Raw genomic sequence first — 124348 nt, 5'->3', positions numbered from 1 at the left:
AACATTCGTTCGGGAGTTTACGTCCTTAAAAAGAAGAAAGAGGGTCAAATGGCTAAATCACAGGTTTGGCACAGGTTCAATGAGGTAATCAGTGCAGACAACAGCAGCAGCATTGGCTTTATAACACTTAAACGCTTTAAAACACTTTTTTTGTTTGCCTATTTATGTTTATAGACTTAACGTTCAAAAGAAAATACATTTTGTGTTGCCAGGTTCCAGTGCCAATTTAGGAGACCATATGCACCTTTCTCAGACTAAATAAAAGCATTCGTCAATATCATAACATGTGTTTTAATGGGGCGGGGCGGGGCGGGGCGGGTTAAAAAAATAGAAGCGGAGGTGCGGGGCGGGTTGGTGCGGTCCAATTTTTTTAAAAGAGCGGGACCCGCGGGTCGGAAAAAAACCCGACCCGCGCATCACTACCGTGTATACAGAGCTCCTGGGACTTGTATTGATACTTTCAGAGAAGTGATAGTTGGTATGTATGATAAAATAATTGACAAGAAAATGCTATTTCTCTGTGGGGGTTTTAATATTGATCTGTTAAATCCACAGGAACTAAAGACCATTGATGATTTCATTAACCCAGTGTATAGCATAAGTTTGTACCCAACAATCACAAGACCAACTTGCATAACTACAAACAGTGCCACATTGATCGACAATATATTTACAAATATAGTTGATCAGAAAGTGAATTGTGGATTAATTATTGATGACTCTAGTGACCATCTGCCAATATTTGCAATAATGCAAATCAATAAGAAAAAGCATGATCTGCCAAGGTACAAAATAATAAAACAAATAAAAGAACAATCAATACAGGCACCTAAAAATGAACTAAAGAGCTTTAATTGGAGTCAGGTCTATGTGGATGATGTTGATGAAGCATCCCATGCTTTTATAACAGTAAAAATAAATCTCTATGATAAACATTGTCCTCTTGTGATGAAAATAATAAAAACACAGATAAAAAACCTTGGCTTACAAAAAGCATTTTAAATGCTTTCTAAAAGAAAAACGTGTAATACAAAGATTTTTTTTAATGAAGAGGACCAGCAAAGTCTATATACAAAAATAAACTAACCAAAATGATAAGAAATAGTAAAAAGGATTACTATACAACAATACTAGGCAACAACAAGAATAATATAAAGAACACATGGAAAGTATTAAATACAATTATTAAAAATGGAAATGATAGATCTAACCTTCCTACTTACTTTTTGAATACAAATAATGAGACCATACAAGATATGGCCTTGATTGCTGATGAATTTAACAGATATTTTGTAAATACTGGATCTTACCTGGTGAGAGAAATAAAACAATCTAAAAATATAAATAACAAATAGAATAAATTTAGAAATCATGGACACAATGTCTTTAAAAGAAACTGATTAGAAAGAGATCATATATATAGTTAAAGGTTTTAAAAACAGACATTCTAAAGACTGTAATAATATTGATATGGCATTTATAAAAAACTATAATTGATTGTGTAGTGAAACCTTTTACCTACATTTGCAATCAGTCTTTAAAAACAGGAAATTCCCCAAGTAAAATAAAAACAGCAAAGGTTGTACCAATATTTAAATCTGGTGATAAACATAAACTTTCCAACTACAGGCCAATTTCTTTACTTCCTCAGTTCTCTAAAATATTGGAAAAAATATTCTATATCAGATTAGACAACTTCATAACAATATTTTACATGACCAACAATACGGCTTCAGAAAAAACAAAACCTCCTCATTAGCCCTCATAGTTTGTGGAAGAGTTAACTACTGCAATTGAAAAAAAAACAGTATGCCATTGGGATTTTTTGGATTTTAAAAAGGCTTTTGATTCAGTAGATCATGAATTATTGATAAAGAAACTTCAAATAAATGGGGTTAGAGGAGTGGCCCTCAGCTGGCTTATTAGTTATCTGAATAACAGAGAACAATATGTCAAATTAAATCAAGTTCGATCAAAATCAAGGAGTTCCTCAAGGCTCGGTTTTAGGACCGTTATTATTTATTTTGTTTATTAATAATATATGTGAAGTGTCTAGTTTGTTAAAAACTATTTTGTTTGCAGATGATACTAATCTATGTTGTTGTGGCTACAACTTGGAGGTGCTTTTGGAAACTGTTGGAAATTAACTTAATAAACTGAAGAGTTGGTTTGATGTAAATAAATTAACATTACATTTAAATAAAACTAAATGTATTATATTTGGGAATAGACCAATCAACACTAATAACAAACTTGTGATAAATGAAATAGAACTTGAAAGAGTGTCAGAAATAAAAATTTCTTGGTGTATTGATAGATGAAAGACTAAGTTGGAAGAAACATATAAATTACATTAACTCACAAATATGTAAAACAATTTCTGTTCTTTATAAAGTTAAATATTTTCTAAATCAGTCATCATTGCTCACCTTGTATTGCTCCTTCATACTACCATACATGACCTATTGTGTTGAAGTGTGGGGGAACACATACAAGTCAACATTAAATTCAGTCTTTCCTCTTCAAAAAAAAAAACATAAGAATAATTAGAAACTCCACCTATACAGAACCAACTAATTCTTTGTTCATCAAATTGAAAATGTTGAAATTTGAACACCTGTTAAAAATCAAGATTCTTCAAATTATGTACAAAGTTAAAGATGAACAATTGCCTACCAAAAGCTTTTCCAGTTAAGGGAGAGTAAATTCAACCTAAGAGGTACATACATATTCAAAAAAACAGCTGTGAGAACAAATGCTAAACTTCATTGTATTTCTGCAAGAGGAGTTCAACTCTGTAACAGCTATAGTGAGGATATAAAAACATGCCAATTAATAGGAAAATTCAAACAAAAGATAAAAGATGAGATAATTAAAGGATATGAAGCTAATAACGATATCTGTTGAAAGCTTTGTATATTGTATATTATGATATATTGTGTGTAGTAACATTGTGTGTTGTGTAAGTGATATTGTAAAAGGACAAATGTGTAATATTATTCAGAGATGCTGTGAAAGTGTCAGTATTTAAGTTGTTGAGAAAGAGTTTTGGACTAGATGACTGCTCAACTTCTTCCAAAACCCTTTTCGAACTTTGAAAGCTTCTTTTTGCTGTTTTTTTTTGTAACGAATGTGTGTATATATATATATATATATATATATATATATATACATATATATGAGTCAAACGCATGCTGCTCAGTCAGATATATATAGCCTAAAGAGACTATACAGTACATCCTACAGTACATTACTTGACCACAGGCAACAAGACGGATAATTTATAAAACTGAAGTCACCATACAACACAATATGATTTCAATAATCAGAGATAAAAGCTGTTTTACCTGAGGGCTGCCCAGCTCATTCTCTTCAACATGTATTAAACACAACTACCTCACTGCTGCAGAGAAGCTGCAGACTACACTTTGTGCTGCTTTTAGGTATGAAAAGTGCTCTATAAAATTTGATTTGACTTGATGTGATATTCTGAGCAGCATGCATTTGACTGAATTACAATACAACCACCTTGATATTTGCTTATAGCCAAAAGGAAAATAAAATGTTCTTGTCATTAGGAAAGCAGTCATGTCAAATAGTTGACACTTTAATAGACATACCGATTGCACTACAAGAAACCAGTCCAAGGCAAAATGAATATGTTCTTTTATTATACCGCTAAAGCTATCAGGACACAAAAATAACAACTTTTATTTCCTGAAACAAACTGCATCATAGCCTAAACTATACATGGACAGATAGAGAGATCAACTCTCTTCTAGAAGAAATAAGCTAAAAACTAAACTAAAAAAAACTTCACAAACTTTATATACTTCTTATTCATAGGATATACTGACATTTGGCAATATATAATATATATTTAAGCTAACATTTTAAATATAGGAATATGTTTTTAGACATGTGGAAAAAAAAAAAAAATCAAGAGAAAACATTTAAGCTCCAGAGAACAGTTTGGATGATGTCATTAGTTGTAGCAAAGACAGCTGCATCTTTCTTTCTTTTTTTTTTTTTTTTGTTTTGTTTTTGGTCAGCCCAGTCTCAGTTTAGTCACTTAAAACATGTGTACAGGCAGAAATTAATCTTAAAAAAAAAAAAAAAAATCCATAGCCACTCAGAGGAAAAACACTTCTGTTAGTGAACTGAAACTGATGTGTGATCAGCTCAACATCCCAGAATCTGGACTCGTAATACTGATACAAGTCGACAACCGAACTCAAATTAAAGGGCCTGCTTCTGTACCTTCCTAAACATAGATTAACATTAACCATATCAGCAGCTGTGAGAAATTAAAGGCTCATAGTGGCACAGATACATAACCACTTTATTACTCGTTATTTAATAAGTAAAAAAATAGAGAGGCTGAGAACAGACACTAACAAAAAAAAATAAATTAGTGAGTTCCTGGACTAAATGATACCACTTATTAATATTTACACTTTCATACATCTTGCAGTAGCCATAGTCTCACAGTGCTTAAACTAAAATGCAAACAAAATGCAGAAAATCATTAAGTGACACACATCATCCTATTTAGCTTATTATCCATGCTGCTGTCTGAGGATGAGCCTCAGATCCCAAAATACAACTGCCCAGATTAAAAAAAAAAATAGAGATTTCTGCCTTATTTTTAAATTGATACAATGGAATATGATGTAACTTAGTTTTTAAAGTAAAACTATCTCTACAAACTAGTCAACTTTGACAGTATTATAAAAGATTAAACCAAGATGGAAGTGACAGTTGTAAAAATCTAAGCGATCATAAGCATACTGGCTATAAGAAATAAAATTAAAACACAAAAGATAGCTTTTAACTGAGAACTTTCGCAACATCAAAAATAGTTTTCCTCATCTTCTATAAAATGCTTAATAACATATTATTATTGTGTATGGACATCAGCACGTTGACATTAGCGGTGCTATGATCAATCAATATTCAGCAAGTTGAAAAATAGCCAGCAAATGACACAAAAAAGGGCTATATGATCAGAAACCACTGAAAAGTTCTGCAAAGCTCAACATGTAGACTGCAGAAAAATGGGTTGTACAGGAAAAAAAAAGACAATTAAACTGATTCACATTAATATAGAGTGTAGAAAGTTGCTTATTGTATCTCATGTAGAGAGATAAAACTGAATGAATTTGGCCGTCTGGAGAGTAATGTTGCAAAGAAAGGGAAGCACCAATACGCTCCTTATCAGTTGAGATGTGCAAAACTATTTACAATTATTCATTTAGTCTAAATACTAAACTAAAGTAAAGCAATCAGGACACAACTCACAATTTCTATTAGGTCCACCTCTGATCACATTACACTGTAGTTTTGAACAAGTCTGATGTGGGTTAAACTCATGCTGCAACACAAATTCATCTCCTTTGCCTTATAGTAGCTCTCTGTGTTGATCACACATCGGCATGTGGCTCTGTGAACTGACACATACTGTACTGAGGCCTCTAAATAAGAAGTTTGTACAGTTTAGAGGTTGCCATGCAACCAAAAGTCAGCCACTGGGATCAATACTTCCTGGAACAGCAGCACATCGCTCTCTTGGTGCTGTGTAGTGCTTGGAGTGGTTTTTGCTCAGTCACCAGGCAGTCACAATGCTTATTTTTACCATGGCGGTAGAACAAACCACAGAAACACTGAGACACAGTGGTTAATTATCTCTGAGAGGAGGCATTCACATCGTCACTGTCCAACCTGGTTATGGAACGTACATGTGAATTATTTTTCTTCTGTCCACCTAAAAAATGAACATACAATTGTATTATAGTTTTGCTCTGTTATGCTTCCTTGTTATTAACAAAATAACATAATAATCATTGATATGTCACCACGTCAATATTGGCCCAAATCTGCACAAAGATCTGCATTCTGGTGCTTTGACCATAATCCTTAGTTTGGGGCCCTGTGTAAGACATGAGCTCTTCTCTTTTCTGTTAATGCAAATGGATTTTTCTCGTGAGAGATTAACAGGTGAAAATGTAGAAACAGAGAGAGGGTACAACAGATTTCTCCTATCAGCATAATAAGCCTTTTCTTTTAGGACATTGCACTGCGATGAGCAAGATCTTTGTCTAAAGCTTTTGACCTAATTTACAAATACTTAGCAGGGGGGAGCCCCATCTCTATAACACAAAGGTCATATGTTTCTTATGACCTCGCCTGCATATGTGATGATGTCATCAAGCGATGCGTGGTGCGGAACGATCATTGGTGAGGGTTCTTTTGAGCTTGACCCCTTTGCGGATGGCCACCAACATGTTTCCATCCTCTTGTTCTCTGGCCTCCTCTCCTCCTCCCTGGAGCAGCTGGTTGGGCAGGGGTACATTGGGGGGGTTGGTGGATGCCTGACCGCTCCAGGACACCACTGGCAGCACTCCTGCATCCTCAGGGCCTGCAGACGTTGGAGAATCTGGGTTTTCCTCTCCTCCCATGTCCTCTGTATTCTTGCTCCCATTAACTGCTCCTGTCACATCAGGCACTGTGGGAATTTTTACAGGCACAACAGGAGTGCGGATAGGAATGGGGCCCGAACCCACAGAGCCACATCGACGGGCAGAAGGTTTTGAAGAGGGGGTACGACGGATTGTAGCAACCCCAGGGGTGACGATAACTGGACCATGGCCTATAGAATAGGAACAGAGGCATTATGGGAGCTGGATTTATGATAAAATTTCTGACTTAAATAAAGACTTGTAATGATAACAAACAAAGCCTAAGAAAATTACTGATGAAGTTTGAAATAAAAAAATTTTCATACTACTTTTTTACAGACATGACCAAATAATGAAATGAAAATGTGAAAGTAGAAAGAAAAAAATCAAGAGAAATAATATTCAAATAAAATGTATTTTGTTTGTATACACTCAATATTTAATGATCCCACAGCATCCAAAGGGTAAACTTCACTTATTCATTTATGTCAGTAGACATTTATGATTGTGTCAGTGTTGTCTTTACCTGGAGTTGGAGGATATGGCCCAGTGGGAGCTGACTGATAAGCTCCTGTGTGGATTGGTGTGGAGGGATAGGCCCCCCCATGGTAGGGCCCTTGTCCTGGATAAGGAGCCTGTGTGCTGGGCAGACCTGCTGTGGACGCTGGTCGTTTGGTTTGGAACATGCGTCTATAGGACTGACTTATGTCACTGTTTCTGGGTATGGTGGAGGACTTGTCAAAGTCAGGCTGCTGTTGCTGCTGCTCAGGCTCTTGGTCTCCAGCCATAGAGAAATAGTCGAAGTCTGATACTATGAAAACATTTAAGTAGATTAAAAAGGATAAAAGACAAAGTATACAAATGTTTGCAGTAAACTTTGCTACCTTGTGATGGTATAGTGTCTTCAGAGCAGCAGGGTGTGTTGGTCTGTGTGCTGTAGCCACTGGAGCACTGGATGGAGTCTCTGCTAGACCTTTGGGTGTCCAGTTCCAGACCTCTAGATAAGGCCAGAGCCAGTTCATCATGGGCCTCAATATCACCAGCCTGGACAAAACCAGATGCGAGGGGGAAAAACCCATCAGATCTCTGACTGAATACAACCAGGTACAATATATTAAAGTCATTAGGTGCAACCCATTAAATGGGACCATTATTAGTAGGAGGCTATTCACATCATCTACATGCCATAACTGCAAAAACATCAGCCTGCTAGAGGTTCAATGTGAGGTCACCGGAGGCTCACATTCAACAGATGCCACAACATGTAAAATGACTTGTGTTTATAAGCTTCATTGATTGCTGGCAAGAAAATTGTGACTTAATTACTGAATAATTTTGAGAGAATTGTCTTGTAGTTTCAGCAAAACAGTGAAGAGTTGAGTGTAAAGTTGCCAGATGAGAAGCATGTAAAGGGAGAAATATGCTTCAAATCATATGGTCTTCCTGGATGACTAATGACAAAAAATGAGCAGAAACAACAAACACACAGTTCAACAGTTTATGGAAACCACCACATGACAGCTGTAAAACACGAATGCCTGAAAGTAGAACACATATCACATGAAGAGCTATCACTGGGGATAGTTCAGTCTCTCAGTAACACATTTCTGTTATTAAGAGCTGAACCAGTGAAAGGATAACTGTCTGGAAAACGAACTGACTAAACAGAGACATGCTTGGTTTAATTACCCCCAGACATCTCTCTCTGTTACTTAGTTCACAAAAAAGTTAAACCACATGCTGTAGAAAGCAAAAGTAGTATGAGACAGAGACTAAAAACTGACCTTCAGAGGTGCAGGTACGATCCTGTTCTTCTCCTCTGATTGGCTCGGTGTTTTTAAGTCAGCTGGAGATGTCGCTGATGTTGAGGCCTGACCTGATGGGGGACTGTTACCCCTGTTCACACTCCCATTACTGTCCACCACAGTAGGAGTGTCCTTGTCTTTCTTCTTCCTTAGTGTGTTGACCATAGGCTGGTCATAAGGCCCTGGCTTTGCCCAGTCCTGTACACAAAGTTGTTTATTGTTGATTTCTCATATGTCTCTGACATTCTCTTCATGAGGCAAAAAAAAAAAAATCTTTCATTCTGCATTTTAATTCTCAATATGGATGATGATTCTCCTACAACTCAAAAGAAAACCACTGAGCTAAATTGTTTGGTGCATGAACAAATAAGCTGTGGACAAGGAAAACGGACATCGATCATCAAATCTGAAGAGATGAACAAACCTTCCAACTGGGAACTCGTGATGAAGGCACCATGGGGGACCCCATTGTGCAGTAGTGGGGGTAATCTGGCAGCAAGGCTGAGGCAGGACGAGACCATGAACGAGTAGGGCAGGAGGTGGAGGATGAGAAAGGGAAGAAGGGAAAGGCAGTGCCTGACATTGAGCCCAAACTGCCCCCACTGGTGTGCAGGTAGGGGGAACTGGCTGGGCTGTAATGGTCGAAACCATTGGACAGCTGGTTGTAAGCAGACAAACAAAATATAGAAAAACAAAATGGGATAAATGACTGAAATGATGAACTGTGGAAAATGGGCGGAAAAATACACCACTGAGGATAAATCACTTAAAAGAACACAAAGGTATCCACATATATCAAAAACAGAACACAAGAGATGGTTGCAAATGTTAAACTGAATGGGAAAAAATGAAATCGATGTAGCATATTTAGTGGCCCCTTGGTTCCTTTTCACTTCTGTGTTTAAACTAAAGTTGATACCTGGTGTAGTGAAGTTTAAGTTTTAGTGTGAGTATAATGCTGATGGTATTAATGGTGGAAGAGAGTTTTCACCTTGTCAGTAGCGTGCTGAGATGCAGTAGCTTCAGCGAGAGAAGAGGGGGAGCTGCAGTCATTGTGAAGCTGCCCAGTCTCTGACATCTCAGAGGAACTGGAACTGGGACAAAGCTGGGGCAGAGAGGACAGCAGCAGGCAGGCAGTGAAAGGAGACCAAAAAGACAGACAGAGAGGGAAGAGGGAGAGGAAATTTAAAACAGATAGACAAGTACAGAATAGAAGTATTGAAAAACAGACATTAATATTAGTATGTAGACAAAGAAAGTGGGGAGGAGTTGGTCTGTTAGACAGCAGAAGCAACTTTTCCATAGTTTTCAGCAGTTAGTGAGGACCTCAGCCATGTGACTTGAGAGAAAAGTAGTTCCAGCTTTATTTTCATCAACAAATAAAACTGTTAGGTGTACGTATGCATTACTAATGAGAACATTTTTATTTGTAATATAAGTAATTATAATCAAATGAAGATTTGGTTATTTTATTAATAATGTGATATTTCATTCATGTTTTTCTTGCCACCCTCGAGTAGAAGATGGATCGTTATCCTGTTAAGTGGGGGATTAAAAACAGATGAAAATCAAACTCTTTAAGAATAAGCAAGAAGGCTATCATCATTCAAACATCAGCTACTGTAACTACGCCCAGAATGAGGTAATGAGAGAGCTGATTCCAAGGACTGTACTGTAAATGGGTCAGGGATAGACTTGCCAAACCACCTTCAGTGCATCATAAAAACTTGGAGCCTAACTATACCAGTGTGTTCTGGGCTGGGGGAACTCTGGTTGCTGGCGTGCACATCAACATCAACTAAACCACAAACCCCACATAGGCAATCTCCTGGGCTATCTCGCTGACAATTATCTCACAACCTTTGTCAGATGGTTAGATTGAACTGACAGAATGAGACCTGCTGATAGAGACATATTCTTAATTCATATAAAAACTGGTGACGGTGAAACATATAATTTTACAATGATTCATTTAATGAAAATACAACAGAAACTATGATCAAGCATGTAAGTTTAGCCAAACCACAGTGTGTCACAGTGGTTGACTTTTTAATAGCAGGATGGGCCTGACCTGTTCTGCCCTGGGGTAGAAAGGAGGCAGACTAATTTCCTGCACATTTATGCTATAATAATAGCAGTAAAATGACTTCACCATGATCACACGCACTAACTGCTGCCAGATAATGTCTCTCTCAGGAAGGCTGACTCTCACTTGGGTGCTGCATCCAAAATTATGTATGAGTGTGGGTATCAGTGAGGGTTTTTTCTTACCTTTGTTTCAGCTGGCATCGGTGAGGATGATTTAGACAACATGCTTTGGTCTTGTGATGAAGAAATGAAGCCCGAGTCATGGGAAGAGATGCTGGATAGCCGAGCTGGGGCCTGCTGGGGTAATGTGGAGCTGCGATATTGATGGCGTGGGTGGTGGTGGTGGAAGAGGTGGTGTGAGGAAGAGGAGGAAGAAGAGGAGGAAGGAGAATGAGAGTGAGAGCCACTGGATCCCCTGGAATCACTACTGTTAACACTGTTCAGACTACTGTGAAAGGGCAAGGAGTCAGGAATGAGAGGGGGGGACCACATAAAGACATTTGGGGGTTACAGGGAGGGTAAAGAGAGTCCACCACAAGTTATGGATTTAAGACAGAATGTTAAGAGGAGACAAAAAAAGGAAATAATAGAAAAGATATGGAAAGCAGAGGATTGGGGGGATGTGGAGGAGACAGGATGGAAAACAATTAACACAGCAGACCAAGATGCAACGAGCAGTGACTTAAGCCAATTTCTCAAAACCAACACAAGTGTATATCACACTAAGATAATATACATATGATCGATTTCATGCCTTTGAATTCACACAAGCACTTATGAATAATAAAAAATTAAGAAAAGATTAAGACGGAGTCTAACTATTGTTAGAATAAACACAATGTGTTAAAAATCAAGGCAAACTGGCACATGATGCTGGTTCTGGAGTATAATGAACAAGTTCTTGGTTACACATGCAACCAAAAATTTAAGACCAACTTATTTCTTGGTTGTACCAGTGCTCCTAACACTTCTCAGGTTTAGTTGTAGAACTTGTACTTTTGTAAATGTCTGTCTAAGCATGCTCTGTCCATTCCCTTCTCATGGAAGAAGAACACCGTGAGAAGCCTGCCTTTAAAGCGAATTAAAGGCAGGGAAAGGATGGGTTCTTTCCTCTCATTGGCTCTGTTAAGCAGTTGTACACAGTGTTGGTTTGAAATTGCGAGTGGCGTACATTAGGCATCCAATGTGATGAAGATGACAGTTGGAATCACGAAATTTGACCATTAAAATGGGATCAGTTGTAGTTAACATGAAAAGCAAGATGGGAGTAAAAGATATTTAAACGGCTGCAGCCTCCTGTCTGTGTGACGTCACCTGCACTGACAGGGCTCAAGCCTCTCCCAGAAGTTCAGCTAAGAGGCCGACAGAAACACCTACGTTGTCAAAAAAAAATTAGGACAACATAGTCCAATTGGCTCTAGAAAAAAAAAATAAATAGCTGCATCCATTTCTGGTGAAGCATTAAGCAGAGAACATACTGGCTGATGTTGCCAGAAAACCTGAGCAGCCTCCTTTACTCTGTGTTTCAGCTGCACCACGAGGCTTTAAAAAGATCCGTGAAAGAAAAATCAATTGTTGTCAACATAACTACTGATAGGAGAAACTGGGGTAGCATGTATTTAAGAAGAAAAAAAGAAGAATGTTAATGGCTATTTGAGCAGCCATAAACATGGCACAAATACAGTCCGAGAGGAGCTGGCTTTTTAACGAAATTCTACCCCGAAATTCTATTCTACTACTGGATTAAATGTAAATCTTGGGAAAGAAGTTTGCACCTTTTAGTTACATTAAATTTAGTGAAACTGGCACTTAAAGTTTGTTTTTATTTATTTTTTTCAGTTCCATTAAAAAGCAATGATTAAAATGTGTTAAAATGTGGTATGGAGAGTGATGCTGTGACAATTTGGGTGCACCTAAATTTTATGCTGGTGCACCCACACTAAAACGTTAGGTGCACCAGTGCAACCAATACAAAAAGTTAGTCTGGAGCTCTGTAAACAGTCAACATATCAAATGTTAAAGTCTGCTTTTTGAAGAATTTCATCTTTCTAGAGTTTAATGCTTGTAAGAAGTTTTATAACAGATGGGAAGGTAAAAAAAATCTGCAGAAAACAAGTGCAAAAAAAATAAAATAATAATAATAAAAATTAACAAAGGCTAACCTCACCGTTCATCATTTTGTAACATTTTACAAGTAATTCAACTTGAATTACTTCAATAAGTGAATGTGATTCAAAACTATAAACATTATTGGAAGATTCAAGAGGATTTTATAAAACCTCTTTACAGGAGGCTGAAAAATTACATTACTAAATAAAACTTTTGACCTTAACTAAAGCATCACAGTAGTTAACACTTGTTCCACGTCTTTTTAAACATAGTTCTGTCCTCAGTTTCTGCTTATTCCTAGTGTATACATGTTCTTTTAAACAGTAACATTTCTCAGTGTTAATGCCACATGTTCTTTTGACTATTTTTAATTAGATACAAACCTTAACTAATTTATATATCGTTAAATTCCACTTAAATTGACATTTGACCTGCCTCTGTTCAAAGTTTTTGGAAGTGAGGTTGCACAAAACCAGCTGCACAACAAAGCTTTGAGCGATCAGATGAAGATGTGTCAAGTAAGAATCAATATGATCAGATGGCTTGTTGTAAACTGAAATTCTTCACCTCTTAGCAAGATCATTTAAACGTTTTAATACAATGGTTGCCATAATGACGACTGTATTAAAATGCATCACGCACGATTCCAACAGGACAGATGCAAAGCAGAAAACAACCAAACAGATTTCTTTTTTAAAACCAAAGGAGTTTGGCAAAAAACAAAACAGAAAACATTATGGACAAAGGTAAACAGCAGTGAGGACAGAGTGAAGAAGACATGATCTGAACAGCTTGGGACCAAGCAGTGTTATAAAGCTGATGTCTATAGTCTTGCATCATTGGTCATTCACAGAATATGTTTGTAACCAAATCTGATCATTTAAAAACATGTTTGTGCTAAAATACCAGATGTAGAAACTATTCCACGTCTTATGAACCACTAGGTGGCAGACATGGTTTAAGTAAAACAGTTATCAGTCCTAAACTTCTAGATAAGGTTAAGATAATGATAACATCTCATTTGTAGATGTTACTTGATCTAAGATGTTGACATGTAAATGCTTGATGGTACTTTTAACATCACAGAAAAACTCCTTACAGTTTCATCTCCTCTTCAGCCCTTAAAGACTTGTGATCATTTTAAGTCATTTAATTTAGTGTTTGACATCATTTTTAAGTGGACCGTAAAAGATTTTATGGGTACACAACATAAATGCACACATGAAAAACAGAGCTTGTCTTTCACTTACTTGAAAACATTAGGTTTCTAATTGGCTGTGTGAGCTTACCTGCACATGCTAGATTTCCTGGACATGGTGGTACTCGGGGATGAGGGTGGCGTTTGATATGACCAACCATAGTCTGAGCCCTTAAGGTCCAAAATCACCTGAAAGTAAGGAAAAGTATTAATCATGATTATTAATGTCAGGAGAGGCAGTGTCAGTGGAAATGAAATATATTATTAGATTGTTTTAACTTTTTTTCCTCACCTGTTCACTAGCAGGAGGAAGCTTGTGTGGTTCAGAGGTCAATGCCTTGAGGTCTTCAGAGATGTTCTGGAGATGGGTAACCTCTCCCAACATAGAAATCTCCTCATCCTAAAGAAATAAAGGACGTGGAGAGCAGAAATATTTAGAAAATATACCATTTAATTTTAGTCTGAGTAGTAAAATGTTGAGAATTGAAGAATTTACATCAACTAGCAAAACAGATGATATTTCATGGCAGCATAATGGTGTGAAGAAAAATAAGAATGTAACAAGACATGAACAGGAAGCAGTTTTCTCCCATCTGTACTCACCACAACCGGCCGCAGCATCGCTACAAAAGAGCAAAATCTCTGTCTCTCCTCTATCAAAGCCTTCCTCAAGGCCTGTTTCTCCGTCTCTTCCAGGAGAATGTATTTATCACTGACATCCTGCATTGCACTGTCCAACTGGGGCTGGAAATCACCACGGCCTTGGAAACCAAGTGGACACAAACATACAAAAAACATACAGCATTTCTGTCACGTGTAAAGGGAAATGGCAAACTAGTACCTAGCAATTTTAAATATTTGAGGAAAATATTCAACATAAATTTGACCACTAGATCAAAATAACATTCTACCTTCATCTCTATACAATTATTAAAAAGATGTGTGACACAGTAACATGCATAATGAATCACAAACAACATGTCTATGTAGCAGTGAATGAGCATTTAATGACACTTTCACTCAGGTGCTGATCTGAACTACTTCTCTGTACATTTTCTTTCCATTGTGGACGGTGCTATCATCAATGCAACCATACGAATGTCTCCACTACTTTTACTATCTCCTAAGCCTGAAGTGCAACTCTTGCTACTGAAGTGTTTGCTGTCTCTTGTTAGAAGTGTTTGTTTGTTCTTTACTTCAGACCAATCTGTTATTTATCAATCCACAATGACAATACAGTACAAAACTAAAGACCTGTATGGAGTCTACAAGACCATCAGGCCTTCATGCTGTGCAGATGTGTGTTTTAATATACATGAATAAATCCAGAGCAGGACATTTACCGTCCCAAGGTGATTCTATCATTCTGTACTGTGTGTTTGTACTGTGTGTACTGAGAAATGTGTACTGCTGCAAGCATTTGTGTGTGTGATTTTAAAAGAGGATACCCTGAGGCCTAATCAGGGCCTCTTGAGTTCTTTAAGGAGGCAGGAAGGCTGGCGACTGCCCATGACTGAATGATATACTATGGGCATCAAAGGCATTATCTAACCACTCTAGCTGCAGTTACACACAAACATGTACACCCAATTTTAACTTTGATATATCAAGGTTGGGCCCCAGCGAACAACTCTGTGGTCTTTCTGTCTGGTCCTTTGTCTGGGCAAAGATAAACTGGCGTCGTTGACATTTGTTGTAAGGCCCTACATCATGCAAATCAGGTGATGAAGAAACAAAGAGTTACACAGGCAAATCATCCTTATGTCCTCAAATGTAAATCAGTACAGACTCGCCTGTATGTTGCACATAACATACTAAGAGAAGCTACATTTCTTCATGTCTCCATTAGTCAGCTGGAGTATAATTACAATGTTTTTAAGCCCATATATATTTACTAGTGTATCAAAACAACAAATGAAAACATGGAGCAGTTTGAGTCTTATGAGAAATTCAATTTCCATATGTGAAGAGAATGCATTTACCGAACGTGGTGGAGCGAGTTCAATGTTGGACTCACAAGACGCGAGTTATGCAAGCCGTTATGACAGCTCCTACTATATTACATTATACAGACCATGATACAGTAAATCGACTGTAGCCTGACTGGGATGAACCTTTGCAGCATATACTTTCAGTCTCATATCGATCCAAAGGGAATTTTGGAGTAGTCTGGTGTACAATTATGTTGTTCATGGGTTTGTGAAAAGCTGGCTGTATTACTGAACGTGAAAATGGCACAACAGGCCTCACTCATTAGCCTTCTTTCCACAGAAGGACCAAACTCATTAATGATGTCCCTCTAGGCAAAATCTTTTTCCATTGTGTTGCTTTGGAAATTATTTGTAGTTTGGGTTGACATGCTTCAGCCACTAGTTGTAAACAGATGCTATCATTACTGAAATGTAATACAAACATCATTTTTGATGGAAATCAATAAAGTGAAATTGCCAACAGCAAAACTCTAAGCGAAAGCAGGCTCAGTTGTTCAGGTCATGACATACAGCACATGTTTTGAACTTTAGGTCTCAGAGAAAAGCAGCTTTAAAAGCCTTTAAGCCAACGATGCTGTGGTGCCTGGTTGAAAGCACAATGAATTCTAGGTTTTGCCCACAAGTTCAAATACTGGTAATCTGTTTTCTCAATGAAACCAAAGTGGTTTTGTAAAGGCACGGCAGTAAGTTGAGGTACTTTGTCTGAGACAGATGGAAAGCCAAATACTTTCAATTTTGCTGTTTTTGTAAAGCCCATGAAGATCTTGAGCGTTCACGCTGTACACACTCGACTGTACCCCCTTCCACGACTCGGACATCATTATCAAGTTAGCAGATGACACTACAGTCGTAATGAGATGGCGTACAGGGAGGAAGTCCAGCGACTGGTCGTGTGGTGCTCAGCGAATAACTTCTTGTTGAACACCAACAAAACAAAGGAGATAATGATGGACTGGAGGAAGAGGAGAGCAGACCACGCCTCACTGCAGATTAACAGTGTAGACGTTGAGAGGGTCCTCTCTTTAAAGGTTTCTGGGTGTTCATGTGGCTAACAACCTGACATGGCTAACCAACACAGCAGCAGTGGTCAGCAAAGCTCATGAGAGACTGCACTTCCTAGGAATGCTCAGGAAGAGTCACCTGGAGGCAAATCTGGTGAGAACTTTCTACTGTTCCACAGTGGAGAGTGTGCTAACTTACTGCATTACCGTGTGCCATGCTGGCTGCACTGGAAAGGACAGAAAAGCTCTGCAGGGGGGGGTCATAAAAGCAGCATAGAAAATCATTGGCAGCCCTCTGCCCTCCCTGGAGGACATTGCTGACACTCAGGGGCTCAACAGGGTAAAGCAGATCCCCTGGGATCCATCACACCCCGGTCATAGTCTCTTTAACCTGCTGCCCCTTTGGCAGAAGGTACAAGGTTCTGAGGCACTCAGAAACTCTCTTACTCTTGGGCCATCAGGCTCCTCAACAAAAAGGAATACAACAATAACTGCAATGCGGGAATGATGCATGGGTGAGGGACTGTTTTCAGTATCTTTTTAGTATGATGCATATATTTTTCTTTTTTTATTTATTAACATCACTCTATAGGGGAGGGAATTCTGTACCAGTTTTGCTGTAACATTCTGTGCAATGACAATAAAGCATTCATACATGTGCAAGCACACCACTGTGTTAATACAGCACATCCTGACATAAACTTTAAAATTGTGGTAAAGAAAACGGTTGTTAGTGCTGAGTGTGAGCTTCTGTGATGTTACAACTTTGTCTCTGCTATGGATTGTTTCATGGTTTCTCCACATTCCTGATCTTTACGCTCCAAACTTTCAATCACAAACACTAAAATTGAAGATCTGTATTCAGTGTCTGTCCTGTAAAAAGTTTAACACATTTTTACTGTTTTTAGTGTTTACAGACAAATAGCCACTTGTGATTCTTATGGATTGAGTACAGCTTCAGGCTGACGTGATAATAACTGTAAATGTCCTGTATGTCCCTAAAACATTGCAACACAACAAGAGCATTTTACAGGAGATTTATAATAAAGGTGACATGTTATTCAATTTGTCTGAAATGAGAAGGTAGAGCATCAAGTTAGAAAAACTGAGGTAAAAGCAGAGCAAGATAAAGAGTAAGGAGTAAGATAATTTAATTATACACAAATTTTATGTTCAGCAGATTATTACTTACAAAGTGTCCTTCTATTAGCACAGCAAGGTTACACAAATTACTCTAACGCAAAACCCAAGATTGAAGAGTTGGACTTTAAATGTACTGTATACTAATTTGGAGTTTTGACTAAAGGGACTGAAGTGGCCTCTGAGACTGTGCACATGTAGATACATGTGAAAACACAAATAAGATTAACTGCTCCAGCTTTCACATGGCCAGTGATTAAATTACAGTGCAATTACAGGCTGTTTTTTTAGTGCTGCTAAGGTCTCAGGTCAGAAAAACACCCTCACAAGACAGATATCAAACATCAGATCAAGACTAACCAACACAAGCACACAGATGGTGCGTTCTATCTGTGAAAAAGGGCCCCTTTTCCAAGCAGCATGCCTGAATCTATAATCTATTTCTGTTTAATTCAAACATTTGTGAGCACCACCGTAAGTTGGAGACACCACAAGTTCAGTGAAAACACTGGCATTACACAGACTAAGTTATGTTTAAGGCAGGACTAGTTGATGTAGATGTAGTCGACTCCAGCCCCCTGTGACCCTGGTCGGGGGGAAACATGAATTAAAATTGGATGGATGGATAGATAACTCTCCTTCCTCCTGTAAGAAACAGTATAAATTTCTTGGCTCCAGTGGGAGGTAGAAATATGCAGATAAAAACAACATGACACTACCAGTCACTGAAGGTAAACTATGTCCAAAAATATGCCTACAATTTAAAGTGTTACTTCATCTTCAGCTCAGAGCCTGGCTCCACCCAGTACTTAATTTTGAAGAATGCAAAAAAAAAAAAAAACAAAAAAAAAAAACTGAACAAGTGGCTGAACTGGGTTTTGGGAGGAAATAGTAGCGAGAAGGGGCAACGTGCAAGGTGCTGTCTTGCACCATCTTATCTCTTCTGTTCAGAGAAAAAAATGAAATAGTGAAGGCACCTGTAACAGAATGTTTAAAGTGGAGGATCTTCCCCTTACACAGTAGTAGAAATGTGTGTGGTGGAGGACCATAATGGTGTACCCGTTTGAGCTGTTGGCTCCAGCACCAACAATGTCAAAAATCCAGGATCGGTGAGCCTAGACTAGCTTCAAAGAAGCTTTTGAGTAGCATAATTCTAGGTAGAAGAGAAAAAATTGTAGTCGGGTGGTGGCTTTAACAGATTCAAAGCTTAAGTTTAAAGATTGAACGGGAAAATTTAAGTCGGCTGTTAGCAGAAAGTAGAGTAAGCTCTTTTAAGCGATGAGTTTCAAAGAATGTCAATATTAACACCAGCATTGATGAGTTTCATGTCAGTAAAGTCACATGGTTTTGATTACAGTTGCTCAGTATTGTTGAGTATAAAAACAAGTGTTTTCTGTACCCTAAAATACAAACTTACAGACCAGATTCATACACTAATATAATTAATTGAAATTATGTTGTGGCAAATAAAGACACATTCATCTATGGATGAAATCTGAACATGCAAAGATTCAATAGCACGATATATGCAACATTATATGCACATAATAAATGCAAAACTTAAAGCCTACAGAAGCTACTTTGTAATGCAATCAAGGTGCTTGATTATGCATAGCAGCATAAACAACAGTGAGTCTACTCCACAAATTGACTTACCTAGATTATCAGCTGCAGTGCAGCATAAGGCGAGGGATGGTGTCAAAAACACATGGGAACAGGGAGAGGAAAAACATCCATGTCAACTGAAAGGCTGCTAGCACTACATGCTAATCCATCCTGTAAATGTGCAGTTCTGGATGTTTGCTGAGTTTCAAAGATAATGGAACGTTAAAGGCACTGATATATTTCTTTTAACTAATCACTGTCCAATCTTTCCAATCTAAATGTAAGTGTGAGTAGTTGTTTGTCTCTCTGTGTTGGCCTTGCAATGGACTGGCAACCTGTCCAGGGGGTACCCTGCCTCTCGCCTGCTAATTGCTGGGTTAGGCTCCAGCTTCCCCAGCATAGAAAATGGGTGGATGGATGGACAATCTTTCCCTCCAGTTTTTAAAAAAAATACTGATGAGGATGTTGGTTTACTTTACGTTCTCATTTTAACAGAATTTCTGCTGGGTTATTTGATTCCAGTAGTAAACTTATATGTTGATTCATCTGTCTCATTAAATTAGTTATGCCTATTGTTTTTTTTATTTATTTTCTTTTTAAGGATGCAGGCCTACTAGTCAGTGAACTGAAAGTCTTCACAAATTATGTTTATATTTAACCAAACAAATGTTGGATAACAAAGTTACATCTTGAGCTCAGTTAGCAGAATCACTGACTTTTCTGCATGTTTCTTTTGCTTTTGCCCCCTTCTTAACATTTCATAATTTTAGGAATGAAAAATCATAATAAAATTAGAACACGTCACCCCCCACCCCCCGAAAAACTGGGATAGTCGACTAATTCTTTTCTGTGTGTAGTCTAGTTTTCATCTAAGTAGGTGAATGTGTGTGTAGATCCTGAGCCAGGAGAACAGCACAGGAAAAAAGCCCTTGCCCTCTTGAAGAGTGATTACCAAGTAAGGTAATGTTTAGCTTTACTAGATCTGCAGCTTTACTAGAACTGAGTAATACACATATTATCCAACTCATTTGTACAATTTTGACACGTTAAAAGGCACTTGACTTCTGTAATCAAATTAGACTTTATTTTTTTTTTTTTTACAAAGAAATAACTAAAACCCAGACAATAGTTTTAAATAAAACCAACTGAAATGTTCCACCTGTAGATGAGCTGCTTTTTTTTTCCTTATACACTCCTGTAAACCACTACAAAACAGCTCCTAGGCAAAATAAAGACGATAAATCTCTGCACAATTTACTAAAAGGTCATTGGAAAAAGCTCATTAATCTTAGGCCTGGCTAAGGATAGAAGTAACAAAGCATAAATGGCGAAATAACAACAATTCTTTTTTTTTCTTACTGTTGTGGAAAACACTAATGATCTTTCAGTGTGAGGAACATGAAATATTCAAGCTGGGTTCTTCCAGACAGAGCATGAAGTTAGCTGAGAGCAAAAGCATTTAACCTGTTGGTTTACCAACACACTTCTCTGAACAAATTCCCTCAAAAATACTTTAGACTGATAGATTCCTGAGAGTTAGCACAATACTGCAAGTGTTAAGCGAGTAGTGAGGTTTTTATGACTGCATGATAAATATATAAATTAACTGAATATGGTGTTGAGTGAAGCTTATCTACTTTTAATACTTGAGTCAAAATTTTACTTTATTTTTACTTTACTAACTGTTGGCGAGATTTTTAGTAAAAACTCCGTCTCCACCAATAACATATTACATATAATTTGCTGGGTTATTTTGGTTAATTCACCAATGCTCTAGTTTAAAACTTTTTTTTTTTTTACCTTTCTTTGCCTTTTTCTGAAGTTTCAGCGTGTCAGATGACTTCTTCTTAATTTCCTGTCGAGCTCTTTTGTACTCTGTTTAAGATAAACAAGGTAAACGAGGTCAACCAACTGCTAAAAAGTTAATTTAATACAGTTTAATAAACTGAAAATAAAAGTGGTGGGACAAAGTGAGAAACAAAAATAGTGTGACAACAGAAGTATTACTGTTTAAAGCCAGTATCTAATTTAGCAAAATACAAAGTGAATAGAGCTAATGAAATAAGAAAACCAGTACCCTAGACCGCCTGACAGATTTGCATGTGATTATATTTCTTTATCCCACCTTTTGCATGGTCCTTGTCCAAAATGTTAACACCTCTTTTCCACTCCTCCATCTGTTCCTGTAGCGGGTTGATCAGACCCTCTAGGAAGCACCTGTAAAAACAGCAGGTTGTTCATTTGTGAACAATTTCAAAGTGAATCTGACTAAATCATTTGCATTTAGTGTTACGACAGTTTTGTTCTTCAGACTCTTTAGCAATCAGTTTTAGCCAAGATAATGGACATTTCAATAAAGTATAAAGTGATACTGTTATTAAAAAAGAAAAGTGCAAGGGGTCATTTTATTTAACAGCACAGGGGTACATCTTTCATCCAAATGAACCAGGAAGAATGCTGTCAGACTTGTAAGACCTACAAAACAACAAGTTTGGTTTGTTAATGTGGCATATAATCTTGTGTCAATCATTGACATGCAGAGAGGGAGGGCGAAAATACAGACTGTGAGAAAAGAAAATCTGCATGTGTGTGATTGTGCATCACATTAGGAAGCGAGAAGCATGTGCAGTAACGTCTGTCAATCATTACCCAACTGTGTACGTCTTTCAAGACGTGTTTATGTGTTTCAGTGGCTGTGTGTGAGAAGTGGACAGCTGCAGTGTTGGTGCATGAAACTAAAATTAGACCACTTCCCTCTTGCAGACAACGTCACAAAGTGGGTGGTTGGTGATCAGAGCCCTTAAGTGCACAGCTCTTGCTATGGAGATCCAAATGGAATCTCTACTGAAATGCCAAGTGAAATTAAAGAGCCCCTTGTCTGTAATGTGTGTGTTCAACAGAGTTATGGTGTGTGCGTCTTTACTGAAACATTGTAGATGCATGTGCTGCCAGACAAATCGTCTCTTTTCAAGCATTCCACAACAAGGGTCAGGATCACCCACACACCCAAAATGTCAATTCATGGAGTGTTTGGTGAGGTAACAATTCATCTATAAACCATTTTATTAGCGCTGGACTGCAAGTAGAGCAGCTTAAAATTCCTTACATGGAGAACTGTTTGAGTTTAGCCTCAATGCTGCGATGTCTCAAACACATCCTGGTCAGTGCTGATCCAATGTCTCGAGTGCCACCTGGAAGATGTAAGAAAAGAGACAGTAAAAAACAAATGAGCAAACAAACTAAAATCACTCTTATTCATCTTTTATAAGCAAATGGCGGGCATCACATTTAACTTAACTATCCTTCATTCAGTCAGTGGGAAAGGACACAAAGAACTAAAGATATCAGTGGTCAAACTATTCCATAAAGGGAGTTTCTGTGGGATCACTGCATTGCAAAAGACTTATATACACGTCTTTTAGTGTGACTGTGCTCATATAGCGCACAGACAAGGGCAGAGAGACCTTGTATTAAAACTCTATGAACTTATTGTGACATTCTGCCCTAAGTATCAGAGACAGAGAGATACAATGTGTGTGTGTGTGTGTGTTTGGCTGTGATAATCGGATGTGGAGTGTAAAATCCCCTCCAACAGAGCAAACTATTCTGCTGTCAGCACAGTCCTTACTGCATGCAGAGATTCATGCAGAGCTGTCACTCACTCACAGCCACTCACCCTCCGATCCACAACACACATTTAGAAACAACCATCTTTGACTTTTAGGCAGGACACCACATGTGCAAGAGGATGTTGATTTGGTCTCTTAAACTGACACAAAATAATGACAAGAATCAAGTAGCTATGACTTGAAAATGCCAGCTTTAAACTGTCAATTGTATTTTGTGTTCCTGAACCTAAATGATGTTTTACACTCTGCATTATTGTTTTTTTTTTTTTTTTTTTTGCTTCAGAATTAACAAATATGAACTTTAAATTGACCCAGATTGTAGTCATGAAAATATGTATAGAAAAAACTAAAAACAAACAAAGCTGTTAAAAATATGATTTTCAGACTATTTTATTAGTTTTGTGCTGATAAAGCAGCAGTCAGTGCTGTATTTTTAACTGCTATTAGATTAGCAAAACAAAGGCAATCCAGACAGAAATACTATCTTTAAGTCTGTTAACAACTGTAGATTGCAAATTTGTACGTATATTTAAACTATGGATAATTACCTGTCAGTCCCACTGAGCCCAGTGCTACTCCAATATTTGCCCTTTACTCATTCATTTATTCATTCCTCCTTTTAGTGCGCTTGTTTTAACAGAGGGTGTGGCTATTACAAAAACCCCTCTGTTAGACACCACCATAATGCCCATTCATTCCTGCGCTGACATTTTAAGTCATCATATCCATCCATCAGTGCACATCTCCCTTACTGTGACTGCTTGTTATTTTAGTGGGTGTGGCTCATTAATGTCACACTGCCACAGAGACACCACACACCCAAAAAGAGTTAGTTTCTAATTAGAAAATTACTGAAGCTGTCAAGGGAAGAGTTTGGTTTCAGCTGATTATTAATTTGCCACAACCCCACCTACCCTTTGGATTTAATATCAGGCATAAAAGGAGAGAACCACAATCTACTCTGGGGTTACGCACAATGCAAAGAAAGACTGAACTTTTTCTGCACAGTCAAGTCAGACTTGGTATATTTAACTTCATCTCCATACAAAGAGCTCACATGACTTTTAGTTTTTCTTTTATAAAAATGTGCTTAAGTGACAAACTTTACTTGTGTTGAGAGAAAAAACAAGAAATGCTTCCAGAAAACTAGGTCATACATGTTAAATCCCTCAGATAATTGCACTAAAAACAATTATTGTAAAAGTATGTTTGCTGAACTAAAATCAATTCAGCTGTACCATGGGAGAAACTAACATCTCATATTGTCTCAGTGTTTTCTTCCTCTCACAGTAGGTAGCTAGCCTGTGTGGCCTCTGCTTTGTCTGCCAGTTACCGTGGAAACTGTATACAATATGTAGGTGTTTTGCCTTTGTAAGAGTTTGTTATTAAATATGGCTACTTTTCTTGTTTGTTTTGATCCTATTGTGAGAAATATTACAATTAATTACAAGACTGATTGCAAACATGTTACCTTTAATGAAATTACAGATAACATGCAGTCACAAGAGCTGTAAGGCGGTCAGCCAAAAGTAGATATCAAGCCAATCTGCCCAGTTTGTGTTAACATTGTTTTGAATAAAGTGGCTGCTAATTCAAAACACATCGTCTACTTTGTCTAGCACTGAGTGACCCTACAATAGAAATAGCTGCAATAGCAGCGCCAGTTGTCTGTGACACATGCACTGACAAACACTCACAAAAAGCAAGCTTCCACTGCCTCACAACAGGACAGACCACTTGTCTGCGTTTGCATGCGTAGTGACATAGCTGGCTGTCAGTAGGAATAGCTGCTGTGTAACATGCTTATTTCAAAAGCTTATAATTATTCCTGCGCCACCAACCTAACCAGCTGGAAAGACACGCAGATTCAAACAATCTATAAGCTCTATTATCTGTGTGGCCAATAATAAATTGACATTTTTTTTATGAAGCCAGTGGGTAAATTTCAAAGCTCTAACAACTAAGAAAACGGAGTAAAATTAACTAGAAAACATGTCAATGTTTTACAGTATTTTATCTGGTGTATTATTTTATTATCTTCTCATTAGCCAACAGACATATGCATATACATGCTGTATAAAACAATAGATTTTATACAGTTCATACAGAAATACTGGATGTCTTTAAAACAAATACACTTTATTTCTATAAATGAACCAATGAGAACAGAATACAAATTAGATGTGTTTTTACTGTATGACTGTCAGTTACACCAAGAAGTCACTCAGTTATTCAAAACAAAGCTTTTATTGCATAGTTTCAGATATTTAATCTTTGTCTGAACCAGAGTAAGGACTCTATAGGGACATTTGTGGCAGTCGTGATAGCTTTCCTTCTGTGTGTGTGTGGGCATGAAGGTGAGAAAGAGGGAGATAAGATGGCAATTTGATGTCAGATTTCCAAGCCTGTCCCTGTCCTCAACCCCCTTCCACAGAATGTTCCTTGGAATGTCACACTGTGTTGACACAGAGTGTGTGTTTTTGCACTTTGTCAAAGAGCATTTGAAAGAGGTTTTCAAAAGTCCAGTGAATTAGGAAATTTAGGTGTAAATGTAACAGAAACATTCTGTGAAAAGCATCAGCTTTAAGTATCTTTATAGTTAGCTTTCACTTTACCATGAAGCTTTTATAGTTACAGTATGGCACAGCACTAAAAAATCCTGCAAGTAACCACTCTTTATACAGCACTTGAAAGGATAATCTTCCTATAAACACAGTTGCTATAAAAACTTGCTAGACGACTGTCCCAAAGACAGCAGGTTGCATAACGCATCTTTTTCACAAGATGTATAAAAGATGGGAGGACAAAGTTGCTTTCTTTGGCTATGATCGTATAACAGGATTCATTTTCAGGTTGCTGTTGAAATGTGACACAGTTTGATGAAATCTGAAACCAGTAATAAGAATGGCATCAATGAAGCAGGAAGCAATATGATACAGTATGACCCTCTGCTATAAGCAGGCCACTTAAACCTACAATAAAGACTGAAATATAAACACTGTTACTCTGAAGCAATGGTATTGTATAGTTAGACCTAGGAATGGCATTTTGAGGTGAGACAACAGGCACAATACTTTTTTTCCATAACCTGATCAGTGTTGAGTTCTGTTTTGTTTTTTCTTTCAAACCAGTAGAAAGAAAGTGTAAAAAAATATACATTTACATTGTTGATTTTGCAATATTTTGTAAATGTTTAGAATTTATTCAAAATGTACCTAAAGTTTGCTGTTTTACACACAATGCAGAACCACAGTGGTTGTTTTCTTTCTCTCTCTCCTGTTTGGTGTTGTTTGAAAGCTCCATCTCTGCTGAATGGTGTGATCTCAACTAAACTTTCCTCTGCTTAGCAGCTAAACATGAAAGTAAAAAGGGAGGATTTCATGCTAAGCACAAAAATGTTTTGGGATGATCAAAATTTTGGACGATATTGTTCGTTCATGCTGGTCACATAAAACGCGCTGTCATTTCCTATGTGGCTTTTTGCAGTACAAGTCAAAATACTAATGACAGCATCAGTCATCAGTGAGAGGACACACACTTAGATTAGGGATTTGGTCATAGGAATAATAATGATTTTACAATTATCAAGCATTAATTTCCCAACACAATAAATGTGTAAAATCACATGAACACTCCTTACAGGGTTTTAAGTTTTAATTAGGGGTATCAAAATGAACACATTAATGTAAGGAGATTTATCTGTGCAATTAACCCATTATTTATTTCTTTGTTTCTGCATTAACGCAGTAAAAAAAAACACAGTAAAAATCCAAATTCAGCATTATCTTGGTGAGAGAAGCTGATTTTCGACACATTGGTGCTTTCTCACAGCAGTGAACCAAATCCCTCAAAAAACACTCAGAAACTTCATGAATAAGGAGGATAACTTTCAAGATTTACATTTAGAATTTTAAAAATCTGAAATTTGCCCAATCTCGATGAGAAAAGTTGATTTTGGGCATGGCGTTGTTAGAGCGGTGAACCAAATCCCCCATGAAACTCCTTATCCTTCTTATTTATACGGATAATGATAGTTTTCAAGCGTTACATTTCGAGGATGGCTGCAGGATGACTCATGAGGTATATCACGTAACTTTGTTTTCGTTCTGTATACAAGTTGTATGGCTCTGTCGTTATGGTTCAGACATGATCTTTTATGTAAATTGATGAAATTGAGGAATCTTTATGATTAATTAATTGTGGCGTTTAATACCGTGATTGATTAATTAATTAACTGTGACACCTCTAACTGAGATCAGTTAATGAAATATTACAGTGTTTTCCACAGACCAAGAAGCAATTTGTGGTGCTCTCCTGGCAAATCGAGTGTTGCGGTATCGTGGTGGTCAGTGGAGTCGGTCATCAGGGTGCATGTAAAATTTAACGGGCGCCATTCAAATACACACGTTCTGAGCTGCCATATTAAATATACACCTGTATGCTCTTCAGAGTCACCTGCTGAGGCTAATTTAAAGCTACAAAAAGCATTTGAAATTATTCAGCTCAATCTTAATTCTTTAAAGTAAGTTCTCTAAGAGAAACAAAATCTAACTACTCCGTTTCCACCTCACCTGTTGTTTAAGCAGCTGCCTGCTGGAGCTATCTCTCATGAACAGCCCTGAGTAATACTGAGTTGTTCAGCACTGTTGTAACATTTGAAATTATATACTGATTAATAGCATTTATACCCACACAGTTTAACTTTATTTCAGACTGATACCTCCTCAAGCTGCCCTGGATAAGGCCTTTATGTGCAGCAAAAACTTTTCAATTCTAATCTGGATTAAAGCAGCAAACATTCAGAGTCAATGAAACAATAAAACAATCAGATTAATCAAATTAACCACAGCTTTCAAATGAATTAATCACAATTAATCACCATTTGTGACTATGACTGAAATATGCCCATTTTTACTGTATTGTATCAACAGAAAGAGCCAATGCCTTTTAAATAGTAAGTGTTAACTGACCTTCACTTAGGTAAAGATCAGATGTCCAAGGGTCAGTGAATGCAGCATGTAATATACTTCTATATGTTGTTCTGCATCATCTCCACCATGTTCTAGATCATCATGTTGAATTCATACACCATTATCTCACCCACTATGATAATACCTGTCATAAAACCACCAGATGTTGACAAATAAAGTTAAACAGCTGATATTGATGAAGAAACTGATAAACTCTGGCTAAAAACACAAGTTTAAGTTCTTTGTGCAACAGTGATAATAGTCCTACAGCAGCATCACCCAAAATAAACAACTGCTGATAAAACTATATCATTGCCTTTTTTTTTTAATTTTTTTTACAAGTTTTCCTTCACATTTATTTTTACATTAGAGGATCACTTTAGTTCTAATGATAAGTTAAATATTTCATAAAATCTAGACCTTAAAAAAGGTCTCATTTGTGCCCTCCTTTGTCCTGCTCAGTGCCTCTCCTGGCCCCCCATTAAAACTTTTCTAGACCTTGCATAGCTGAAGTTTAAATCATTTCTACCACCTGCCAGCCACTTTGTTAGAGAAGGGTTCTGCCAAAAACAATACTTTGGAGTAAATATGTGTCTGGGAGAACCATGAATCTCCTCCTTATATGCTGAACAATAAACGCAACAAGGGAGATGGTACAGAAAAAACAATCAGCTGATCACGACCAGCCGGTTATGGAACAACAGGGCAGGAAGGGGGTGGGAGAGGAGGAGGGAAAGGAGGAGACAGAGTGCTGCACAGAGCGGCCACATTTATGCAAAACTCCAGGAAAATACGTGGCAATAGTGCAGGTGTTGAACCCTCTCACCGGGAATGTGAGTGTGTGAGTGTTAAATCACCATCATCCTCCGTGGCTGTGATGCCCATGGGTCATTGCATCAATGTTCTTTTTATACTCAAATTCATCCATACAGCCAGCTAGCTAATCTTGTTCCATCTTGCCACTAGACGCCTTCATTTCATACCATCATAACAGAGAAATGATGGATGTATTGTAATTTGAATTTCCTGAGGGAGTCATCCCAAGGGATTAATAAAGTTAAGTCTAAGTCTATTGGGCTTGTCACAAGTTAAAAATGTTTGCACAAATAATTGCATGAATTAGTTACCGCCGTTAGCACATTATTTTCGACAGCCTTAATTTTAATTAAAAAAATGTGTTGTAAATGGGCCAGATCTGTGGAGACACATTGATCTAAGTGTGGGAAACTGTATTATTAGAAGAACTAATTTCTTCTTCTACTGAACTATCCATGAGCGCATCAGCATGGAAGCAAGCTCTCTGAAAACAATGGTGTGGTGATAGCGGCGCTGATCAGTGTACAGTAGCAGTAGCTCATGTCGCACATTTGAATGAACGAATTAACTGTCTCTGTGAAGGAGATCACTACAGAAAAAGTGGATACAGCCCTGCACGTCACCTAAAACCAACCAGAAACAAAAAGACAGTGACAGGTGTGAGAAAATAAATCTCTCCATTGTGTCAGTTTTGATGTTAGAAATGTTCTGCTTTGTGTCTATAAATTCGACTGGATCCAATGTCTGCAAATAGTGCTTCATTACAAAAATGTCTTGAATTTTACAATCCAAAGTTTAAAGGCTGTTTTCTCAAAATGTTTTTTTTTTCTTATACTTTGGGTCAAAAATTTCTACTTCAGCAACACTTTCAGTTAATTTCCAGTTATGCTCCTGTTTGTGGTTTTAAAACTTTTAAAGAACATCTTTTTAAACATCTTAACACCCTGATTTGTAGAGACTTTCATCCCAAAAACATGGTAAAAAAATGTGGTTTCTATAGTTGATGACAGTATTTTCTGATTTGTGAAGTGATAGATATCTAAAATCCCTTCTGTAAAAACCTTTAAGTCCTTAAGACATTATTTATTATTATTATTATTATTATTTAGTCACAAATGAGAACTACAACACACCAGGCTCACAACACTAAAAATACATTGATATTTTATTTATTTGTAGGCCCCTATTCAATGAAAAAAAAAACAAACCAAAAAAAAAAACTAAACAGAAATGTGTTTTCAAACAGATGTCTGCAGGTCCCTGCTGTGCTATGGATGGATAGAGGGAAATCTGATAAGAAGAGATTTACAAGCAATATAGGGAAGAAGACAGAGGAGCAAAAGGGGGGCAGTGGTCAAAAGGTGAGTAGTTTATGTATTCATCTATCCATATGTATTCACATGAAAACAGATGATGGAGTGGTAGAATTAAATGAAGAAAGAGAAAGTTTCGGGAAGTAGTTTTTACATGTCGACCAGAGGTTGGCAAACCACAACCCACTCTGTGCATGGGCAGCAGATGGCTGTTGTTAACTACGGGCCAGTGGTTACACAGATAAGAGGCTGAGGACTATATGCAGCTGGATACACACACGCACATATATTCTCCCAGATGGACAGAGGTAAGGCGATACGCTCACCAGTTAATTAAAGATCAAGATAAACATGAAAGCTCACTACACTAAACCAGCTAATTTAGCTGGTTTAGCGTAGTGAGCTTTCATGGTTTCCTTCTTCATGTTAGTTTTAAATCAGTTTTACACAAATGCACAATAGTACTGAGAGTAACATGCACGTGCAGCCCCTTTCAAACCCACATCAATTTCTTTATATCTGATGGCAGCCAAACAGACAGGCTAGTTGAAGTAGGGCTGAACAATTTAACTTGCAATTATGTGCTTTTTACAGCAATCCAATAGATTGACTCATGAAATGAAATGTGTTGTCCAAACCGTCATACTTCCTGGTTTTATTATTCATTATTAGATGCAGCATTCATATTCTTGAAAACAGAAAAAATGCTGAATAAAAAAAAACAAGAGTAACACAGCAGCCTCACAACTTTGTCTCATACACAGTGCAAACATGGAGTTAATGAAACCATTCAAGCTTAAGCCCATTTCAGACAAAGAGAATATATCACTAGCTTAAATGGCGTAAAATACAGTATTTTAAATGTTAATATACAGGGAAATACCTTTTCTCTATATTCTGAAATTTGTGTGCCTCTTTGTGTTTGTTTCTTTTAAATGCACGTTTTGTTCCTGTGAGAGTCATGTGTGTTTTCTTACATGTGTGTGTGTTTCCATGTCAGAATAGACAACATTCTTTCTGAAAATATTTTTACAAAAAGAAGCATAAGATTGGAATAAAATTGGTTGAGTTAATCCAAACAGACAAGAGATTTATAAACTGGAAGTAATCACTGTTTTATGCTATTTCAAAATAAATAAGTAGTTTTAGTGTTTAGAAAATGCAAGCATGTTGACAACACACACACACACGCATATACTTACAGAATGCTATTTGAGCAGTTGGCTTACCCAGATTGATCCACCTACACAGTACAGATACAAGCTGGCGTTTCATTCACTGATTTATTTATCTACGCTGTCAGTCTGGTAGGCTACTGTTCATATCAAATTACATAAAAAAAAGTTGCTGATTGTGAAAGGTTTAATTTAAGGATTATTGGAACTGAAGAAGCTAGAAGAAAGTGAGTGTCTCAGTACACTGACCAAGCCATGAACCTCAATGTTATTCACACTATGCAAAGGAGATAAGAAAGCTGATGTGCACGGACATCAGTTAAAGGCCAAGCCTGCTAATAGAAAAGACCATCAATGGCTTGGGAACCAAGATCATCTCTTTATTCATCAAAAGCTGCTGACAGAAAGTCAGCCTGTCTGTCTTGTGTTACCTACCCACACATTCAAACACACACTCACCAGTCAGCAAGTCTAGCTAGATGAGCACCAACGTGTACGACATGTGGGCGAGCAAACACACACGCACCTGCTGTAGTGTGATGAGTGTTGACACTAAAAACTCTGGACTGTCTGACTACAGCTCCCAACAGCTGCCACACAGACAGGAGAAGAGAGGAAGAAGCTATGAAGAAATTAAGACTGTACAGATCTTGTTTTATTTTAGTGTGTTATGAACCTGTTCATAAACTTGACTACCTTGAGACAAGAGTTTTGTGCACGCAGTCATACTGTAGTAGATATGTCCTGGAATTAAAAAATACTGACATCACAGGGCAAATATCATTGATGCAATATGAATTTGTTCCTTAGAGTATATGAAGGTCCAAAAATGAAAGACTAATGCAAAAATTTAATCCACTCTGTATTTCGTGAGCACTGTAAGGTATCAGTCAGCTAAATATTTGCGTTTTATAGCAGGCTCGGCAAAGCAGCTGCCAGTGTTAATCAGAAACTACGATATTGATAATAAAATCTGCTGATGAAAAATCGTTGCAACAGATGCTGAATACAGATAAACCCATAATGCTGCTTATCGGTGCATCACAGAAACGGGGCGCAAAACCATTTGCAGGCTGACCTCTAGGTGACTTTAGTGAATGACAGATGAATGTGTAGCTTAATGACAGTATTGATCTACAAGGCTAAAAGGCCAACAGAATGCCAGATTGCACTGCTGCTTACATGTCTACAAAGTCATTTAGAACCCATATACGGTACTAAAGTCTGTGTAAATTCTAGATGTGAATGTGTGTCAGTGTGCCACTGCAATGCAGTGAAATGCATCCTGAATAGTAATGCATGACTAGTGTTACCCTTCCTTTTTTTTTTTTAACATTTCTATACTCTCCTTAAGGCTGCAGTATCTTGTCATATCTGCTCTCCTCTCCTCTCCTTGTGTGGTTTTTCCTTTCTCTCTCTGTGCTGGTTTGTTTTTCCTCTGACATCCTACTTATTTTCCCTCTATTTTTTTTTTATAACAGTCTTTTAATTACCTGTGTACATCCAATCATCTCATCAGTGGTTGGGTGTTTTCTGGACTTTTGTACAACTGAAGATGAAGCCGAGCTAAGTGCTATTATCAGTAATTGTGTTAGTGTGCCACTGTGGAACTTCTGTATTGGATTTTCTTTCAGCCAGAATAAAAAACACAGTGTAAAATGAAGAACATTCCTCTTAAATTGGAGGGATGAAACTGACATAGAAGACAAGACAAAACATCAGTGAATTTGTGGCATTACAGACTTGTGAAGAAAGGGGAGACAAAGAAAAGTAACTGAGTTTGACAGTTATTGAGTTCTGCTGTATTAATGCTAACAAGGTATTCAAGCTGAAGATGAACAAAACAAGATGGCAAACAAATGCACTCATTTCCCTGTCTCTCTTATTTGAATAATACCAAACAATATGTTAACCTTCATCCCCTATTACCTTTCCACCTTCCTGGATAGTTACTGAAGCAATTGATAATCAGTTAAGATAAGAATCAAAGCCTCTTGTCTACAAAAATGCCACCATCCCCACTTTCTGAAGTGTGCTATGTGGGTCATTATGTCTAATGTGGGACATGTGTTACATGTTATTGCACAACCAGACCTCATTTTTTTGTTCTCTGATGTTAGGAGATTTAAAAAATAATATATGTAATGGGTATAAAGCATAGCTAAAAATGCCAATATACAATTCCAAAATATTGCCAATACATTTTTTGGATTATTACACAGCGCTGGTGTAAGCATTTTACACCTTAGAATTTAGAAGAAGCACAGAAGAAAAATATGGGGGTGGTTTATTGATAGGAATCCTGTGCCACCAAACAGTCTTGTGGCAAACTCAATATGCAAATATATGCTAACTGGCTCACTGTATTCTTACAGATGGATGTCACAGGCGCATGTGTTGACTTTGGGTGCAGATTTCAGAAGAAATGATTTATTTGACTATATCTTCCAATTTAATTATTTTGCCTTTTATATCTGATCTTGCTCTTCAGTGTAGACGTGCTCCTTTTACTTTACTTTTTTTAGTTATCTCTCAGAGTTTTTTTATGTACCGTGTTAGTATTTTGCTCCCACCCCTACATGTTCATGTAAAAGTAATGTCTTAATGTCATCATAGCCCTTTGTTTAATCCACTGAATAAGCAGTTGGCTAGTTCAACGAGCAGTCAAAGGCAAGTACAAAATAAACATGGAATATGCCATGGGAAAGTACATGATAATAATTCAGTCTGTATCTTTGCAAATGTCCTTTCCACTGACATGACAGTCAGAGATATTCAAATATGCAAATATTTCTCACCTTAATGGCACACTGGAAAAATAGACCTCTCAACCTCTGATGACTGTCTTCAGCTATGGACTTTTTAAAGTTGTGGCAGAACACAGCTTAAGGCATAAAACAGTATGTATTTAAACAAGATACTCTGTGATATGCTTAGGGAAGATTAATAAAGATGCACCAACTGATGAGAAAGGATACTGGACTCAGACATTTTTAGCATCGTCACCAACGACCAAACACGTATTGATGGATGGTGAATGCATAATTATTCTACGCAGATTTTAACAGCATAACAGCATCAACACATCTGCTGCCCAGACTGAACAAATAATGACAGCAGTGAGGGGACTTTAGCATGTCATGAGATAGCCAGAAAGAGAGGAAGAGAAAGAGTGAAAGAATATATTACCCTAGAGCCCTGTCTTGCTCTTTTCTGGGCTTTGGTGCCCCACTTTCTCTCTAATTTTCCTTTTCTGGTCTGACACACATTGTACACCGAAGGAATTTACTTGGACCTCTAGCAATGAACTAAATTGGATGGTTATTTTAGTACTGACACCCTTGTTTATGGTATGCACTATACAGAACAGAGAAGCAGTGGCCACGATAGCTGCAACCTAAAAACAAACAAATCATGAGCTCAGGCTAACAGCAAAGTACACAGAACTCCTCTTTCAATTTGACTGAACTTAATACTCTACCATTTGGAAAGGTCTACAATTGCCTGGGGACCCCAAGCAACCAAGGACCCTATAAAATGCCCCATTAACTTACTGGAGGGATTGTATTTTCACTTTTTATCATATAACTTATGGAGGACCTGGGGGTCTTTTAAATAGCAATGCAGCATTTTGATGATGAATACCGTATTCTCTGAACTATAAGGCATACTTTTTTTTCGTAGTTTGGCCGGTCCTGCTACTTATATTCAGGTGTGACTTATAATATATAATTTAACTAGGGCTGGGCACGTTAATGCGTTATTAACACATTAACGCATTAATTAATTAACACTATTAATGTTTTTAACACGCATTAATGCAGTTTTAATTAATTTTTAATTTTTTTATTCATTTTTTTTTAGTTATTCACTGGCTCTGATCACAGAGAAACCACATGCAGAGGCTTGCAGTCCAATGCCTCTTCCTCCATGTCGTGTCCTGCTGCAGCGGTGTGTCTGATGTAATCACATTCACCCATTCACACACACATTCACACACTGATGGCGAAAGCTGCCATGCAAGGCGCTAACCACAACCCATCAGGAGCAATTTGGGGTTCGGTGTGTGGAGGCCGAGGATCAAACCCTCAGGCTACAAGATGACCACTCTACCCACTGATTCACGCCGCCCCTAAAGAAAAACATAAAATTTTTGCAAAAAGAGGATAGACAGACTTTCTTCTATGGAATGTAGATACTTGTTAAAAAAAAAAAAATAAATAAAAAAAAAAAAATATATATATATATATATATATATATATAGTCACTAAAGCAATTGATAATCAGTTAAGATAAGAATCAAAGCCTCTTGTCTACAAAAATGCCACCATCCCCACTTTCTGAAGTGTGCTATGTGGGTCATTATGTCTAATGTGGGACATGTGTTACATGTTATTGCACAACCAGACCTCATTTTTGTGTGTGTAGATATATATATATATATATGTATATATATATACATATATATATATATATAAATATATATATAAGAAAACTCTACTTCTCAAACCTCCATGCCTGCATCAGTAGCTGTATGTGAGGACTTTGAAGACCACTTCAGAAATAAGATCAATGTTATTAGATCCAGTCTTTTTTCTCAACAACATGTTGATTTTAACAGATCTGAACTCTGCTTTTACCTGAGGAAACACTGAAGAGTTTTGTCCCGGTTGATGCAAACATGTTTGGTTGAGTTTTCTCCCAACTAAACACAACAACCCACCTTTAAGACCCAATTGTCATCAAAACATTTGATGGTTTCTTTGAGCCTGAGCTTTTAAACATAGTAAACTACTCTCTTCAGATGGGTGTCTTCCCCGCTGCCTTTAAAACGACAGTAGTGAGGCCCCTTCTGAAGAACAGTAATGTAGATCCAAACATTCTTGATAATTACCGACCTGTATCCAACTTACTAACTTTCTAAGTGATATGACAGAAAAAGCTGTTTTAACTGTTTCAACAGAATGAGTGTTTGAATAAACCCCCAACATCACCCTTTAAAGATCAAGTTAATTTTATTTTCTATCATTATCACTCATCATAATCACAATCACTCAATTATTATGGTATATTTTTTTATATTCAAATACTTTATATTCAATCATTACTTAATTTTATTATCATTCAGGTAATTTTTTTACCCTTTGTCCTTTTATCATAAAAACAAACCAGCAAGAAGTTATTTATCTTATCTACACAACGACATGTCATTACATCACGTCATGTCTCTGCAAGCCGTGCCACATACACACAAGTGAGATGCACTTCCACCAGTGGACAGACTTAATGTGCACCCTCCATATCTCCTGTTTCTCCTGAAACAACAACACGCATGCACCTAGGACAGTTTTATAGGTGGGGGGGGGAGTGTGCTGTCTGGCTGCCGTAATTCCGAGAAGCCACACTACAATAAAAATCCCATGTAGATAGCTTAAAACAGTGCTGTAACATTTTCAGTGAGTCTCCTACCATTATATTAATAATCCCCCATCCCCCACCCTCCCAAGAAGGTCAAGTTAATTTAATCCTCTCCTCTCTATTTCACAAACAGCAATACCAATTACACAATTGATTACTGTATCAATGTTTAAAAGGTATTTTTAATTTGGATAATGCTATAGGATCCTTGACCATTTAACTGATCTTTCAATGTACATCGATAGATTGACTCAATGATTAATGTATTGGTGAACATTAATGTATTGTTACACGAGTAATAGATCGCACAATTTCAGAAAAAATACTAATGTTCACAGCTATAGACCAGGTGAACTGTTTAAGTATCTTGTTTAAATCTGGCTGAGTGAGGACTATTTACAACAAATAGTTGTTACATAAATATGGGTTGAAAAATGGTGAAAAATCAGGGAAGTGGAGGGACCCATGGCTACTCTTTGATACTGGAACATGGTCTGGATGTGCAAAAAGTCTGATGACCCAGTTAATCATTTACAAAAAGGAGGACAGAGGTTCATATTTCAACTGTGATGTCTAAATAAAATAAAGTCTGAGTCACAGTCGGAGTCATGTCTGCCTTGTACACAAATCTATAGTCAAAGTTCAGGCAGTAAATCAGTAATTCTGTTGTAAAAAAAAAAAAAAAATGCATGGATGACACGTTAAACTCAAATTACTTTAGATGCATCTATAATCAGGTCTGAATAACACAGAACATAACCCTCCAAAAACAAATTTAACAGAAACAGAAAAAAGGAAACCTTTGCTTCAACATGTGAAAATCATACAGATCAAAACAGGTCATTCAAGTTAGGAGTGTGGATAAGGTACATTTATAGTTCATCCCAGGCTTGTAGACAACTATTAATTAAACCTAGTGATTAATACTGAAAAGACACATTTTAATCATTCATTCATACATTCATTTGTTCATTTTATTTTCATCTGGTGTTATCTGCATGTACCAACAAGGTGAAATTTACACTGAGAATGTGCAACTAATTCAGATTGACGCAACTTTTTATTCTTCTTACTCAACACGGTTATTAACATGACTGTCTGTGATATCACTGACGTCATTGAAACCAATGATGAATCTAACTTTCCACTTAACTTGAAACCAAACAGGGCATCAAAATATCCAGAATGTCTAGATTTTAACCCTCTGCACTCAGTATGTGATATTTCCTCTCCTTTTAGGGAGAGACTGAGAGGCCTTCATTCTGTGAGATACTGGGGATAATTTAAACCAGAGACATGCTAGAGAGACTGAACTGTTTGTCAGTGCAACACAACACTGCTTTGTTTGCAAAAATGACCACCAGATTACATCTACCATGCATATGTCAGAGCCTGTGCATGTATTTGTGCATGTGTGTGTGCTTGTGTATAAGAGCCCTCCTGTATAGTCAAAGAGTCAGAGGAGACTTTCTACACACTGTCACCCCCCATATTATTTTGCCCGTCTGGGCACAAACTTTACACAAATGCATCATTCATGCAGCATTTTATCAAATATCTATGAGATGACTGGAATCAATTCAGCCAAAAAAGATCACTAAATCAACCTGAGTGATTCACTTTTATAGACTCAACTTAATCATTATTTAAGTAGCTATCACCCAAAAGAATAGACATATTATTTCCCTCACTCAATGGTAAAGTCATTAATTTAGTTAAAGAAAGTTATATTGCATACCTCCTTCAAGGAGTTGGAACACATACAAACATGAATGTTTTCCCAAATACAAAATACTTTAAGATATAGATACAATGATAAGACATAGCATAAATTAATTTTAAAAAAACCTAAACTGAAAATAAAATGGAAAATTATTTAAGATTGTAGGAAAAATTTTAAATGATTATTGAAGACCAAATAAAGTAACACCATTCAACCAAGTCCAGCCTTAATGTTCAAGTAACAACTGATAACCAACCTGTCCAGTTACACAGCAGTAAGCTAATGATGGTATCCCACCAGATTACATCTACAGATGCTATTTTATTTATTCAAATGGCTGCTCCTCTGTATACTATATATTTTTAATTGTTACTTTTCACAGCTCTCATTTGTCTTTGCCCATTCCTATGTGTTTTTTCTTTTTCTCTGTCCTTGAGGGGAGTTTCACCTAAACAGAAAATCCCCAACTTTAAACAGAAAATGATTTAGTGTTGCTGTCACAAACCTGCTGTGTATACACCTGGCCTTGACAACGTAGACACAAAGAGGAGGCCATGTTTTGATCCTTATGAAAATAGCCCAATATTCATCAGAGGGAAAATGGTAAGCAAGATAATGACCACAATAACTTCAGTTTGTCTTCGTCTTACCTTTGTTATCTGGGGTAATACTAATACTACTACTACTACTACTACTACTACTACTACTACTACTAATAATAATAATAATAATAATAATAATAATAATTCATATATAAGGATTCAGTAACTTTTTTTCTTTTCTAGGTGCAATGTCCATTATTCTCCTAAGTCTTACAAAGACAGCCTTCTGAGGAACATGCATAATTTTCCCATTTAATATGTGAGCTAGCAATGGCAATGGTCTGAGAGTAAGAATTACCATCTATATGAAACATAGGCTGAGCCTACATGTGTGCACAGTTAAACAAAGGCAGGCTGTGTTGGGTCACAGCCTGACTGCTGGGCTGTGGTGTGGAGCTTACGTGGTAGATGTCAACCATTAAAAAGAAAAACCTAAAATTGGCACATACAGACCTAACACATATCTTTGTGAAGTACACATGAGGACACACATAATCATTGCCTTAAAGTAAACAAATTGGTACACATAAATACATCAAATGGATGCAAATAACACTAACATAAACACACATGCGTGTGTGTACAAAACTCTTGTTTAGACAGAGCAAACTAGGTTGGGCTGCTTTCAGTTTATCAGGTACACATACACAAGCAAAACAAGGGAGGTTTTTATCAGGAAATGTTGCAATAGAGAACAAATCATTGATAATTAAACCACTGGGATCAACAAGGGTGCATTTAGAACGTCTAGCTATTAATTCCTTGTTATTTTTGTCAGATAATATGCAGCAAAACCACCAAAGTCAAGTTTCACATTAATTTAAGCTAACAGAAAACTGATTCTCCAGGGTAATGTTACCAGATCTTTAAGGTGAGGTTAAAGTCAGTTATTTGCAATATGTTGTATGCACTGTACTGTGAAGACTGGCCCGCCATCATTCGGATGACATCTTTATCGTAACTTCACTGTTTCTATGAAAAACAAAGTGAAGCATATACTGTTTTTGATCATGTTCATCAATATCAAGGTAAATGCAAACATAATAGGACTCATCTAGACATGCACTCAATCTTAGATTAGTGTATTTCTTTTTCTCTCCTACTTCTGCTAAATGTTGTAAGATCATTTTTTGTAAAAAAAAAAAAAAAAGATAAAAATTGAAGCAAAATCTTTTAATGCATTGTTTTAACATCACCAAGGGTTTTCAATTCGGTAGCTCAGAGACATGAGTCTGAAGTTAATTTGCCAGAGAAATGTGTTTTGAATTTGGCTTTGCATGCACGTCAGATGTTCTAAATTCAAGGCTCACTGGTCTAACCAGGTTTATGTTTAAACAAAAAGAGCAAACAGCCCAACACCCATAAAACACTTGAAGAGTCACATGCTGTCATGCACAGCAACACAAAAGCATGAGGCATTCTCTTGTTTGTAAAAATACACACTCACATATGCATGTCCCTTAACCATGACGACATTGATTAGGACCCTAACCATGAAAATGTTCAGTGACAGATAAAAGATAGATACAGCATAGAGCAACTGGTTGACTCATAATTTTTAAGAAAGTTCCTCTTCCTTTTTATTCTCTATTCAAAATTGTGCCCATATGAAAGCCTGAAAAATCAATTATCTGTGAGGATGAGAGTAACAGAGACAATCTGTGATTTTGTCTATACAAGTCTGCCCCTCCACAAGCTGAGAATAAATAAATGAGTACATGGTTGCACAAGCTTAAATGTGCGTGTGTGTGGGTTTGACCCATTAACTGATCAATTTGCTGGCTGCAGTAATCTGTAAAATTCCCAGTATGGGGTCAAGGTGAACAGAAGCAAAGCGTGGCTTGAGTGATTGAAAAAGAGACACAGTGTTTGTCTAGGGGATGGGATTTAAAAGACAGGAAATGTGTGTAGCCGTGGCAAGTCTTGGACTGAAACTGGAAAAGAAGACTGAACCTTCTAACTGAGGGCATTGAAACTGTGGGTTAGTTCATGGTCTAATACTGCTCTGTAACATAGGCCAAGCCATGAACTGAGAGAGGCAAAGAGGAAAGGGTTGGATCTCTCTTTTTTTTTTTTTTTTTCCATGGTGATGTATAGGGCTTTGTCCATGGCTAAGCACACAAAGCATGCTTGAAGAAATAATCAAAATAAAGTTAGAATTAAATTAACGTCTGCTCTACAAAAGCCCTGTGTGCTGTAAAGCTGGGTTAAGAAAGCCAGCTATCCAACAGTGAAGTTACTGTCATGTGCATGTTAGTTAACCTGGGCTGTAGACATGATTGCTCAGTTACGGAACCTTGTTATCAACTTTAAAGCATCAATTACATTGACTAAAAAGTTAAAGAAGACTGATAATACCAGCATGTAAATATATTATCTACAGCTGCACAGGTAACTGGCATAGAAAACAAACAGCAGATGTGACACCTTCTGCCCTGAAAAGCAGAGGCATCAAGTGCATTTCCAGATGACTGGAAACAGTAGAGAGGGAATCTTTAGAGACATCTGCGATTTTACACCATTCACCTGGATAATTGTTGAACACCAGAACATTTTGAATAATGTTTGCTATTTTAGCCCCCATTATGATTTTTTTCTGTTTTACAGAACGATTATATTAACAAAAGACCATCTCACAATGAGATCACAATACCTGTTGACTTTGAGTAATCATCAACATATGATAACATAATTACATGAACAAGCAGAAAAACATAAAACTGTACCTCTTCTTTGATTTACACTACATACCAGTCAGGTTTTGTATCTGTTTCTTGTAAGCTTGCAAAGCCATCATCACACATTATATAATGTGTCCACACAGACATAAAAACATCTGCTAAAGCACTCAAAGCCACCATTGTGGCAGTTGCCACAACAGTAAGTGTCCACTAGACAAAATTTTGAAGTTGTCGTACACAAAGATGCTCACACAGTGCCTGAAAAGAGATGAGGCCCTTTTCAACCTCTCTAAGTACATCATCTCCCATTAACATCAGTGCAGTCAGCAGCTAGGTAGCTGTAGAGCAGGGGTGTCCAAACTACGGCCCGCAGGCCAACTGCGGCCCACAGTTCATTTTTTAATTGGCTCGCAATATATTTTATGAATAGAATATGGCCCACACTTAAAACTGTTGCCTGAATGTATTGCACTTCTTAGTTTTAAAGAAGGGGGGGGGGGGGGGGGGACCAAAGAAACGTAAAGTCGAAAGTGAGTGCAGAAAATTTCAGATACACTGGGAGAATGAATATTTCTTCAAAGAATTCAAGGGGAAGTGTGTCTGTTTGATTTGCACTGAAACTGTGGCAGCGAGGAAAGAGTATGATGTACGAAGACACTATAAAACCAAGCATCAGGCCTATGCGTCCTACACTGGTGCTGAGCGAAAGCAGAAAGTAAAGCAAATGGCAGCTATCCCGCAGGGTCAGCAACAGTATTTTTTCCGTGCTCAAAAAGTCCAGGAAAAGGCTACAATAGCCAGTTATGAGGTCGCCCAACTCATCAACTCATCGCAAGACATGGCAAGCCTTTTTCCGATGGAGACTTCATAAAACACTGCCTCGTTGAAGTTGCTGAAATAAAGTGCCGAGAAAAAGTGCAGGAATTCAACATACTCAGCATGTCTAGAAACACAGTTATGCGACGCATTGAAGACTTGTCAGTCAACATCAAATGGCGAGTGTCGCATAAAGCTTGTGCTTTTGATTTTTACTCCACCACATGTGACGAGAGCACCGATGCTACAGACACTGCACAACTGCTAATTTTTTTGTGAGGAGTTGACGAGGACTTTGGTATTACAAAGGAGCTTCTCGACCTTAAGAGTCTAAAAGGCACAACAACGGGTAAGGATATTTTTGAAGCCGTGTCAGACTCAATTGACAAGATGGGACTTAAATGGGAAAAAGCTATGTGGAGTTACAACAGATGGGGCTCCAGCTATGGCAGGTGCTCGCAAAGGAATGTTGTCTAAGATGTGCGCTAAGGTGAAAGAGACTGGAGGTGAGGCTTTTAAAATGCACTGCATCGTTCATCAAGAAGCCCTTTGTGCCAAGACAGTCAATCTTGGAGATGTGATGAGGACAGTTGTGAAAACTGTATAATTTGATCAAGAGGACTATACTACAGAGAATTTCAGGCTTTCCTTTCTGATGTTGATGCTGAATATGGGGATCTATGTATATATGTATCACTCTGATGTGCATTGGCTAAGTCGCGGCACCGTGCTGAAGAGATTTTATTCCCTACAAGGACCAACCTCTTCATGAGCTGAATGACCTGCTATGGTTGGCAGACCTAGCATTTTTAGTTGATCTTACAAATTTATGCACACATGAAAGCATTTTGTGTGAAGATTCATCTATTCAAGACACAACTACGTCACTTCAGTGTTGTGCACTTCCCCACGCTGTCCGAGATCAGAACTACTTTTCCACAGGCTGACCTTTCTACCAAAAAAGGGAAATATGTGTCTGTGATCACGTGTCTCGAAACAGAATTCAGACATGAATACATACACACATACAGACTTGTATTTTTTTGTATGTGGCCCTCAGTAAAAAAAAAAAACTTTGGACACCTCTGCTGTAGAGGTTGAAAAGATGTTAACGATCACCTTTACCCTTTCTTGACCAAAATGGTTCCAGTGCTAGTTTAAGACTGGTGCATGAGCCACTGGTTTAATTAAGAACTGGGTAAGTACTAATTTGGTTTTTCACAGCCAGAGGAAACCACAGACCGATATTAAAACATCTTGCCATGTTTAGCTGCAAATGCAGTTTACAAATTCAGCTGTAAACAGCGATTGTGAGTGCTGCTCTGCACAGGTTCATAAAAGTGAGCAGCACTCATGAATGCGTCTGGCTAAAGTGAAACATTAAACAGGAAAAACACAGAGTTTATGTTCTTAGGTGTCTGCTTTGAATTCATATCCATGCTGAAACCCAGATTTTTATTATTCTCTGTTGTATCAAGACTCGACGTTACACTGTCTCTGGATTTTTAAACTGGCTGACCATAAATATTAGTGAAGTTTTTCTCCATAACTCTGTTCTTCTCAGTTTTGGGGGCTACAACCAGTGAATTGGCAGTCATAGTCATGATTTTAGCATTTGTAGTAGAATATGGTTTATTGAAACACCCCTGACTATTCTAATATAGCAAACACTACTGTATTAATATCATGATAGATGAACAGCTTAGAAGAGTCTTAGATTTGGATCAGAGATTTAGTATTGCGTGTCAGGACATGAGCACAGCTTAAGTACTTCAACTCCATAACCCTCTGGCTCTGGCTCTTCATGTCTGTAGAGGCCAGGAACAGTTCAAGTTACCCATTCAGGCAAACTTTGCTGCTTCTAGTCAATATAGCAATGTTTTGGTTTGGTTGTTTGTCTCCACTGGCTCTGGGGAAAAACCCATCTGTTCCTACATTTATCTAATCAAAGTTTATTGCAAACAGCTTCCGTCTGTGAAGCAGAATAGTGATGAAAATAGTAGTAAAGCTGATACTAGCTATTACTAAAAAGACAAGTCTAAAATAAACAGAATAACAGACAGTTTCCTACAAAATACATACATATATATATATATATATTTTTTTTTTTTCTTTTCTTTTTTTTTTTTTTTTCTTTTCTAAACAGGTTTGTGCATGCTAGCTTTGCAGCAGGTGTATATTTCATCTTTACAGACTCAGACTTGTCCAAAGAGAGCAATCACTACATCTGCTGACAGAGCCACTGGGATTAATATTACCAATGAGGCAGACAAGCACATGCAGACACACCTTTACATATACTGTATGCACACAACTGCACACAATTCATGTTGAGACAGTGTCAAACAGCTGCCAACCCATGTGTGACACAACCTTTTTTAAAAACCGGTAATAAACTATTATCCTTTGCAAAGTGTGTGAAATTGTCTGTGTGTGAGAGTGTGGTTTTCAATATGCAATGAGGCAGAAAAAGGCAAATATAAAGATGTTTGCGAATCCTAATGTATAGTACAAGCTTTCCTAAACATCTAAACTATGTGTTCTTTCTTCAAACAGTGGTGAAATCTGGGGACTTTTTACAGATTTTAAATTTTTATGTATTTAAAGTTTTGTTCATAACTGATCAAACTGGCTGTTGGTGACCTACTGTATGTGATTGATAGGATGCAAAACCATCTTTCTTCAGAGCATGGCTGTCTTCACATCAATAACACACAACAGAATGCCACTGATAAAGTAAGTCCTATCTTTGGCTTTAATTAATGTTAAAAGCCTCTCACAAAATTGAGTTTTAGTCCAACAACGTGTGATTCTTGGACTTGGAGATAACATGGAGATAACATTACTGTATTATTTTTAACTCTGTGTCTTGACTGCTGCCAGGAAGAAGATAATTCGTCTATGTTGCCATCATCAGTTTAAATTTGGCTGACTTAAAAGCGATCTTACTACTCACCTTCTCGGTCTTTCTCACACTTGGTAAATATGATACAACAAAGTGACATACAGGGATACACAGACAATCGAGCTAAAAACAGACAACAGTATCATGCAAAGATGGAAAGTATGACACAACTTTAATTTGATACAAAACAGATGAAAAAAGGGGATCCACAGAGAAAATTAACTTATGTTTGATGAAACAAGAGAGGATTATTCACCACTGTAGCTGTTCCTCTGGGTTTTCTGTTCTCATGCCCCTGTTATCTCTCTTTCATGGATTCAATGGGGCTTTGTCTCATTCTTCACCAATGACCAGCACAGTTTCAAGCTCTTAAGAGCGAGAATATAGAGTTGGATGTCCTCCTCAGAACATAAAAATGTCAAATAAATTAGTCTAAAAAAAAGTGAAGTCTGTTAAGCTTTGGGAGGCAGTGATTATATAACGAGGTCTTTCACCATTAGGTGAATCAATTCAAATATAATCTTGTTTGAAAATAAATGGGCCATTGTATCAAGCATAGTCATATTCAGTAGACAAAAACTTCACTTTGTTCATCATATTTAATCTGTCAAAATAATCTGTTAAAATAATCTGTCAGCTTCACTGTTGGCAAATGTAATTAAAAACACTTGAAGAGCGTAGACCACTATCAAGCCATTGTTTTTTTCTCCCAATAATTGTGGGTATTATGTTTTAGTTAGAAGCTCTAATGGCAAAATTATTCCCATCTCCTCATAGTAAAGAATCCTTTAAAATTTTCCTAGATACAGGCGGTAATCCGAATCGCCCCCAAAATCTAATTATTTGTTTCTTATTTCATTTCTGTGATTTCCTGAAAATTTCATTAAAATCTGTTCATAATTTTTTTAAGTTATGTTGCAAACAGACAAACAAACCAACACTGCCGAAAAAAAAAAAAAATAACCACCAACTTGGCAGAAGAAATGAAGAAGACAAAATAAAGAAGGTGATGTTTTTCCATCTAAGAACTGGAACACACCTATGCAGAGAAGACCATATACTTTAGGAGAATAGCTAATTGTGTAATGAAATCATAGCAACTTCAACTGTAATCTAATTGGTAGAATTACTTAAAGCTTCACAGCCACATTTTTTCTCAACAAATTTAGACACCTGTAAGGAACAACTAGCACTGGAAATCATTGTTCCTTGTGGCCTCATGTCTGAGAACCTCAATTCAAGCTAAAAACATGTTTAATCAGAACATTCACATGAGTTTAAATGAAATAAAACAGTTAGACCAGATAGCACACACTATCACACTGCTTCTGGCAGCAGCCACAATCTAGCCCGGTGTGTATTTGGACCATGAATGCAAGAAGGATGAAAACCATGGAGGATTGTAATTATGCATATTAAAATAGTTAACTTTAAAAAATGTTACTGCTCCCTCCATCCATTTTTTTGTGTTTGTACCATCAGATAGACATGTGTGTATGTAATGATTAAATCTGTTTGGAGAGACTTGCTGGCTAAATGTAACAGAAGCTGAAAGAGTGAAAGAGGTCAATGAAAAGGAATATACAAAGAGAGGTGGTGTGTGTTTCCTCAACTATGTTTTTGCACTTTCATTTTTAATATGCTTTTAAGCTTTTCGTTTGTCACACAGTGTTGGTATTGGTTTCTCAGCCTGACAGCATAAAAAATATTCAGAGGGTTTAAGCTGATGTACAATATAAACTTTCTTAAAGGATTACTGAGTGAAAAGGGTGCTCTGGTTACTTTTTTGAAAAACTCACTGCTGACAGACATGGCCAGCCAGCCAGTGTTTACACTGTGCTTAAAAAATGTCTAATCCATTTTGAAAACAGATTATGTAGCCAAAGCTGAGGCATCCACACTCAGCACCTACTGTTAAAGAAACAGTGAAGTGAAGACAAAAGCAAAAGGCATAAAACAGCTGGATGACTAACACAAGAACACGACTGAAAAGAATTTGCTTTAAAAGAAAATGAATGAAGTATTTAACAGTGGACATTCAACAAAGACAAACTTTTAGATACTTTTAGATAGTACGAAAGGCAGCTGAAGGGAGAAATACCAGGGAACACTTCAGTGTACTTCAGACTAACGAGACGACAAATTACAGAAAGCTGTGGATGGAAAAGTCCAAATCTTCCTGCTGGGGAACAGAGCGAGACAGGTGGTTTCAACTAATCCTTTTGTGTGTGTCACATTGTGCATAAAGTGCCAACAGGTATGTGTTTGTTCTACAAAAGCAAGTCATATCAGAGTCTGTATCCACAACGGTGGAATGGAAAGCCTTTCAAGACATTTTCAGTTCATTGTTGTTTCTGTTGCTCATGCTTGACGCCAGTTTTACGACAGTATGCAGCTGAAGAATAGTAAGCTTGACAATTCTGCACAATTAAAAACTTCATGTATCACGCTCACAAAAAAATTTAACTAATTTTAAAAATATGTTGCAATACAACCTATTTAAAAATTCCAAGGGGAATCATACCAAATGTATTTTTCTGTATATATGGTGCTTTCTTGTTACCTAAATGAAAGTACATGGGTTTTTTAGAAAGGGGATTTTCTTTGTAGTTTGAATTCACTTTATACTTTGACAACAATTTAGAGACTATTGTGACTGCGCAGTGAGCCATCACACTTAATAGACAGCTACTTGTTGTTTAGCATATATAAAAGCTGAAATGAAGGGATTTAGTACTAGACCATGTTAAAAAATGACCTACTTCAATAGACTTCTGAACAAAACAATAACACTGAGTCTGAATTTAAGAGTAAAAAGTAATCAAAATACATTTAGGAATGAAAATGTTTCAAAGATTACTTTTTAAAAGGTAAATGTTGATATGAAAAGAGATCCATATCATGATTTTATTTATATTCAAATGTAGTTAAACTAAAAATGTTTGTTTTGCTTTTCAAATGTGTAAAAAACTGGCATATCAACGTGCATATAAATATTCTGACAAAGATGTTTATGATCAGAATTCAAAAATTATAAGCCTGTTAAAGAGTCTCCAAGTAGCTTCATCTAAATACTTGAAAATGTGTCTCTATTTAGACGTCAAAGTCTGACAGGTCTACAGATCAGGTCTTGAATCTTTACAATCCATCATCACTGCCGATATCTCAAAAGCTAAATGACCACATATAAAGGCTGCTGACATGTCATTTATCATGATAAAGAACCTTAATCATTATTTATATGTGGACTGCCAAATCTCTGGTCATTTTCATGGTTATACTTCTTGCTGGCATTGTATACCTATACATATACCTAAATTATAAACACCTGATATCCATGCCACTATAAGTACCCATCTACTGTATGTAAAGAATATGATGCCTCAGCAGCCTCTTGCTAGTTATGAACAAACCAAACATTGTGTTTGTATTCAAACTTAGACCTCACTAGAGGACGGCCAGTTCAGAGAGAAAGAAAGAAAAAAAGATTAAAAAAAATCAAACTGTGATATCTATGATAATACATGGAATACATGGAATAATACTACTTAATTCAATTCAATACTACATAATTCAATGGACTAGGTGTGAAAAAGAGTATGTATTTGGTGGTACTACATAGGGCTGTCGCAATAACCGCAATATCGCAATACCGCGGTATTGTTAAGCCTAATCGCAGGGCGTGGCAAGCGACCGCCACCACCGCCGGAAGAGTGTCCTGGTTCCGTCCAAACTTCTATTTACATCCGGTCCTACCCTAGAGCTGTTCATTTTAAGATCAACAGACAATGGCAACTGCACTAGTCCCAAAGCCAAATGTAACTGCCCCAGTTTGGGAACATTTCGGTTTTCACCCAAACGAAAAGGGAGAACCAGAAAATTTACAGGAGGCAATATGCAAGATCTGCGCCAAAAAAGTCATTGTCAGTCGCGGAAATACGACAAATTTGAGATCTCACCTAGCTAGCAGGCATCCGGCTGTCGCAGCAAAACTGCCCCCGTCAGCAGCTTCAAATAGTGCCGCTCAGGCTGGTGCCAGCAGACAAGTTGGAGTAGCTGAAGCCTTTGGACGAGCTGTCAAATACAGCCGTGAAAGTAACAGGCATAAATGCCTTACAGATGCCGTTGCAGTATTTATCCTGTTACACATGCAACACCACAGAGGAAATACCTTAACCACGACACCCACATTTGTTTCTAAATTAAAAACAAAAAAACGGACAGAGTTGATCAGTGTGAAGGATGGAGAGGGAACACGGAAAAGCATGACATAAGTGACGTAATGTAAGGGCCTGAATATTTATACTGTCATGATGGAGATCTGCATAATTACCATGCAGTTTAACATTGGAAGCTGCCGCGCATGTCGTTTCCTGCTGCTGCATCAGCACGACCCTCCACCTGATCTGAGAAATTGAAACTAAAACCAGAACAGCGCAAGCGGCGGTCACAACCCGCAGCTGCAAACATAAACAAAAATACATAATTTTTTTCTTTCTTATTTACACACCTACTACTACATTTTTAATAAAATCCGCGTAGATTGTTGCCTTCGGCAAAATCAGGATTGCGCAATGTTGATGAATAGATCCATCTCCCTCTCTCTTTTTTTTTAATTGCGGTGACACCCCATACCGCGGTGTTGAGACAACATGCAACACCGCAGGAGGAAATTCCTTAACCGCGACACCCCTAGTACTACAGTTAGATTTAGTCCAAATTTGCATTAAAACAACAGCACCAGGTGATATTTTTACTAAACATTTGATACATGAAGCAGAGAAAAACAGGAGCTGATGAGTCATGAGGTCCAAACCACTGTAAAAACAGTTCCTAGCCATAATTATTTGAGGAACACATAGAAGAAAAACACTTTTAAAGTTCATTGGATTGCCAAATATTCACAGGCCTGTAAATTTTTTAAGTGTTAAAAGCATAATGGGTTATAAGTACTATAACAAAAGTGTACTGTATGTCAAAGACTTAATATGGATTGTTAACCTAACACTCATCACTAACTGTAATGCCATCACACAATAGTCACGTAAAGAAGTTATTTTCCTGTGATAAGGATTTATCAGGCAGAGGTGTATCATAACTTAATTTCTTCTAAAGAGCTCTATAGTAAAGTCTGAGCAATACAGCACAAAGTATCATGTGATATAGCGAACATACATACAATAATTACAGAGAGAACAGGAGAGAAAGTGATGAAAGCGCATAGGAAAACTGATGCAACACTCTTCGACTAACTGAACCTGACCCCTTCACAGAAAAATGATATTCTTTAAGAGAGCGAGAGAGAGAATGATGACTCCCTGTGCTCCCCCACCTCCCTTTAGCTCCATTCTCCTCACTGCTGTGAGTGGGGTGATGAATGTGTGTGTCTGTTTCAGTTCCTATTAATAGGATGGTGCATGGCTGGAGGTGTCCAAGCAAAGGAGAGATGAGATCTCTCACTTTCTCCCTTTTGCACTCTTACACATACAGAATTAAAACAGATTAGCAGAGAGGCCAGATGATGTAGAGCTGGGGTATAGGTGGGGGTGGACTTAAGTAAGCACAGAAAAGGGAATGGAGGTTGAAGACAAAGCCAACAAGAGAGCTTCAAACAGCATACTGAAAGATTTACTACCCATACGATATAGCAAGCTACCCCCAGAGCGTCTTAGCACAGTGGGGTGAAATACTGGACTTCCACAGTAAAGATACAAAGACAAACAAAGAGACACAATTGTCAAACACTTAATTACTTTAACCCTAATACCACTTTTACAGAGGTGACTATTCTTACCTCTTGAGTTGGTAGCCAAGTCAGCTACCTTCTGAAAAGCATCTAGGAAGGCAGCCACAGCAGCCACTGTTGCCCTGAGACAAAAAAAGGAAGGCAGATGTTTATTAACAAGCTGAGTATGAAAAAACTACATTCATAACCTTTATCCTAGAAAGATTATTCTGAAAGGGTATCTAGTGATCAACGGCAGTAATTACGCACAGTTGTTGACAGTCTAGAAGTGATTAAATTTTTTCAGCTCTAGTTTTATTTTAGGATAAAAAAAATGAAAATCCAAGCATAATGTGCATACATTTCCCCTACAAAATATGAACATCCACCATGATAATTTTCTAGTAAAGGTATGTATGGTAGTGTTATGTGTGTTTTTGTTACAACTTGGAACATGTCATGCTGTGTGAGGAATGTCTATGCAATTACACAGAATTTGACTCATTTACAGGTCAATGGAAGGATCAGTGCTGTTTTACTCTGTTGAGTGCTACAATTACAAAAGGGGCATCAATCTCACACCTGCTTATTCTTTTTCTTATAGCAGTTCAATACAAGAACATTACACAAGTTTACTAAGTATATCATAGACTACTCTTTCTATACAATGAAAAACAGCTAATTACAGTCCACTGGGGAAAGAATGTGTGGAAAATTGGTGTAAGATTACCTTCTGTTTTACAATTACAAACACCTTGCTTGTATCCTGACTGATCGAATATCTGACTGTCTGACAAAGCAGTTCTTATGCTTGTGGGCAAGGGCTGCTTACTGACAGGCCAGATGATTGGTTAACTTGCAAACACTGGCCTACTGCAGAAACAACAGACCTCTCATGATTACGATCGCAGGTATGAAGATGAAAGGCGGTGTGAGTGTGCGTGTGTGTTTGTGTGTGAGAGATATCTGACCCGCCCCACCCCAACCAGACGACTAGACATCTTTTCAGTCATGCATTCGACACTGAAAATACAACTGTCAACAGTTTTTCCAAAACATTTACATCCACAAAAGTTCATTCGTTCTAAACCTGAGGACATCTTTTGTTGTTGTTGTTTTTCATTGGCCAGAAGAAAACCTTAAAATCATGAGCTTGGAATTTACATAAATTCTCCAGTCAGTAACTCAGCTGTGTTTACCATAAAAAACAAGACAAAGTACTCTCATTTTGATTCAAATGCCCTGAAAGTAGAGTTTGATTAATAAAACAGAGTAAAAAGTTTGTGTTAGAGTAGATTCCTAATGTTAAGCTTCTGAATTCATAGTTTCAGGTTATCACGGAACAGCCTCCTACAAGTTTGTAAGAAAGGGGGAAAAAAGGACCATAATAAAGCCCTGATACACAGCTTCGTTATGAGCCTTAATAATCTTCCACATGGGTTGAAACTACCTTTTTACTAACTCACTCAAAGTTAAGATAGTACTGATTAACAAATGCTGTGTTGTTGTAGAGCTGACCAGAAGATCCATGGGTGTGTCCTGCAAATGAAAACAGAAACATACGTGCAGCCACACAAGATTCCTTTCTATTTAAAGCTCTGTGCAGGCACCATTACTGCCTTTTACTAATATCTGCCTCCACTAATTTTCTGTGTGCATTCATTGGTCTATGGATCATATTTTATATACACTTGTAGTTAAATCTGTTTCACTCATGCTCATTGAAAGTGTGATAAATAGATTAAAGCCTTATTTAGTACCACTAGCTGCAGAGCACTCAAGTACAATGAGAGAAAGGCAACAACTAGTTGCCACAGTCATCCACTTTTATCTGTTCCATGTTTTTACTAAAGATAATACCAAACAGGTTCATCCATTCACCACACCTTTGTCTTTTAGCTTTGACTTATTTGACTCAGGGTCAATGAACTGGGAAATGGGAGTTAGTTATTTTTTCAATGATTAAATATATTCAAGGTTGTAAAGTCAGAAAACTGCTTTGACAGTTGGCCTAAAGCCTCAAGATTTTTAAAGCACTAAGTTTTTCATTTTAAATCTACTACAAAGGTACAGCTTTGTATAGTACTTCAATGGTTAACTGGTTGCTACAATTGGTGTTAAAATCTGCACAAACCGCTGCTTCCAGGTCAAGCCAAACGACTTAAACATATTCATTCTGCAACACATTGGCCATGCAAAGCCAAATTCCCTATAGAGAATGCCACAGCACCCCAGAGTACACGTTACGACAATGATACATTCAGTACCATTGGCCTCGTCTATTCTTAGTTCAGCAGACGCTGGAATTCAACTGGAGTAAATGTGAACTATAGAGAGGCTGTGTTGAATGAACTTGTTTCAGAAACCTACAAAATGTGCTTTGAACATTTTTTTTAAACATATAATGAAGTACGTCTGTACGGCATGCGTCATCCCTACTGTCCATTAACGGTACGCATATTTCATTTAACCTTCTTGAACCAAAATAAGTTTTACAACCATTCAGTAATAGTCCAAATACATCAAAACATGGATCTCAAAGTTTTGATGTAATGTGTTTCAAAACAAAACTTTTGAAGCACATCACATGTACAGCTGAGCCAAGCTACCATTTAGTTTGTCCTGGAAGTTTAACTGGACTAACTTGGTTCCAGCATCCATGAACAGGGTGAGAACTGAGTTACTGACACTGCAACACTGTGTAAGACATAAAACATTTAATACACTGCCACCTCTTTCCCTTTGGGAGATCATTAAAGATGTAAGTATAGCCAAATACGAATTAAAGGGTGCTCTTGTCAGATGAAACTGCAGTTATAAAATCAAGACTTAGATTTTAGAGCATAGTGACAGTCCTTAAACATTGTATGCTAATGCTGAATGAAAAGTGACATGTACTCTTAATGAGCTGCTTCTCGGGTTATAACTTCTGAAATGTATATCTAGCTGACAAAAAAGAGTAAAAGACAGTAGGTTTATTGGGAAATCAACTGTATAAATTATATAGATATATGTTTTTATTTACAGAAAGCTACAGAATGATGAAACTTTATAGAATGCAGTAGGCCTACATTAATTTCAGTCTAGATAAGCACACACATGCATGTTATTTGATTTCCAACTGGATTATCTGAGTGTGTTGGTCCGACATTGAGTAACTTGCTTTCATATGATTTTTTTTGCCCTACTAACATGTTTACATGCATTTAGAACTTTTCGCTTTGGTCGGACTAACACAATAATTAGCTGTTTTTTTGTTTCTTTCCTTCAGGTTTCATGTAAACATCCTCGCTGAAAAGTTCAAAGAGCACTCTAATTAAACGTAAGTTAGAGTGGACTCCATCCTGCTCTCTTTTTACAAAGCTCTCCTCAATGTGCAGCATGTGTGTATGTCATTACCCCTAAAAAAAAAAAAAAAAAAAAAAAAAAAAAAAGACAAAACTGCCCAAACACTGTAATTGGTTGATGTTCCGGCTGCTTTTTGAGAGGGGAGCAGAGGGGCTAAATTACAGAGCATATTTGCTGCCTTTGGACGTCACTGCACACAGACACATATGCTGCTACCACTACTGGCTGGTAACTTATCCAGACCAAGAAGGGAAGGTGGGTGTGTTTGTGTTTTACTGCACATGTGTGTGTGTGTGTGTGTCCCCTCTGCATAGAGCAGTCCTCACACAGATTACAGAGGTCTGTAGGTTGGGGGGTTGTGCTATAGCTGAAAAGACTATTTTAGCATTTGTAGTGGCTGGAGACAGGCTTGAAAGCAAATAGGCAAAGTCTAACATTTGAGCTCACCACCAGCAAGTTCAGTTAACACACACTCATTAGCACTTAAGCTACAAGGGTATCGTTACAGGCCACAATATGCCACAACCATTGCAGCTTGAAGCAAGGCGGAGCCCAAGCTTAATGTGGAAAGAGAAAAACTAGTCTAAAAATATAAATTGCCTTTCTATGATTGGCATTTAACTTTTAATAGAAAAGAGGACATTATCTACTCTGGGAGAACTAACTGATTTGCCCAGAAAATGGCTTAATGATAAATAAAGCGTACAGCTTTATTTTAGATTACAAGTTGTTTTACACATGAACAGGAGAATTCTTAACAAAAACGCTCTGAGTATTAGGTCTGCAGTGCTGCATGCTGCTGTCACACATGCATCTCTTGGAGGAAGACTCTCTAGCAGAGATGAATCTTAACAATAAATACTCCAGTGGAAGGTGGCTGGACATTCTCATTATGCTGTTTTTAAAAAAAGCTAAATGTGTGTAGAGTTGCAACTCTTACTAGCATGCACATTAACTCATCTTAAATTTAGATGCTGTATTAGGACATGAGTGCATATGCTGCTTTTCCCTACTTCTTCTTGGGTAGGTGGCAAATAGAAGAAATTGTGGAAATTGTAGTAATTTCCACAAGAGAGAAGTCAGAAACAAAATCAGTTTCCACTAGTCAAGTAAATAAGTAGATTTGTTTGTTGTTTTTAAACATTCCTTGTATCTAGAATCAAACAGTCAGTAAAACAGACAGTCATTAGAAACAAGGTAACAAATACTCCCCAGTTTCAGCATGGCAGGGCCACATATTAAATAATGAAGACAGCTGAATAACATATCAACAATGATCAGGCATCATATTAAGGAAGTATGGAAGAATGGGACCCAGTCTGGCCCCTGGTAAGTATTGCTATGTCACTAAACCTTTATACAACTGTCAGTAATAGTCTGCCTGAAGATATGTGCATACTTAAATGGCAAGGGAAATGCCTTGCATTGTTAATCAAAGAATAATATGACGACATGATGTCTGTATATGCAGTACTTGTGGGCCAATGAGCTTTTATTTCAGCTGTCACAAGTTGTTTGTCTTCTGACACGTGGCCACTTAAAACCAACTAAGAGAGGTGGCTGGGATTGACATTCATTGTTAGCAGATGACTTGGAATAATTTTGGCAAGAACTGTGTAAATTTACAGCATTTGAAAGACAGATGAAATCAGGCTTGAAGAGAACAAAAGGGGAGAAAGACACAAACTGACCCCAGACAGTATTGTTGAGGGACTAGGCTTTTGTGTAAATGTCCTTACACATTAATAAAATACCACACAGTCACTTAAAAAGTGGACATCCTTCTATCAAAAGGAAACTGTTACTGACATCTACTGTAAAAGCCCAGATTAGGTAGAAAATCAGTTGAAAAAGTAAAAATGTCAACATGAGGTACCAGAGATGTTATGCAATAGTAACAGTGGTATGTCTCTGGTTAAGAATTGTAGTAGTTTGTAGAAATCTATTGTACAACTCAGTCTGTGAATATTACATAGTCATTGTTCCTTTCAAATAGAAAAATAAAGGTTTTACTTAAATTCCAGAAAACAAAAAAAAACAGAAAATGGAAATTGGTTTGCATTTGAATCAGCTACAGCGATATGATCACTGAAGGCTGGGCTCTGAGATAAAACAGCCGGTGTTTTCAGACCAGTGCCATTAAAATCACTGCAGAAAACATGGCACAACTCAAGAAAGTATTAGTCTTCTCATCAGTCTACATATTATACACTTTTCATTAGCGACCACGTTTGCCCATCTAGTAAGATTAAGCTTTAATGGATGTTTAAGAAGCACACTTCTGAACCCTTGTGGCTTTTTTTTTTATTTTAAAGACTTTTTTCAAATATCTACCTTAACAAATTAGATTATTTTCTACATCATTTACATCATTAGGTAAATACAGCAAAACCATTGATATGTCCATATTTTAGGTTTACTTTACAGAATAATTTCCTTTAATAAATAAACCATATACAAACAAATATGTTGTACGTGCACACCACCATGCTCTTACCTGAGCTGAGACTGCAGTTTTCCTGCCTTGGTGATAAAGTCCTCCCAGATAGGGTAGCTGCTCTGTGGGAGAAAAAATGAAAATAAACATGACACAATCTCACCATCAGAACAGATTCTCACAGTTACGTAAGAACTCAAATTGTGAGGTTGCTCTCATGTCTCACCTTACCTGTGATGCTGAGCAGAATTAACCTCAGCTCAGCCAGCACAGTTTTGTTACCCCAAACAACATGTTTTTCTGCCTGGGTGCCATTACACCAGAGGGTTTCTCTGTATTTAAAGCATCTAAAGCAGTGTTTCTCAATCCAGGTCCTCAGGACCCACTGCCCTGCATGTTTTAGTGGTAACCCTACTTCAACGCACGCAAATGTCTTGTTAACAGGCTTGCAAAGAACTTGATGAGGAAGTTCATTAATTTGAATCAGGTGTGTTGGAGGAGGAACATACCTAAAACATGAAGGGTAGTGGGTCCTGAGGACCTGGATTGAGAAGAAACTTTACACAGACTAAGATGTAATAAAAATCTCTCTCCTGCATACAAGTTTCATTTGTTTAATTTTTCAATAAATCCATATTAAATTGAAGAACAAACATTACCATCATGTCCTGCATTTGCTGGGTGGCAAAATGGGTCATGGGCCTCCTTTGGAAAGATTCCAGTGCAATGAAAGTACTAACGCTGTGGTATAATGAGACCGGTTCCCGATGGGACTCTAAATTTTTCCTAATTCAGCCCTGGACTGAAAATAGTTGAAGAGCACTCTACTGAAGCTATTCTAGAGAACAAGTGGCATAATGCAAAAAAGAAGGCTTGCAGGCTTGGAAAAAAAAGAGAAAAAGATGAGTTAAGAATGAGCACATTTTTGTCACTGATGTGGCACGACTGTCAGGGGTCTAAGGAATGTCATGTTGTGCTGTCAAACATAACACCCAACAATCAACTTATGTGGTCTGACCTACAATCCCTTTTTTTTTCTCTCCTCTTCTTTACTTGGCTCACTCTTTCTTACATCATCATCAGTCCTTTCAGTCTCTTACAACTCCCTCATCTGTGTCTCTTCTCTCTCAGAGGTACCTCTTTCTCTCCAAAGACTGCAATGACTGATGAGCTTTACCTGCAATCATTTCTCCCTCCTCCAGTTGACAGATAAGGCCCAGAAACTGTTTGGGCCACCAGCTATCACCACTTACATCAGGGACAGTGTTAAGGGTATGAATGCCTAATATTAGTCATCCTAATGTAGCCCAAGCCACTGATGGTTTCTAGGTTTTTGCTGACCAGTCAAACTGTTCTTCCAGTTTGTATTTTCTTCTAAACCTTTGCAAAGTGACTATACCTCCACTACCTTGTACTTAGGAACAAATGTTAGACCTGGAATATCCCACTGTTTAGAAATGGCTTAAGTGACATTGCTGGCTTGAGTAAACCCATAGCCTTCTTTTTCATATTGGCTTTGACCTCCTCAGACTCTCACCATTGCATTGTGTGTCCATCAGTCCAATGGGTGCTGCCAAACAAACCCCTTTCAAACTGACACACGGAGGCTACCAGCTGCAGTCAATCATGGTAACTAATAGGAAGTTGTAAGGTTTAGGAATGTTAATAGATTTCTCCACACCATTATACATTAATAATCTAAATAGGTTGATATGTAATTTTGACTGCATTCTGATTGCATTAAGACGATTTAAATAAACTATGCACAACTGTCTGTTTACTGTTTCTATCTTATACAATCATTTGCTGAAGAAAACGATTCAAAGAAACAATTCTGACACCAATATTGCTATGACATATACACGACTTTACAAAATGACCAAAACTAAAGAAAATCAAGTTCACAACCAGGTTCTGTGAGCACATACCCACATCTGTTGTAGCATACATAATATATCAATGGAAATTTCACTTGCAGAAAAAACACATTCATTTGACCATCTTAATTCATATTATCTGGCAGTATGGTCAGCAGACAGTTGCATTAAAAGACATTGAGACCATGGAGTAAAGTGAGAAATGGTAGACTGAGAGGTGCTGAATGCCCCGCCAGTATCCATAACAAACTTTCTGACTCCTGCAGACCCACTGGCTTGCTATTTGACCTGCCTGTGTCAAAGCCTTCATACCTAGTGAGTAAGCTTTTCGGCATTCCTTCAGGCAAGTATAACAGCTGGGGAATCTGCTAATTGTCTCATTAGCCAAGCTCTGTCAAAAGTATCATCAAAATATGATGCCCTAGTTTGTATGATTGCCCTAGTTGGACTTAAATCACAGCTGCTGCATCAGCTTTTAAGTGGAACAAATAAAGTTTTCCAATTTCTTAAAATGGAAATACTACTTGGCTGCTACATATGTTAAGATAGTTCTCAAGTCTAACTCGTTACAATACCTATAGTAAGAACGTACTAATTATGAAAAATATTTTGAAAAACTATCCCAATACTGATAACTTTTTTCTTTACTCAACTGACTATTTTAAACACGATAACAATGTTAAGATGGATTTTAGTGGAGCTTTGACGCGTACCTTGGGTTAACTTGGCTAACACTCAGATACTGGTGTTTGAGAAGTTATCTAGCTTGTTTGGGTAATGTATAAGGACGTCCCTCTCGGCTACCACAACTTATTAAGATCATTTGACTTACTTTCATGTCTCCGATAACTGTTTGGAAGAGCCCTCCAAGCGCGCTGCATTCCTTCTCGATAACAGCCTCCATTTTCAGGACCAACTCCAGTGGTCAGTCCCGACTCGGCGAGTCGTTTTCAGTTCGCCAACTCTGCTCTCAAGGGAAACAAAAACTTCCAAAAACAAAACCCTATTAATAAAAATGAGCAAACCCACCTTTAAAGATGCCTACTGCTCAGAGAGAGAGAGAGAAAAAAAAACGAATTACACTTTCTTAAAAATCACAGTAAGACATGTGAAACCCGGTTCTGCTCTGGTGCACCGTTTAAATCAAAAGAAGCTGTTGGGGCGAAAAGAGAGATTTAAATACCCCTCTTTCCTCCACGCAGGCCCACTCATATCCATGACTAGACCAGGAAGATAATCTTTACCAGTCTGATACAAAACAAGTAGTAATCCAAGTTGTACGTATGGGAATGCTATTCCGTATCTTGACAGGTAGCAAAATACCAACACCCAAATGCCCCTTTCCCTGCCTTCACAGCACTGACGGAGAGAAGGCGCTGCAATGATACGTCAAGCTATTCTGAATTATACAAATAAACTTCCGGTTGGCAGCATTATCAGAGTAAGAACTCAATATAATAATTATGCTTATTCCCTGAAACTAGAATTTGCTTCAGGTTATCGACGCAAAATTTAATTTTAAAAATAGATATGCATTTTAACTAAAACATGATGTATTACTCTGACAAATAGCTTGACGAATAGCTTAAACTATTGTTTGTAGTGTGTACAACTTTAATTACAGCCAAAGAAAGTAGTTTAAGCATGGATTTAATGCTAAGATAATAGTATGTTTTTTTATTGTAAAATGTGGCAATTTATAGTCTATCCCCATTAACGCATCATGTTTTATACTGAAGGAGTCTTCATGTACTTCCGGTTTGGGGACCAGTTGAGGACAAGCACCGGGAAAGTAATACGCGTCCGTGTGAGACGGTGTTCGCTAGATATAGTTGACTTTGGGCTTGTTTTTCTGTGAAGTCGCTTGCAACAATTGTCATTTTCGGTTTGCGGTTTTTAGGCTTCTTTGCTTTAGTGAAGTTGCTTATTTGGTCTTGCTCCCTCAACGAAGCCTTGATGATTCCCTCACAGCTGTCCGTAACAATGCAGTAACCCCTAGCTGCGGAACAGGAAACATTGAACGCAACATTTATGTTTGGACCTGTTCACAACCCCCATTTCCTTCGTTGTCATGCCGTGTCCGAGCCGGTGTTGTTCTAAAGAGTGACAATACACGCACATCCACAGTGTTGGATAACTAGAGACAACTTTAACAACAAACCCGGATAGCTGGAACTCAACAACTATGGATAACTAATGACACCTAGCGACCGAAATACAGATTACAGTTTGTCTCAAACCGTAAACAACTATTACGGCTTCTTCTTACTCCTCATTCTCCTCTAAAGATGCTTAGAATATAAATTGCTTGAAAAGACATGCGTGTAGGCTATAAACAACAAAAGGTGCTGTCAGTCTTTTTGGTCTGGCCAGAGATTTTTGTAAACATCAGTTATTTTCTCCCCAAGTGGATGTGATACATAAAAGATCTGCTTGCCTGTGATGTCCTGTATTCATGGTATGGTATCTGTGGATTTTGTAGCCTGAAGTCATAAATTGACATATCTCGTATAAGAGCTGTTGATCTCTGTGTTTTGGTGTTGGGTTTCTAAACTTCCTTTTAGTTAAACATATTTTAACTTCTTTCCTTCAAAATAATAATAAAAAAGGCAAAGTTGGTGGTTATTGGCTGTTATAACAATCATGACTCGGCCAAAATAAACCTTAATGATGAACTTACCATATACACACACATGCTGTACTAATTTCTTAAAGTGAGCAGAACAGACAGCTCTCAGTGACATATCAAATACACAGCCTATTATTTACACAAATAACATTGCCAATGCACCAAACAATACCAGACTTCAGTACTCAAACCACTAGATCCCGTGATCCTTATAATAATCTAGTTCTCTTCTTCTCGCAGGAATCATGGCAAATCTTGCACAAAATCATAGGCTTAAATCCCAATTTTACAACTCAAACATCAGTATGGCATAATACAAAACTTCAGGGTAGATAAAAAAAAAAAAAACAGAAAAAAATCCCAAACATTTTCCTGGATTGATTGGATCAAATTGGTGATTGTTTACATTGGGGACTTATTTGATGGAAACAACTCTTTTTTTTTTAAACAATTGAGAGCAAAGTATGAACCCTCAAACAAGGATTTTTTTAGGAACACTTGCATAAAGTTTCATCCTCTCACACCACAAAACAATTATCTCTTATATCCAGTACAGAAATACTGTCCAGAACTTCCTAAAAAAGGAAGACATCATGATTTTAGAACCTTTTGTGGGGATCTCAGTCATCCAGTTTTGAAGGCCTTGAAGAAAACTGGATAAAGCATATAAGGAAAGAGAAATCTGATGAAATATGGGGGCAAATTACTGGATCATGGTTCAAAGTGTAAAGAGAAATGCAGACATGTTTGATAAACTATAAAATTATTAATGGGACCTATTGGACCACATGTAAAATAGCACAGCTGGACTTAGAAAAACTCTGATCTTTGTTGGGGATGTGATGCTGTATGTTGTACTTTCTTACATATGTTGTGTTCAAGCCCCATGATAGATTTCTATGGTCTAATATTCTTTACTAATACTGCAATGTCCCCCGCACTGGTACAACTGTTGCCGTATTGGGCATGTTACCAAAGAGAACTGGGCTAAATGTCTACAACATTTTATAGAGTAGGACTTATTGCTGCAAGATTGGAAAACTTAGAGATATATCAGTGATGATATATGATGATAGCTGTATGCATGTACACAATGGGGCAATGGAAAAAAATCCATTGATGGAATAACTTGCTTATTCAGTATATTCAGGTATCAGCTGACATAATTCTTTGTGTACATAATGTTGCTGAACTTGGACCTGGCTAACTGTACAGTAGGCACTAGGCATGATGGCTGCATCACTTCATCTGTCTCTCTTCTTGCTCCCATCACTCTGGAACAGGGTAAATTTTGGACTCATCAAACCACATGACCTTCTTTCATTGCTCCAGAGTCCGATCTTTATGCTCCCTGGCAAATTGAAGCCTTTTTCTTCAGTTAACCTCACTAATTAGTGGTTTTCTTATGGCTACACAACTGTTCAGTCCCAATCCCTTGAGTTCCCTTCACATTCTGCATGTTCATACTTTCACTATTAAACATAGCTATGAGCTCTACTGTTGTTTTTCTCTGATTTGATTTTACCAAAAATTTAAGTGATCACCGATGACCATCAATGAGAATTTTTCCGACCACATTTCTCCCTGGAAAAAAAACCATTGTCCAATATCCTTCCAGTTTTTAATAATATGTTGGACAGTTCTTATTTTGGTTCTTAATTTTAGTAGTTTCCGCATCTCATCTGTTTTCTGTGCATGACGCTTGCCAATGATCTAACCCTTCTTAAGCAGATCTTAAGCAAGTCTTTTGTTTAAGAAATGAGAAGCTACTCATTGTATTAGATGGGGCTAAAAACCTGGTCAGCTGAAAGATAATCACCCATGTTGTAATTATCTAATAGAAGGTTTTTACCTTTTTGCTCAATTAAATCCAGATGGCGACTTTTTCTTTGGGCCAGGAAGTGTAAATGTTTATTTGTCTGAATGTATATAAGTGTGGATGTATATAATGTATGTGTCTAATGCTCTCTGTTGGACTCCCTATACTGTTTTGTTTTTGTTGTAGATGTTCCATCTTGGCTCTGTTCTTGAAAAAAAAAAAAAAAAAAAAACTACAAAAAATAAATAAATCAATAAAAATAAAATAAAATTACGATAATACTAATAATAATAATAATGCACCAAACAATGTAGCAAAAACCTTTTTTTAAACTTTTATTTATCTTGTTCTAAATGCATTAAAAAATTAAAAAGCAGATTTCAGAAAGTCCAAATTTAGAACGATTTTAAAAATACAGCCTAATGCAGACAAAAGTGTACAATAAATGGAATGAAAAAATCTTGTACAGAGCAAGATAGTTATTGATTAAATAATGCATCAACATAGTTAAATAGAAACATCAAACACTAAAAATGCACAATTCAAAATATTACATAACTAAATGATTTACTATATCAGTAGATTATGATGTTTGAAATATCGTACCTATAGTACCTTTTTATAATTAATAATATTATGTGATCAGTATACAGGCATTTATCGGAGTGACAGATTTGCCAAACAAAGACTTTGAATACGTTTCTGTTATCTGCTGAAGTCACTACAGACTGGCAGCAGACAGTAATGCATAGCACATATTGACTGAAAGTATACAAGAACTATAATACTGTGAAAAACAGTTAAGTCATCAAACATATTGAAATATTCTGACAAGAAATTCAAATGCCCAACTGACTTCCAGTCATGTTAAAGCTAGAGGACGTTAACAGCTCCTCAGCACCACAGGTAACTGCTCCTAATTCTCATATTTCAATGGTAAAGTCTGTCAGTGAAGCCGGGACCCAGGAAAGGGAGGGGTGTGTGGGTTAAGAGGAAATATTCGTATCACAATATTACTGCCCTGAAATCATACCAGATGTTTTTTTTTACTCTTTCTTCTGATTCAGAAATGTTGCAGATGTTATAGCAAGGTCTAAAATTCTGTTCTGTATTTGTGATGTAATGATCGCTCCCTCAACAACAGTCTCCTTACAGAACTTTCCGAATCATCGGATGGAGTCGTCTGCATGTTAAAGTCACGAACCGACTGTAAAATGAGTTCATGTTCATTTTCCTGGTTACATCCTCCACCTCTTGAATCCCATCACCAAACTGCAGCCGTAGCAAAGTGTCACCACAAAAGCAAATATCTGGGACAGAGATAAAAGAGGTTAACCAACAATTTGAGAAAAACAGACTGTAGTAGAATATTTTTACTCAAATATTTAACTATTTTGAACTGATAAAAGTTTGAAAAAATTGTTATTTTAGCCGACTAACAGCATAGGTAATTAAGTTTAAAATCTCAGAAGCAATTTGTTTAAAACTGAAACCGTTAATTGCTAAATTGGATGTAGTGCCTTGAAACAATTACTGGTCTAAAACCCCCAAAAAACTGCTTATGTATTGGGGCTGTGGCAGGATTATTACAACCAAAAGGACAAACTAACACTGTGACTGCTAGTTTATAACCACCACAGCTGTTAAACAAGTTTATAGCCTTTCCTTCATGTTTATATGTTCACATGAACATATAATTGAAACAAACTGTTAAAAGCATGGATGAACCTGAAAACTGCAGCACACCAAAGACACACTCCTTGGATTTAGACTGTCATGGTTTCAAACATAACAAACCCAAGAAACCAATCCTGCCACCTTGCTGGGTGGAGCCAGCTGTAATACCTTATGTGCCAGTACTCTGAATAGGGGAATTATGTTGCAGCCTGTTTCTTTTTCTTTCTTTCTTTCTTTCTTTCTTTCTTTCTTTCTTTCTTTCTTTCTTTCTTTCTTTCTTTCTGTCTGTAGCTGCATGATGCATTGTTTTAGCTGCATGGTCTTATTTTCCATGACTACAAGAGATGCATGCCTGTTAAAATAGTGGACTTGAATGCAACTTTTCATCCATCATGCAGCCTTACTCTCCTGCTTCAGGAAATGGCCGACTTACACCGGCTCCTGTTTGCTGAGATAGTATGGTAAGTGCAGTGTTATCGTTTTAATTAAAAAGCACAGATTTAATACAGGACTTACCGTGGCCACCACATTAATACTGTATTCCCTGTAATTCAGGACTGTGAATATATTGCCCCGAGGGTAGGTTATACACAGGACAGACTCAGTGCTGTTTGGTAGCCCTGTGATGTGAGCTCCTCCATTTGCTGCTGTGGTTGCTGCCTCCAACACAAAGGCAGCAAAGTAGAACAGCAAAGCTACGAAATGGTAAACCACATCCTGAGAAAAGAAAGGAGGAAACATTACAAAAAAAAGGTAAAAGGAGTTTAAAACGTTTATGTTTCAGGTGTTAACAGGTACAGGCTTGGACAATGATTTAGTTGTTTGTAAAGCTGCTGAATGGCCGCTCGCTTTAGCTACTTCAGGGAAAAACTGTGCAAGTAATTATCAAACAAAGAGACACTGGCCACTGCAGCTAACTGCGTTGGCAATGTCAAAACAGCACCCTGTATCTGTTAAAGAATGAACTTTTTAAATAACTGTCAAGCACGGCTGACAAAATGACAGGTATTACACAAAGACAATCAAAAATACAGGAGAGTGGACAAGTAAAGAGATTTTAAATTGAAGACTATGCAGAAAGCAAAGTGAAGCAAAGACAGTGAGAAAGGGATGAAAGACTGAGAGGAGGAAGGAGTGAGAGGGGTGTGTTGGAAGGTTAATGAGAGTTTGTGTAGCTGACTCGGTGAGCCTGTTGGGGCTACAGGCGGGTCTTTGTTGTATTTTAGTGTGAGCTCATCATCTATGTCACTCATTGTTTGGCTGAAAACAAACAACCCCACATGCCTGGCTACTCTAGGGAGCAGGGGCCTGGAGCCCAAGGAAAGGCTAGCTCTGTCTGAGAACCCCGACTTAACACAAATGTCGAGTCCCCTACAATAACATGACTTTATTTTTAGGCTTTTTATTAAATCTAGACCCTTGTAAGAAAGTGTTTAATGTGCCACAGCTGCAGGATCAAAAGTTAAAAAGATATAGTGCAAAAAGCATTTTAAGTGAGTTAATATTTAAATGGCTCATAAAATATTTTGTGTGATGTAAATAAATCCCACAAAAGAGCCAGTAAATAACCTACTTTACTATGCTTTCAGATAATTTTACTAAAGCAGCATTTTCCAGACACATTCACAACTGCACGTATCCTAATGCATAATGTGACATAAGAAATTCCTTTATGGTTTCACAAAGATAAAATAATAAATAAAATAATAAATGCCCTGTGGTAAAGGGTGCGGTTTCTTCTGTAACTTATAGAGGAACTTGCATAGTGGGCATAACAAAGTTTTGTGAGAAAAGTAACTTAATTACACTAATACAATTTATTCACTTGGCATGAAATAATATGAAATAATAAGCTAGAATAACAACAAAGAGAGTCTAAACCAGCCGTAAAATTGTATATTAGACTATTGTATTACAGGAATGTTTTCAGCTGTCAGTGTTTGATTTCTAGATACACAAAATACAAGTTGAGCCGCAATAAGACAGATACAAGGAACCAGATCTCTGCTTTCAGTGCAGCAAACAGCTGCTGCAGTAACATCAGCAAACACAGTCATGTTTAACTTCACTGGGACAGCACCTTTAACAAATTAGTGTCATATTGCACTCAGTTGCCTACTAGGGCTTTATAACAAGTGAGACACTGAAATCAACATATAAAAATAACATTTCTAGCAAACTGCTTTCTTTCTGTTCATTAAATATGCAGCTTTGACAGAGGGAAGACAAGACAAACTAATCAACTGAGCTCACCAAGAAGTTCCAGTCTGTGTTGATGCGGTCAGCCAAACCAGTGATGAGGAGAGCGAGGTAGGAACAGGAGAGGAGGAAGGTGGTGACCGACACAAACATTACCCAGCCCTGAAGCAGGGGGACAGGCACGTTGGAGGATGCCACCAGGATCCATACGAAACCACCAAATAACTGAGGGATAAAAACAAACAAACAAAAAAAACTTGTCACATAAAGCTACACAATGAATAAAGCCACCAGCATCCACAAGGGATATATGTGAATGCTCAGGGTTGGTAATAGATTCAGTTAATTTTATGTTATGTTAAAATTTAACTACTTAATCCTTATGAAAACACTGGAAAACACACTTTAAAAGAGTCTTCTTAGTCATTTATGTAGTCTCTCTGGAAACATTTTTTCATACCAGGTACTTAGACTAAAGATGCCTGCAGATTGTTGAGCTGATACCAGGATATTCTAATTCTCTGAAGTAAAACAACAATGGGAAATATTATCTTCAGTATTAAATCTATTCATGCATGTGCATTTTAACCTTGAGATAAATTTAATGAGAAGAGACTTAAACCTGTGAAGACACGTGAGCTTTAATGCTAAAAGCAAGTCAGTAGATGAATATAGGGCACCTAAAATATATATACTGAATTGTTATGACGGCATTTACAAAAATAAACTAATCAGATTGGTGCATCCTTTATTGTGAGCTAAAAAACACTGAATTACTTAATAGACTGTCTGCAATCTTGGGTCAGTTTTATTTCTTGGCAAAAGCAACTCTAAAAGCTAGCAAGCTTGGATGTTAAAATGAGTCCAGAAGCATATAGGTTGTCTTTAAATATTGAAAGTCACAGTGACATATGCTGACATGATGTGCATGTGTTTGGTAAAAAAAAATGGGTAAATACAGAGGTGAAACAACTAATGACATGAGTACAAAAAATCACAATATTAAAAGAAACTTTTGGCTTTATATGACAAGAATAACCAAGGTGAAAATTGCTTTTAATACAGCCATGAGCCAGCATCTGAACGCCAGTGTTTTGACATGAGGGCCTATAAAGAGCCTTGTTACCCTAGATAAATAGTCAAATTATCAGAAGATTAGAGGCTGCATTTGGAAGCAATGCAGAGGTCACCTTGTGGGGTTATGGCACAATTACTAATGCAGGCACAACATAACTTATCTACGGACTATCTTTTACACTTTTCATAAATATTGCGGTAGATAATGTTCATGTTCAGCCCGTTTTGTGGTCAGCACAGTTGCAAAACATGCGCTGCTAACGTCCCTTGAAGCCATGTTTGCTTTTGCTTTGGATGTCAAGCAACAAGTCCAGCCGGAAGGCAATCGGAGCGACAATCGGTGGTCCATCAAAAATCACATCAAAGAGTAAAAAGTGCGCGTTAATCTAGCGCTAAAAGTATACCACCAAAAAGTAATTGCTTATTAATGAAAGGATAATAACTATCCAGACACCGAGGTCACTGATACACGAGCGAAAATGATATCAAACCGTTTTTTTTTAAATACCGAAATGTAACTTACTATTTCTAAGCAGACAAGTGCTCCAGAATAAGTCCTCAACACCTCCGGTCCCAAAGGTAAAGAAATAGTTGTCGCTGGGAACGAGGTGGCGGCGGGATTAGCGTCTGGTTCCGACATGACTTTCTTCGGTCCGTCACCTCCTCTTCTTTGCTTCTCACCCTCTCGTCTCCTTCTGGACAATGGACGGGAGCAGCGGGAGAAATTCCTCCGGAGTCATGTGTCCTCAAACAGGTCGGACAGGTGCAGCAGCGACCACTCCCTGGAAACCGGTGCTGCATTTATTGACGTCTCGGAAGTTCTGATATCCAAATGTGTATTTTATAAATAACGTGAAGAATGTGACTAGACCTTAAAATTATAATTGATTTACTTTTAAAGTGAGCTAATAATGTATGTTCAACTAAATTAAAATACATAGATCTTTATTAAGATCTCTCTCCATTCAAACTGATCATTTAGTCTTTTAATGCAAAGCTGATATGCAGCAAAGCTGAGATTGAGACAAGATATAAATAATCTAATTGCGTTTTAAAATACTTAAATGAGTGAAAAATATGTAAAATATAAAATGAATTACACATCTCGTCCTGATATAAACTGATTGAACAAATTTGTGGTTTAATTTAAAGAAATGAAAAACATCTTTTTATCGCTCCATAATGTTTGCATATTACTAAATGCATCATAAAACTGAGGAGTGTGTTTTATAGTGACAGTGCACCATTACCTAGGTCACTTCTTTAGGCTGTTCCACTCCCTAAATGTTATCACTTACTTGGTAAAGGTTTACATCCAGCGTCCCAATCTTGGGTTCTTGTTTTCCTACGCTAAGTGAAGGCAGCAACTTCCCTCACACTAAATCCCTATGTTAGAGCTCTTGACCCCCTTTGTGTGAACAAGAAAACACTACAGTTCTTTTATTATTGTGAAGAAAAATCAAATTGTCGTAATGACAAGTAGACAGCATTGGTTCCTGTTTGAAACTGAATGAAAGTAGAGATGTGAAACCATGGTTTAGGCACTGGTAAATCTTGAACATGCAAGTGCACTGTGAAGCAAAGACGTTTTAAAGGCAAATATTAGTCTAAAGTTTGAGCAGCTGAGGAGAGAATAGAACTGATTTCCACATGTAATGCATTCATCGTTCAACAGCTTTGTAACATAATGTCTTTGATACTAAATTTAGGGAGGAACAAAGTTATTAAAAAAATTAAATCTGCTTTTTTTTTTACAACATTTAAGAAGAGCTTGTTTCTTTTTTTATGGTAAGCCACAGTTAATGATTAGCTTGGATTTGGATTATGTGAGCCAATGTTGATATAACCTCTGAGAGGGCACAGTTAGCTTTAGTGTAGTTAGCAGTTAGAATACATTTTGAGCTACATTTGGTCATGTGGCATATGGCGATTGCTTATCAGATTTAGCTATACAAAAATCTTTTTCAAGCATCAAGTCAATTGGAAAGAATATGTTGGAAAGCATGTGTTTGACCCTGCTGCCTGCACATGGAAAAAAAACAGGATTCTGGAGGCACTAAATTAAACTTGCACTTTGAATGACTGATTGTTGATGATGTCAGCTGTATAGTGGCCCTCGCCAGTCAGAAACAATAGATTATGTGTATGACTATAGATGTGTGTTATTACTAATTAATCTTTAAAATTCCAATTTTAGTTGAATTTAGGATCAGATTGAATTGCAGAATTGATTAGCCTTTACTGATTATAATTGATTATGCTCTGAAACAACTTGTAAGATTTTTTTTTTAAATACCACAATTCTCTATTTAATAACAGGAACAAGCCGATTTATAATGTAAAACCTCCAGACAGACTCCTTGGACAGAAGTTGTTTTTTATATATACAGACGTATTCAGTGTTCCTGTGTAACATTAAACAGACGGCATAGGTTTGGCTTGGACCAGTTTAGTGTATCATTAACTAAGCCTTATCCTTGCCTCCTTGACAGATCATTTATGCAGACAGATATGTAATATATTAGACACAATCAAAATGGCCTGAAATTGTGTTGTTCACAATCAATGTCAAGTTTAATCACCAAACCTTAAATTCTTATCTGTTGACCTCTGGTTTTAGCTCTTTTGGACTTGCAGCCATAGAATTTAAGTGATTCCCCAGCACCTCCACCACTTTTGTCTTCTTGCTGGAATGAATCCTCAGCTGGTTCTGCTCATTTCTCAAAGCAGTTTTGTCTGTTGTCGGGTTATGAGTCAAGTCCACACACCTCATCAAACAAACTTCGGAGGGGTTGTGACGAGCAATAGCATGGGCACCTGAAAAAAGCTTGAGTAAGTGAAAAACTATGGTAATTATGAGGTGTAATATTTATGTGGAAATGATCTGATATTCAGAGCTTATTTGAGTTTATTACTGTGATATTACGATATTACTGTGGATGCAGAATTCTGAAGTTTTTTTGTTGTTGTTTTTTTGTTTTTTTACATTTAGGATTTACACACTTTTGCACAGTCTTGTTCAGGTCTTACTGTAGGCTACTAACTATAAACCAGGGCCACTGTCCTGCAGGTTTTAGATGTTTCCCTGTTGCTCAGCAATATGTAATTTAAACCAAGTATCAATTAACTGGTCACATGTGCTTTTTTTATAATAACCACAGTTGCCACAAACTAATATAGTACTAGTATTTTATTTATTTATTTATTTATTATTGTTATTATAGGAATCAGTCAGCATATTCTTACCTGGACTATGAGATATATTTTGATCCCCTACTAGTAGCCTCTATATTGAAGCCATCTCTTCTTTCAACCTCACCTCACTTGCCATTCAGTGCCATGACATCTCAAGTTTCTTTGTTGCCGTTAACTGCTTTTTAAACTTCCCAGCCAGTATGTCCCTGTGGGGCCCACAAGGGTAAATATAGGCTATGTGACTACTGAGTGGGGATGGGCTTGAATTGGACAAATTTTGCAGGTCCCATGTCATTTCAGTTACATGGCCCCCATATGTGAAGCCCACGTGGGCTGGCTGTGAGAGCCCTATAATGGATGTAGGTGTGCTTAGTGAGCATGGGCATAAACAGGGCAAATTTAAACAGGGTTTATTATTCATTCATCATTATAAACAAGCTGGGCCCCAGCTGAAACCCAGTCAGAACCAACTTGAAAGCCATCCGGGCAAACACAGGTGAGCCCACCTTGGAAACTGGCGAATCAGCATTTAGTTTTTATGTCTGTAATATCTGGAACAAGCTAGTAGAAAACCTGAAGTCTACTCCAAACCGTAGCTCTTTAAAATTGGGCCTTAAACCTTTTATTTGCTGCTGGTTTTAATTAAGGTAGAGTTTGTCTTTTTGAGTATGTGTTTCTATTTTAGTTTGTTTTGTTTCTGTTTCATCCCTTTAATTCTTTTTAATTTGTTTTAGTTCTCCATTAACGTTTCTTTTGCACCTTGCCATAATGCTTTTAATATTTTATGTAAAGCATTAAAGTGTTGTACAAACAAACCTGCCTTTAAATTTAACCTGCTGTTTAATCTTTTTGTCAATTCTCACAACCTCCTTCACTAAGCAGAGCTGGCTCTGGCATTGTGATGGTATCATAGCCACAATGTTTCCTTTGCTAATTCTTAGCAAACATGTAGAAGGTTAAAAGGCAAAGTGAGACAGCATGTGTAATCCTGTGCAGGTGTCTTGGGATCGTGGGCAAGGGCATAAACATGGCAAATACAGGTGTCCCAAAAATATTTTAAAAAGAAATACACACACAAAACCATTAAATCCACCGTGACTATGAATAATTTTGTACATCTCACAAACTAAATTATGAGGACACAAGATGTTAAAATGACAGATTCTTCTCAAATCTGTTTCACTGTGCTCCCTTAGAGCCCCATAAACATGGTCTCAGCTCTCAAAAACAAATTTAAATCAAATCTGATTTTATATGGAAAGTTAACCATGCCAGCTTCCTAAAATCAGAGATTAAAAGTAAACTTCTTTTCCTAAACCTGCTCTCTAAAGATGCCAAGGCAGAAAACATAATAGCAGAATATGGAAGTTTTTCATTGTTTATTTTGCAGCAATAAAAAAGGAAAAAAAAAAGATCATTTTTGGATCTGCTTGATTTATTCAGCAAGTGTAAACCCCTCTATAAAAGCAGATGTTTCGGCAAGTGGTGGTCTGGAGCATTCAAGTGTGTTCACATAATGTCAACGACAAAAAGTAAAATCAGCAATGATCTTACAGAAGCAATTGCTGCTGTTCATCAGTCTGGGAATGATTATAAGACCATTTCCAAACTATTTGGAGTCTATCAGTCTGCAGTGAGAAAGATTATTCACAAGTGGAAAGCAGTACTTATACTGTCCATCAACTCAGATTTGCTGTGCACATATTCAGCTCGTGTTTCTTTATGCATTAGGTAACTAAATATTTGGCATAGCAATATGAATCCAAGTAGTGCCTGGCCTGCATCAGAATCTGTCTGCCTGGATCACCTAGTGAGTCCTGTGTGCCAAACACTGTATAGTGGATGATACAGTTAGAGTGGAAAGTCCTAATGAAAGTTTCCTATGGTGTTGCTCCATCTCTGCTTCTTCCTCTGCTGAGGCTGAACCTTGGATAAACTACTGCTACTATAACTTCTTATTCACTTAGCACCAGAATAATATGTTTTTCCACATAGTAGTCAACATCGATTTGTACTTCTCTTTTTTAGTGACACACTGCCAGAACTCCTGCAGGTAGGGTGAAGTGATACAGAGAGGTGTATTCCACTAGGAGAGATGGTGCTGTAGCAAGACAATGACTCCTCTCTCAATCAGTCTCAGATTTGACCTAAAACAGTTGGGGTTGCCACTAAACCTATGAAGACAGCTAAACGAGAGAAAGCCTGGGAATGGCTGGCACAGTTGTCCAGCTGACTGTCTGTTTTTCCAGGGCAGAAAATCAGTGAGACCTGCTTAGTATGCCCTGATTCTGGCAGCTTAGTGAGTCAGAGTAATTATTTTTATTTATTGCTTTTTGTTGTTTACAATATACTTTCTGCTCAGGGATAATTCAACTTATTACAGTGCTGCATCAGAGTGCGTTTTGAGGAGTCTTGGAGACTAAGAAAGTGTTGAGACACGGGACTGTGGGAGGAGCTTATTAGCATATTTATAGAGCCCCGCTTACTAAAAGAGAAATGACTTTGAGAGTCATGCACCATGCAATATTGAGATCATTAGGATTTTTATTATTTCTTTGTCATAGGTGTCAAGGTGAGATGTTAGGGAATCAGGAACTGTTGGAAGGGGACTTTAAAAAAGCTCTTTTGGCTTCCCATGATACCAACAAAGAGGACAGGCTCTCCTGGGTGGTGTTCTTGGGGTTGAATGCTTCTACTTTGCCATGTTTGTGTTGCAAACATTTCATCTTCTTCTTATCTGATAGCTTTGAAAGCGTTCTTTGTCCATATGAGTTTTTTCAAAGGCTAAGTAAATATTTATGTGCCTGTGTGAAAAGTTCCTCCTTTTTGCTCAGCGTCCAGGGAGAACAGCGTTAGTCAATGTTCACTGGAGTGTCTGCCTTAAGACGTTGGCTCCCACCTAGCTCTGATTCATCAGGATGACTTTGAAGATGATGCTTAGAGCTTGAACAATCAAGGTGTGGCCCCAAATCCCAGTGGAGACATGTAAAGAACTTGTTGAATAATTAATCATAACAGGGAGGGTCTGAATAATTTTAGTAATGGTATTTTAAGGGGGAAAAACACATAAAAAAACATCAGTACCTAGGATAGTATTTAGTCCCTAGGAGCTGAACTTGACTTTGACACCTTATAGATCATGTCACACATGTCATTGTTTTGCAGTGAATCTTAAAGTTAATGCTCTCTTCTTAAAGTACTGATACTTTTTTCCTATAAATGACAATATCAGCAAACATACACAAACAAGCTAATAATCTGATAACTTACAACAAATTAGTTATTTAACTTATTGTGATTCTGTGGCAGGGGTCCCTCTTCCACCTCCTCTTCTCCTGCTCTTTGTGAATTCACAGATGAAAAACATGGTGGATTTGCACTCCACGTGACCCCATGTCCCAGAGCTGAGCAGTTCCACACAGGTGGAGTTTGTGGTAGGATTCTCCTCTTGGCTCCAAGCTGCAAACCCACTCAGAGGGCTGGAGTCTGCATAGATATAACTTCTCATTCCATCCTGATAATGAAAATAGAGAACAGAAATAATATTTCAGAGTGAAAAAAAATCAATTACCCAGTTGGATTATTAAATTTTTTGCAAACTACAAACTCATGAGTCACAGCAGTTGGACTTTACCACATCTTCTTTTTGAACCTGGACTCCTATATAAACCCTTGTCAGTCCTGCCTGACTGATGTAGTCTGCCATGAGACGGTTGGTGTTGATGGTTTTCGGCATGGCCAGACTGCCTCCTCTTAGCTTGCAGTTCAACACAGCCTCTCTGAACCTCTTGGACTCCTTCACAAGGAGGTAGTACATCTCCTCTGTCTCCCTCAATCCCAAGACAACTGGACAGGATAAATTCCATCCAAAAAGAGTAGAACAGAAGATTTTTATAACACTTTGTTTTACATTAGAGATGTATGAACAGATGTCTAGAGATGATTTGTCTTTAGGCTTGCTCCTGCATGTTTTTCACAGTTTAAGGGACACATTGCTAACCTGTCAACACTAAGTTTGGGTAAAAGTTGTAACCGAGGCCTTACCATTCTTTACAAACTTGAGAGCGTTCCTCAGCTTGGCGATATTGACATTCAGCTGTTCAACCACCTTCCTGTACCTGCCACAGTCACAAGTTGTGCCTAATGGATTAAACAAGGGTTAGAACAGTTTGAGTATTTATCTGATGTTCAAGCTGATTGTCCTGCTGGATTGTACGTTGTATGCTAATCCCTGTCCACTCGCAAGCTTCTATACTGGCACATTTTTATTTATAAAGCTATAACTGGACTACTCCCTCCATTCCTCTTTTTTATCTTGCATTTAAATACAACTCAATGTACAATCCGTTATCTCAGGTTGTCTATTTGCCTCAATAACCAGAGCTTAAATGAGTTTGGGAAAAGGGCATTCATGTACTCTACTTCCTTTACTTGGAATGGAATAATAAAAAAAAAGCAATCATGCTTCAGACCCATGATGGCCTCCCTCAGTTTATAACTCTTGACACAGACATGTTGATGGGAGATATGGGATTGTGCAGGTTCTTTGCTGTATGATATGCTGTGACATTATTTCATAAGAGAGATAATTGAATTTCAAGCATCTGCCTGGTAAAATAAACTGTCATTAAATTGGACCACTGTATCTGTAAAATAAATCAAGCTGTAACAACAACAAGAGAATAAGCACATGAAAAGACAACCAAGAATGTTAAACTTTATAGGAAGTGGCCAGTGCTTACAAATATTGTTTATTCAATTACTGTTTCAAATGCAGTTATTTAACTCTATATACTTGTCAAATACACATAAAAGTGTGATATAGCTTTGGAAAATAAAGGTGTGTAATTATTACATTAACCAGAGAAGAGCAAGAAGTCATGAAGTGTCACATTTAGAAGCTGAACTAAATCCTTTTTGTCACCTGGTTTCCCTTTTAGACCAGCAGGTCCATCCAAACCTTTATGGCCTTTGTCACCTACAGAAGAAAAAAACAAACAAAAAAAAAAACAAACAAACAAACAAAAAAAAAAACATGAGTATAAGTCTGAATTTACTAAAGACATGATAATTTTTATTGTGTTTATATGAAGTTGCATAATTTGTCCAGCAGATGGCTGCATCACACCCATAAAAACGTCTGCACACCCTGACAGATTTACTCAGGTCAAATTTTAACCTAATCACATCAGTTTAACAGTTTCAAATAGATTTCAGTACTTAAACAAAAATATATGACTTATTAATATCCTAAATTGTGATAAATTGTTCAGTGTAAGTATAATTGAAGTCCAGAGTGTATTTCAAATCGTATTATACATTAGCTTAATAGTGGAAATTAACTTAACTGGCCGTTGTTCGTTTTGGGGAAGTAATGTGCAGTATAAACATTACAATGGCCTACTTTTGTATGAGGAACAGTAAAAACAGCAACACAGTGTACATCTACAGTCTTTCTAAGATATGTAAGTTTAAAAAAATGTATAACCAGTTAGTTGGTTATATTTGGTCAGTGATTACCACTGGCATAGATCACGAGTAGAAAAAATATGCTACATTACTCAAATATATTACATTACTCATGTAATGGAAAAATCATACACATGCCACTCCAGGTGTAGAAATTCAACATATTTCAATTAAAAAAACTTTATCAAGACTAGCAATCTGTTTAAAAGTGTCTGGTTTGTAGTTTGGGATCCTGTTCCAGGTGGCAATGTGCTTTTGCTTTTCCTTTTTGTTTGCTTGTTTTTCAATTCCAGGTGCTTTCAGAAAATCTGAAGTTGTGATACCTATTTCTGAGATACACAGCCACTTTGTTGTTAAACATAATGATTACTAAAAACAGGGAATGTTCAGAAGGAAAAGAAAACATGACTCTTTATTAAAATAAAGCTACCCTGGGCAAAGCAGCTGACTGACATATTGCTGGATTATGATTATTTATATCTTTGGCTCTTTAGTTTTGAACCACTTATTTCCCCTTGCGCATTACCCTTAATACTAATTAAGTGTATCCATTTCAATCTATTTTAGTCGACCAGCAGACCAAGCTCAGAAGAGATTGAGAAAAGTATTGTTTCTTTACAGTAATCTTAAAAATCACTACGGTTATGTTGAAACTTTACAGTACATTTATAAACTTTTTATAGCACTGAAATAAGAATTCATTCACTATTAAATGGTGGCTATATTTAAAAAAATGTGATAAACAATATCACACTTCTTGAAAATGTTCCAACAAATTCATTATTCAATTACTGTAAACACCATTTTTAAATAAGGACCGATACTTTAACTAATAAGGCTTGTTTACTCGGAAGTATAAATTTGTAGGAAAGATAGAAAGAAGAAAGAGAGAGGGATATATAATAAAAGAGACACCATGTTTATTTACCTAAGAAACATGAACTTTAGATCAAAAAGAAAGAATAGGAAAATGACTTTACTCTGACCTTTGTCTCCAGTGGGCCCCATCTTTCCTGTGTGGCCCATTTCTCCTTTAAGTCCTGGCTCCCCTGGTACTCCTGAAGGAAAAGAAAAGAGGGCAGGGAAAGACATTTGAGACATGATAAATACATTTTGATCTCCCAGAGAACCCACATTTACACACCATGGTTGTGACATTTGGAATTTCATGTTACAGAACTACAGGTATTATTATAGTGTTAAAAGGTCTTTTAAAAATAGGTATTTGATATTTTGAGCCAATTTTAATAGCTGTCATGATTTTCACTTCAGTAGTGTGTGGATTTTTGCAGAGTCAAAATGGCCTATAAGAATGAGTCTACTAATACATTGCTAAATCCATAAATGCCTGCTCTTATTTCCTGTACTTTTACACTTGCATGTACTTGATTTTAATGAAAGAGCACGATATGGTTATGTTTCAACATAAGCATAGTGATTTTTAAGATTGCTGTAAAGAGAAAATACTCTTCTAAGATTTGTCTGCTGATAGAGAAAATTAGACTAGGATAGACTCTTATCCATGTGTTCATTTGTGTGTGTGTGTGTGTGTGGGGGGGGGGGGGGGGGGGTGTATTTGTGTGTGGGAAAACTACAGAGCAGACAGAGGCTTTCTGCCAGTTTTTGAATGAGTGTTTCCTCAGGAAACTATTCAGCTGGAAATTTATGGAATTTCAAATTCTAAGTGACACACTGGAAAAGCATTTTTCTTTTAGAGGGATTTGACACACACTCTCTCTTTCTCTCTCTCTCTCTCTCACACACACACACACTCACACACTCACACTCACACACATACGTATCAAAGCCTGCACAACTATCCTTTTTTGGACATTACACTTTTTATCCATTTAAAGCAAACAACCTAACCTAAACTTTAACCATAGCTATAACCAGTGTATTTAAGCAGCCTGACTAAATAACCTCATTTCACACCCCAGCCAGGCCTTCAGTAATGATGTTCTGGTTACAACTGGTTTGTGTTACTGTTTATGCTGGAAAAGGTCCCAATAATATAAATCTGCACACACACATATATACACAGTTATATTCACTACTGATTTTACCATTTTCTGATGTTGATTTTCTAAATGGTGATATGTGAGATGTTGGCAGAAGCTGTGAGGTTTTATGTATTATATGAGGTCTGTAGCGCAAAGGACTTTGGGAAATTCCACCATAATCTGCATGCAATTTCTATGGAATTTTCTGCAGGAATACCTCAGAAGCTCTCTCACAAAGTAAACATTTGTCAATATTAATCTGAGAATTGATTGTGAGAGGTGATTATTCTGTAGGTGTTTGTTTCTAGCTGCAGGAAGAAACTGAATCTGCTGGCCTCTTGTTCCATCTGTGTCTGTAACAGCTGATTAATCTTGTTTTGGCAGCACTCATGCTTGCCAGTTAAACCGTCTGTCTAAACGGGCAGATAACAGTTCCTCCTATCACTGCAGTCACTTTTTATAATGGCTAACTTCTTCAACTGGTTTAACGACGGGATTGTCCAGCTGCTGGAGAATGAAGGCTGCATTTTTCCACAGGATTTATGGAGTCTAAGACACATTTTAAACAACATTAATCTACTTCCAAAACTCTTACATAACTGACATAAACAATACTTAACAGAACATAGAATCATTTATTAAATATTATTTTCTCAGTCAAATGGCAAACATGACCTGTGTTTTGCTTGTGGAGGATGGAAAGAAAACTAGGTCTCATAAAGTAAAGTCCTTTTCCATTTGTTTTACATATGCTGGCTGCCCCTACAGGTGTTTAAAATACTAAAATTAAACTAAATCCTCCAAAGCAGTTCTGAATAAAACACAGCTAACAGTTTATAGATGTTAATAAGCTTGGAAACCCACTGTTTTTGTTGACCATTGAAACATTCACAGTCATTTATTCCCTTTTAACATTCCAAAATTAAGCAACTGTTTCCTGTAACACTGCCTAAATTAAGACTGGGAATACATGCGTCATCTTTTGAACTGTCGACAGTTACAAAATCATTGTAGAAACCTGCATTCATGCCTGTCAGGAAGAATACAGACAGAAAAACCATAATGACTGGTTTTGCTATACTGTTGAATAATGTTTGCAAAGTTGAAAAGTTGAAAACGTACACGTACACACCTTTTCATCTCTGGAAATGACAGAAACCCTGGTATTTATTTCACATAGGTTTTATGAAAGAAAACTGTTGTGTGTAAATGAAATTTTCTGCATTTGTTAAACTATGATGTCACTAAATCAAACATCTGTGGAGAAAAGGAGGGCAGCCAGTAACCAAAGCGTTTTTACTATGTTTAAAGCTAAAATGTGTGTCTACATTTGTAAATTGTGAAAATTGTGTCTATACATGCCTGCTTGCATTCCTTGTGTGCATACAGCACGTGTGTCAGTGTGGGAGTGTGTAGATGTGTTTATGCAGTCATTATATGGCTAGTTGGCTTGCAAACTCTTCTAAAACCCCATTTGGAAAACATATGGAGAAGCCCCTGCTTGCTTCAGCAGCAGTTAACAAGTTTGTTTCCATATGTCTGTCTGTCTTCCACAGAACAGCATACTGCATGTTAAAGGAAAGCAAGTTTTTTTAAATGAGGCATATGCAAAGGCTGCTATTAGGACAAAGTTATGTTGACTTTTGCTGTAGGATACAACACAGCTGATTGCTTGTTTATGTAACAACAATAATTAAAGTAATGTTTTTAATATTTTTGGATCAGAGGGATAAAAACAGAATTTTTCCTTCTATGTGAACATAAAGAGGTGCTGCTAGAACATCCACATATTGGCCTCTTTTATGCCCTTTAACTGTCAGGAACCCAATTACTTGTAAGTCTTGTATTAGATAAATTTAAAAATTCATCTTAGAAAAATTCATAATTAGAAAAATAGAATCTAAAATGAACAACAACATGTGATGTATTATAATGTGTCATAATTTATTCAATTACAACTTAATTTTAGATGTTTAATTAATATCATGTGGACATTATGTTACAAAGACTCTTCTGCAGCTGCTCTCTCAATAGACACAGAAAGCATTTGACAGGGTGGAGTGGCAGTTTTTGTTCTCCACCCTGGAGGCCTTCAGCTTTGGTGCTAAATTTCTAGGCTGGATTGATCTTTTTTATACCCACCTCATTACCACAGTCCTCACTAATGGTGTGCTTTCACAACTATTTCAGCTTGGCAGAGGCACAAGACAAGGGTGCGTATAGGGTGCATTCCAAACATCCTTTTGTATTACCTAAGCTTTGGTCTCCGACATATGATTCATTGGTCTTCACCTCCAGAGCAACTCTCATCGTCACCTTTCAGCCTCTTTCTGGCTAAACCAAAAGCTACATATAGGGCACCTGTTATGTGGAAACTGTGATTTAACAGAGGAATGAAGGTTCTGGGTGATCTATATGAGGGGGGCCTCATCAGGTGTTTTAAATATTTATCAGATTCATTGCATTGCATTCATTTGCAACTGAGACATTTACTTGTTAATACATTTGGATCCCCCTCCACTCAAACTACCAATGCAGACATCCCCACACAGATAATTAAGATATCTGGATCAGGACACGAAGCATCTCAATGTTACTCACTGATTCTCCATGGCTCAGACAAATCTGCTTCTGCCCTTAATGTAGTGTCAGAGTCTGACCTAAGCACAGCATTTACAAATGGAGAGTGGAATCTGATTTTAAAAAACTTCAAAAAGCATGTCCAGATATCTCAGAACAAGACATCCAGTTCAAGATCCCAAATAGAACTTACTGGACACCATCTAAATTATGCAAAGCCCCAAAATGCTGGAAATGCCGAGGAGAGGGCACTCTCAGACACATGCTGTGGGACTGCCCTTGTATACGCGACTTCTGGGTGTGAATAAGTTCCTGTATTGAAAATATTCAGGAATGCAAAATCCCATTCTCCCCCAGATTACTTGTGTTGGGTGATCCTTCCCTTCTTAAGATCCCTCAAATGTAGCGTGGATTCAGACAGCTCTGATGTTGGGCCACAAATGAATTATGTGTGAATGGAAGACTCTCGATGCTCTGAACTACTGGTCTAGTAACGCTTGGGCATGTGGCAGCTTTAGAAAAGTTATCCTTCAGACTTTTGAATAAAAGGGATCTTTTCACACAAAAATGGAATAAATGGGAAGTCTACATTAAGGTTTCTGAAGGGACATTCTAATTTTCTGTGATTCTTGAACTTGTGTACCATTGTACTTATTTTATTTTTATTTTTTTACTTTATTTTATTTTTCCCATCACCTTTTCGTTTTAATGAGGGACCCCCCTTTTTTTTAAAATCTTTCCTTGTTTTTTGTTGTTTTGCTTGTAATCAGTACTGATGGTAATGTGTATTGCATTGCACAGCATTTTGAAACCTGAAAACACTTTAAAAATTGTCAATCGGAAAAAAAACAAACAAACAAACAAAGAATGGGTGCTTTTCTCTAACAAGGACATTGCAGAACAGTTTAGGTTTGTATAGTTGTATCTGAACCACATGACTTCTGGAACAATGCCCCTTTGGACATGAGACCAAAGTGAAAATATTTGGTCATAATACACAGCACCATGTTTGGAGAAAATAAACACAGTATATCAGCAGAGACAGCTCATTCCATGCCAGGCATGGTGATGAGTTGGACTTGTTTTACAGCCATAGGACCTGAACATCTTGCAGTTATTGAGTCGACCATGAACTTCTCTGTATACCAAAATATTTTATATTCAAATGTGGAACCATCTGTCCAACAGCTAAAGCTTGGTCCATATTATGTCATATAACAGGACAATGATCCCAAACACAACAGAAAATCCGCAAGAGAATGACCAAAAAAGAGAAAATAATCAAGGCATTGTAATGGTCCAGTTAAAGTCCAGACCTCAACCTGATTGAAATGCTGTGCATAAACAAATGCCTGCAGACCTCAATAAACTGAAGCAACACTGAAAAGAAGAATCATCCAAAATTCTTCCCTGATGATGTGAGATAGTGAGTGACAGTCATACAGAAAACTATTACTTCGAATTACTGCTGCTTAAGTTCATTCTGCCAGCTACTGAATCATCAGGTGCATTTTTTAAAACTATGTTATTTTAGCTTAGATTTCTTTTTCCTTTTTTAAAAACACATATTAATAAGTTAAATCTTGTTGAAATAAGGTTATATTTATACAATTTCAAAAGCTGGTATGGACCAGATGATTCATTTTTCAGTTTTCTTGATTCGTAATAGGTTAAAATTGAAAGAGCGTGTGCTTTCTTGTAAGCATGACTGTGTAATCAAAATAAAGTCCATTTTAAATGGTGAAGTAAGTTAGCAAGACATATTTTTGTCACTGGTAGTAGGCAAAAAAAAAGCTATAAAAACCCCTAAAATCTGCATGTACTACTATTTTAACATTTTTAAATTAGAATAAAGAAAATTCTTGTAAGGATGCGCTGTTTCTTCCATACAACTCCTCCAGTGGATTGATGTTGATTTTTATGAAAGAGAACAAGAGAAAAGATGTCTTCTTTCTTAAAATAAAAAAGGAACATCAAAGAGTTATTTACTTTATTTGAACAATTTCTTAAATTGCACGACATTTTAATCTGCTAGTTGTGGATGTGTTGCTGTTAGGTGAATTAAATGCTGAACTTGTGGAGGGCAAAGAAGTATCTGCACCAGTTTTCTAGTCATACTATTTATGATCCATTTCTAATCAAGGAAATGTATAGGAATCCTTGTTTTCATCTTCCATGTACAGTATCCACTGAATGGATGCATGCTTACCTGGAAGTCCTGGTGGTCCATTCTTCCCCAGTTTCCCCTGATCTCCTTCCTCTCCAGTCTCCCCCTGGTCTCCTGGATGTAGAAGGAATGATTGTGAAGAGGAATATAGGAAGTCATTGGCTTTGCTTCTTTAAAATTCTTAGCCAACAGGTTAGGGATACATTATTAACATGAAAACAAGCGAAAAATGACTTTCATGCATTCTTTGAAAAATCGTTTGTGTTTGAGTTCTTGTGCAAACTCAATCGCAGGTTAGTTTATAAAATGACATTGCGTGGATAGAGTTAATTGACTAATTGACATGTAAGAAATATACAAATACACAAATAAAAGAATGTTCACTAATGACAAGTATCTCAGCAAAAAATCTAAAAAGTTTTCTAACTTGCTTTGTATCAGGCTTTATAGATAAGTATCCAACATTTAATCTCATATGTCTGTACAGATTTTTTCTTTTTGTGAACTAAGCTAAGACCATAAAAGTAATAACACGCCTCATTTACTTGGCAGTTGCGATGTCAAATTGAAATTTTTTTGTCTCAAAAATAATCTGGCATTGATTAGAAATTTCTAAATAGGGAAACCTCATTGAATAGTCATTGAATCTTTCTTTAACATAACATGTGTTTCATCAACATTGTCCCTGCTCAGTAAAACCTAAAATTTTGGCAAAATCTATTTAAAACTGATGGGAGTCAGAGTACCAGTAAAAGCAATAAAAGTATGTTTGTTGAAAAAGCTCAAAGTAAATAATAAGACATTTTTGGGTTATATGAAACACAGAAAAATGCACTTCTGACGCCCATTCAAATATGCACTTAGAGACTGACCCTGTGGTCGGTAGTATCTGGATGAGTCTTGTGCAAATAATCAGTTCACTCGAGTGGCAGCTGTCTAAATACACACGGACACAATGGGACTTTTTGACCATTATATAAAAGTCAGTGGAAGGCTGTGAAAGTGGATTTGGTGTTCCAGTCACTCCTTACTCATACCCCCTGACTTTTGTAGTTTTACTTGTAGTTTTGTTATACAGAGTGAAAAATCTTTTTTCTCTGCTGTGATAAAAATTTAAAGTGTAATCGGTTTACCTTTAATTACTACACATTTTTGCTATTTTCTGACTCCTTGCCCTTGAGAAACATCTCTGTGGCTTTCATTTGAGCCTGAACTAAATGTGTTTTTCACTAGTGTTAAGAACTCCCCCCCCAAAAAACTAAAGCTAAACTTTGCATTTTATTAGTTCTGTCTGTCTGAACCAGCGGGGGAACAAGCTACTGGATGCTGTAAAATGAAAAACACACAGAGGGAGGCTTTCTGTCCAAGAGTCTAAGGGTAAGCAGCTAGCTAGTAAACCACAGGACATTTAATGCTTGGTAGCTTTATCATCAGTTCTGCAAACCCTGAAAAGTGCTGGGGGTATCTCCTTAGAAAGTTTCACACTCTAAAATATAGTTAACACTTTTTACCCCCCCTTACACTATGAACAAACACTAGTCTACAAAAGACTCCAAGTACCCAAGAATCCAAAACTGCTGATTTGCATTAGTAAAGAGCCTAAGCTTATTTTCTCCCCTCCATTAAAATCTTCTGAATTAAATAAATATAATAGCCAAGAGTGTTTGGCCTCATGCAATTACTCACACACAAAGTGACAAGTTTTACCTTTAGCTCCAGGTAAAAGGGAATTGGTGCAGACTTCTGTAGATGCAGAGATGTTGTTGAATAAAGCAAGAAGCATACAGAGTTCCAACGCCCGAGACATCTCAGAAGAAGATCCAGATTTTTTGGTGTGTTTTAGCAGAGGGCTGTTAAGCTACTACAGTGCCATGTCTAGGATAATGAGTAGCATTAGGTGTAATGAGAAAAACTGCAGAGAGGGTTAGAGGACGTTTTGTTTATTGAACACACTGATGCGCTGGGGTTTTATCAGAGACTTGTCAAAATGTCAAACAACACATAACAGACTACTGCATTCCTCTGGATGTTCTGCCCCTTGGATTTCTGACTTATATACTTTTCTAATTCAGGCCACTGTTTAGATGGACACAAAACTCCAAAGTCAGGGGGAATTACAGAATATTTTCATTATTTCATAAGAAATATTGTGAATACAGAGTTATTTATGCAAACTGATGCTGATAATCACTAGGCTTTGGGCAGAATTACTCCCCATTTGGTCCTCAGTGAACTTCCTGTACCCTCACCAAAATGTAAATTACTGTATGTGCACAACACTCTGCATCATGTGTCCCCTGAACTCTTACGACAATCAGCTGAAAGATGACAAGATAATTATCAGTTCATGTATGAACTTTTAAAAGCATCACTATTATCAGAAATTTACTTTGAGTAGCTTGATAATGCAAAACAAATGTAAGTTCAAGGCAAACATACCTTTTTAACAAAATATAAACACAGTGAAAACAACCCCCCACCCCCCAAAAAAGACACATTGTCCTCCACTTATGTAAATTTTCAATAATAAGTGTAAAATTTAATGACTGTTGGAAGCCAAAGTGATCCAGATCTGCTTATTGTAACCAGATGACCAGATGATAATTTACTTTTTTTCAGCCATGAGTGGTTTCAGCTCTGAGCTCGTTGACATAAAGAATCGAGCATCCAGAGATAAGAGGCAAAGAGCACTGAAGATGGATGATGTGTTTTTAGTTATGTCCTCCTCTTCTTTGGCAAATGAACAAACCTGCTCAGACTGAGGTCATTCACTCTTCTTGTTGTGAAGACAGATATTTTTGTTCATTGTGAAGATATGATTGACATCAAACCCAACTCTTTCTGTATTATGTGGATCAGTTTGAGTTAAATAATTTTCTATGAGAAGGCCTGTTTCCTCTGTGGAACAAAAAAAACAGAAAGAAAAAAACTGTTGTATTGCTAAATCAAACATTGTTTGTGGCTTTTCCCTCCAACAAGCTCCCCACCGCAAACTGCACCTGAATGGCTTGACAAAAACAACGGAGAACCCATTAAACATCCACTAAAATGTCCCTGAAAAAAAGCCTAATCAACAGGGGCCCCACTTCACAGGACCAGCTCCCAGAATCCTTAAGTATTTCTGTTTTGAACATGAAATTTACATTGTTTTTATATATCTCAAGTTTGAATGGAATTATATATAATGAAGAAAAAAAAGAAAAAAAAGAGAGGGATTATTGCTCTTTTCTTTTGTTCTACAGTGTTTGTATTAAGCTAAGTAGAGCATCTGGTGACCACATATTTACTGTGCAGATGTGTCTGTTGGCAGGAGAAAGCATTTCACTGTTATTCCGGCAACTCCTTTGATACATAAAATGAGACATATGGACAACAGGATAAGTTCGGTTAAGATATATAATTGGTTTGTAAATCTGCTTCACAACCACACAGACCTGAAGTTATTAGTGAAAGTTTGTGTTTCTGTAGAGGAAATGTGGAAATCAGAGAAACAGATGTGAGCCACCTGCTTTATGTCTCCACATTACCTAATACATCAGTGTGACAAGGGCAAAGTCAGACATGATGCATTCACTTGTTTAAGGGGCATTTTTTTAAACTTGAGAAAGGAAGACAACTTGTTTGTCTTGTTTCCTCTTGGAAGCTCAATGAAGAATGGAAGTTGTTAGTATGATTCATAAATTCATCCATTCAGTAAGTTGTCTCAGATTTGTCTTCTACACTCACAACAATATGAAAGAACATGGTGGTGCTTTCTGCACACTGATATTCACCAAACTGCATCCTCAGGATTGTTAATTTATCATATAATTCTTTTGGTTTAGAGGCCTTGGAGGACAGAGGGAGCAGGCAGTGGGGCAGAAGAGTGGAAGAACTGAATTGAACAATAGTTAAAGAAGAAGTCAAGAAAAAGGGCAGGGAGCAGAGAAGAACAAGAAATGAAAAGATAGTGTGGTCAGAATCACATATCTTGGCAGACAGATGGATCTTCTTATTCAAGAGTTATGATTTCTGAGATTTCGTAAGTGCTCCTTAGAAAGAAAAGTCATTGAGGGTGTTAGCTTAGTTTTTTAAGCACAAGAGAGGCTGATCATATCAAGAAAGTGCTGATTAAAGAAAGATGTCACTGGCAAGATGTCACGTTGAAAATTTGTCATAAAGAAGAGAAGAGCTTTGTGGGTTGTCTTTCATACTTATTCCAAAACCAGAACTAAAAATACTTGAACTCCCAGCCAAGTTCAAACTAATTTCACCTGTTCATAAAGCAGCCCTGCAATACTGTTCAGTCGTTCATATATCTTTTACTAATTATGATGTTTATTTCTTTTGGCTTATATTAGAAAGGCAATTTATAGGACATACACTCTAATGTGCATGCAATTATTTCAGGCCTCACCACCAGAGACAGAGCCTGACAACAGTTTCTTTTGGCCTCCGCCACTGTTTGCTCCAAGCTTCAGACTCGTTATGTTGTTTCTGCTGAGGAATTTGTTGATGTGGAGAGCTACTTTGGGACAAAACTTTTTTTTTTCTTTTCTTTTTGTAATGGCTCTGCATTTTGTGCTGTTAATAATTGCTTGCTTGCATGCCAGCCTGCTTACTTACAGTTTTAAAATGTCTAAGGAGTTCAACAGCATATGTTATGCCCAACATGAGGGGAAATTAAATACATAAATAAAAGAACAAAAACCTATGTTGTGCCTGTGACACAAACGTAAGAAGCATGATGTCATTCTCATGGAATTTGAGCACTACTTTTTATATTCACAGCAAACGGCATGCTGGTAAATTCTCTAGTGTTTTTTGCCTGATGACAGCTGTAATTGAGGTAAGAGAATGGATTAATAGGTAACAGCATCCATCAGCTTAATGCAAGTTTAATATTCTTAAAAAAAATAGTCCTGTTTCAGCTCTGGTTCCCATCAACCTTGAGGGGATAATCAAACTCTTTAGATACTAAATGTTGCATTATGTTCAATAGGTTTGTCTACTTTGTTTGGTCGCCTTTTGTGGACAACTTTTGTTCTGCAGAAGCATCTTAGTCTTTTTTTTCCCTTTAAGTGGTCACAGCTGCTGAACAGTAAAGCTGCAGACAAGAAAACCAAAACAATGAGCTTAAAGGTGCAGCATGTAACAAAATCAAAGGTCAATGACAGAAAAATGTAATATATAATTAAAAACTGTGTTTCTATAGGTCTCTATATATTTTACTCAATTACCAGTTACGTTTTTATTCTCTTAGAAAGAACCATTTATACAACCTTTCCATGTACCCAGGTTCATTGGAGCTGTCATCTTTGTGCCACTATTTTTACTGCAGTGTTTCTGAATGTAAAAACAATTGTTTTAAAACTGCAGTTTGGTAGGTGCTACATCACCATTTGGAATAAGTAGTGCTTTAAAAGGCACTTCGAAGAAAGCAGTACACATGTAAATTTTGAAGAAGTTACCTGTCGTGCAGTGATCACTGGACCTGAGGCTACTGGATCCACTTGCAGATGAAAACATGTTTTTAATCTGGAAGGATTTTGGGAACTGACAGCCACCATCCATTCACAACTGTGTTTGGTATTTAAAGTAATTTTAGTGCCCATCTTTACCACTAGATGTCAGTAATTCTTACGCACTGTACCTTTAAAATCACGCAAATGGTACAAAAAGCAAATAGCAATCCTTATTGAGTCTGTTGTGTGGGCTTCATTTGTTTCACTACTTCAGAAAATGCTTTGGGAAAGTGTAGCATTACTACAAATATGTCCGTGTGGTATGCAAACACACATACACAAATCTGCACAGGAACAACCCTGTTACCCTAAGGGCTAATTGTTTACATGTGGTTCAAGATTGCTTCTCTAATTAAGAATGTGATTCACACGCCTGGATTGAGGGTTGACTCCGTAGCGGTAACCGCACCACAAAACAGCCTTGATTTTTAGACTTATAATCCATGCTGGAAGTACAATTCGTATTTTAAAGCAGCAGAAAGGAGTACAAACTTCCCACATGTGTGTCACTGACAAATCAGTCAACAGTAAATTCATCACATAAAACATTTACGTAACCTCTGCAGGAAACTGCTTTAATTTACTGCACAGAATGTGTGTCACAAGTGGCCAATGCTGTTTGTACTTATGCTATTTACCAGCAATTTTAACCCAGACGAAGGCTTTTCTCAGGAGCACACAACAAGCAGCAGTTACAATTAAAGCCATGCTCTGTGTGATGCATTTCTTAGTTTGCTTATGATTTCACTTTCCTAACTAAGTGACTCAGTTGATTTTCAGCATTACAGAATGATTCTCAACAGGAATCAATTAAAGTTGCTTCTATGTTGTCACAATAAAACTTAAACAAGCCCTCTGATCAAAATGCCCAAATAGGTCAATATGATGCACAGGGTGGCCCTCTAAACTGCTACCCCAACAAATACTATAAATGGCCGTGTTTCCACATTGCAGCAAATATCATTCGGAAGTTTTTTTCTTTTTATAAGCTACAAAGTTGGGGTGGATGGGATGACTACATGCAGCATATGCATATGTATCATGGGACATTTTTTTTTCACTTCTGTGTTACAGTCATAATAAGCTGACACCTTTGCCACTTGTTGGTTTGGTGAGGCATTAACATAATTTTGGTGAGGGTCAGTGTTATATATTATATAGAAAGGTACCACTACAGGGGTCAGAAAGTGCTTGCCTATTCATTAGATAAATCTAGTGAGTCTACATTGGGTATTCAGTCAAACATGTAAAGGCAGGACAGAAGTTTTGTACTTGGCAGAATTGTCACGTACTTTCAGACTTTAGAAATGAGCCATTCTTGAAGAATGGATTTGTAATTGTACTTGTTTTTACATGTGTGACAAATGTGATGACAAGTTATAAAAGAAATGTACAAGTGTCATTGTCTCAGCTCCATAAAGACACAGCTGGCTACGATGACTGGAAAGAAAGTAAGCTTAAGCCAGATGCTGAAAATGTCTTAAAACAACAGTGCTTACACTGATAGATTCCTCTGTAAATGTCCCCCTTTGAACTGGTTTTTAAGATAGTGGGTTTAATGTTTTTCACACAAACATGAATAAATTAATTCATTATAAAAATTTTTACTACTTGATATTTTTGCTTATTATGGATAAGAAAGCCTTCCCAGATATCTGGCTCTATGCCGTGAACCCGCCTGACCTCCCTGATTGACCAATCTTGGAAAGACCCTCTCAGAGTGGTCAAAACAACACATTCACACCCCACCTTTCATTATAGGCTAAAACCCCATTTCTTTGTCTTTTCCCATGAAACACTCTCCCACAGTGTGATTTCCCTTTTTACTTACTGCAAATTTTCCAAAAACAAAGAAAACATTTTCTAACACAAAGTTTGTTAAATATCCAATCTACATAATATTTATTGTTACACTAAATAAATCATGTCTGCCATAGTTGTTTTCTATTTTACTGGGAAAATAGGTCCAACAAAAAGTGTATTTTGTATTTAAAGAGGTAGTGCACTCAAAAATGTCTTTTTTGAGCTTTAAACAACACAGTATTACTTATTTGTGATGAAAATCACATAAATTGTTGATAAAACGCATTTAGGATAGTTTGGTTGTAAAAACGTCATTATCATGTGTAGACCAGGCCCAGTCGGTTCTCATCAGCCATTTTTTAAAATCAACTTAGATGATGTGAGCTAACTTTTACTAAACGTGGTTCAGAGACCACTGTGTACTTGAGAATCAACCACACATAATACATTACATTTTACCTGTTTACTCATCTGTTAAACCACAATTTCCATAGCTATATTGCTTATTTTAATGCATCTTTTATATGTGAATGCCCCCAAACTTCAGCCAAATGTCTCTACTCATATCTCTTGCCAGCTTGAGTCACCAACAGAGTGAAAGTGCCAGGGAGGAGAGCAACCTATACACACTTGACGAGGTAAAGGCATATACATACACATATAAGAAAAATCATCCAAAGATATGCTGCTGTCAAGTCGTAATAAGTCTCCAGCTCTGTTTCTTCATTGTCGTCAAGTAAGTGATTGTTGGCCCACCTGACTAATGTGTCGGCCGCTGTTTTCACTTTCTGAAAATATATATTACTTCTAATCAAGGCCTCGGGTGAAATGATGTGTCATTATCTCTTCAACAATGTTTACATGCATATTTTTTTATCTTCCATATATATGTGACTATATTTGTTCCACCACCAGCATCCGCTTCCATCATCCACCTCCAGCATCTGCCTCCATCATCCATCACCATCATTTACCACCCTGGCCCCTTAGCGGGCCAGTCACTTACTAAATTCCTGGGCCATTTTTTTGCCCCAGTCCGCCCTTAGGCAATTGCATAACAGTACAAAGTAACTATGGACTATTTTTAGATCATGCAAGTATAGCAAAGAATAAAGCAACTTGCCATATTATTCCTAAGAGTTAATCACTAAAGAATAGTTTCCAATGCTAAAATGTACAATACACAAAGTAATCATACAAACAAAGTTTTATAAGACAGCTTGGAATCTCAGATTAAAAGAAGTCATGCATTACCAGCTACACCAAATCTCTTTTGCAGCTCTTTCTTCATTTTATTTTGTTTTAATAAACACACCATAATTTATGTAGCCGACAATTCAATGTTAATAATTTCATGATTTTTATACTGTTCTTGAGCACAGGAAAACAGATGGATAATTTCCAAATGACAAGATTTGCCGTGACACACTGACAAATTTATATTCATTTGTCCTTCGTTATATTCAGCAACAGCCATTTACTTATATCCCAGGGTGAAAAGTATAGCAGCAGGGATAGCTGGCTGTTAGGTAAGTCCAAAAAGTTTTTGTTATTATTGTTTGTCGCTGTGTTAGGTTCTAATGAAACTTCCTTGCTCACATGTGCTGCTTGAAAAAAAAAAAAAAAAGACAAATTTTAGCAGTTATTATGAAGAGTAAAGTCTTACATCACTCATGTAGAAGTACTAGGTAATTTATTAAAATGAACCAGATCTAATCTCTCAGAAACATACGAAATAACCACCAACGACATCTCAGCATTTATTTTCATGGTGCTGGCACTTAGTTACTCAGAATTGTGTCCTGGTACCAAAAAATCAGGGCAAGTCAATAGTGCAGCACTGTCATGGTATTGGTATACTTTTTTGGTTCCAAAACAAAAACAAAAAAGGCAGAAAATGCAGAAAATAAAAACTGTTTTTTATATATTTATCATAATTTCATTGAATTAATGCTATAAACGTTTTGCTCTCTAATAACGTCACTTTTTAAAAAACTTTCTTAGTATATATGAATAAACTTTCAAATAGTCCCTTATAATCTTAATAAAAAAACCCTCTTAAATATTTTAAGTGAACTGGTTGAGCAGCACCAATTCGTGCTTCTTCTTGTAAACTTCTTTTAAGATGGTTTTCCCAACATGCTTTGCAAACCAGAACAGTTTCAAAGCCCTACTTGAAGATATGGACACTCCAATTAGATCTATTTAGGATCTGTGGCCACATGTTAATTTGCCTGGTATACTAAATTTAAATGTGCTTGAATAGTCCACACATACATGGCAACATATGCTGGAAACCTAACCTGCTCTGGAGAAGGCTGGATCATTTTAATTTAACTTTCAAAGCTTGAATAATTAAGAACTAATTTGAACATTTATAATAAATCCACTGGTTTGATTGGCTTTTGTTATTATTTATTTATTTGGTTTGTTTTATTGAATATGCTATCATAAATTGTTAGATGTACTTCTGTTTTCAGTTTGTTAATTTAGGCATTCACATATTGGAAACTTTTTGTCATCTTTCCCCCGATGCAGCAGCAGTTTTGCATTTCTGGCTCCCATGATTATATAATTGTGTTTGGTCATCTGCTGTCATCTTTGCCAATTTTATATAAATATGCACAAACCCATACTCACAAAATCTGGGTTGACTAGCCAAGCTGATAACCAAACTTGAGTTACTGTTTAGCAAGATCTTTAAAAACAAGCTCTTTAGCAAAATCTAAGTTTAATTTCTATGTCTAAATAGGTCTGAAAATTCACTGTGATATCATATGTAAATGTATTTTGATGTAATATAGGCAGCCAGGCTTCTTAAATAAACTCATAATAAATACAAACAAGCTGAATCTAAGAAATGTTGTAGAAACTACATATTAAAAAGCTTGTATTTGGTACCTGCATGAAAACCAAATGGAACATTTATCCTTTCAATGAACAGTTGATATATTTTTATGGAAATCATTGTGACATTTGCTTGACATGGAAATTGTATAATGGAAAATAATGAAGTTGTGGTTAGGGTGATGGATGGGTATTTATGTCTACATTCAGTTTTGCTGACTTTGGTTCAATATCCAGCTCTTCCAGGAAGTGTTTTACTGAGAGTTTTGATTCATAGTTAAATTAGATTTTTTTTTTTTAAACCATGACCTTTGGTTTTTCCTGACCTTAAATAAACTATTCAGTTGCAAAACCTTAATTTGAATAGTATATTTTGAACCTAATCCTAGATGGCTTTAAATGACTATGTTGATTCAGCTTTGGTTTGACATTTAGTTAGCCACTGATGATATGTAACATAGATTAAAAAATCAACTGATGGAAGTTAAGCAAGTCGAGGCTCCAGTTTTCTACACACATAATGAAATCCAATACTACTGTACTGAACAGACTCACTTCAGTATATCAACTTTCAGAACTGTTGTCCTTGACCAGTTATTCTGATGAAGTTAGAGGACAAAAAAAAAAAAAAAAACACTGTAGTTGTTTGCTTATTAGAAATAATAAAGACAAAATGCTTTAAACTCTAAAAAGAAAAAAACTGTCCCAGCCACAAAAACAAAACCAAAAAAAAAAAAAAAAATTCTTTTCATAGGAAACTTTACTTCCATCGTAAAAGATCTCCATTTCTGTTCAGTGTTTTATTCAATGGTACTTGATCAAACCTAGTTTCCAGACACAGTTTTAGCCTCTGAACAAAACATTCATCCAAGATGAATATTTTAAGCAGCAGCAGCAGTAGAATTATGCTTAAGCCAGTTGTGCCTTGTTTACTGTGTTACCAGCTGTAGAAGCAAAGCTGGCTGTTGCTCCACCTTGTCAGCCTGTGTGAGCGTGACTGTGTGTTTGTCATTACATGTGCTTGTATGAGCGTGTGCTTGTCATAATGGCAAAATGTGTTCATGGAAACATGACCTTTCATAACTTAACACCACAGAAGCAATTTTGGGGATTTTAGCAGGTGTTTATACCTGTGGGCTTTACCTGATCTGCTGTATAAACATGTAATAATCATTGCATTAATGTCACCTTATGGGTTTGTGTCTGTGTATTTGTGGGCCGTCATGGCAACATGCTGTCCTGGACAAACTTATTTTAGCAGGAGCTACCACAAACTTGCCTTAGAGCTCTTTTGCAGGTGTTAATATGTCTGCCTAGCAGTCTGTGAATTATTTCAACATGAGAGCTGTACAAAATGCCATTCCAGAGCTTCACAGGTGTGTAGCTGATTTCTGATGTCTCCAGTTACATGAACTATTTTCCTTCCTTTTTTCACTTCTATTATGAAATTTGTGAGCCTTTTACTTTCTCAGGTTACTTTTTCTTCAACTTGCAGTTCATAGCTCTGGGTGCCAAGTAAAATTCTTTATTAAATATTTGACTGTGTGCTCTTGTTTGTGCCTCCTTTGCATCTATGGATACACATGTGGGAGTATGATGTTAAAATCATTGTAGCATGTCGTTCTGATGTAAGGCCTGATTTGCTGTCATTTGCATTGTTTCCACTTCGTCTTCCTGGAGAAAGTCCCCAGGGGAAGTTTGATCAGCTTCCCTGATTCTGTTTAAAGGATAATCAGCAAATTTCTCTTCAGCGTTTTACATCATAATCTATTTTTAAAAAGTAGTGGGATGTCAGCACGCTTATAAATGGCTTTTTTTATCCGTAAAAAGGAGAAGCTACTGTCAACGAGATTGATAGTTGACCTTCATGGAAAGCAGGCTGAAATGAGCATACATTCGGGTGGACATTGAGTAACACCATGAGAGATTGTGGTGTCTAGAGGTGAATAAACAAAGAGAAATTTGTAAGGACAGATAAAAAGACTGCAATGAGAATGACCACCCTCACACTGAGCTGTAATGTGGATCTGCAGTCCTAAAACTACATGTATTTGGCAGATTTTTCTTCAATTTTAGATGCTTTTTCTAATGCAAACCTATATTGTTACACAGAGACACATTGCACATACATGTGTTAGCAAAATAAGTTGTAACGTTAATATTGGTTTATTATCAAGGTAAATAACTTAATATGAAAGAACAAGGCCTAAATTTGCAAATCATTTCACTATTATTAGGAAACTTAAGGGGAAAAAGAAACTACTATTTGACCAGCTTCCACATATTTTGCTGAATACCACCATCATTACTGACAGTCCATCCCCCTATAGCCAATTTCTGCAGCCTTTGCCTTTGACCACTGCCCAACAATGTAAGTATGTCAGGGTTTTGTTCATGTGTAGGAGTAGAACGGAGCAGAAGATTGACAAGCAGATTGGGACAATGTCTGCAGTGATGTGGATGTGAAGAAGATCTTTCATGTTAAAGAGAGAGCTGAGCTGAAAAGTTAAGCTATCTATTTACCAGTTGATCTACATTCCACACCTCAACTCTGGTGATTATGAATACAAGCAACAGAAGTGTCCTACGAGGAGTAAGACCTCAGGCCAGGCCTAGGAGTTACTGGAAAGTGTGGCTGTTTCGGCTGTCTTGGGAATGGCTCAGTGTTTCTTTGGTAGAGGAAATGCAGAAAAATGATGAATGGATGGGCTTTAACATCTTCCTTTTGTGTTACTTTGTTTTTATTTATAAAAACTACTAAGTCTTAAGCAAGATACAAAATTTTCCATTTCTGTTTCTTAGACAGTTTAGTTTAACGACAAACGGGTGATGCTGCTGACAGACAAGCCTTTTCCAGTAACATATCAAACATATCAGGACATTTTCTCCTCCTTGACTTTAAACAATGTGGCAATGCTGTCTAATACTATCAGCACACACAGACACTGCTTCATTTATCCTTATAAGCAACTGAGAAAGCTTTTAATCAAATTTTAACCCCCACATAATGTATCCTCTAAGGATTTAAGACGCTGCCTGGAGTATAGATCAGTTGCACAAGCGTCTCTATCTCACTCTCGATGAAACGTGGGATTAGATAGGGAGCCGTGAGCCACAAATTGTCGTGTGCAAGTAGCTGGCCATATTAAATAATATGAGTCAGATGGGTGTTGTGAAAACCACCTCTGGAGTCCTCAGCATTTCTCACGGCTCCACCTCACAGCTTTGGATGTCACAGTGTTTTTATAATGTGCCTCATCCAGACCTGTGGTTGCACTTTAATATTAAAAATCCTTCCTGTTCTCCATGATTGACTGAAGCTTGAATTCCTCCTGTGTTTCTGAACTACACCTAAAAGTCTGCAAATTATCGCTGGATTAGAAACAACAGGAGTTAAAACGGCACCACATTATAGCAACTTGTTGCCACCACTAATTTCTTGAAGCCTTAATGTGAAGCAAATTATAGTTTGCTATTAAAGTAGAATACCTTATTTTACAAAAAAAAAAAAAAAAAAAAAGGAAGAAATAATTTGCATTAGTTGTTTTTCATTTTATTTTTTACGTATTTTTAAATTATTATTATGCACACCTATTTTTTTCTTTTTTCATTTTCTTATAAGTAAACATGTTATTTTTATTTTTCTATGTTTCTGTGAATGCAGTCTTATTTTTAGTATACTGCTAACCACTTTGTTTACTTAACATTTTGCGTGCCTTATATACACCAGACATAACAGGCTGCCAAAAATACAGACAGGCTTTGGTGCAAATCTCCTTGTCCTTTGCTGGATAAGAAGATTTAAAGAACACACGAGTCTTTCCTCCGAGTAAGAACTTCTTGTGCAAGCACGGTCTGATCATCCATGGAGCCATTTTAAATAACTACACATTAGAATATATCACCACCTAATATTAAAAACATTAGCAACAGTGTAAGATCATTTCTAAATATTTGTTCATGAGTCTGGTGATTGTTTACACACAGAGTTTTTACTCTGTGTTATTTTTGATTGTTGGATCCAGTCAGTCAGTAATTTTGGTCATTTTACCAGTCCTTTAAACACAGCCGATGTATAGTTGGATGGATTAAACAGAAAATGATGGAAAACCTTTAATGATATGTTCATGTCATTGAGGAGAGATTAGTGTTTTGGAGAATTCCCCTTGCGCCCCTGAACACTTTGCAAAAGTGGTTTGGTTGCAGTTTAAAAGCTTCCCGTTCTTCTACATCAGCTTCTTGGCAGCTCTGCCTGTTTTTCTCACACTGACACACACGTAAGAGAAATTCTCACTACACATCTGCTCGATGACCTCACCTCATCTTCGAATGTCCAATCAAATTACTAAAAAGATGAGATTATGTGTTTCGCTTAAGTAGTAGTAATACCTTTTTGTAAATTGACTATTACTGTTATGCTCCACATTCACATTTTCATCTAAGTAGACTGTTTAGCAAGAAAATGACCTTTATAAACTGAAAACTGACAAATGATTGTTGCAGAGAAAAAGAATCCCATCCTCTATGACTTCAAGGCTGCGCCCTCTTTTTCCTAAATTAATTTCTTCTGTCTGATGTAGTATTTGTTTCTACGTAAGTGTGAGCAGCGTATGTGGTGAAAGCAGCAATCACCAAGGCATGCCACGCCATCACAGTTTCTCTTTTCTGAGAATTAATCATGCTTGTTCCCAGTTGTAGTGGATCCAACAGAAATGGCTCTTGCAGAATGACAAATGCTAATTTCTGGAGTCAATCTAGAAATGTTGAAAATATTTGTTTTATAATATTAATCACATCACTTCAGTGTCACCAAATGATTTGTTTATTAAGTTAAGTTATTTTAATGATTAAAAAAAAGAAAAAACTTTGATGAAAAAAAGTTTTTTTTTTTCACTGTGAGGGCTCCACTTGAAGCACAGCAGAAAGATCAGATACAACAAAAGCCTCTTGAACTACTTATGAAAAGAAAGCTTTTAGAAGAGGCTACTAGAAGATGTTGGACTCCGGTATAGATCTTTATTTTTACGACTTTTTCTGCACGGCATAAATCACTGACAGAAAATTTATTTTGTGGTGGATGACTTATGGAATGACAACAGAAGGCTGGAGCAGCTTTTGAAGACTGAGGTTGGAGCCACTATTGTTGCCCTAGGCACGGCTAGGCCTGCACGCGTACGTGTGTGTAAAAGCACATGTGTATTTAGCATAATTTCATATTCTACGAGGGGATTCAGCATTACAATTGCTGTTATAATCTTTGATTTCATCCACATAGAACAGACTTGCCTACCTTGCTGTAGTCTTATTACAGGAAGACAGCTCTGTTTTCCAGAGTCTGTATCAAAATCAACTGTATCTGTGTTGGCAGTGCAAGCAGCAGACTGCATTATAGCTTATACCGTGATGTGTGGGCTGAGATCATGATGTGTGGTTTGAAACTGTGATGTGTGGTTTTGAAAGGCTGCATGAAATATGCCTCCATGTTGGTGACACTAAGGAAGTCCGACCTAGTCTGCTCATAACTCTCACATTCACCCGATAAATCATATCCAGAGGGTGAATTGTTAAACTGTGACAAAAGAAAGGGTGGAGATGCAAACGTTTGATGGAGTGTATCTGAAATGAATTGATTTTAACTGAGATTTCTTTCAAATTGACAATGATTGCTCTAAAGACATTAAAAGCTTGTCAGTAAAAATTTTGCCTCATCCAAACTCTTTCTTGATGTACATCTTGGAAATAAAAACACAAGTTACTAAAGAAAACTATTGTGCTGGAAAAAATTGGAGCCTTGCATTTAGTGCATTTATTTGTGCACATGCATGCATTTGTTCATGATCAAATTTTAAATATGTAATGTAAAAAAAATACTGTGTATGTCTGTCTGTTATGTCTGTCTGAAATGTCACACAGCTGTTTTAAATGAATTGGGAATCTCCTAATAAAAATACATTCCTTTACAAGAAAGTGAATTTGGCTCATGGGAATATCTTTGGGTGTGGAAAATTTTCTTCCAAATTCGGAGAATTGGGTTGCTTCTGTTCCTGACAGCAGAAAGCTATTATAAACTGTTCATGTACTTATTATTCCCTTTTACTGTTGCTCCAAATAGGAATTCTTCCTGTGCCAAATATTTCTTTTATTTTGTCTTTGCTTATTTTTTCCTGTCATGTCCTTCTCTTTGAAAGTGGGAAAATGTTCTCTAAAGAGAAGAAACCATAAATCAGTTGTCAGCAAAATTATTCAACCCCAGTTTAATCTCTGTATAAAAACTGTCATGTGAATATGCAGCCACAGCAACAATAAGGAAATATTTATACATGTGAGTATAGATTAGTGCTGTTAAAGCTTACATAATTTTGCATTAGAACAAGTTTCATCCATGTGGCACCACTGAGTTTTTTGCAGGGTGCATTATGCATAAAGAAGAAAAAAACTGCTCTTTGAATCTGAGAGTTTAGTTTTTATTACAGTACACGAGAAAATGATATTACAAACAAGCAAAGTGCAAAATGTGTAGAGAAAGTGACCAGCAGTTAAGCAGAGGTGAAAATTTATGCTTGAACAAGTTTATTTTCTGGAAAAAAGATTCTCTCTCAATTTGTGTTGTGATTCTGCAGGAAGATGCCAGACGAGGACATAGAGATGGTAAGTTATTAGTTTGACCACAGATTTGTTGCTCATCCTCCTTATTTGTATATTCTGACAGGTGATGATAGGTCTTATCTTCAGACTTTGCCAGGTGTGGTGGTGCCAGAGAAAAGAATAGCAGGACATTTAAACATGTTTAAACATTGGAATGGGTCAAGCTCATTATTACTGACAATTCCAAGAAGAAATGGAAAGGTGTATTACCAAGGTACCAAGTTCGAAAAAACCCCGTTTCCACCAGCAAGTCATCCTTTTCATTTTCTGCCTGACATTACTTACCTGACCTGGCTTCTTGTTACCAATCCAACAAAGCTAGAGTCTACAATAAAATTACAATACAGCTTTAACAGGGGTTTTAAATGCTTTATTTGGCTTTCACAAGTCACCTTTTGATAACTGGGAGCTAATTTCTTTTAAGACTTTTGACGTTGTTTTCCACCACAGTTAACAGATGATATCTCTTGACTAAATTTCACTTAATTTACGCCCTTTTCTCTGTCCTGATGACAGGCTGTCACTTGCAGATTAAAGCTTGCGTATAAGCTCTTTCTCACAGCATAAAGTGGAACATATGACACAGTAAAAGGCAAACAGGGAGGAACGAAGTGGAGGACAACTAGCAGATTACAAAGGATGATGGATTTTTATAAAACACTGAAATCATGAAACAAATGTTGATTCATGGTGTTGGCTCTGGGTCAGGTATGAGTCTACTGTCGAATATATTATAACATTTTCCCATAAGAGAAACACAAAAAGAAAAAAACACCAGCTTGTCAACAGTTTTGGTCAGGAAAATCTTGAATTAGATGTAAAACATGCTTTATTATTACTGTTCTGAAGAATTTGTCTCTTATAACAAAAATAAAAAATACATAGTGGATAAAAATTGCAAATGACTTGAAGAGATTTCTTTTCCACATAGGCGTGTGCTGTTTGCCACAGAAACATCTTGAGGTACTTTTCACCAGAACATGTGGTAATGTGATTTTTGCTTATAAATCTTTGTTAAATGCTGTGCTGAGAATCTTTAGCACCTGAAAAAACTGCCCCATCTAAAAAAAAACTAGGCAAAGATTGTTGATCTGTCTGAGGCTAAAATGGTTCTACAGGATTTGTATTTATAGAGATTAAAATTTAATTACTTAATAAAGTGTCACTATGGGGTTCTTGTTAATTACTGAGTATAGCATGAATGTCTTGAAATGTTTTAGCTACAGACTACAAATAAAATCTAGAGATGTAATCAGATTGGCTATGTTTTCTATCCCAACTATCAGTGAAATCCAAAATGCTCTATTTTAAAATCAATTTGTATCTCTTTACATTTATAAACCTCTGTAAAACATGACATTAAAATTATTTCTCAACTTCTTTCATTGTGTCTATGACCAGTAAACACAAATGAGAATTAAGCTGTGGGGAGTAGCATCCTTACTACTATAATGTATTTAAATAATACTACAGAACTTTCTGACCTTACAATTCTCTTTGGCTTGTTTTGATTGCACACCTCCATTAATTATGCACATTGCTGGGGCTGCCACTGTCCTGCAATGTCCCAAGGCTGACAAACCCAAAATTTTACAACTTAGTGTTTCAGGCAGCCCAGTGTTTAATGTGATAGCTGCATTTTGCTTTATTGCACAGCCTGACATGCCAGCTACTTGATATCATCACACACTGGCTGTTTTGAACAGGCACCATGGCTGATAGAGCAAAAGATAAAGCAAGAGTCAACATCAAACTGATTTCTACTGGATGGAGAGAGCTCAAAGAAGATATGTGATGCAAGATGGATGCAGAATTAAGGCCCATTTATGCTCCCTTAACTAAGTAAACAGGTATATCTGTTTCAAACACTGCCCGCATACTTTTCTGCGCCCTTTACTTTGGTATGGTTGTTAGGAAATACATCTACCAGAGGGCAGAATTTTGAGTTCACTTGCAAGTTTCAACATCAGTTTTAGTTGTTAGTAAATATAATGACTGTGGAGGAGATCATGATAAAGTACATTCTCAAAAAGAGAAGCAGCACAGCAACGGATGTGGTTTGTGCAGTCATTACATACATCGCAGCTTCTTCTTCTTGTTCTTTGTTCCTTTCATGGGTTGCACATTAACTATAGTGCTTTACATTGCTTCCACAGTTTCCAGTGGTACGACTCTTTTTCCTCCGTCAGGGTACAGATCTGCAAGAGCGTTGAAAATGGACCAAATTACACATGTAAATGACACAGAAAATGGACGAAATGTTCCATATCCTTTTTTTAAATTTTTTTTTTTTTTATTCGTTTGTGTAGAGCATAAATGGGCCTTTAGCTTATGTTAGGTGGCACCAAAGTGCGAAGATTTGGCAAGGTACCGCTTTAAAGTCCAATCCAATCCATTCCATTCCAATCCAATCCAATCCAATCCAATCCAATCAAATCAAATCAAATCTTCATTACAGACTCAGGGTCCAAGATAAAAAAGATAAAACCACAGGGAAAACCATAGGTACACACACACACACACACACACACACACACACATATATATATATATATATATATATATGCACATACATACATACAGTACATACATACACATATACACCTATACATAGATATATCAGACAGCACCCACAAGTAGACAACTGTACCAGTGCCTCCACAATTGAGATTGGTATTGTATAGTACTAAATTGTACATTAATTCATCCCACAAGAATTTGATTCTCTATAGAAAATAGGCGACAAATAAATTTAAATGTTAAATTTCTTAAACAGTCTGAAAAGTACTGACCCCAGCAGCCACAAAAGTACTACTTGCACTGCACCACCTCGGTTTCTTCAACAATAACCTCATGGTATCATTATAAGCCACTTTAAGTCTTTGTAGACTTGCTTCTCTATAGTTTGACCACAAGTGTGCAGTATCGAGTGGAGTGCAATATATCCTAAACAAGGATACCTTCATTCCATTTGTACATGCAGTAAACTTGCAAATGAGAATGTTTGCTTACACATAAACCATGCAGCACTGCCTATAGATGTCCTTCTCATCAGTCATTTGATGTGTAATAAAATGTCCAAGGTACATAACTTTATTACAGATGGTTAGATTCCCAGACAACTTAAAATCTGAGTATTTCTTACATTTATCTTCCTTTGTTCTGCAGATCATGACAACACTCTTGCTAGCATTATATTTAATATCATACTCTACATACTGTAAGCAGAGCATATAGCAAGGAGCTGATGGAGAGCGGTACTACTCAGACTGAACACCACAACATCATCTGCATACATAATATGATTCACCAATAAATTACCAACCATACACCCAGTTTGAGCAGCTTTCAACTGCCTGGAGAGATCATGTACAGGTTAAAAAGAATTGGGGATATGACACCTCCCTACCTGACACCACTGCCAACTTCAAATGGGCAGAAACACAATTACACCAATTCAGCTGCATGGTCTGATGAGCAAACTAGCAAGCCAGAATTCTTACAATATATTTGGGCACCCCTCTTTGAGACAATTTTAAAAATAACATGATCAAAAGCGTTTGAGGCATCAATAAAGCATAAAAGAAATTATTAGCTTTTGTCTCTCTAGTTAAGGTTATACTGTATATGCAGAAATTAGTACCTTGCTTAGCATTAAAACAAAACTGGTTATCAGTAGAAACAAAAGACTAATCTAATCTTTCCAAAATAATACTCTCAAGACATTTTGACAGAATACTAGCTGAAGCTATAGGATGGCAATCTGAACTACCCACTTAACCAGCAAGCCATGAAACATAAATCCAGTAAAACAGATGGCAAGAAGAGGAGCTATGATCACATTGGCATACAGTATTTAAGATATTCTGTAGAGATATGATCTGGACCACTTGCTTTGTTGTCAGCCAGCTTATTTATAGTTTGACATACTTCACTTGACAGAACCACTGTTCTACCAACACCCTCAATGTTGCCCACCTTATACACATCCTTATTCACACAATTAAATAAATTACTGTAGTGCTGTCTCCAAAATTCAACTATATTATCTGATCCTCACTCCAGCCCTCACCTCTTTCAGTTATTAGAAGAATTGTTACTCAACAAGTTCTCAGCCACGGAATCTGCCCTCTTAGCTTCCTCATGTTTACAGAAAAAATGAACAGCATATTTATACTTTGCATTAGTGATCCTTTTATATTCCAACACAGGCCCCTTTCTGGATCTACCTGTTCTTGCCCATGACCTTGCAGCTGAATGAGCTTCAGCATGATATTCAGCTACATACTTATTCCAACCAGGCTTGGTGTTCCATACTTTATTCATACACTTAAAATGGGGCTTACCACCTTCATACAAAACACTAACAATATTATCATATAATGAACAGGGCCCCCACTTATGCTCTGCATCTGTACACTTAACATCATTACACACAATCCATACTATAAGAGGGGTGACCTTGGAGGGATGGAAGACAGCCCCTCACCCCTGTGGAGGAGCTTGTGGTGAGCATCAACCAGACCGCCTGATGATAAGGGGCATTCCAGGGGGTTACATCATCAGAAACAGCCCCAGATAACTGCAAAGTAACTCTAAAAAGTATACCTTCAGTGCTAGATTGCAAAGGCAGAACTGGAATAATTAAAACTAAAGATAAGAAATCCATGGGGACATGGGCCAAAATGTAAGTAAATCATCCATCCATCCATCCATTGTCTGCCGCTTATCCGGAGTTATCCGGCACTGAACCGCCTGTCGATCTCCCGCTCAATCCTTCCCTCACTTGTGAACAAGACCCTGAGATACGTGAACTCCTCCACACGGGGCAGGACATCATTGCCGACCCAGAGAAGGCACTCCACCCTTTTCCGGCTGAGGACAATGGTCTCGGGTTTGGAGGTGCTGATTCTCATCCCAGCTGCTTCACACTCGGCTGCGAATTGCTCCAGTGAGAGCTGAAGATCATGGCCCGATGAAACCAACAGAACCACATCATCCACAAAGAGCAGAGACCCAATCCTGAGGCCACCCACACAGGGAGTAATGAGTAAGAGAGATCAAAAGCCGACGAACTGTGTGCCCACGGTACACAGCGGGGAGTCCATAACAAGCAGCCCCTTCGGGAGATCCCGGAACAGAAGGCGACCAATCCCGGCAGAGGAGGGCAGAGATGAGGATCAGCTCTTGATGCCAGTCTTTATGCAGCAACAAGGCACAGCTGTTCCACTAACGGCATCAGGCTGACAGGCCAGGGGCCGTAACAGTCCGGCACTCCATACTCCCGGAGTAACCCCCACAGGAGTCCCTGGGGGACACGGTTGAACGCCTTCCCCAAGTTCATAAAGCACATGTAGACTGGTTGAGCGAACTCCCATGTCCCCTCCAAGACCCTGAAGAGAGTGTAGAGTTGGTCCACTATTCCACAACCGGAACAAAAACCACAATGCTCCTCCTCAATCCGAGGTTCCACTATCCGATGGACCCTCCTCTCCACCACCCCTGAATAGACCTTCCCAGGGAGGTTGAGGAGTGTGATCCCCGATGTCCACGCGATGCTGCAGAGGTGTGTCAACCAAGACAGCCCTACAGCATCTAGAGCCTTAAGGAACTCTGGGCGGACCTCATCCACACCCGGGGCCCTGCCACTGAGGAGCTTTTTAACCACCTCAATGACCTCAGCCCCAGAGATGGGAGAGCCAACTCCAGGGTCCCCAGACTCTGCTTCCTCATCGGAAGACGTGTTGGTTGGATTGAGAAGTCTTCAAAGTATTCTCTCCACGGCCTCACAACGTCCCGAGTCAAGGTCAGCAGCCCCCCCTCATCCCCGCTGTACACAGTGTTGATGGAGCACTGCTTTCCCCTCATGAACCACCGGATGGTGGACCAGAATCGTCTCGAAGCCGTTCAGAAGTCATTCTCCATAGCCTCTCCAAACTCCTCCAATGCCCGAATTTTTGCCTTAGCGACCGCCAAAGCTGCGTTCAGCTAAGCCTGCTGATACCCATCAGCTGCCTCTGGAGACCCACAGGCTAAAAAGGCCCGAAATTACTGCTGGTGTCAATCAACGAGTTTGGGGGTTACCGCCACGACGGGCACCGAAGGCCTTGTGGCTGCGGCTGGCCACCTCAACAATAGAGGCATGGAATACAGCCCACTAGGACTCAATGTCCCCCGCCTCACCTGGGACATGGTTGAAGCTCTGCCGGAGATGGGTTGAAACTCTTTCTAACAGGGGACTCCGCTAGACATTCCCAGCAGACCCTCACAACACGATTGGGTCTGCCAGGCCTGACCGGCATCCTCCCCCATCATCTGAGCCAACTCACCACCAGGTGGTGATCAGTTGACAGCTCCTCCCCTCACTTCACCCGAGTGTCCAAGACATGCGGCTGCAAGTCCGATGATACGACTACAAAGTCGATCATCAAACTACGACCTAGAGTGTCCTGGTGCCAAGTGCACTCTAACTATATCTAACCGGACTCACTTCAATGCACGGCTTTGGCTCTGGAACTACTGTCCTTGAGAGGGACTGGACCCTCTTGCATTCTGGAGTTGCTCCTGGTGACAGATGTCTGGGGGCAATGAGCATGCCCATACTTGCTCGGCACCTCACACCGGGAGCAACTCCAGAATGGAAGAGGGTCCAGGCATAGCCTGAACAAAACCTACTCTTTACCAGGTTATGTTCACAGCATATGTTTCCATATTAACTCACTTAGATTACCCATTTTGGAACAGAAAACCTCAAATTACCATTTAGTATAGGTTAACATAGCCAGTAAACCCACTTTTTGGTATATCCCTCAGATAACTTTATCTATCATTAATGTAAATATGTGAGTTAGAATCTCTGATCAGATCGATTTCAGTTAGATAGATGAAATATTTTTCCACTTTAATGTAGCTAGTGCTCTGTCCTCAAAAACCCCTTAGTGCGTCTTACCTCATCGGCTTTTGCATTTTAAAAAAGTCCCATTTTTAAATTGTATTATTATTATTATTTTTACTGTGGCTGTCATTCCAGTTTCTAATGGTAAATAGTAAAACCATCAAATTAGGCTTAGTCACAGAACCTTACTGATTAAAAACAACATATATCAGCAGTGGTAAAGAAAATCTCTAGTGTCACTGAAGAAGGTTTTTTAAACCAGCAAACCACCCTTAAAGAAGAAAAGTGATTGAGGTCTGATGTTTGGTGCATCATGTATACTTTGCTGAGTATCGCACCTGACCAAACAAATAAAAGAATTTGATGACTTTAGCCCTTAGTTCTCAATCTTAGAAGTCTATTTTCTTATTTAATTACTTTAAAGCTAATTGTTTTTCACAACAATTTCATTTCTTGAAAGCAGCAGAAAAATTTACATCATTGGTATACCATGCCCATGACTACATGGAGTCCAAGCAATCTAAAATTGTATATTTCCACATTGTATACTTTACTGGCAAACAGGTACAAGGTGACATCAGCAGGTGACACTGGTGTCTACTTTATCAAGGTCCACTTTAATCTGAACTCCACTACTTTTTTGTTTTTACCTTATTAATTTTAATCTGTTAAAAAATTTATTATTTAAGTTCTTTTCTTTGTGTTTTTCAAATATGGGAAAATACCAATGTGATTATGAAAGTAACCTACAAACTGACTTGTTGAATATAAAATGACACGAGAAACTTGTAACTTTACGTTTCCATTAAACAAAACAAAACAAAACAAAAAAAACAAAAAAAAAAAAACAGACATGTTTCATATTTTTTTGAAGATTATTACTATTTCAACTTGACTTTGTCACCTAAAGCCAGGACGTGCAAGTAGGAAGCAGGTGGAAGACAAAAACATGTGTATTTTGTGGAGGGGTGACAGTGAAAATAGGACAGAATTGAGAAATGTCTCACAACAGTGCAGCAGAGTGCTTGTGCTTGGCCAATTGCTGCCAGTGTCAGGAGTTATAATCGAAAATACTTGGGGTGGCTGTTATGATGCATACTGTCTGGTCCTGTTGTTCTTGGCTTGAGGAAAGCACTCAGAAAATGAGGTCATAGATATTCAAGTGCAATAACAGCTGCCGCTGTTCATGTACCCCTAACTGAACCCTGCTCACTCAAAGAATCCTGATTGTATAAAGCTATTTGACAAGTCCTTTTTGATCCCTTAATCAGACATTTCTCTCTGTTGGTAGTTTTAACTGTCATCAAATGCCCAGCCAGATTACTTTTCTTTACAGTTTACTGACATCAACAGCTCCAGACACAAGCAGGTATTCATCAGTTTATCAACCTGTTTGTACTGATTAGGTCCTCTGGAAGTTTAAAACTAAGAGCAACAGGATTTTCCAAAAAATATTTGTCTTCTGTAATCTGTCTTCTTTTCTTCCTTTTGTACTTTTTTCCCCTCTCATTTTAGGATCTCTTTAGTTTCACTCCACGGAAACACCCGGAAAGCTTATTTTAATTTCTCCTGCCAGTCAGTTCCCTGCTCTTCTTGTCAAATGGACTAAATCTGTCACTGTCCTGCAAGTGAAATAAACAGAGCCACAAAGTAAAAACAGGAGGACAGAGAGCCACTGTGTTCTGGTCTCACTGGTTCTGATGAGAGAAGCAGACAGAGCACTGGCAGTACTACACTGAACTTTTATGCAAACAGAGACAGCTATGGTAAGAAACATTATGTCACCAAAGCTAAAAAGGTCACTCACGATGCACACAGGGACAAATAGCAGAGGTAAAAGTCAATTACATGACAGCAAGTGTTTTCCCTCTGGCTTAAATGTTACCTTAAAGGAGACATATGATGCAAAATTCATTTTATGTGCTTAAAAGTGTCTATTTGTGTGTCCTAAACCACTACCAGACAAAAACCTTCTATAATAAACAACTCTGGCACTAGCTTTGGATCTACCTGAGTTAAAAAATAGATGATTGATTGGACTGTTTGGCACTTAAGTGGTCTATTTTTCTTACTAGTCCAAAGTATACCACACCTGCTCTTCAATTGCACCCATCTCTGGACCTAATATTCTGTTGTCCGCGTAGCTTCTGGCAGCAGAAAACAGTGATAATGGTCTGTTGTGGGCTATACTGAAGAGCCCAGCTTAAGAGGAAATAGGAGTCATCTGAAGTAACCTTATACATTATTTCAGGGTACTGTTCCTCAAAAAATAATTGCTGGTCCGTAACAAAGACTTGGACCTGTTTTACTTGGGTGAGTTTAATGTAATACTTGCCAACAAATTAGACATAAAATCGGGTCAGTTGCAGCTCTCCATAGACTAACTTCAGACAAGGAGAATTTAAGTATTTAAGAATTATTTTCTATTAAAAAGTAATATTTCTGACTACCACTGCTAACAACGTGACTAGGTATTCAATAAACATGTTGAGCTTTAGTGTTGTTAGCATGCATGGAGAATTATCTTAATGAAATGAGCGGTGATTGCATTAAACTGTACAAAAAGAAGAAAGATTTTAATAACCGTTAATTTACACAAACATGGCATATAAGCTACACACTGGAAGCTCTGCAACAGCTTTCATGTAAGAGCTTGAAACATCCAAACACAAACATTAGTAAATGACAGACTAACCTTTCACCAACGTTCTATTAAAGTTTTTATACTCAAACTTCTCCAGGACCTTCTTCCATGGGGTCTGACTCTGGTTCAGAAATATGCTGTTCCACTGCTGTGAGTATATGTCCATGCTTGTTTTTATTTTTTTTTCTTTACTTGACTTCATTTCTTGTCTCAGTTATTGAATCCAATTTTCCCTGTCATCTGTATGCCATCTACTTAGAAATCAGAACAGTTACTGGAACAGTTTAATGTTCAGGACTGAAAAAATAAAGCAAGGCTAAATCCCTACCATTTCCTGTAAACAGCACATAAAGTGATTTTGCAACAAACTTTTCATATGCAAAGAAGACGGTTCACTAATTACTTTCATGTGTTGTGAACTATACTATATAAATGAACTGCAGCCACTACTGGTACAAAAATAGGCATGCAGGGCAACAACTAAACCTGGTTTTGGTCATTAGTGGCATGATCAAAGCCCATCCTCGTACACATGCGCAGTCTTCATTTAGAACAAGGGCCATCCTTTTGGTGCAGAAATCACTGTGGTAATATTTAGCCCCAATACATCATATTTGACTGGGGTTTGAGGGTTTCTGGGTAGCCACAGTAGCTTAGAATTCCATTGATTTTTAGCAACAGTCGTGTGTCTGGAGGCTGAGCGGATTGCCACTTGTTGGTGAGCATGAGTCATCAAACGGTTGACAATGCTCTAGTCAGATCAAATCCATGGTAAGACACAAGCAGACATGTCTGGCAGGTGAAAAAACAAGCTCTGCTGAATCACACAATTCACAAGAGTTCATGTTGTATGCTTTTGTATTTGTTTGTTGTTGGACGGTGCAGAGATAACAGACAGGATCAGTATCTTAAAGGTGGGGTGGGGGGAGGGGTGTTGTGCATTGATGAAAAACAAGTGTGCAGATGCTGTAGTTGACCATGCCAATGCACAAACTTCCATACAGACACACAAGTGACCCATTCATCAGGGTCTGTGGAGTGTGGAAACTCCCTTGTCACAGCCAAACACACACATACAGACACACACACTGTGGAAGCAGGAACACTGTGAGACACATAACCAGTTTGCTTGCAGAATCTGTTTGTCAAATTTCAGACAACTTGAATAAATCTGCTTGGTTTTCCTGTCTGACACACACAGCTTCATATAATATTATGGGTCTGTTTTCAACGCATTAAAATCACTGAGCCCTGCAACTTTTTGGATAATTGACATGTTGTGTAGACTTGTATTTTGGCTAAATTCGATTCAGTCATGGGAACGGTAAACTTTTGTGCTTTGCAAAATTTTGTGTTAGGAAAAATCAAGTTCCACAAAAAGAAAAAAAAAGAAAAAAAAAGCTAGAATTTATGTACTACAATTGTTTAATCATTGGGAATTTAATCATTGGGAAATTAGAGAAGTGTTTTTTTGTGTGTCTTCCTGCGTAAATGAGCATTTGCCCATTACTAAAAACTTGAGCTTAATGTTTTCCTAGAGGCTGCAGCTTCCACTTCAGGGTTTGAGCGTTCAAAGTATGAGTAGAAAAACTCTTTTTTTGGTTAATAATAAGAAACAACTTTATGACTACCATAAAAAAAACATTATACACAATGGGATAATATTAAAATGGGCTTTTTTTGCTAAATCAGATCTATTCTTCTGTTGCTGTGCCAGGACTGTTTCAGAAAAAAAAAGAAGGAAATAGTCACAGATTATCATAATCATTATCTTACAGTTGCAGTCATGGGGATAATTTTTTTTTTAAATATCCGTTTATTGTCAATCCCTTCATTCACTCTTTTTTTCCATTTTAAACTTTTTTCTTTTTTTTTTTGTTTTTGTACCTTTATGTACACATTACTGTCTTGTGGCCAATATGAACACTTTGGTATGTCCTTGCTTAACATAGGCCTGTTAAAGCCTGGTCTTCCAGCTTGAACTTATATGTGCCCTAGATTTCCCGTAACTATCTTGAAAAAACCCGGCCGTGCCCCCTTTTGCGATTGACCCCATGAAATTGGATCGCTGGTATGAGCTTTGACTGTGGACATCTAATTTGACAGCTCCTAGATGTGACGGCAGAGTTAAGACAGTGAGAAGAGCGGAAGACTCAGAGTAAAGAGAAAGAAATTGGAACATTGTGTGACCACAGAAAGACCATAGATGGTTTTTAATGTGCCCCACTAAAAAGAAGGGGAAAGCCAGGAAAACAAAAGGGGTTTTTGGAAGCACCTCTTTCGCAAGCGACCTGGTCAGCTGCTCAGGCAGGATGCAGGCAGGGTGGGTGGGGTGTGTCACACATACACTACCGTTCAAAAGTATACGGGCCACTTTGCCATGGGATTCAATAGGGAAGTGACCCCACACTTTTGAACGGTAGTGTATGGAGGCTGTTGGAATGTGATTTCCTGCTCACTTTCTCCTTTTCTCTTTTACATCCCCTTTCTCTGTCCAAGTTTAAGAGTCTCCTGTTGTCTAAATCCTGATAGGTAATATTTTCTGGAAGTGAAATCATGACAGCAGTTTTTAAAAATTCCATCTGTTGAAAGTAAAGGCTAAAAGTAACTAGCATGACAGATTACAAAGCCACATCAACAACTTTGACTTCCGAGAATACACAGCAAACCTAAAATAAATTAAGATGATATTTCTGTCTTTTCTATAGCTACTTCAATCATATTACATTGCCTCTGTGGAATAGAGTCAATTACTAAAACAGAAACTTGGAAAGAAATTACACAGTGGCAGAAACAGGGACATTGAAACCACATTTTTAGGAGGGACTTGAATCTACTAAAAAACAGATACCCAAACACACATCACAGATATACTAATGTACACACCTAGAGAAGCTTATGTTCAGACTTATAAATGTACACACTGAAACACAGATGGTTACCATGGTTACCATGGTTACTTTCAGAAATCCCCAACAGCACACACAAAGAACTTGCATGGACATGACAACTTAGATACACAGTGCATTGTGAGACATGTTCCAGGACGTGTGTGTCCAACATTTACCAGAAACTAAATTAACAATAAGAAGTCTAACAAGATGATTATATGATTATTACTTGCTTGGCCAGAGAAAAAGCGGGTTCAGAATGAAGAAAGGGCAGTGGTGGTCAGAGGGAAAATGACATGAAAGACTCAGGGAGGTGCTCTTGCCAACATTAAAGGTCTTTTTGATTTTTCTGTATATTTGAAGTATTTTCTGAATGTTAAAGACAAGCCTGGCGTAAAATGATACACACACACTGATCAGTGTCTCTTTTTCTGTGTAATGTTCCTATAATTGAGCTTGGGTTGTTTGCTTTTTTAAGTCTAATACTATGACTTTAGTTCAAATGCTTGCAGCTTTCATCAAAACACAATTAAACTCCATTGCCAGTCAAAGCATAAAATCTGTTAAAGTTGTAGAAGGGTTGTTTGGATCATAGGTGTAAAGTGATGTTTGTTCCTCAGGGAACAGCCTCACACACATTGTTCAGTTGTTGCACATCTTTACATCATTCTAGCATTTGCTCACAAAAAATCTCAAAGATTTACATGAAAGACTGTTTTTTCACAGTCTCATTTCTGTAAATGCTACCACAGAATACCAGGATTGATAGATGATTTAAGGCCATCATTGACCATTTGAACCTACATCAACACGCATACCCATTTTCCAGATGTTCATTGATAAACTATAGACCCAATTTGGCCCACAATACTCGCCATCTGAATGGGAGCATGATGGAGTGGCCTTCTCCCCAAACCTCACCGCTGCTTTGAACCTCCAGAAGGTTTAGAAAGAGACTTAGGAACTCGGCTCATAATATGGTTACTGGTTAACCACTAGTGACCACACTTTGCTCTCTGATGTTTCCTTCAGAGCTCAATGCAGCTGGCTCTTGGTCGAGGTTTGGCTCAACAAAACTCTTTGTAGTGTGGCAGGTTGCACAAAAGCAGGGAATGTCCCTTTTCTGGATTCCTGCCCCTGAAGCTTGTTTCTTATCAAGGAAGGGGGTTTATGGCAACTTTAGACAAAGAAATTGTTACTGAAATGGACTGTCATCTCAGGACAAGAGCACACTACAGATGTCTGCAGTAAGATGGTCATTAAAGATTAACTGCAGACAATCCAAGTTGAGAAGATAAACAAGCTGCAATTTCAGTTGTTATTAATCTCCAGCAACTGTTAAAAAAAAGAAAAATTCTCTAGTAATGATGGCAAAATCTGCTTTCACTGACTCCCAGGCCAGCCTGCTTAGTAAAAGTGGCAAAAACTGGAGATTCAATTACTCAAAAGGATTACAGAAAGAGAATTTTAGTCATTTTCTGTGTAAAATTAGGCATATAAACAGCATTTTAAAAACCATAAACAATCAACTAGTTTGTGATAGCTAGCTTTTTTGCATTTTTTTAATTTCTATTTTATATTGTGTTTTTTTTTTATTCCTTTTTAATTCATTGTGGTATTATAACTTCTGTAAGACAGCAATTTTCTATTAAGGATCAGTAAAGTATTATTAACCACAAACAAGTTTTTTTTTTTTTTTAATATTACAGGTGTTCCTGATGATTCTCTGCTTTGTTTTCTTACAGATGCTGAAAGATGTTTGCATTAAGTTTTCCTTACAGTTGTAGCATCTATTTGTAGTTTTTTTTCTGCTCAAGTTGTGGTTGTACAGTTGTTGCTGTTACTTTCAATCTTCTGTCTCCTTTTTCTTGTCATCACTCTTTCTCTCTTCTCACTTTCCCACCTTTTGTTCCCCATCAGGTCCAGCATTAAGTAACATGTAATTGCTTCTGAAAGCATCTTTCTGTGGGTTTCAATACAATCTAATACTGTTCTGCACTCACACTGCCATGGTTCATCACTTATTCTCAATTTATATAAATCAGAAAAACAAACAAGTATAATTGGTTGTAAATTCAGGAGGGATGTTGACTGGAAGTCAAGTGTTGGCCACTGGGCCTCCTCAAAAATTGAAATAATATATCCTGTGAGGACTGAGTGAATTGATTTTAGGAATTTTCTTTCAAAACTTTGTTAAGTTAAGTGCTGAGATTTTGGAAGGGTGGGTACAATGAAGTATTCAAAACTTATCTAAGCAAACAGCAAGACAAACAGACTTCAAACAAACCTTCATTGTTGATTCACCCTGCTGCTTCACACTTGGCCATAATAAATCATATTTGACCATTCAGTAGTCTAGACTGAGCATCAGACAACTGTAAACCTGTACAGCTCAGTTGTGTGGAATTTTTACACACATATTCAACTTGAACCTGCATCTAAAGAGGGCCCCCACCCTGTGGAAGACATAATGCTTGGTTACAATGCCCAGACAAACAGTCCAGGTAACAGTGTGCTGGAGGATGGCCTGGAGGCCACACAGACAGCAGGCTTGGCTCAGGAGCCGCCTGAACCTCTGATGAGTCCAGCAGAATATGCTCCAAGGCAGGTCTTGGCATTAAAGGCAGAGGAGGTGTGACCTCCTCAGGACGTGAACCACAGGTGATGGAGGAGTGACCAGAACTATGACCCTCTCTGTACCATGGACATGAGCAAGATGAGGAGCGTGCCATCCCGGGACCCCCTCTGGAACATGGACTCGAGCTGAGTGAGGGGCATCCTATCCCAAGACCCCTCTGGAACATGGACTTGAGCAGAATGAGGAGCGTCCCATCTTGAGACCCCTTCTGGAAAATGGACTCAAGCTGGATGAGGAGCGTCCCATCCAGGGACCCCCTCGGAATAATGGACATGAGCAGGAGAGGAGCGTCCTAACCTGGGTACCCCTCAGGAGAGAAGTGGGTCTGTCAGGAGGTGTCCAGTTCGCCAGTCTGGACTCCCCCAAAATGGCTACATTGCAATACATACTTCTTGCAATGGATTGTTATTCTCATGGATAGTAATTTGACACAAAAATATCTTAGGAAGAGCCAACAGAGCATAATGAAAAAAATAGTCTGAGGTGTTTACCCAGCCCCCATTCGATTGGTATCTATGGGAAGTAAGTTCTATAGCAGGGCTATTCAATTCGGTCCTACGAGGGCCACAATCCAGCAGGTTTTCCATGTATCTCTGCTTCAACACACCTGACTCAAATTAATTAGTCATTGTGCAGAACTTGATTGGCTGTTAGATCCATTTAATTTGATGCGCGTGTGCTGAGGCAGGGATACATGGAAAACCTGCTGGATTGCGGCCCTCGTAGGACCGAATTGAATAGCCCTGTTCTATAGAAACCCCATCCCATAATCCACATAATCCAAATGTCCTGATATTAGACACTCAAGACACCCTAAGCTAATCTTTGAACACACCCTGACTGGTCAGAGTATTTTTTTGACAGTGCCTATATAAAATAAGTAGGTTGTCACAACATTATGGCATACAAGTACAGTTGTGTGACTGTATGTTCACTAAAAGCCTTTGGATGCACTTTATTGGCACTGGGGCCAAAATGTAAGCTTAACACGACACCATCAAATGTGCCATTAAAGAGATTTGTGGAAATCACTGCAAACATTGCTTTCCAAGGAAACTTACATTCCATTAATGCACCCCACTAAAAGATTTATGACTTAAATTTGTTTTGTGAATATGTGGGAACTGAGAACCTACGACTCCAAAAGGTTCTGGTTTTTAACTTTCTTTTTCTTGCATTAAGCATCAAGGTAAAGTCGGGCTAACCACCCCCATGTGTATTTGGCTCCATACAATACTATTTATTAACAGGGATCTAATGTCTGTCTGAGAAACAAAGTAAATAAGTGTGGTACTAAAAATTGTATTGTATTTCTTGGGATGGGATATGAGTTCAAGATGTTTGAAATCAAAGTGGAAGGAAAACTTGAGAGGAACTCAGACTGTGAGTCTGATTAACAATGCAATGTTATTAGTGCAACGACATTTGTGCTATAAAATTAGAACAAGTATTGGTTAACATCATAGTGTGAAAATGTGCAGCCACAGAGAAGCTCATGATTCACTCAGTAAATATGTGGTGTCTTAGTCTAGTCATAGACCAAGGACATCCTGCTTGGTTTGGTTCATGGGATGGACACTTACACATCAGTGAGCTTAGGACAGTGAATCACCCGCTTATTAGTTTGTGTTTTCACACACTGAAAGAACCACACCCTAACACACATGGTGTAGACTCTTATAAACTGTAAAACTTCGATTCTGGTTTCAGTAGGAGGACTTTCCCCTCCATTTTCCTTAATTAACTTCATCAAATATTTCACTGGTGACTTGTGTGTTTGCCACCGCAGTGATGGTCTTGTTAAAGTTTGGTAAAATGCAAATACACTTATCACTTTTTTGCAGGCTGCAGAAGAGTGAGAGTTCTCCCACTTTAGTGAAAGTTGACAGCCGCAGTTTACTGTTTACCTACATTTGTGTGATTCATCGTAACCATAATGCTAATGTAAAACCGTGTAAACACCCCAAACTTCACTTGCCTTGTGCTGACTATGATGTGATAGTAACCATTTCTAGCAGAATCCAGGAGTCCAACAAAATGTTCAAACAAGAAAGCACAACAATGTGCATTGTCTACTTATCGTTGCTCAGGGATACATAGAAAATACCTGTAAGCTACATACATGTAATGATGAATGTTCATTTATTAAAAACAGTGACTAACAGAAGATTACTTCATCTGGTCTGATGGTGCATTCCAGTTGTCTCGAAATTCTGTGCGGTTGAGAGTAGGTGACGTCATTACCAGGTAGTTGGTGTTCCAGTTGCACCAAGTTGGAAAAAATTTGTGAGCATCTACAAATGCTGTATAACACCAGGAAATCACAAACCCATTGTAAAAATGTGCACCATGAGAACACCAGCACCAGACTGTTAGAAAACCTTTAGAAAGTGAATTTTGCATAATATGGGACATTTAACTAAACCAGAACATGAAATCCTCCCATACAATGAAAAAAGACTAAATTACAAATTAGGAAACACAGAACAACCTGAATTAAAAAAAAAAACAAGGGACAGACTGATAAAAAACAAGCACAAATCTTACAAGAACAAAATTCAACAGAAAACCTGCAGACCATGACACCTTTAAGAAGCATTTCCTCATTCCTATCATTCACTCACTATGTATTTTTTTATTCCTGCTTGGTTATGAGTAAGCAGTACACTTTTTTGGTTAGGTTTGGGCACTAAAATGATATAGTTAGGTTTGGTAAAAGATTATGGTTAATATTTAAATAGACTGTTAATAACCTTGCATTTCAGATACTGACAAAAATATATAACATATATATATATATTATACATATAAATAAAATATATTACATCAAGCATTAAAAACTGATGTTAAAGGCCACTTTCAGCATTGGTTTGTGCTGTCAGGAGTCAGAATATGACTATATTTTATCGCTTCAGATTTCCTACATTCTCCAGAATCAAATCTCTGGCTTTGTTTTCAATTTTCCCTCTATTGAAGACATAAGTGAGTACATAAATCTTCATGACCTTCATGAATAAGTGCCAGAAATGACAGATAAAAATTTATAGAAGTGAAAAGCAAAGACAACTTCACAGAACAATCTTTCTTATTAAACACTTATTTTCACCTCTACCACAAAACAGATCTTTGTCTATTGCAAAGCAAAGTGTAAGAACCAACAGCAATACCAACACAGCCAAAAGCAGCCCATTCTTCAGATCTTTCTGAGACTGTCTCCAAGAAGCAACAAAACTCTAACATGTACATGTGTTTAGATACCAAACACTGCTTTCCGATACTTTCATCTCACTTAACCAGCACAAAATTCTGTGAAACTTTGGATTTGGAGGACATCTTCAGTGAAGAAACAAACTTTTTAATTCTACAAATTCAATTCAAGTGAAATATGAAAAATTCTGCCCAGTGTGACAACACCTCAGTTAACCTTCTGTTGGTAAGAAAACACATGCTATGGTGATATTTTATTAACACAGAGACCAGCCATAATATGATCCACAGCACACAGTTCTGCCTGCTTTTACGGTAGCAACCCTGTATTTAATTCACTTTAACACAGCTTTCTCTACCACTAGTTTTGTAAGTTGCATTTTCTTATGCCAGCTTGTGCCCACAGTGTGCTTTATAGGCTGACTGTTATTAAAGCTGAGTCATTTTACTTCAATACTATTGTCAGGCTGCATCTGAAATAACAAGTTACTTTTACACTTTAAATAACACCATGCTGTGCTTGTATATTTGAGAAATGCCTGACTGTATTTTGTGTCCAGTTTGTCATAGCTGAGAAAAACACATCTGACTAAAAAAGGAATATATTTCATGAAGTGTTTTGTGTAAAATAACATTATAGATAAAAAGTCAAGAAAGACCATCCGGTGAAAGCCAAGTGTTTCAGCAGCACTATCTTCTCTCGAAAGGGAGAACTGCAATGCTGAAATGAAAGCTGGAGATTTCTTTTTGTTTAAATTGTTCATTTAAAAAAATCTGTTGAGTGCATGTCAGACACATACAGGGCTCAGTCAAACCTTGTTCAAAACATAATCTCGTGTTCTCAGCACAGAAGAACCAGAGGAGTACTGGACGAGGCAGAAACTTTTGTGGTCATTCCCACTATTGTAAAGTTACATATAGGTTTACATAATGTCTTGATGACTCAGAGAAGCAGTACTTCTGTCATAATCTGAGTTTTTGGTTTGGGTTTTTCTGGTCTTGTCATGGTTAGTTCTTCTTCTTCTGCAGTTAATTGGCAGTTGGCAAACAATGTACAGATATGCATTACCGCCACCATGTTGGTAAGGACTGTGTGACACGGGACCATGTTTAGTTTTGTTTTCATTGTCTTATTTTGTAGGTTTTCCCTTGTGCGTTCGATTTTGCATTCTGCTTCCTGTCATTAGTGCACCTGGTTTGATTTAGCTAAGTCACTTCACCTGTTTCTTGTTAGTTCTCCTCTGTGAATATACAGTATACCCCTCTGTTTCATTTATTCTCTGCCAGTTCATTGTAGTCTTCTTGCCATGTTTTGTCTGTGTCACGTATTTGTGTTTCCTCTGGTTTGGAGTCATTCTTAAAATCTTTTTCTACACTGGTCTACCTCATGCCTCATCTGCCTGCATTTGGGTCCAGATCCATGCTCCTTGACAATTGCCTCCACTTTTGATACAGTTAGTTTTGAGTGTATTTCCTCAAAAAGTGGTAAAGTAAAAGGAAAAAAAAAATTATTTTTTTGATCTGACGACAGTATGAGATGAGAGATCTGTAACATAACAGACATAATATTTTTATTAAATGAAAATTTCTTGTTTTTCTTCAGGAGAACCTACTAACAGTCCCCACAGACACTGTAACCTAAAATGCTAGAGGCTTCATTTAACAGAACCATCTGGTGATGCATCCGTACAAACTGTACTGATGGAACAGATCAGGAACTTTTGCAAAATATTTAGCAGGTGACTGCCAAAGGCCCAGTTTGTGTCATCAGCAAGCTTTAACCAGTCAGGACAGGGAAACTCTTCAAGAGATCTGTCACTGAATAGAAGTCTATCACAAATGTCACACCTGAGGTATCCAAGTTGAGGTATTTTAGAAGGCACACATAGGTTTTAACATATAAGGCTTTAGGGGGCCTTGAAACTTGTCTCAGCACCGATGTCATACGTGTGTTTCACCAGGACTGGTCAACTCAGGACTTAAGGAGTGTCTTTGTTTGAAAGGTATATAAGGATGACGCGTGTATTTTTAGGTTTTTCCCATTGATCCTAAAACCTCCAAATTTCTGCGGAAATCTGTTTTTGATGCCTGTCTTTTTGTAATAAATCTTTTTATTATACATGAAGCTGGTAGCCAGAGACGTTTTGTCCTAAGTCATTTTTCCATATCACCTGATACAAGATACATCACACCTAAAACCAGTTTGTTGCTGCAGGCATAAGACCACATTTGGCCACATTGACAAAACTTGTCACTTTGATCTTGCAAATGCTATGAGAAGCGAGTTGCCCTGCCAGGTAAAATGTCCTGAGAGTGGGGCTTTGACAACAGGGAAAGCATAGCAGCAGAAAAAACCTGTTTCTCAACCAATGATTTTTGTCTAATTTTGCCATAAAGACGCTCTTTCCAGTTTCCACGCTGGCCAGACACATGCAATGATTTGCTATAAGAAAGATGAATCCCACCTAAACCCAGCTTCTGATTAATTACTGCTGATAAAGGTGATTCTAGCTGTTTGAACCCCTGCCAACCATTACACCTCACCCCAGACTTATAATAGCTCTCCTCCACTTTACCACCTATTGTTTAGCATTACCATTTGAGGCACTGGTTGGCCCACACACCAGTTTATGACGAGTCCTTCTGGCTGCCTCGCATGGCCTTCCCAGCACAGAGCTGCTGTATGATTCCACTGGGGAACAGTCATCTGTGTTTCCTTTTGCCTTTGAATGTGGCAATAAATAGTTTCTGACTATATAGGGATCTCGGAACTCTTTTTAGAGGCATCCCCAGAGCGTTGCTAATTGAAGCCTTCAAGACTGCCTTCACACAAGAACAAAAATCATATTCAAACTGTTTATTGCACAAATATGGCATTACACATGTGTTTATCTATATTCCATTGTCTGTTTTTCTTCCCTCATCCCCTCTGTCTGACACATCGTTTTAGTAATAACCCGTCAACATACTAAGCTCATACGGTAAACTGCACATACTTACTCAGTGTTTTCTGAGTGTAATTAGTACTCACTGTGTGGCTTGGGAACATAACAGGTTTAGTTAGGAAAACAATAAGATTAAACTGATCTTTATCAATAGGAATGCACTGCTTAACCTCAAATACATTTGGACTCCATAAAATGTGTCTGACCATGTTTAGGGAAATACCCAGGAAAGAAGTTTGTAGTTAAAAAAAAGATAATGACAATCCAAATCTGGAAAAGAAAAAGTGGGTCTTTTGTGCATAATATTCTAATAACAATCTACAAAGACATCTTGGACCCTTTTCATATAAGTATGCTTCTAAACAGAGGCAGTTATGCAAATTAACCTTGGTTAGTATAAGATAATTAGATATATTAGGCAACTTCTTTTCTTAATGGATTTAAAGTGTAATAAATTTTGAGAAATTTTGTTCAAAATGATAATATAAAAATATTATATTATTATTATTTATATTATATTATTATATATGTTATAAAATATAAAAAAGAACAAATCGAGGATCTTAAGATTATTGAATCTCACTCTCAAACCTGTCTGCTGGGACAAAGTCGGTTGAGGTTATCCAGTGATAACATGGTGACAGTTATCCAGTGTGCACAATGCCCTGACTTTGACTCTGAACATCTAAAGATTGATGTAGTCATCATTCACTGTTTTGTCATAAAAAAAGAGAATGAAAGAAAAAGTGAAAGAAGAAATCTGACTGAGTGCTTGAAGCACTGTGTGACAAAAACTTTTCAAAAACTGGAATCACATAAAAGGCATGATATAGTGCTCTAAGACTGTGCTGTACTCCATTCAGTTCAGGCATCTGATCATTTTCTTATTAACTATGGTAGAAATAATATGAAACACATGAGCCAAGATAAACAAATAAATTGATGTAGCCTGTCGGCAAGTCTAAAAGCACACTGAGCTGATAATGTTGACTTGATGAGGTAAATGATGGTTTTATGGTAATAATAACTGTCACATTGCAGCACTCCTCTAGTTTTAAACAGAGCTGGTAAGCACTTCATTCAACTTTATAGTGTTTATCACTCAAAGTAATGGAAGACCTGACTCAAAATATAAATATATAGCACTCCCTGTGTTTTAAAGGAATAAAGTCTTGGTAACAGTGGTAAACACATACATTTCTTACAGCTGAATGACAGACTACCACCTTTAACCTGCAATTACAAAGATTAGAAATTAATGTTTCAGGATTTAAAATGAGCGTAAATTCTACAGTATGACTCATGTACATGTATGCATTATGACTCCATCTTTCCATCCATCCACTCTCCAAACTGTTTAATCCCTTTTATGATCATGGTAGCAAGAGTGGAATCAAAGAGGCCAAGGCCTCTATGTCTTCAGCATTTTCAGATCCCCATGATGCTCCCGAGCCAGCATAATCCTTCTAGTTAGTCCTGTGTCAGTCAAAAAACATTCACTCTGCTGGTCCTCTTTTTTTTTTGGTCATATTTAAACAATATTTAATTTTTAAATTCCTCTTCTGGAGCAAAAGGTTCACTGCTCCCTTTATCAGTTTACTTTCCTACATCGTGTCTGCAGTTTTTCTGCAGGGTTTGTGTGTACTGAATGTGCGTCCTCTTCCTCCTATAACAAAGTGATACGGTGTTCTCTCTTTCTCTTCATGTGGGCTTGATGACGTTTCCAAAAAAGTCAAGCAGCCTGAGAGTTTGGCCGCAACGTGACCGTTAGCAGACCACCACTGTGGTCAGAGCGGGGGACCTTGCTGAAAAGAAAACCTCCCATGGATGTATCGTATGAAGCTTAACCAGATTTCTCCTCCTGACAACCTCTGTTAAGCAAATATGGTGCAGTGTTTTGAAGCCCCGATGGAACACATTCTTTAATATTTACATATTCCCCCTCTCCACAGATCTCTATTCATTATTTGTCATCTTTTAGTTCAGATCTATATATCAGATTAACTTTTCTTGTATTTATTTTCCTCTGTTCCCCTTTGCTCCCCTTTTCCTCTTTCCTCTCATTTTTGTGGCATTTCTCTATCAGTACACGTATCAATTTGTTCTCTTTTAAACAGCTTCTGAAAGCATCTATCTTTCTGTGGGTTTCAGTACAATCTACAGTAGTACTGTTCTACACTCACACTGCCATGGTTCATCATCACCATAAATGTATTCTCAGTTTCAGTAAATCAGAAAAACAAACAAGTATAATTGGTTGTAAATTCAGGAGGGAAGTTGACTGGAAGTCATGTGTTGGCCACCGAGCCTCCTAAATAAGGATATCCTGTGAGAACTGAGTGAATTGAATTTAGGAATTTTCCTTCACAACTGAACTCTTTTTCCTAACAGCTTTGATAATGTTTACACGCTACTTAAGTGCTGAGATTTTGGGAGTACAACTAAATATGCAAAAAATATCTAAGCAAACATCAGGATAAACAGACTTCAAACAAACCTTAATTGTTGATTCAGCCCCCTGCTACACATTTGGCCATTCAGTAGTTTGGACTGAGCCTCAGACAACTGTAAGCCTGTGCAACTCAGTTGTGTGGAATCTTCACACACATATTCAACTTAAACATGCATCTACAGAGGGCCTCCACCCTGTTACAGTGCTCAAGAACAAAAAGATGAAAAGACTG

At 37.5% G+C, this 124348-nt stretch overlaps 3 protein-coding genes across 10 annotated transcripts; all 3 read right to left on the bottom strand.

Moving 5' to 3' along the window:
- Nucleotides 1–3649: 3649 nt before the first annotated feature.
- LOC121641216 (protein MTSS 1-like) lies at nucleotides 3650–60191 on the bottom strand. 7 transcript variants are annotated; one of them, XM_041987221.1, is made up of 17 exons: nucleotides 59663–60191; nucleotides 57014–57075; nucleotides 51238–51311; nucleotides 22502–22586; nucleotides 21521–21612; nucleotides 21196–21270; nucleotides 19447–19458; nucleotides 14262–14419; nucleotides 13951–14058; nucleotides 13750–13847; nucleotides 10535–10799; nucleotides 9255–9368; nucleotides 8688–8921; nucleotides 8243–8461; nucleotides 7343–7502; nucleotides 6985–7269; nucleotides 3650–6649 (listed from the first exon to the last, which is right to left on the bottom strand). In XM_041987221.1, the coding sequence occupies exons 1-17, from the start codon at nucleotides 59732–59734 to the stop codon at nucleotides 6207–6209; spliced, it is 2556 nt and encodes an 851-aa protein (XP_041843155.1). In that variant the 5' UTR covers nucleotides 59735–60191; the 3' UTR covers nucleotides 3650–6206. The 7 variants fall into 7 exon arrangements, with proteins under 7 accessions (XP_041843155.1, XP_041843158.1, XP_041843160.1 ...); XM_041987224.1 differs by having other exon boundaries at nucleotides 10535–10664; XM_041987226.1 differs by lacking the exon at nucleotides 8688–8921.
- Nucleotides 60192–62203: 2012 nt separating this feature from the next.
- Nucleotides 62204–85556, bottom strand: colec10 (collectin sub-family member 10 (C-type lectin)). Of its 2 annotated transcripts, XM_041988260.1 has the most exons (8): nucleotides 85353–85556; nucleotides 83688–83759; nucleotides 77882–77953; nucleotides 76351–76404; nucleotides 75471–75566; nucleotides 75061–75272; nucleotides 74697–74940; nucleotides 62204–62214 (listed from the first exon to the last, which is right to left on the bottom strand). In XM_041988260.1, exons 1-7 carry the CDS (start codon nucleotides 85450–85452, stop codon nucleotides 74716–74718), a joined length of 831 nt encoding a protein of 276 aa, XP_041844194.1. In that variant the 5' UTR covers nucleotides 85453–85556; the 3' UTR covers nucleotides 62204–62214; nucleotides 74697–74715. The 2 variants fall into 2 exon arrangements, with proteins under 2 accessions (XP_041844194.1, XP_041844193.1); XM_041988259.1 differs by lacking the exon at nucleotides 62204–62214 and having other exon boundaries at nucleotides 74512–74940.
- On the bottom strand, nucleotides 64004–69003 carry mal2 (mal, T cell differentiation protein 2). Its single transcript, XM_041988261.1, has 4 exons — nucleotides 68755–69003; nucleotides 67209–67379; nucleotides 65472–65672; nucleotides 64004–64588 (listed from the first exon to the last, which is right to left on the bottom strand). Exons 1-4 carry the CDS (start codon nucleotides 68869–68871, stop codon nucleotides 64517–64519), a joined length of 561 nt encoding a protein of 186 aa, XP_041844195.1. The 5' UTR covers nucleotides 68872–69003; the 3' UTR covers nucleotides 64004–64516.
- Nucleotides 85557–124348: the final 38792 nt, after the last annotated feature.

Source organism: Melanotaenia boesemani, chromosome 6, assembly GCF_017639745.1.
Source record: "Melanotaenia boesemani isolate fMelBoe1 chromosome 6, fMelBoe1.pri, whole genome shotgun sequence".
In the NCBI taxonomy this organism is placed as follows: domain Eukaryota; kingdom Metazoa; phylum Chordata; class Actinopteri; order Atheriniformes; family Melanotaeniidae; genus Melanotaenia; species Melanotaenia boesemani.
Note: the sequence above shows the minus strand (reverse complement) of the source record. Positions and strands in the feature narration are given on the sequence as shown.

Excerpts from the sequence above, each read along its gene's own strand:
- LOC121641216 (XM_041987221.1), bottom strand. The coding sequence starts at position 59,734 with ATGGAGGCTGTTATCGAGAAGGAATGCAGCGCGCTTGGAGGGCTCTTC. Across the intron at positions 57,076-59,662 it reads CAGTTATCGGAGACATGAAA|AGCAGCTACCCTATCTGGGA; the intron begins GTAAGTCAAATG and ends TTTCTCCCACAG. Across the intron at positions 10,800-13,749 it reads AGGAAATCTAGCATGTGCAG|TAGTCTGAACAGTGTTAACA; the intron begins GTAAGCTCACAC and ends GCCCTTTCACAG.
- mal2 (XM_041988261.1), bottom strand. The coding sequence starts at position 68,871 with ATGTCGGAACCAGACGCTAATCCCGCCGCCACCTCGTTCCCAGCGACA. Across the intron at positions 65,673-67,208 it reads ACACAGACTGGAACTTCTTG|GATGTGGTTTACCATTTCGT; the intron begins GTGAGCTCAGTT and ends TTCTTTTCTCAG. Across the intron at positions 64,589-65,471 it reads GTATTAATGTGGTGGCCACG|ATATTTGCTTTTGTGGTGAC; the intron begins GTAAGTCCTGTA and ends TCTCTGTCCCAG.
- colec10 (XM_041988260.1), bottom strand. The coding sequence starts at position 85,452 with ATGTCTCGGGCGTTGGAACTCTGTATGCTTCTTGCTTTATTCAACAAC. Across the intron at positions 83,760-85,352 it reads CCTTTTACCTGGAGCTAAAG|GAGACCAGGGGGAGACTGGA; the intron begins GTAAAACTTGTC and ends TTCTACATCCAG. Across the intron at positions 75,273-75,470 it reads TCTCAAGTTTGTAAAGAATG|TTGTCTTGGGATTGAGGGAG; the intron begins GTAAGGCCTCGG and ends TATCCTGTCCAG.